At 40.1% G+C, this 144,179-nt stretch overlaps 11 protein-coding genes across 13 annotated transcripts in view; 3 read left to right on the top strand and 8 right to left on the bottom strand.

Annotated features, from left to right (window-relative positions):
- Window positions 1-689, top strand: part of LOC131240789 (probable receptor-like protein kinase At2g42960) — a 4,839-nt gene extending 4,150 nt beyond the window's left edge. For both annotated transcript variants that reach the window (XM_058239254.1, XM_058239253.1), the window contains 2 exons: window positions 1-21; window positions 120-689. The exon at window positions 1-21 is cut by the window's left edge and continues 189 nt beyond it. In XM_058239254.1, the coding sequence (XP_058095237.1) occupies window positions 1-21; window positions 120-221 (123 nt within the window). In that variant the 3' untranslated portion in view covers window positions 222-689. The remainder of the gene's footprint in view (window positions 22-119) is intronic.
- Window positions 690-5,579: 4,890 nt separating this feature from the next.
- LOC131240788 (26S proteasome non-ATPase regulatory subunit 14 homolog) lies at window positions 5,580-19,047 on the bottom strand. Its single transcript, XM_058239252.1, has 6 exons — window positions 18,815-19,047; window positions 18,398-18,575; window positions 7,174-7,255; window positions 6,514-6,690; window positions 6,242-6,409; window positions 5,580-6,058 (listed from the first exon to the last, which is right to left on the bottom strand). Exons 1-6 carry the CDS (start codon window positions 18,942-18,944, stop codon window positions 5,867-5,869), a joined length of 927 nt encoding a protein of 308 aa, XP_058095235.1. The 5' UTR covers window positions 18,945-19,047; the 3' UTR covers window positions 5,580-5,866.
- Window positions 19,048-22,353: 3,306 nt separating this feature from the next.
- LOC131240787 (uncharacterized) lies at window positions 22,354-32,012 on the top strand. 2 transcript variants are annotated; one of them, XM_058239249.1, is made up of 4 exons: window positions 22,354-22,582; window positions 27,593-27,660; window positions 28,632-28,708; window positions 31,194-32,012. In XM_058239249.1, the coding sequence occupies exons 1-4, from the start codon at window positions 22,459-22,461 to the stop codon at window positions 31,750-31,752; spliced, it is 828 nt and encodes a 275-aa protein (XP_058095232.1). In that variant the 5' UTR covers window positions 22,354-22,458; the 3' UTR covers window positions 31,753-32,012. The 2 variants fall into 2 exon arrangements, with proteins under 2 accessions (XP_058095232.1, XP_058095234.1); XM_058239251.1 differs by having other exon boundaries at window positions 22,460-22,582; window positions 27,579-27,660.
- Window positions 32,013-33,505: 1,493 nt separating this feature from the next.
- Window positions 33,506-35,988, bottom strand: LOC131240786 (glucan endo-1,3-beta-D-glucosidase-like). The gene is made up of 4 exons (XM_058239248.1): window positions 35,662-35,988; window positions 34,543-34,571; window positions 33,838-34,072; window positions 33,506-33,670 (listed from the first exon to the last, which is right to left on the bottom strand). The coding sequence occupies exons 1-4, from the start codon at window positions 35,732-35,734 to the stop codon at window positions 33,639-33,641; spliced, it is 369 nt and encodes a 122-aa protein (XP_058095231.1). The 5' UTR covers window positions 35,735-35,988; the 3' UTR covers window positions 33,506-33,638.
- A 6,253-nt stretch (window positions 35,989-42,241) lies between these two features.
- LOC131240785 (protein NUCLEAR FUSION DEFECTIVE 6, mitochondrial-like) lies at window positions 42,242-52,322 on the bottom strand. Its single transcript, XM_058239247.1, has 3 exons — window positions 51,832-52,322; window positions 51,585-51,706; window positions 42,242-42,496 (listed from the first exon to the last, which is right to left on the bottom strand). Exons 1-3 carry the CDS (start codon window positions 51,984-51,986, stop codon window positions 42,477-42,479), a joined length of 297 nt encoding a protein of 98 aa, XP_058095230.1. The 5' UTR covers window positions 51,987-52,322; the 3' UTR covers window positions 42,242-42,476.
- A 10,576-nt stretch (window positions 52,323-62,898) lies between these two features.
- LOC131240784 (peptide methionine sulfoxide reductase B1, chloroplastic) lies at window positions 62,899-68,389 on the top strand. Its single transcript, XM_058239246.1, has 5 exons — window positions 62,899-63,116; window positions 66,918-67,029; window positions 67,547-67,612; window positions 67,894-68,091; window positions 68,177-68,389. Exons 1-5 carry the CDS (start codon window positions 62,930-62,932, stop codon window positions 68,202-68,204), a joined length of 591 nt encoding a protein of 196 aa, XP_058095229.1. The 5' UTR covers window positions 62,899-62,929; the 3' UTR covers window positions 68,205-68,389.
- Window positions 68,390-70,842: 2,453 nt separating this feature from the next.
- LOC131240783 (chlorophyll a-b binding protein of LHCII type 1) lies at window positions 70,843-71,860 on the bottom strand. Its single transcript, XM_058239245.1, has one exon. The coding sequence runs from the start codon at window positions 71,786-71,788 to the stop codon at window positions 70,994-70,996; it is 795 nt and encodes a 264-aa protein (XP_058095228.1). The 5' UTR covers window positions 71,789-71,860; the 3' UTR covers window positions 70,843-70,993.
- Window positions 71,861-80,341: 8,481 nt separating this feature from the next.
- On the bottom strand, window positions 80,342-81,318 carry LOC131240782 (chlorophyll a-b binding protein of LHCII type 1-like). The gene has a single exon (XM_058239244.1). The coding sequence runs from the start codon at window positions 81,251-81,253 to the stop codon at window positions 80,453-80,455; it is 801 nt and encodes a 266-aa protein (XP_058095227.1). The 5' UTR covers window positions 81,254-81,318; the 3' UTR covers window positions 80,342-80,452.
- Window positions 81,319-87,554: 6,236 nt separating this feature from the next.
- On the bottom strand, window positions 87,555-93,156 carry LOC131239095 (uncharacterized). The gene is made up of 3 exons (XM_058236651.1): window positions 92,307-93,156; window positions 87,729-88,774; window positions 87,555-87,692 (listed from the first exon to the last, which is right to left on the bottom strand). The coding sequence occupies exons 1-2, from the start codon at window positions 93,094-93,096 to the stop codon at window positions 87,834-87,836; spliced, it is 1,731 nt and encodes a 576-aa protein (XP_058092634.1). The 5' UTR covers window positions 93,097-93,156; the 3' UTR covers window positions 87,555-87,692; window positions 87,729-87,833.
- Window positions 93,157-96,590: 3,434 nt separating this feature from the next.
- Window positions 96,591-98,762, bottom strand: LOC131239094 (pentatricopeptide repeat-containing protein DOT4, chloroplastic-like). The gene has a single exon (XM_058236650.1). The coding sequence runs from the start codon at window positions 98,760-98,762 to the stop codon at window positions 96,591-96,593; it is 2,172 nt and encodes a 723-aa protein (XP_058092633.1).
- A 725-nt stretch (window positions 98,763-99,487) lies between these two features.
- Window positions 99,488-131,669, bottom strand: LOC131240781 (probable starch synthase 4, chloroplastic/amyloplastic). The gene is made up of 16 exons (XM_058239243.1): window positions 131,047-131,669; window positions 122,684-122,888; window positions 115,506-115,587; window positions 114,344-115,400; window positions 114,169-114,220; window positions 106,008-106,130; window positions 105,830-105,905; window positions 105,565-105,749; window positions 105,275-105,469; window positions 105,124-105,195; window positions 102,991-103,200; window positions 102,136-102,261; window positions 100,780-100,929; window positions 100,401-100,462; window positions 100,222-100,297; window positions 99,488-100,089 (listed from the first exon to the last, which is right to left on the bottom strand). The coding sequence occupies exons 1-16, from the start codon at window positions 131,172-131,174 to the stop codon at window positions 99,913-99,915; spliced, it is 2,976 nt and encodes a 991-aa protein (XP_058095226.1). The 5' UTR covers window positions 131,175-131,669; the 3' UTR covers window positions 99,488-99,912.
- Window positions 131,670-144,179: the final 12,510 nt, after the last annotated feature.

Genomic DNA, 144,179 nt, shown 5'->3' with positions numbered 1-144,179 from the left:
GACGAAATCCCATTCCGTGAGGTTGGTGAACTCATACATGTTAGCTGTTTGCTTATTAAACAAATTCTTATCCAATTCTCCTGAATCAGCTTTACGGGTCTTTTATAAACTTTTCACAGGATAGGAGGAAAAGGAGAAGTCATACAGGTAGCATGGAAATCGAGTCTCTGAGGGGAGGTTCCGTGGACATGGATGTGAAAGTAGAGCAATCAGAGAGTTAAACATCGTCAAGGCATCATGGATATCAGGCTGACAACACAACAAATGCATGTCTCTTTCATTCCAAACAGATTGAAGTGTTTCCCATTGAATCTTTCCGAGGTCAGATTACAAATTCACAACTGAACAAATGCTCCCTTGCTCGAAATGGGTTGAAATGAGGATTTCCCTCATGGGTTTTTTGGATTTGATGCTGTTGTTTCAACATTGCTCGATGTAAGGCCTAATAATCTTTAGGCGAAGATAGAAGCCCAAATCCTGGAAATTCCTTCAATTCCCAAAAACTGCATTTTGCTGTACAGATTTGTTTGAGGATTTAGTTGGGCATCTTCTGCCTTGAATACATGATTTTCTTTCGTCTTTTCCTTCACTGTTCTTGAGCTGGACGACTCTCATTTAATCTCACTTTTTTTTAACCCATACCTGTATTGGTTATTATAGAATTTCATCATTTTTAACCCCTTCTTCTTTACCTTTTGACAGAAATGGGTTGCTTTTCTTATGGTGTAATGATATATGCTTATTCTATGCTGTCTCTTTCTTTTTCTTTTCTTTTAACCTTTCCTTCACACCATCTTCAAGGCCGATCGATTCCTTTCCATTTCCAGAGACAGGAATGCTGCTTCTAGATGGAGAGCAGCGAACGCAACAGACAGGAGCACCACGTGCCAACGTGGTGGGTCCTATGGCGAATGTTCCCTGCCCAGAAATCAAGTTGGTCTGATCGTAAAGTGGACCATGCGTGTCCATGAATGCAGATTAGTTTTCCTTTTTTTGACAGTCCATTTTTTATGCATGTGTGGCCCACCTGATGAGCGAATCCACCTCATTTTTGGCCTAAGTTAAACAGCCTGGAGCCCACACAAGTTGGGTCCTACGGTGAATGTTCCTTGCCAAATATCAGACTAGTCTACTCATAAGGTGGGCCATGCGTGTACACGAATGCGGGCTGTTGATCTTCCTTTCTTAACTGTCCATTTTTCTATATATGTGTGGCTCACCTGATGAGTGAACCCACCTTATTTTTTTTGCCTGGACCCCACATATCTGGCCATGTTGGCATGTCTTCATCTAGTCCTCTCGTGGACATGGTTTCTCAGACTCCAATTTCTTTCTTCTATTCAGTGTTTGTGGGAAATGGTTTGTTTTTGTGGGACACCAATGTGAGATCAGATGGTGATAAGCTGACTTAGCTCAACTTGATCTGTCCTTCTTGAATATTCAAAAAAATGAGACCTGCTCCTTATCAAAGTTTAACCATTTTTTTTAAAGTTTGATTAGATGAGCTGTATTTGATCCTATGTAAAGAGGATTCCTTTCTTCAATGACTCTAACCACATACGTGTACAAGATCCAGACCATTTTTTGGCCTCCACCATAGATGGTCGATACTGTAATCACTGTTTGTCGCCGTAGAATCATTTTCATTTCGAACTGCCCCTTTCCAGGCCGTATTTGGATGCTTAGGACTGTTTCATTAGTGGGACATCTGGGCAATGATCAATTAATGGTGGGGCCCACCAAAATGTTCAGTGCAGATCACGTGCAGGATTAGATTCCTGTACGGGGAGAAAAAAGAAAAGGGTGCCTGTGCCCATAAAACTGCACAAGGCAGATCTGGGGATGGTGAGAAAAGGAATGGCAATGAAGGGGACCATTTGCTAATTTGAATTAAGATAAGACCAAGACCGCCTCTCCAACGGTCATCTTTGGGTCTCAAATGGTAAATTCCCTGGGACATTTTGGTCATTTCAAGGTAATCTTTATTTTTCTCTGACTATTAGAACAATGTACAATGGCAATCCCTCATCACTACCCAAAATGCATCCAGCACTTGCGTTGACCGGATTTTTTTTTCAACAAACGGAAACAAAGGTAGTGCATTTTGTTATGATTCAACGGTCTGGATCATCGAATCGTGGCCAGTGCACGTTAGAGTGGTGCCAGGGTGTAATTGCTTAAAGAGGATAGGTACATTGCACGTGGGTGGCTATTGGAAAATGATGGATACATGTGGAGACTGAGCAGTTGATGGGAGGGCCACAAAAATCACAGCTTTTGGGTGTCCTCATACGGTTATTTGTATGAGAAATGGGAATGATCAGATAGGGGGCGTTCGTTCGTTCGATGTGTGGCTATCGTGATGTCTGGGTGCGATCAGAGCCGTTCATTAGATGCACCCCTCAATTGTTAGGCCTAGATCCGAAATCCAACCTGATACGTTACTTAGTTGGGACGCACCAAAAGGAATAATTACATGATCTTGGGATGTACGGTTACCATCTGGATGCTCACCAGAAACTTCTAGATTCCCCGTACGCATCATGGGTGGGCCCCACACGAACGGTATGGTAATCCCCAAGAGAAATTACATGATCCTGCACCTGAAGACATGCATAGTATCCTGGGGTCCTTTTCTCTGAGTAATTCCCATGGTTTGTTAATCCAGGCCGTTGGTTTGATGCCCCCATAGTGGATGGACCATGGCCTAGAAGTCTTCTCAATGGGATAATTTTAACCCTTGCATTTGGCGCCTGCATATTGATGAGCCGGTCCATAGTCAATTGAAAACAAGGCTAAAGATTGGATGGCTAGGATCTTTCAGTTTGGAGATTTTGGGCGTGGTTCAGCAATAGTGGGGCTCATCAAGATCGACTGTATGATTCACCAAAATCATGGGCCCCACTTTTACAATCTCAAGATGCTATCTAGTCGAAGATCATGTAATCCCTCCTCCCTTTGGGAGAAATAATCTAGTGGGCTATGCAGATTCGTTGACATCCACATAATCTATCTGGACCGTCCCCTAGGTCCGGGCCACTCTTCTTCCACTGCTATGCAGAAATTGCAATCATTGGATGACCCTAGACATCCATGACTAGATCAATCTCCTAAGAACGTTCTGGTCCGTCTGATTGCTGCAATTTCTGCATCCCCACCAGTTAGGAGTTTAAACATCGATCTAAGTGGGGACATGTTTCAATGATCCAAACCGATAATCTGATGGGCCTTGCCTGGATGTGTGAAACCCAAAAATAAAAAATAAAATAAAATCCTGGATGTGGTGTAATGGTCAACCTTTTTTTTTAACTGTCAATTTCTAGTCCACATGTGGCCCACCTGTGCATTGTGTAAACAGCACGTTCCACATGTAAAGCCACCGAAGCTGGTAATCATTACGGCCCTCAACGCCCCGGACGCGAACGTGGCTCAGGCAATTTCAAATCAGGCCCATCCATTCTGTGGGCCCATCCGGCCTCATGTGCAAGCTTTAAAATAAGTAAATAAAACCATCCAATTTAAAAAAGAAGAGTGGCTTATCCCCGATCCATTAGGAGGGATGAAAGGGGGTGTTTGTCAAAAGGTCATCATTTCATGCACTTAAGACTCAGTAATTAAATGTTTAATGGCTCCAACTGGCCCCTTTCTTTCTCTTTTCTCTTTCTCTTTTCTTTTCTTTTCTTCTTTTTTTATTAAGGAAAAGCCCACTAGTTCGATTAGCAATCTCTTTTTGTCTGTGTGAATTATTTGATACTCCGGCAGTCTATGACGCTTGATACTCAAGCACTCATTAATTGCACATGTGCCATGCATGAAATCAAACTAAACAGACTGAATTTTGAAACCCACTGTCACTAATTCACAGTTCCTAACCTCTGATGTGTGGATGCTTGTTAGTTGAAATAGGACTATTGGATATTTTTCATTCTTAACTGGCCAATAAATGCCGCCAATCTGATAGTCAGATAAATAAAGAATCGTAATTTTTAGTTCAGTTGTCATGCAAGCAATTTTTGAATAATTTCATGGTGCCTGCATATCATCCATCACATTCTGACAGAGTATCAATTTTTATTTTTTTTCCAAATTTGTTTATATGTTGGCCAAGGGTCAAAAGAGAATATTCTTTATGGCTTATGTGAGTTTTAGATGTGGCACCGACTCTCTTCCATCCAAATCTGTTGGATATTGATTTAAAAAAATATTATTTGTGTGGTATGATTGGGTTAGGAAAATAGACTGTCCAACCGCTAGCACTTAAGCATCAACGGATGCATTTCCCACTATCATTACAAATATATTCTTTTTATTCTAATAATAATTTTTTACATGTCTACTACACAGGCAACATCTATATGTAGTCTTCTGGTTAGGTAAGGCTACAACTGGGGCATGCCTTGATTGCACCCGCCACTTTGAATACTAAAAAGTTAGTATTGAGGCGCGGCGTGCTCATGATCAGGTCCACTCAAAGCTCTCGCCCATTAACAGCTGACATCAGCCTCCTGGGCCACAAAATAAGGTCTTGACAGTGGTTGAGAGAGTTGACAGGTTTTCCTATTTTGATAGTTCCAGTTTTCTAGTGGGATTTTCTTTCTTGACATCATACTCAAACGTCCCCTGGAAGCTAAGTTGAGGCACTTAAATGTGGGGTAGGCGGCAGTCACCACGTTTTATACAATAAGAGGTTCAAACACAGAGCACCAAATGGGAAACAAGGTCACAACAGACGACACATTGTATACTTTAAAGGTGAATCTGGGTCACACCCACCATTTGCAACTGAAACCGAACAGCAGACAGCCTTCACAAGAGTTGTTGGGCCAAAATCTACTTTCTCACCGGTGGTCATTGCAAATTCTGCTTGTGCATTCGTAACCTACCGAATATTATCTTACAAAGAGTTTTGAGGGCCAGAGTATCATCCGAAATAAGCACTTACCTCAGAGGGTCATGCCTCATATAAGAATGGCATTCGAGCTGGAGCTCAACTATAGGGTCGCCTTCCTACCTAGGACATCTGTTTAAAGAAGACTCAAGTCCAACCAGTTGGATCAAAAGTTACAGTCCAACCAGCAGATAACTTCCAACCTCTTTCATGGATGTATGATATCCAACCCTTCAATAGGTTGGTTCCATCATGAGGATCACCTTTTGGAAAACTCAGCAACAGCCACTTATTGAGTGGACCACACTTATGTTTTGCTATTTATCAATGGCTGTGATTTTTGTTCTTTTTATTATTATTATTTTTTGTACGGTGTGTGACCCACTTGATGAGTAGCTAGGCTGATTTTTGCACTAGGCAATCCTCATGGTGGAGCCAGCCAGCCTATGAGACGGGATAGATGCCATATGCAATTAATAGGTTTGAAGTTATCATCTGGGTGAAGGTAGGACTTGAGAAGAACTACTTAATCACCAAAAAATTGATCACCTGCAGAACACCTAACATCTGCAGGCAGCGAATTGAATTTGCTATTAGAGAATTAATCTCCTAAAAACCCTATTTTACAAGCATTCTGCTCTGGAAACTGCATCCTATTTTCAAGGGCAAAAATTAGAAACCACTAAAGGTGTAAAAACATTAAGAGGGGTCAACCCGTTGTGGGTTATGAGCATTGCTTAAATATGTTTACCTGTATATCTGAGGAAGGGGAAATTCAAACATTATTCCAGCATGGACTGATCAATTCAAACCGGACCATCAATCAGCCATCCGAATTCAATCAACTTGCAGCCAAAAGAAGGGGGCAGGGTTTTGTCATGTACCAAGTACTAGAAAAGAGAGTGACAGTTAACTAGCGATGCAACTAACCAAAGCACAGCCAAGTTTTGTTTTTTTTTTTTTTTTCTGATAACAACTCTAGAATACAACAGTGTCTAGCATGGTTCCAAGAGTCTGAATTATGTTTGATGACATCAAATTTGAGACGTGCTCTTCCAAATGCTTCTTTGCATCCTGCCTGCCCACATTCGCAATCGCGAGCTTCTCAGGAGGCAGCTCATCCTCTTCCTGAACTGCTTTGTTGTATTTGATTGCCAGGTTCAGCATCTCCTGCTCACGTTGAGTTACACACAAGAGAGGTGAGAGTTTGTAAGAGTTCTGAATTTTCAATTACCAAAGAATCATTCTAGATCTTAAAATTTGAGTTTGCAAACAAAAGGTCATCATTTTAATTTTACAACAATCTATATAAGAGTAAAATAATATAGTCAAAAAAAAAAAAGCAATGCTTACTTGGACCGTCTGCTCGTTGGTTTTGGAATGAGTGTCAAATCGCTGAAGCGTCAAGCCGTCGGTCCACTTCTTCTTGTGTAAGTTGAGCAACATCTTCTCCTCCAATTCATTCTTCCTGTAGTTGATGGCAATTGAGTAGTAATGCCGGTTCAACCCATGAATCAATGCCTGGCAGAAGTCATAAAAGAAGGTCATGGTGGTAACAAGAGATAATCTTTCAGACATACTGTTACTGGTTCCTCCTCAAGTCCTGTTAGTCAAGGGCCCCATACCTGAATGGATGGCTTGTTGAGATGTCCAACATTAGATGTCGTCTGGCGTGGCTCTTGGCCTAGCATCATGGTCTGCGGGTTGATCAGACGGAAGGCATCGATCACTACCTTTCCTTTAACACTCTGGATTGGGTCCACCACCACTGCAACAGCTCTTTGATTCAGAGCCTCAAAACTCTGCCAGCAGAGACGCACTTCAGATGGATTAATACAAGATCAAGCATTAGAATAAAAAAATATCAAACAGAAGATGGTAAGAAAGTCCTTTTAGATGATACACTGGCCAAAACTCCCTACTGCTGAATGCCAGCAGATGGTTAAATAACTACAACCGATCCATACCTCCAGATGATTTAATACTAGATCAAGAGAGTATCGGCTATTATCAATAAAAAAGAAAAATAAGAGAGTATAAGCCATTTCATTTCAATTACAACCAAAAAGAGAAGGATTGTTGGGGCAGGGCAATGACTCTCAAATTTGAAACCGGAAAGCACTTTTCACCCCATATCACAAGTGGCATCATCTCAAGTAATAGTTGAAATGTGGGCACTTGCAATTTGAGCAGAAACCATTAGTTCCACTCAAGGACCACATAGAACCTTGGAAAAGGAGAGGCTGTGATATCAAAATAGAATGAATCAACTGAAAATACACCACCTGTTGTGTATTTATGTCCACACCAGAAAGCCAGCAGCCAAAGCCAGGATGGGAGTGATACCATCCTACCACCATCTCCGGTCTGTAATACCATGCAGCAAAATAACAAGAACGGATCACATATTGAATTAGAGGTAAACATGACTAGATTTGTATGAACACAAGCAGTTACTGTTGAACAACATTAAGGGTCTGTTTGGTTGGATGTATTTCAGGGGAATTGCAGTGTATTTTACACTTTTTTTAAGCATTAATTACATAGGAATTTGTGATGGAAGGGATGCTGTATGACATTTACAGCAGCAACTTTTAGGTACAGAAAACGATATGGGCTCTGTGGGTCCCACCATGATGCATATGTTTTATCCACGCAGTCCATTCATTTGGCCAGGTCATTGTAGGGTATGTCCCCAAAAATGAGACAGATCCAAAGCTAAAGTGGATCACACTATTGGAAGAACATTTAAATGGTCAGCATTCAATCTCCAGTATTTTATGTAGTGTGGTTCACTTGATCTTTGAATCTGCCTCATTTTTAGGCCCATGCCCTAAAATGATCTGTACTAATGAATGATTGGAGTGGATATAACACATCATGGTGGGGCCCACCAAGCTTTGGCTTCGAATTATCATGAAATATGATCCGGGCAACTCCTCTTCACTTTCGAATGCATGTGGTGTTGTTTGATGTATGCATTTAATGCCGATTTGAGAGAAATTACATGAAAATACATGCAATTACATCAAACCAAACAGGCCCTAAAATGAAACCTTCAAGAGCATCAAATTACAACAAAAAAAAAAAAAAAAAAAAACCATAATCTCAAGTAGATTGAAGTAGATGCAACTGCCACAATTATTTTACGATATTTGCAGTGTAATATTTTATTGAAAAATCCAAAAAACTGCATATAGTCTCCTGCTAAAATTATATGAACTCATTCAACATATCATTCAACCAGTAAACAGGAGAGGAAACCTTGTGATACTTCTTTTTCTTTGAGGACTCCATTGAGTTTACAATGAGGAACCTGTCCCAGAAACCACCACTGACGGCTGTCAAACCAAAACCCCACAGGATTCAGAGTTGGAGATTTATATGGAAAGCTTTGCGAATGACAGAACTTTTAACCCTTGAAATGTGTTGCGGGAGTGTCGATAGGGGTATTTTACCCTTAGTCAATGATTACCAGACTGTAGCAGTAGTGTGATGATAGGTTTAAACAGGAGGATTGCAGATGTACACTAATAAACTGACTAATTTTCTAATTAAAAATATACATACTTTCGTACCCATTTTTGTTTAGTCAAGTAATCAACTAAAGATATCAAATGTATGAGACCAACATACCCATTTTTGTTTCAAAAGAAGTTCATGTGATAGTGAGTCCTTAAGCATGGTTCTCATACTCCACTTGTGCACCAAACATCTCCCTTTCATTAACTGAGGTGTCATGTTATGCCTCAGGTACAGTGCTTTACGATAGGGTGTCATGTTATGCCTCAGGTAAAGTGCTTTCCTATGGTCAATCAACCGTTTAGGTGACCAACCTTTCAGGAATCCAAGCCATTCAACTAGTGAGCCCATTGTGGACATCGACCATACCCACCATTATGTTAAATTGGATAGGAGGCCCAAATGCATCCAAGATCAATGATTAAACCATATGTCTGCAAGAATAGCTGATGGATGGCTAAGATCCAAAGTCACATCCAACTGAGATCCACACTATCTGGGGACACTCAAAGGGACAATTGATGACTAAAATTCAACAGTCAATATTCAATGGAGACATTAGCATTCCAAATCTCCATTTTGGTGGCGGTTTTGGACCATGGTCCATGCATGCTGGCACTCAGCAATGGATGGTCCTTCAGTAACCTTGGGTGGACATGGGCCTCCACCAGAAAAGGACAAAGGAGTGCTCCTTGGCATGGGCCCTATCAGGCTGACCACACATGTACCAGAAAATAGATGATTAAAAAGGATTGACCAATTGGATTGGCACACGAACAACCTGGATATTGCGTACCCATGCCAAATTAGACTTGTGATAGAGTGGGATGCAACTCGCTTTCTCATGAGTAGCCCTAGCAATGATAGATGAATGGGGTTGGGAATGCTAGGAGTGTTCCAACCCAGTGAATGCCCTGACCCACTGGCAAATGTGAAGACTTGAACCGTTGCAAGCCTCCCTTGCCCGAGTTCCATTTCAAACACGAGTGAGAGATAAGGAATGTATAAAGTAACTCCTTTTCTAAAATAGAAAAGGGTATTTTGTCATACAATTGATATCTTTGGTTGACTATTTGACTGTGTATAAAAGTAAGTGCATTTAAAATTTTGTTGTATATTTTTAATTGCAAAATCAGTATGTATTAGTATAATTATAGAGTAAATATGTGTACATCCATAATTTTCCTTTCAACAAATGAGGTTGCATAGTGAAGCTAATATGTCAAAAAAAAGTCAACCACAAGGAGGGAACAACTAAGACACAAGAAAGGCACAAGTTCTGCTCAGGTATATTAGAATATCTGAAAAGATTAAATGGCATAATAGGATTCATGTATCTGACCCCAAGTATTTGGGATATGGTTTAGATGATGATGAGATTAAATGGACTTGAATTTGAGTAAAATACTCCCTAGACTTGTCAAGAACCTCCAAAATTGATATAAGCATGGGAGATGCTGGATGAGCCAGGAATCTCAACAAAGATTCATATTTATGATTGTAGCCACCAGCTTTACCTTCTTATAAGCAGTCAATTCTTTCCACTAGAGAACTGATTGACACTCACAAACCAGTCAGAGAACCCACCAGGGTCCATTGATACAGTAAAACTCCAATTCGATCAACCTTGATTCCCCCCTTAATCTTATCATCAAGCCCACTCAACAACCACTAACTAAAAGCAACCGATTCCTTCCCTCGATTCTACTTATGCCAATCCAACCTTCTTCCTCTGGCTTTTGGACACCTTCCCAACTAATGATATGGAACTGTAAGACCTCTCTGCAAACTTCCCATGAAAAATATCTTTGGATTTTCCAAAGTTATTCCTCAATTTGGCTGGGATTGTGACAAGCGATAGGTAATAAGTAGGAAGATTAGAGGACCAATTTAATAAGAAAAACGTGATTCCAAAACAAGAGATACAATCTTTTACACATCACAGCTTTTTCTTCTAAACCACTCAATCAACGAGTCCCACGTGGATAGTGACTCGGATTGACCCTAGAAGGGAGGCAAGGTAATTCATAGGGAACGAGGCCACTCCACAAACCTCAAGACATGCAAGTATGCCCACCTCATTTGATTCAATTCCCACCCCCCACAATGACATTGTTGCTAAATGTAATCCGGAGACCTGAGGTAGCCACAAAACATAGAGTAGTTTTAATAATTCCAACTTGAGAGTGAAAGACTTTGCAAAAGAGAATGCTATCATCTGCAAATTGATGATGCAGAATTGGAACACTAGTAGCATCAACCGAGAAACATTTGAGGATGCCCGGATTGGACCCAATGACTAGCGGTTCACCAAAGAGAGCATCCCCATGATGGAGGCCACTTGGAACTCTTGAAGAAACCTCAAAGGAGCTGTTGATAAAAAGAGAGGAATGAACATCAATATACAAGCTTCTATCTGCTCCCTCCAATTGGTATAAAACCTCATTCTTTTGAGTTTTTTTTTTTTTCTTTTTTTTAAGGAAAGATGAATCCACCATGTCATAAGCTTTCCCCATTTCGGCTTCACCAATTGTGCTCAATTATTCACCTTTTCTTGAATCAACACCCTCGTTTGCAACAAGAATACCACTCATAGTTAGCCTATCCATCTCGAATGGGCCCCAAAATAACGTTACAAGGAAGCACATGACATATTTGAGTCTGTAAGTAAGGGTGATGGATGACAACTAACCACTTGCTCTAAAAGCTCAAATTGATAGAGCGTGGCGAATCAATCCCTTTATCTCATAGCACAGGCCCCACATTCCATGGGTTAGGTCATCGGCCGAACCCCCCTCATGGGCCCCACATCACATGGGTTTTGCGTAATACGGGTAGGGCTCGCCTCACACAAGCCACCAGCCTCACATTGGCCGCCCACCCCAAGTGTGCCCCTGCATCCCACAGGCCATCCTACTTGAGCCTGGTGTGAAAATGCCCATGCAATAAAGGGCTTCAATCAAAATCTCATAAAAGCCACCAACCATGCGTTTCAAGAGAACATCCTTAGTTTCCATAGCACCCTCCTTGGGGATTTTTTTAAAAAAACGAAGATCATTTTATTGATAAAAGGCCGAAGCCAAAAGAATTATAAAGAAAGCAGAAAGCAAAAAAAAAAAAAGTTTACAACTCTAGCCACGAGGCAGGAAAAAGATCAATCTCTATAGAATTTGTTGCCCTTGCCCATTCTATTACATTTATTCTGCCCTACTAAAAACCTCTTATGCTTGCCCCTTTTGATTCCTAAAATAATGATTGCTTCTTTACATCCATATGCCTCAAATCCCTGCAAGAAGAGAAATACGCCAACTTTGCTTTCCTACTTCGCCATTACCACCCCCATGCCAGGCTAAGAAGAATTGCTCAATAGATTGTGGGAGATCCCAAGAAACTTCAAACAAAGAGAAGAAATACCCCCACATCTTTGTGGCAAAAGGACAATCAATGAAAAGATGATTGATTGATTCTTCATCCATATAGCACATCAAACACATATAGGAATAATCATTTGATGCTTCCGCAGATTATTGATCGTAGGATCTTGTTTCTTCCCACTAACCAAGCTAGGGTTGCCGCCTTTGAAGGAGCCCTATATCGCCTGTGAGACTCTCCATGCTCAAAAGGCCCTCCAACAATCATCATATAGAAATTTTTTACCAAGAACTTGCCTAACTTTTCATTTAACCACATCATCAAATCTACTTCTGCAGGTAAGGGATGAACCTTATATAACATCTCTAGAAGTCTGAGAAAGTTTTCCACCTCTTCATCATTTAGATTTCTTTTACAAGGAGCCCAAACAGTTTCCTCACCTCAGCAAGAGAAACAATGATTCATTGTGACATTTGCATCTATACAGATACCTACTAATCAGCAAAACCCTAAACTCAACTTCTAATTACCAAGCCTTACATCCTCCCAAAGTGTTATATTTTCTTCGGAACCCAAAGAAAAACCTACTCACTCCCAAAACTTATTTTTCACCAAGACCACCGCTTTCCAAAGTGATAAAGCTCGATATAACGAAGAGGATTATGTCCATCTACCCCCTCCCTCTATCCCATACTTCTTACATATCACTTCTCTCCAAAAACTACCCTCCTCAACCCCAAACCCTCGTATCAACTTTCCTAGCAACTCCATATACATACTTTCCAAGCTCCTTAAACCTGCATGCGCTCCTGATCCATAGGTTTACACACTTCCTCCCACTTCAACAAATGAATTTTGTGTTTTTCTTCTGCCTAAGTCTAATAAAAGTGGAATTGACACCTTCATGAATATGACAACTACCATATAACTCTTCAAGAGCCAACATGAGATCACTTTTTAGCACCTCCCAAGATTTATGATATAAGCCATCATGAACTTTTGTCACATGAACCTTCTAAGGGTGACTTTGCTGCTTTACATCATAGTTCAGACTCATGTTCCCCCACTTCTACTTCTTGGCCATTTGTACTTGCTAACAGTTTGAAATAGACACTTCCCGCACCAGAATTGATTGTTGCTTGCACTCACACTTTGCATAACTATATCATTAAATGCTTAGGCCCTGGCACTACATCTCTCCATAGGAAACGCCACCTATTTAGCTCATGGTGCGTCGTAACTCGTAACGGCCGTTATGGGGCCGTAAAGGCCGTTACGTAAAGGTAAAAGTGCCAAAGGCAATGCCATATAGTGTGATCCCTTTGAAATTTCCATGCGAATAAAAGTGACAAACAAAAAAAAAGACAACCAAATGTTCAATTTTATTGTTGTCATTTCATAAAACCAGTGTTTTAAATATCGACGATATCGGCCGATATATCCCACCCCACGATATATCTTGTATCCCACCTGTGCGATACGAAACTCACAAGTAGTGCGATATATCTCACATGTTCGATCTGGTGAGCATTTTCGATTTTCAATCCTTTTTTTTTTTTCTATAAATCAATGTCAAATTGTTGCAAATCCATGGTTTTTCATGTTTTGCATAAAAAATCATGGATTGGGAGCTTCGATTTCGAGATTTGGAGGAGATGGGCCGAGTCGTGAAAAATTTATAAAAATTAAAATTAAAATTAAAAAAAATAAAAATTTCCCACTTTCTTGCAAATCGGTTGCAATCCTTGTGTCTAAACGTAAAATCAAACATGTATATAACCCAATCTAGTGATTCTTCTTTTGCTTTTGAATGTATTATTTGTGTTTCCACACGTCTTCTTACATTTATAAACTATATGAATAGACTTTGAATATACTTACATCAATTCAATTAGACAATGCATGGATTAGGACTCCATGCAAAGAAAACCTATTATGTGCACTTATTTTTTGTAATATTTTGATTTATAAATGTGTGTTGATGTCTCTTTTAACAATCATTGAAGTTTCATTGAAAAATTCGACCAATTTCCCCATGTTTCCAACAACAGCGATACATTACGCGATACAACCGATATATCCCATGCGATAATCGATACGTATCCGTATCCCAAGGGTACGATACGTAACACGATACTGATATTTCGAACACTGCATAAAACTACCATCCACCCATACACTTAGTGATACGGTTTATACTTCTTGTGTTGGCAAACTGATAAAAGTACAAGGTGTTTTTACCCCACCTTTGAGCCAAGCTACTCTAGATTTTTGTCCAAATGAGATCTCATTGCTTGTGAGAATATTACTGAATTCCAGCTTGAGCAAGCCTCTAATGTACTGGAATCCTAATGCACAAGATTGGCAATGTCAGCATTTTGGCCTCCAAAGGAACATTAAGCACTTCTTTCTTTAGTTTGCCAACACCTAGGAAGTCCTTTAGTTTCAATCCCAAAACTCTTGAAACTATCCCTCCACACTGTTTTAACTTGTGTGGAGACCTCTACATCCTACTTTGCTACTATCATGGCCCATGACAGTCAACAGCCCCTGGAACTCTCATAGATAGTCATCAAAGCCAGCTCCTTCCCTTAGGTTTAAGTCCACCTCTCGTATTTGCATCAACATTTTTTTAATGGGCAACCAAAGATTCTATTAAGCAAAAGAGACAAATACCAATCATCAAAAGCAAGTCTACTAGAATTTGCAAGGAAACACCCCAAGTAACCTCAGCTTTTGATGAAAATGCTAGAACAACAAAGGAGAAAGCAACAAAAATTTCAAAAATTCCTTGATGGCAGCAGAGAAGTACAGCACGAACAGTCAGTCCATCAACTCCTTAAAAAAGGAATTTAAAGACCCCAACAACACTAAAATGATGCAGGACAATTAACCACTTGCTCTAAAAGCTCGAACTGTTAGAGTATGGCGAATTAATCCCTTTATCTCATAGCCCAGGCCCCACATCTCATGGGTTTAGGACCTCATCCGAACTCCCTTCGTGAGCCCCAAATCACATGGGCCGTCCACCCCGAGTGTGTCCCCGCATCCCATGGGCTACCCCACTTGAGCCTGGTGTGAAATGCGCATTAATCACCTCCGGTGAGGAGTCTCAAACACGAGACCTCCCCTGTGGGCCCCAAATCACATGGATCACCCACCCCGAGTGTGCCCCTGCATCCCACAAGCGACCCCACTTGAGCTCGATGTGAAAATGCCCCTGCATAAATCACCCCCGGTGAGGAGGCTCGAACACAAGACCTCCCGCTCTGATACCAATTTGACGCAGGACAATTAACCACTTACTCTAAAAGCTCAAACTGTTAGAGTATGGCGAATAAATCTCTTTATCTCATAGCCCAGGCCCCACATCTCATAGGTTTAGGACCTCGGCCGAACCCCATTAATGAGCCCCAAATCACATAGGCTACCCACCCTGAGTGTGTCCCCACATCCCATGGGCTACCCCACTCGAGCCCGGTGTGAAATGCGCATTAATCATCCTTGGTGAGAAGTCTCGAATACGAGACCTCCCCCGTGAGCCCCAAATCACATGAGTCTCCCACCCCGAGTGTGTCCCTGCATCCCACAGGTGACCCCACTGTGAAAATGCCCCTGCATTATAGAATCTCCACAAAATACCAGCTACCTATCGCCTATTAGCCGTTGCTCTTCATTTTTTTAACCAATCCTAGTTAAACTGCCCAACCTCAATTCCTTCCAACTTCTGTTTTGTTACCAAAAGCAAGTTATCAAAACTCAAAACAGTCATCTCTCAAAAAAAAAAAAAAAATTAAAAAAAATTAAAAAAAAAAAAAAAAACTCAAAACAGTCCAAAGAACTATGAAGTCATAGTAAGTAACTTCTAATCCCACCACAAGCTACTAAAACAACCTCAAAATCCATTAGAACTCACATAAGCATGGGCAACAATAACCAATAAAAGAGGATCATTGGTTGAACTGAACTCAATTTCACCAACATGGCAGTTACCATTGTCTTGAGGGGATTTTAACAGTCAGATTTCCATTTGGAAGGTTGATAAGGAGTAGAAATTCCAAGGAGTCAAGTTCACAGTCTGGTTCAACAACTAATAAAGGTCGGCACATTACAAGCTTGACATGGTTTAGTGACAATCCGGTGTAGAAACATGATAACGCTTTTTGCAGTCAATCATTACAAGATTGGCCTCAGATCACAAACCAATCCTTTTAGAATCTTCTAGTAGTCCTTTCGACCTTCTTGGCTTCTCCTTTCTAGCTAAAATAGGGTGACTAGTTACCCTGGGTTTTAAAGATCTTAATAACAAGTGGCCATCTAAATGTGAAGTTCAAAGTTGGTTCCAATTGGCTTAAATTGTAAGGTGCAATTCCTAAAAAGGCAAGTTGAAATAGTAGAATGGAACGTATCTGTTGGCCATCAATGAGGGAGAGGACGGTGAATCATCTAATAGTCAAGTATGAGATGTGGTCTTGAGAAACGAATTCCAAGATAACATTAAAGTTTAGGAGATACGATGGAGGCGAAGATCAACATTACACGGTTAGGAGAGGGAGATGCAAATATGGCCTTATATCATAATATGGAGAATGTGAGAAAAAGAGATAACTACAAATCAAGGGTAAAGGTTCGTAAAATCTCAACTGAAGACGCGATTGAGACAGAAGAAATGACAGCATCCACCATCCTCAATCATCTCTACTCAAAGGAAGATGGTCTACAATTCCATTCTGCATGTGTGGTATGGCGGATCTGTATGGTTTGAAAGATCCTTTAAGGAAGCTTGGGCAAGACAAAGCTCTAGAGTTGAATAACTTTACACTGACATTCTTCCAATATTGTTGGGAAATGGTCAAAGACATTTGGAATAGATTGTCAACTTCCATCATTGGAGGCTTGGCACCACTTTGATAAAGGGATTATTACAAATTATATTTATTACCCTATTCCAAAGTGAGAAGTAGAGACTTTTAAATTTCCATCTAATTTGCTTGGTAACATCTACAAGGATACTAATGCAGGACAATTAATCACTTGCTCTAAAAGCTCGAACTGATAGAGCATGGCAAATCAATCCCTTTTATCTCATAGCCCAGCCCCACATCGCATGGGTTAGGACCTCAGACAACCCCCCCTCGTGAGCCCTACATCACATGGGTACCGCCTCACATAGGCTGCCCACCCCGAGTGTGTCCCCGCATCCCACGAGCTACCTCACTCGAGCCCGGTGTGAAAATGCTCATGCATTAATCACTCCTGGTGATGAGTCTCAAACATGAGACCTCCCGCTCTAATACCACTTTGATGCGGGATAATTAACCACTTGCTCTAAAAGCTCAAACTAATAGAGCATGGCGAATCAATCCCTTTATCTTATAGCCCAGGCCCCACATCGCATGGGTTAGGACCTCGGCTGAACCCTCCTCGTGGGCCCCACATTACATGGGTGCTACCTCACACGAGCCACCCGCCTCACATGGGCTACCCACCCCGAGTGTGTCCCCGCATCCCACAGGCTACCCCACTTGAGCTCGGTGTGAAAATGTCCCTGCATTAGATACACACTATGGGTGCAATATCTTATAGCTGCCAAGGAAATAAAAAGAAGAAAAAGGTGCCTTGACAGGGCGATTGGGAAATAAGAAATATTGATACAATATACCATCCAAACTTTCCCTAATTGGGGTAGCAATGGGTCGGGTCAGCCTGCAGGTTAACTAGCCCAACCCACTTCTGAGGTGGGTTTGGATCAAGCTAGATGTTTAGTAGGTCAGGCCAAGGCTAGATATGAGACCGTTTAAATAAATGGCTTGGGCTTGGCTTGAACCCTATCAGACCCGACTCAACCCACCTATATAGCTAATGCAGGGGCTGGGCTAGACAACCCAATTCGACCCGGCACAAAACCCAAAACAAATTAATAGATGATTAGTATAGAGAGATCCATGTGATGTATACATGTTTGTATGTATACTAGGCATACCTTTAACCTCGTGTTCCATTCTTAAACACACGTGTGATCGTACCGTATTGGGCTTCCCCTGACCCAATTGCAATTAAATGGTTCAGGTCTGATCAGGCTTGCACTTGCTGAATTTTAGGCAGCTTGGGTTGGGCCAAAGGGTAATGGGTCACATGTCAAATTGGGGCAGGAATTCTTGGCTTGTATAATAAATGGGTAGGGCCCAGGCTGAACCCGACCTGACCCAGATCCGACACATTGCCACCCATAAAGAAGGTCACATTCAGCTTGAAAAATTCTTAAGATTCAGACAATTGTCTTCTTTCATATCCAGTTTCCAATTTGAAGTACCATTTGGATGTGCTGCCAAAGCCAATTGCAATATAGTGCAGTAAGTGAGATCTACGAATAGAAGTTACTGGACAGCCCAAATGCCATGTCCAATTTCGTTGCAATAAAATATTTAGTTGTCTGCCTGTGATTCTGGATTTTCAAATCTAACTAGAAATCCCAGATAGCGGACAGTAAGAGGGTGGATAAGCACAGTTGAAATCCACAACCCGGAAAAGCAATCACATCATGCAGTTCTAAATCAGATCAAAAGATGAAATTGACGTAGATAGACAGAGTGACAGAGGGAGGGAGTGAAAAACCTGCCAGTCTGCTTAAGCATATCAAGCATGTTGGTCTGGAAGACATGATCGACAGCCTCAACACTGACACCAGTACCACTCTGCGGCATGGCGAAGACATCCACAACACGGACGGTATACTCATCAACAAACTCACCAAGCATCAATCCCATGACTTCCATAGGAACCCCAGCTCTTCCTGTTTCATCAAGAAACCCTAACTTTCTCAGCCAAAACCCAATCAACACAATAGAGAACCCTGATCTACGGAAAGAAAATGATCTTGAAGAAAAACTAAAGTTCTGATAATGGACGTCAAGCACTCCAAAAAAAAAAAAAAATCTTGTGGCGAGAATTTTATATATATATATATATTTGCCTAGTTTTGGAGAGAGAGAGAGAGAGAGAGAGAGAGAGAGAGAGAGAGAGAGAGAGTACCGTGTTTGAGCATCTTGAGAAGGGCGAGGGAGGAGATGTAAACCTGCTCAGATGAATCAAGAAGGGGAGAATCAGGAGGTGGGTGTCCCATACCACCTGCTCCTGAGAATATCCTCTGCAATCTCTCCATCTCTCTCTCTCTCTCTCTCTCTCTCTGAGTGAGTCTTGCGATCTCGTTTCTCCGGGGTGCTTTGAGTACCTTCCAAGCAAGAAGAGGGGCGACGAAGAGGCTATATGTTATCCCCGACGGGAACGGACGCGGCTTATTTGGTGACCCAACGCCCGCCTGCTAGCTGATGTCAAAGCTCTGTGGGCCCACCATGATGTATGTGTTTTATCCCCGCCGTCCATTCATTTTTTCCGTATCATTTTAAGTTATAAGCCCAAAAATAAGGTAGATCCAAATCTCAGGTGGACCACACCATAGGAACACAACAGGGCTTTAACGCTCACCATTGAAAGTTTCTTGACATTAACAAAAGTTGTAATAAATCGTTTTCCCTACTTCCATGTGACATTATTATTAACATGTTAGATGGCAAATAAACATTACATTGGCCCTAAGAAGTTTTTAATATAAGACATTCAACCAACACACTTTTCCTTTATGCAGTCTGATTCACCTGAGATTTGCATCTGCGTTAATTTTCATGGCTTACTAGAGGTGTGCACAAACCGAGCTAGCTCAATTAGCTCGCCTGACTCGACTCAAAAAAGCTTGATTCAACTCGGCTCGAAGCTAAGTTCAAGCCGACTTAGGTTGATTTTTTGAGCTTGAAAATGAGTTCGAGCCGAGTTCAAGTTGGCCCCAAGTCGACTTGACTCAACTTAGATCGAACTCAACTCAAATCGAACTCGGATCGAACCAATATAGTGACTCGGTTACTTTGATATTGATGTTGCTCACCAAGTGTTTGATGGAATGACTCAATGAAGTTTGACAGGTGACAAGAAAGATATGTATATGAGACCAATACTCTTTTTTTTTTCTTAATTTTTATGTTGCTTAGGTGTTTGATAAAATAACTATAAAATCATTTTTGCTATCTCAAATGCAGTGAGATTTTGAAGGTGCACTCCAGGTATTTGTGAAAATGCTGCATAGGTGAAATCAGCTTGAACTGGCCTGAGTTGCTGATCGAACCAAGCCAAGCCGAGCTAGCCAGTCAAGCTCGAAGACCGAGCCGAGTCGAGTTCACATTGAGGCCAGTTAGTGGCCGAGTTGAGTTGAGCTGAGACTAAATCGACCCGATTCGACTCGATGTACACCCCTATGGCTCATTGTGAAAAATAAAATAAAAATGGATCGATTGCATAGATAAAACCAATACATCCCAGTAGGGTAGCCTTTGACACCAACTAGCTTGTTGGTGTTTGGGTCATTAGCCAAACTGTGCCCAACCGGAATAATGCTATCAATGGTCCTAAGTAACCAAACCGAGTTAAACAAGTCTAGGTCTCATTCATGAAGACCTGGATCTCATGGTTTTGAGCACCCATGTAGTCTTTAAATCTAAGACAAACAAGAGCATTTGTATAGCCAAGCTAACCCAATCAATGGATTGAATGGCACTCATATATGCCCTCTTTAACACATGTATAGCGTATAAATTGGTTCTTTCACAGCCACATGGCTCAGAAAACTTAATTGGTTGTTATACTAATTAATATAACAACATTATTACAATCAGATGGACACTACTTCGACCCGTTGTTTGACGATCTTAACCGTTGATCTAGTGGTCCATTTTTTTTTTTTTTGGTCAAACCTTAGGCCAAGATCTGCTCCATGGATTCAAATTTCGACCAGAACCAGTCAGGTCCAATGGCCCGTTGGTTCGACCCGACCTATTAGATCAATGGTTAATATCATCAAGCCATAGACCGACCCATTTCGACGGCCTAAGCCCAAAACGTCAATGCTCTGGATCGCCGAGCTACAGGCCCAACTTATATTCACGTAGAGCTATCTCTTTTGCAGCCGACGTGGCAGAGTGCTTCATCCATCTCGTCCAACAATCTACTGGGCCCTATCCTGGATTTCTTTTGTTTCAAAATTGATATCTATTAGCCAACCTCATCCGTCAAAAAATTTCAATTTTCCCCACTGAATATTTGACGGCTAATAATTTTTATACCTACAATCCACCGTCAGATGACGCGACGATCTAATCCATGCTTATTTTGAACCATTTATCGTCCATTGTAAGAATAACTAGATGGACTGACCTAATCGATACATTATTCAGCCACGTGTACTATGGGTAGATGGCTGTACTTCATTAGGGTTCTTCCAGCAGCACGTCTGCCTGGGACTCGGTTTGCGTCGTAGCCCCTCCCGGACAGGCTCTGTGGGATCCACCGTGTTGTAAGTGTTTTATCCACTCCGTTCATCGCTTTTATCAGAACATTATAAGGTCTACTGATAAAAATTAAGCAGGTCCACAGCTCCAGTGGATCACGCCAAAGGAAGCTGCAGTGATAATGACACCTCCCGTTGAAACCTTTCCAGGGACCACCATGATGTTTTTTTAGCATCCAACATATTCATAAGGTCATATAGACGTGGATGAAGTGAAAAAACAAATATCAACTTGATCCGAAACTTTTACGGCTCCCAAGAAGTTTTTAATGGTGAACGTTTAATACTCACTTTGTGGTCCATTTAAGATATATACCTTCTTCATTTTTTGAAAAATAGTTTAAAATAATATCAGAAAAATTATGAACGGCGTGGATAAAACACTTACATTACGGTTGGCCCCACAGAGCCCTGCCCGGACGGATTACCGTCTGGGCGGGGTAGGACGCAATCCGCGTCCGTCTGCCTGGGCGGGGATTGGGGGAAACGGATTGGCTACTCCCCCTGCCATCAGCCCGGTGGTTCGTGGTCGGTGCTCTGTGGGTCTCAAAATGATGTATGTGTTTCATCCATTCCGTTAATCCGTTTTTAAGGATCATTTTATAGTCTATTTGAAAAATTAGAGGGATAAAAATCTCAGGTGGACCACACTACAGAAAAAGAATAGTGATTGGATGTCCACCATTAAAATCCTCTTAAGGCCCAATGTACTGTTTATTTGACATCCAATCTGTTGATTAGGTCATACAGGCCCAGATGAAGGGAAAAAACAAAATCAAGTTGATCCAAAACTTTTATGGCCCCAAAAGGTTTTTAATGGTTGACGCTTATTCAACACTGTTTCCTTTAATCTGGTCCAGTTGAGATTGTGATATACCTAATTTCTTGTTTCATACCACAAACTGATCTGGAAAAAAGATGGACGGCGTGGATGAAACACATACATCATGGTGTGTCCCACAGAGCACCGACCATCAGCCATTGGCTGGTGGCAGGGGGCGTAGCCAATCCGTTTCCCTGGTGCGGTAGCACCCAATCCGCGCCCGTCTGCCTGGTCTACGTACCTAGTAGCCGAATCGACGGCCAAGATCCTGCTTACGTGTCTTGCTTGGGGGCGCGCGTGCGAAGCGAAGATAAAGCCGCAGACTCACGCGAGCGGGTCACTTGAGCAGCCCTCGTGACCCGACCATCGTAGATCTATAGAACCGCAGCCCCCCTTCTCTCGAAGCCTCTTTCGCTCGTCCAACAAAATAGCCGTTGCAGCTTCAAATTCGAATTATCGATGTCGGAGAGCTCGCAGCACCAACAGAACGCTGGCAGAAGTGGGGGATTCAACGAACCCCTCACCCTCAATGAAATCTCCAAATTCTTCCACATGCCCATCGCTGATGCCGCCAGCAATCTCGGTAACGGATCTCCTCCCTTCCCTTTTCTCTCATCCCCATCTTTTTTTCTTTTGTTTTATATTTCTATATTGGATTTTTTTTATACGTTCATGTCGATTTCTCTTCAAATCTTCACTTGGGTGTTATGGATTTTTTTCAGGAATAAGCTTTATTTTTATAAGTTTCTGTTGATTTTATCGTGGATTCTGTTTTATTTTATTTCGTTTAATTTATTATTCCTGATCCTATTCAAATCCTCACTTGGGTTACTTAGATTTTTGAATAAGCTCTCTTTCAGTAGATTTGGCGTTGGTTCTGATAATTGAACTTGTGTGTGGTTTTTCCCTTTTTCAGTGTTGGATTCTATACATTTTAGGTTGGATTAATATGGAATCCGTGTTCTTTTTTTGGTTCCTCATCCTGTCTCCATATGGTTACTTTGATATATTTTTTTTAAAAGGTTTCTTTCAGAGGATTTTATTTTTTGTGATTGAACTTGTATGTATAGATTTTTAAGTATATTAATCCTTTCCTTCTGCGATTTCTCTTGTTGGGGCCTGTTTGGATGCCTGTAACTTTTTTAAGTTGTAAGAAAGTTACATGTAACTTACTTACTAGTGTAAGTAAGTTACGGGTAATCCTGTTTGGATGTAAGTTGTAACTTACTTACCGGTAACTTTGTTTTTGTGTTTGGATAGCCTGTAACTTTGTTACAGGTAATAAGTTGGATATTCACACTAGATAGAGTTGAAATAGGGAATCGTTGAAAAATCAGATTGACACATAAAAAAGATGGGATAAAATTATTTCATTTTATTAAGCCCATGTAAATGAATAGTTTGGCCGATTCTAGGCTAAACTAATCAACAGGTGGGCCATAAAAGTGGGCCCATATTTTCAAAATGCTAGTAATGTGAGCAAAAAACTTGAGCTACATGTGTGTTTGACATCCTAGCTGACCATCAGATGGGTCCACTGTGTCCGATGACTAGCCATAAAATTAGAATGGTGCAGTTATCAGAAGGCCAACTTGTACATTGAACGCGGAACAATCCATCTGCTGAGCAAAATGGCCTATGTTTGGGCCACTGAAACAATCCATCAGAAGGCCCACTATGATGTATTTGTTTCATCCACACCATCTATCCATTATTCCAGATCATTTTAAGTCATCAGCCCAAAAATAAGGTACATAAAAATTCGGGTGGACCACATAACTGGAAACAATGTTGATTGAAAACCCACCATTAAAAACTTTTGGTGGGCCACCAATGTTTTCGATCAAACTGATATTTGTTTTGTTCCCTTCATCCAGGTCTTTATGACCTAATCAACAGCTTGGATGTGAAACAAACATTACAGTGGGCCCTAGTAGTTTTTTAATGGTGGACTTTCAATCATTATTGTTTTCGGTGGTGTGGTCCACCTGAGATCTAGATATCCCTCATTTTTTGGAATCAAGCCCTAAAACGATCCAAAAGAATGGATGGACGGCATGGATAAAACAAATACAATATGGTGGACCCCACAGATCATCAGCCATTATCCACGCCACCTCACCAAGCTGCGTCCGTCAACGTAGAAGGGAAAAAAAAAAAAGAAGGGAAAGAAAGGAAAAAGAGAGAAAAGGGGTTTCCTACCTTGCGGAAGCTCGATGGGAGAGGGAGAAGTAGACTGGGAGAGGGAGAAGGAGACTTGAGAGAGGGACGCTTCTTCAATGCAGGTGCGATTCTTCCCAACGATTTTCATTTCAAAATTTTCAACCGTTACCTATATCTTTGATACAAGTAACTTGAAAAACGACTCAAGCGCCTGTAAGATTTTCGCCTCTTTCTCCTGTAAGAGGTTGAGAGAAAGTTACTTGTGACTTTCCTCCCCCAAACACCAACTGTAACAAAGTCACCTGTAACTTTGTTACATTTTAGAAAAGTTACAGACATCCAAACAGGCCCTTAGAATCTCCATTTAGTGTATTTTTTATTTTTTTTATTTTTTTATTTTCACAAGAATAAGCTCTCTTTTGGAAGCTTTCTTTGTTTCTAATCATTAGACGATTATGCATAGCCCCAACTCTATTTACCATCTTTAGTCAATGCCTCCTAGAATCTCCACCTCGGCATTTTTCTTTTAGCGGGAATAAGAATTCTTTTTGAAGATTTTTTAGGGGTCACTTACATGGTCTACTTGTTTGGATGTAAGCTGTGAGTTACTTACACATAAGTAGTTTTTTTTTTGTGAGCATGTGCATGTGTGTTTGTTTGGACAACCTGTAAGTCACTTGTAGGTAAGATGTTGTATATTCACACCAAACAGAGCTTAGAGTACGAAATAGTTCCAAAATCGTATAATCACATAAGAAACTTTGGTGCTAAATACGCTATTAGGTTGGGCCTATTTAGATTAATCTTTAAGCCAATTATTAGGTTAAGCCAATTATCAGGTGAGCCACAAAAGTGGGCCCACATATTCAATATTCTCGTAATGTGGAGAAGTAACTTAATATAAGCGACAAGGAAATTAAAAATAATAATAATAAATTCAAACATAAGTCTTCATTGCGACAATCCACTACCAACAAATAAAGTGAGTCAGTAAAATTGTTTATTTTGGAATCATATTCTCCAACTATATATGTTTCTGGCTAAAGTTCACACTACTAAGGAATGTCTCAACTAAATGCGGTCATTCCGCAAGGAATGAGTAGGCCCTATGCACCATTTCCTCATCGATGGTTGTCAATTCTCCAACTCCTTCCACAATTTTCCCACCGTTTCTGTTTTGAAGGAGACATATTTGACTATTGATTGGCAAAGGCCATCAAATTTCTGCATGACACTTGCCATGGGAGTAACCTTCTTCGTCTTTGCTTTCTTGGAGCTGAGGTTCCTGCATTCAGTTGACCATTTCTCTCGGAATATTCAGGTTGAGGCTGCATCTTGTTTGAACATTCATCATCCGTGGGTGCAAATGGGGCATATAATCCGGAGGGGTATGGGGGCAATGGAATGCCATCCATGTGGTGAGATGGTAGGATATTCTCTCCTTGAGTTTCAGGTTGAGTGTACGTGTTGTATTGTCTGCAGAATCATCTCTGCATATAATCTTGAACTCCTTTAACAGTGGGAATGGTTTGTTTATAATTTTTTGGGCTTCAGATTTTGCCTACGAAACAAAAAGAGTTCATAAATGGGATACTCCTAACAAGTATCTCATAAAAATGTGTTAAACATTAAATATTCTTTTAATTTACCGTAATGAATTCAGCCTAAGCTTCTGGTTTGACAGTTTGGCATTTTCTTTCTTTGTTACAAACGAAATTACTTTTGCTCATATAAAGAAGTTATAATTTTTCGTCAATGTTTGTAATCGGTTCCTACAATTATCAACAATTGCCTGCACATAAAACGTATATTTCACCAATTTTGCTACTTTATTCATAGTAGTTTCTTTAAAAGAATTATCGGATTTTTTCCCTGATAATACTTCCTCGACTAATACATTTGTCCTTCTATAGAGTCCAATTGATTTGTGCTTTCAGCCATTGCTGCTTGCCCTTGAATGTTGCGACATGCCTTACGTGCCTTACAAATTTACATGGTTGCAAGATACATGAGATATATAGAAACAAGGAAAAAATGGTGCTAGGAATATTACTTAAATGCAAAAATAAAATAATTCATTCATATGCCAATTAACAATAAGTTCATTAGCATTTACATTCTTAAGGAAACATTTTTTCGAAAATAATCAACTGAGATTTTGTTCCGGTTTATAATTTACCTAAATAGTTGATGCAAACCCTAGTCTAAATTCTTTCCATCTTTGTGCCTCTCTTTTAGCTCTTTTGGATTCATTATCTTAACCATCTTCATTCTTCTCCTCACTACTATCGACTTCCTCGCTACTTTTATCTCCATCCACATTACCTCCATCTTTATCATCATTGCTATCATTGTTATTCTCCAAATCAGGCTTTTAATCACGATTCTTGTTCATAGTATGATTATTTAGGATACGACAGACAAAATCTCTCTTGAGTTGCATATTTATTGGATAAGTTGGGTTATCTTCAATATAGGAAATTGTGCTTTCAGTTCTTTAAAGGTACTTTGTAAACTTATATAGCATTTGCTACGATGAATGCCGAAGATTAGACAACTCCTCCTTCAGCCCTACTTGAATTCCTTTAGATGATACCGAACTCCAGGAAATGGAGCTAAAAAACTAAGCGTGTTTGAAAAATTAACATCAACTAAACAATATTTGCCTACAAGGAACATAAGCTGGAAGTTATTAATTTTAATCCACATGTTAAGTAATAGTTATGTATGGGTTGATTTAATACCCTTTTGGGACAATCAATTTGTCTTCTCATGTGGGAGCATCTGCCAATATCCGTGAATCCGTCATTGATCCTTCCCACCCTGCTTGTACATATTGGAATTGTAAATCGAAATAGCAACTTACCAATATATTCTGGGAAAGAAATCCATTTCGATTGTGCCACTTGGCTTGATGATGCTTTAAAGGAACCATCGCTGGAATGTGTGTCATTTACGTCTCCAATACAACCCTAAAAGAGAGAACTATAGCTTATTAGTTGTTTATTATTTGTTTTTAAGATGAAATCTATAAAATGAAAAATACCTGCTCACTAACCTGGAAAATACTAGAAAAAACCTCGTACTATTCATTATTTCGAAAGACACCCCATTTTCAGGTGGTTTCAAAAGTTTGCAATGTAGCCTGATGATTGCATCAAGTACCCTGTTGAAGTGGCAACTAATTGTTTCTTTGGAATGGTTGAAATGGTGTTGCATAATACATTTCTTGACATGATGGCTAATTATATGAAATAAAATCACTAATTCTTCTTATAAAGACATGTCGAATGTGCCTTGTAGGTTACTCTTTTTTGGTAGCATGCCATGTAGGCGAATGAAAGCCTCTTTAGGCATGTGAATGTAATTGAAGCGTTCTGTAATAGTTACAAAGAAATTTGATGTAGCCATAGTAGTGTTGGTCTTGCAGGTGTTGGTACAAGTGCTTTGAAGAGGATGTGCCGTGATAATGGTCTTGTAAGGTGGCCATATCGCAAGGTAGTATTTTCGGCATCACTACTATTTGATGTTAATATCTGTCTAGCTTCATTATCTCTTTCTTGTGTTATGGATCCTTCAAAGAACTTGAGTACCTTGTTAGATAATTGGATGAGTTGGTGATTGCTGTTCATTTTGAGTTTATATTCTGGTTTCTCTGAGTTATCTTTAATGAAATATTTTGTTGCTTACTCTTATAAAAAATAAAAATAAAAAGAAGGAAAAAATCCCCCCTCTTTGAGATTTGAGCTCTAAATCTAGAAGGGTTTTGAACTCTAAATCCATCAGCCATTTTGAAGTTATAACCAACAGAACTAATTGAGCCACATGCCTGACCCGTTAATATTGTTGGGGACATATCTTCTTATGGTTATTGTAACTGGTCCTCGTATACCCATATTCCAAGAATTTGGGCTTAGAGGAACATCGTTCCCTATACTTGCACATTATCATCATTATCATCTAAGCCATATCCTAACTAATTGGAGCCAGCTAATGAATCCTGTTATGCCATTCCACTCTACCACAGACCATATCCTCAGTTAAACCGTGGGTCCTCAAGTCTTTTGTTACTAAATCCACCCATGACCTTTTTGGGTCATCCCTTGCCCTTTTAGAGCCTTCTACTTGAACTGTTTCACTCCTAGCTGGTGCAGTTCTTGGTCTCCGTTGCACATGTAATATAGCTTGAGCCAACAATTTGAATAGAATTAAAATGTGTTTCAGATAGTGTGATTAGATGCAAATCAAGACTGAAGATGTAAAAAGTTGGACGAGCCTGATGGCCAAGGAAGCATCAAAGTTAGCTGGAAATGATTGCACATACTAACCGATGGAGAGAAAAGAAAGAAAGATAAACAATTCTCTTCATCTTAACATATTATTTAAATTGTTTTCATTCGGTGTGTATCTGCACTCATTTTCTTCTCTTTATCACCATCTGGTTAATCTGTGCATGCCATATCATGTAGGTTGTATCCGGAAAGGCCATCGAAGAATTTAACAAGGAAGCTTCAGCAACAATGTCTCCGACTGCAGTTGAAACTATGTGAGTTAGACTTCCTTTCTGTTTTGGAGCAGAACCATATTGTATTACGGCACATTCTCCATATGTAAATACCATCTCTGATCTCTCAGTTGCAAGAAAAGCTTATACTGTTATTAAAGATTTATTTTAAAAAGGACCAATATAGCAGAAGAGACAAAATGACTCAGAAATACAGCAGAGGCACCAAGAAAAAAAAAAAACCCTTCAAAATACAAGAAGCAGGGAGATGTCAACACCCTGAAATCAATGCATTTTCTCGATTTCAAGTGGTGCTTCTCTTTGCTTACTTGGCCATGCCCCCTTTGCTTCTCTTGGGACCTTAGAGAATGAAATCTCATGATTTTCACAGAGATCAATGGTTTCGTCCATGAGATCTGCGACCCTTCATGAAAACAGCTTAGACTTGGCCCATGCAATGATGTTCTGAGAATCCACTTTGATGATCGCCGGGAACAATTGGAGATCGTCTACCAGACTGCTTGAAGGAGATCTGATGCCTCCTCAGAATCTTTACTACCAGTTGGCCTTGGAAAAAGACAGTCCCATTGCAGTCCCATACAAACAAACCCCCAAAAAAAAAAAAAGAAGCCTGTGGGCCCTAGGTTCCCTAGTCTGATTTTCTTTCTTTCTTTTTTCTTTTATAATCACTGCATTAATTGAATCTTGCCTAAGAAAATCCCCCCATTGCATTTTAACCAAATTCTGATGCTTATGTGTTTTTTGTTGTTGTTGTTGTTGTTGTTGTTGCTGTTGTTGTTGTTGTTGCTGTTGTTGTTGAAAGATGACAATTCTGATGCTTATGTGTTGCTCTAGGTGCTTTGGTCAATACTTGAAGCATTGGCGGCACAATAACTAAAATTCAGCCTTTTCGTTTGCATCGGTTCTTACTTGCCCACTGCTTCCTTTTAAGAACTAGATTCCCAAGTCGCAGACATTAAGGGGAAAAAAAAAAACATTATGTTTACATTGGGTCACTGAAAACAGGATGGGAGACAACTCCTGTTCATCAACCCAAAGTTGTCTAATCCGTTTGCCTTCCAGTTCGCATCGTAAATTATGTCACTAAAAAGGGTATTCAAAATCTCAGTAAGCTCATAGTTCAGTAGCCACACAGTGCTGGAAATCGATCTGCTGATTTCCAATTTTGACTTTGACAAGTTCTGTAAGAAGTGGGCCAGGCAGTAATATGTGGAACCTGAATTTCAACTACAAAAAAAAGGGTCAACATTTTTTATTTTTATTTTTTTTTAAATTTTCGAAAAAGGGTCAACATTCATGAGTGCAATTGTCTTAGCTCTGATTTTTAGCATTCAAAACACCAAAGAGAAGTTCAGAACAAACCAAGTTATTTCACCCAATTTCTTGCTTTTTCCACATTTAACCCTTATTGCAGCATGCATGATTTGTTGCACATAAAAAGGGCCATACTGGTGCATTACCTTCTAGAGAATCAGAATCCATGATGCTGCAACCTTGTCTTAGTTGATGCCCCACCAGGTCCACCACTCTAAAATAAGAGCTTTGAAACTGCCTATCACAGATTCTAACCTTGAAATGTATGCAGATTTTTTTTTCCCCAAAAGGTTCATACCCAGCAGCTATTATGAGACAAAGAAGTTGATAGTCTCAGTTGCTGGTGGGATAATCTATCAGATCCTAATTTTGTGTTTGTGAGAAAATATTTTGTTCTGCCTATATAAACCACCACTCCTGATATCAGGCGCCTCTATTTGTCCGACATTTTTGGAAGGGAAATAAAATATTTGGTTAATCATACAAACTTTAGGTACTTCCATTAGTCAGTCATGACTCTTAGCTGGATTTGCAAGGTTCTTAATTTCTGCAGTCGGGGGGCATTGCAGTTTTCTTTTCTAATGAATTAGCCTTGGCCCTTGGTCTTGTTTCTGTTCTTCTTTTGTAAGAAACTGCCAGTTAAGGGCTCTGAAACCTCAGATTTTGCCAGTTGAATGACACAAACCCAAGACTGCTCTCAAGAAGAATTTTGTTTATTCAGTACAAAGACATCTTCAGGCTTTCATAGTGGTACTTCAACATTGAAGGCAACTCCATTGAGCAAAAACATCATAAAATCCACTGGCATCAGAGTATAGAACTGATTGAGTGGGTTTTGTCGCAGTTTTTCTTTTGATACCAAGCACAATTGCATTGTGGAAATCTTTTTTTCTTTCTATTTTTGAGAATCAGTTCTTGGTAAGTGTTGCCATTCCGTCTTTTTATATACCGGCTGGATTGTTTTGATATTGTTTTTTCAGAGCGTTCTACAAGATTAGGCATGTGCATGTCAGTTTGTCCTTGTGCATCGCACAACTCTGGCATGGATGTATGCCAATGAGCATGTGGCAATGAATGCCCACAAACACATGCAAACATGAAAGCATACTGCATTAATGCTTCTTTACATTGGTTTTCCATTCGTTCCACACGTCTTTTGCACTCACCTAATGTCATTTTGTTGTTAAATCAGGGGTGCCCAATTTCAAGATGGATTGCCAAACTATGCACAAGATGCGTTGAAATTGCAACGAGGGGCTTCTTTGCCTGATCATCTGCTGCCGCAGCAAGGAAGTAGGTTTTTTCAAAGTGGGCGGCAGAATCAGAATCTGATTCACTCTAGCCATGCAAGAACCATTCCTACCTACTTAGATGAATTTAAACAAGGATTCCCATCAGATGGTTTATCATCTGTCTCTATGAGATGGTGGGGGAGTATGAATCTGGATGATGCTGAGAAGATCCCAAAGGAAGAACCTACGAACATAGTAGCAGCAGAACAAAAATCCCATGAATTTCCAAGTGATGGGGAAATGACAGAAGGGAAACCTGAGAGAGACACGGAGAAGGATGCAATTGGACCCCAAGGGGCAGCTTTGCTGTCATCAGTGAGAAAAAGAGCTGTAGAAGACGGAAGAGAGGCAGTGAAGCTTAGTGTGGCAAGGGGATATGGGCCATACAAGTTAGGAAGGAAAGAGAGAGTGTTGCTAGCTCAAGTATTTCAGTCTTCTTACCCAAGCATATGGAGGTGAGGCTTTTCTTGAAGCTGCCTTTGGTGAGGGTTCTCAAGGTAGAGATGGAGTTTGTGTGCACTGCGTGCACGAGTGTGCTTTTACTCTCAACGATTAGCAAGTTAGATGGGTCCTGTTCTCAAAGCACCGCTGGTGCTTTTTTTTTTTTTTTTCCTACTGCAAGGAACATCCACTTTGTAACAATGCTGGCTTTTAGCTCTATCCCATTTTTTTTGGGGGGGATTTTTATAAATGAGTACCTCACGGGTTGGGTTTTTGCATTCCAATACCTTTTTTAATTGACTTTGCAAAAAGGTACCTTAAACAATTCACATCTTTTGCATCCCTGTACCCTCCGTCAAGTTTCTCTTATATTTGTTAGTTGAAATGGTTGTTTTTTTGTAGACGATGAAAACATTGTTGTGTATGAAATGACAATAGGCATGACTAATTAAATATCAATTACTCAGCTAGTTAGAGCACCATTCCAGAAAGGGCCGCTGTTTTTTTCTGAACTATCTAAAGTTGGTCTCACTATCTAAATAGTAGAATTTAAGCTATAGATTGCAACTTGTGAGGTTTTTGGTGTAGCATGGATATCATCTTTCACACTCTGCTACAGTACCAAGCTTTCTCTCCTAGCCCTCCAATGGAAGGGCTAGGATCTTTCCACAACTTGTACAAATTTTGTACATTTTCCAAAACTGTTAATTTTTAGCTCCTTAATGATAGGGTTAAGATCTTCCAATTGGTGCTTCTCCCATCCATTGTAGGCCCTATAAGATCAACGGTCTGGATAACTGAACCATCTGAGCACCATGTGCAGAATCTCATCCTCCCTTTAACAAACCATACACTTAATATAGGGTTCATAAGCCAATAAATCGTTTCTAAGTCCTCTTGCTAGGCCTTTCATCATTTTTACTAAAAAAAACAGCCCTTTAAACTAATAGGCATTAGAGAAATTTAATGGAAGGTAATGGGTAGCAAAAAACTGAATTATCGAGGTACCTTGTTGCAGTGTTAATTAAAAGAGGTACCTGAATGCAAAAAAAGAAAAGAAAAAAAGAAGACCCAATAGTGAGGTACTGATTTATAAAAATTCCTGATTTTTATTTGGTAACTTAAGAGGGGAGCAGTCCAGTGTAAAACACATTTTTGTAGTGTATCACCTGGGGTCCCTTACACTGGTTATGTGTGAGTAGGACTGGTTATGTGTGAGTAGGTTTGAGTTGGAAGGCCCGAACAGGTGTGGATTGAGGTAGAAAAGACTTCGAGGACCTATAGTTTAACTGATGATTTTGTCCATGATAGAGTAGAATGGGAAAATAGGATTCTTGTAGCTGACCTCAATCAGTGGGGATAAGGCATTACCTGGGGCCCACTTCCCAATACTGTCAGATCTTGATCCCACAATGATAACTTTTGCTGTGGGTGTTTGACACTGGATACAGAAGCTAAATAGTTATAACCTATGAGCATCATACCTTCATGTGACACTGTTATAGTACCATGTAAGCTCACATGCTTCACAGTATACATATCATAATTATGAAGTGTGATGTTATCCACCGAATGCTCACCAATCTTATTGTTGTTTCAACTACAATGGGTCATGTCTTGATAATGACAATAGCATTAGTCAGACATCTTGCATCATCACCTACCTCCACAGTAGCCTGTCTTGCAAATGGTTCACAAAGTAAAAATCCCAAAAAACAAAGGAAAGAAATAAAGAGAACTTCCCTCAGTTTCTCTTTTGCGCATATCAATGTCTGCAAATAACAATCAACTTATATAAAGGGCTCCTTAAGTTTATCACATTTACAAAACGAAAATGGTGTTGAAAACACAAGCAGCTGAATCACATTGGAGTTGTTTGCAAACATGCAGTGTGGATTTTACTCCTACTGAAAGAGGTAACCACAGCTACCATAACCTGCAAAAATGAAAAGAAACCAATTCTCTCAGTGCTAATGTGTAAGATCTTGAATCCATCCGTCTCTCACCGAGTTGGATACATACAAAATATAAAAGGGAAATAAAAAAGAAGTGGAATTCAGCCTATATTATTACTGTTGCCGGAGAACTGAACGGAATGCTTACTTGGGTCAGTCATGACCACCAGAGCTGAGTTCTTGAAGTTGCAATTCCAGGGATTCCTGCCCTTGCCCTGGTAATAGAGGTTCATAGCTACAGAAGCATGGGACATGAGATTGTCTGGGTAGAAGCATGGCCAACCCTTTTGCAACACAGTGCAGTCCACCTGAGAGCAGGCGTAGTTTATGTTGGCTAGCAACGTCGCATCATCCGACGAAGGTTTCGCAACACACCAAGTTCTCTGTCACAATATTCACCAATCAATCCAATACTTGTTTTAACTTCTTTTCTTATCTTTTATTATTATTATTATTACAATACTGATGATGGACTGGTTCGAGGACTCGCATTTATTTTCTCAATTTTCAGGAAACAAAATTCAAAAGTCCTAGCATACTGGGGAGGAGTTTTTGTTTTTATTTTTATTTTTTGTCATTCATGTCACTATCAGATAATTAGACTATATTCAGAAATTTCAGTTAGTGGTATGTTGTATGAAATTCCTGAGAGTGCGCATGATTCCAACTCTGGTGGGTTTTAGTATTCAAGATGTAATCAAGCATCACTATTGTAACTTTCTTTCTGCAAACTCGTGTGATTTGGATGTTTCAGTTGATGGATGCATGCATAATGGTTTTTTTCCCTGTGATTTCTAACTTTTTTTAGATGTATTATTTGTATTGTCATGCAAAGATCATTAACATGAACTACCTGTCCATGCACCAACCTCAGAGTTCCTCCTGCAAAAAGTTAGATAAATAGATAAGTACATCCATGAATTCTAGATCCCACTCCTATTCTCTATCTTTAAACTCAGACCAGCTATGAGATCAAGATAATCAATTCAAAGATTCAGTAACTAAGATCTACACAGATTCTAAAATCACATTACAAATAGAGAGAAATATCATCAGAGAGGGCCGGCCTTTCAGAACCGGAGGATCCCATACAGATTTCAAGAAAAATTAGGCCTCTTAATCAAAAGCCCAGTTCAGAGTTTGGAGAAAAACTGACTTGGCAACAAAAAAGCCAGCTCAGATATCACACAGAAATGGAGGATTAATAATTTTAAGATCAATGTAGTTCCAGTTCTTATGAGAAAAGAGCTTGCAATTAAGGAAAATTCAGCTGAGCATTGAAGAAAAATTCTCCATCGAGGAAAACCTAAGTAAGATTTTGAAGAAACAGTCAATGGATGAAACCCCAAGAGAGGTTGACATAACCTGTTCAATCAATAATAATTTGTAGAAAATCCATTCAATTTGTTAAAACCCATTAGATCTAAAGGGCTTTCCAGAAAATGGAGTACTAGTGCAGATCTCAAGGGAAACGATGTCATTTTGTGAAACTACTTGAAACAATCTGGTGATAGATGGAGTCGATGAACATCAATTTCAGGTCTGAAGAATTTTTAAAATCTGAGGCTGATGCTAAGAAATGACCAAGGTGGATTCAATGCAACACAGTCATTGACGGGAATTTACACCATAATTGAGGAAGACTCAGGTATCAATCAAACCCCAGATTGGATTTTTAGCCACTCTCCAACTGGTAAAACTGTAGTTCAAATTTGAAGAAAAACTACCTAATTATGAAAACCCATTTCACATTTGAATAAACACTTTCCAATTAGTAAAAATCCAGTTCATATTCAGCGAAAAACCAGCCAAACTCCAAAAAGAAGAAGAAGAAGAAGAAGAAGAAGAATAAGAAAAGAAAAGAAAAGAAAGAAAGAAAGAAAGAAAGAAAGAAGAGCCACATTGGAGAAAGACTGAACTTTTGTTTCATTAGCTAGTGCAACTCAAAACAACCTTACAGGTTGGCTATTACCTGAGCTGAAGGACATAATCAGTACAGCAAGGAAGAGCATGGGGAGGGAGAAGGCTGGTTTTGCCATAGTCATGTAAAGAGAACTTGTCTGGCTGCTTGGATGGTGATTTGGTGGGGATATTTCGAAAGGGAGTAACAAAAACGGCTATATTTGATGGGTTGGTGTCTTGGATGTTGCTGAGTAGCAGTGCTGGGTGGTGGAATCTGGTGAAGAAACAAGACACTAGAAATTAGAAAGTGGATAAGACGGGCATGTGATATCATGTGTGGCTTTTTCCTTGATTAGAATCTCTTATTTTTCTTCTTGATTTATGGGTGTTTTGAGAATTTTAAGCACCAGCCTGTTTGGAAGCATTTCAAAATAAGTAGTTGGCTTAATTGAAATTCTAATTCTATCCATGCCCTCTGCTTTTAGGATCGGTAGCCCAATTGGTGGTGATCCAGGCCGTTCATCTTATGCACCGCATCATGTATGTGACACCATTTCAAAATTTGATTAATCTGATGGTTCTTGGAGATCGAAGCTTAGGATAAAGAATTGTTGTCAAAAACAAGATGAGAACTGCCACGAAACTGTTGATCGCTTGGGGTTTTCTTGCGTTTGCTCTAGGATCTCCAATACCGTTTTAGTTAGAATGTTTCTACAAAAAAGCTTGTGTTTGCTCTAGGATCTGCAATCCCATTTTAGATAGAATGTTTCTAAAAAAAAACTATGTAGCCACTAACATTAGAGTGTGTTTGTGGGCCACTCAAAGTGAGTTCATCTCATTTAGTTTAATCTCTAATACATTATTAAGATTAAAGAAAATGAAATGAGCACATTTTCAAGTGACACCCAAACGGGCCCTTAGTAGATTTTTAAAATATAAGTTTAAAAAATCGATTAGGAGTGCTAATCATAGAGACTTCTAGGATTAATACTTCATGATTTGCCACTAACCAGACAGACGATGGCCATTTGTTCTGATAGTTGCAACCATGAATAGTTTATTTGAATGGAAAAAGCAGACCAACGGTTCACATTCAATTTGAAAAATGGATCATTTTGGGTCCTGTGCCATGGGCCATCCAGGGTGGGCCCATTGGATGAAAAGTTGTGGAGGAGATCTAGGCAGACCACTAATTGGAATGTCCAAGCAATCTACCCCTTTATTCTGTCTTGTAACTGACATGGAGTTGTAGTAAGGAAACCCAATCTACATTTTGTTTTTAGGTGGTCCCACATGTATTAATTTAAAGGTTAATCGCATCTACTTCCCCTCAGTTATATGATAATTATATATGCCTCCTTTTGTTTGTATTATTATAGATGCCTCCCTCCATTTCAAATATTAATTGCAGATACCCTTGTAGAAGAAATCATCATCTAGTAGCACCATTATCTTTGAGCAATTACCAGTTTTACCCTTATCATAGTAATTAGTTGTAGGCTTGTAGGTGTAGATCATCCAACCCATTTAGTGTTGCCAATCTACCATAAAAATGGGGCATCCCAAATAGGTAGCTAATTACGTGATTTGTAGGTTTTTGGGTGGTTATCCATTGATTTCTATGGCGTGACCCATTGTAAAAACTGGATTAACCTGATTATTTCCGCATTCAAATTTATATGGTGGAGTGACCTTGCTAGATGGGTTGGATGACAATTATACATAACTGGGCCCCACGTGCAGGCAAAACAAACTCTTATTCTAATAAGGGTAGTTTTGTTATTTGGTACAAAGGCCCCTAACACTGCCAACGGTTCCAAACAAAGGGGAGGTATTCATAATAAACCAAAAAAACAGAGCGAGGTGTTTACAATTGTCATAAAAGGGGAGGTATTTACAATTATCCATTAATTTAGTGTGCGTTTGGTTGCACAAGTTTCATGAAATATCATGAAAATTTGTAACGAAGTAGACTGATTGATAATGAAATGTCATGATATTCAATAAACTTGGGTGCAACCAAACACACCCTTAATTGAATTTTACTCTTTTTACCCTTTCAACATGGATATTGCATCAGTGGCTATTTGGATAAGAGAAATAGAGGAATCTGGACTCTACACTCATTCCACAAGGCAACTGTATGGTAATCTGGAGGATCCCTTTGGGAGGGGGTGGGGCCCCCTCAAAATGGGCCACGACCCAAAAGTTATGCTAATCAAATGATCCTAATCGTTGGATCGGTGGCCGGCAGATGAAAGGTTAAAACAAAAGCAGAGACAAGTTCATTAATTTAGTCCATTCTTTTTTGTCTGAACACAGCAAGTGGTATTGGATCAATACAAGTACTGGGGCCCACCAGCTAATTAGGAATTGATTTTCTTTGGACTTAGGCACTACCTCTGGGTACAATAATTGCAGCATTAGATTGAATGTCATGTGATGGCTGGAAGTGGATTGGCAGGGGCTCCTTGGGGCCCACCGTGATGTATGTGTTTTATCCATGCCGTCCATCATTTTTCACAGATGGTTTTATGGTATGATCAAAAAAATGAGCCAGATCAAAGGCTCGAGTGAACCACATTGAGGATTGAATGCCCACTATTAAAAACTTCTTGGGAGCCGTAGAAGTTTTGATCAAGCCAATATTTGGGTTTTCCCTTCATCCAGTTCTATGTGACTGTATGAACAGGTTGGATGACAAATAAGAATCACAGTGGGCCCTAGGAAGGTTTCAATGGTGGGTGTCATTATCACTACAGCTTCCTATGGTGTGCTCCATTTGGGCCTTGGATCTGTCTCATTTTTGAGTTCATATCCTAAAATGATCTGAAAAAATGGATGGACGGTGTGGATGAAACCAATACATCATAGTAGGCCCATAGAACTCCTACCTCCCATCCAAGCAGGGCAGGACACAATCCACCTACGTGACTCTTGACTCCAAGAATGACTCCAAGAAAAATAGAAAAGAAAAGAAAAGAAAAGATTAGAAAAAAGATAAAGAAAAAGATAAAGAAAAAAACTTGTCTGCATCCTAAACTCTCTGATGCCAGCAAAGTTGTATTTTAAAAACATGCCTGCATCCTCAGCTATTTTGTTCCCTATCGATCAAACACCTCAGAAGACATAACAATGTCTCGTTTGGACGCACCTTCAAAAGGAACGTTTGAAGCTTAACCATCATTTTGAGCAAAATTCCCTTTTATATTGTGCATTTGGATGTACTTGTGCAAACCCTATTTAATTATCTACCAGTCACTTGATTTTGTTAATAAGAAATGAAAAAAATAAAAATAAAAATCATTTTATATAAAATACAAAAATGAAATGCCACAACATGTAAAGAACTCAAGATAAATGACAACATATGTAAGTATTTGTGGCTCATACATAATAATACATGAAGTGCTAAACGAGGTGGCACATGTGTTATATACACATTGCTTATTATCGAGTCTGAGCATCCCATCCTTTGGTTCGTGGTCCGATGCCTTTTAGGATGTTACCCATAATGAGATCATCGAGTTTCCCAGATGTAGTGAATCCTTCTACCACAGACGCGGCTCGGCCCGGCCACCAAGCTACCCCAGCTCGAACTCAACTCAGCTCTGTCCTCGAGCTTGACTGGCCAGCTCGGCTCGGCTCGGTCAGCAACTTGGGCCTAGGAGCTGAGTTCGAGTTTAGGTTTTAGGGTTTTTAATATATATAAAATATAATTTATTTAAATATATAAATATATACAAAATATTCATATTAAGTGAACCCAATCCAAGTCGAACTGAGTCAAGTTGTGAACCGAGTCAGTCAAGTTTGGTCTAGCTTGGGCTTGGCTCAAAAAATTTTCAAGCTCAAAAAGTCAGCTCGACTTGTCTCGAACCCAATTTCGAGCGAGTCAAGTTGAGCTTCTCTGAGTCAAGTTAACCGAGCTAGCTCGGTTTGTGTACAACTCTACTCACACCCTTCACTCTCTTCCAAACAGAAACATGGGATCATCATTACTTATTTACCAAACCATTTATGTTGGTTTAATAAAAATTAAAAAAAAAAATTTTAAAAAGACACACCCCCAGGGGTAGGGGGGGAATGAAGCTGGTACCAATACCTTTCACCGTTAAAGTATCTCCAATATAGGATTACAAAATGGACCAGCCATGGTCAAGCATGTCCAAGCCGACCCATGAGCTAGGCACCTGAGTCCAACCCAGGCCGGCTAGCGATCTCACTGGACCATACATGATACATGGCATGACCTCCTAGCTGAGGGTGTTAGATAACGAGGCCAGACCACACTTCTACTCAGACTCACGCCCTGGCAAGCAACTTTAGTAACCATGGCTCGGATTTCAGGGCTGGACCAAACTCCCAATCAATGAACCTCAAGGCTCAGCCCTAGCCCAGGTCAGGTTCGTGCTCAGCCAAGGCAGGTGTTTGTATTAGGTGGTGTTCGGTTCCTGAATTTTTATTTCACAGCCTAATAATTCCCTGATTTCTAAACAAGTTTCGTTCACACATTTTTATTTTATTTTTCTTTTTAAACACCCCTACAGAGTATCTACTCCTACAGTGTGCACATGAAATCCAATCCATCCACAAAAGGTGCACTCAATCACGTAATTAGACCCACCAAATTTCGAGTGGGCCACGGAATAATAAGCAATGCACCCAAAAAAAAATCTGCAAATTCACGCATGGCCCACCTGATGATTGGGTTATCCTATTTCTAGTACTTGGATCATCACATGATGGGGTGCACCTTTGGGATGTGTTGGATATCGTCATACTCACATGATGCGATCTCCACAATGCTTCGAATACATCCGCAGATGAAGGAAAATACATGAGGGCATTTTTGACATTGTCTTTCTTAGAACTTCAAAAAAGTCATGGGATTTTCTAGTAAATTCAGACTTCTTGATGAATTTAGTGATAGAAGCCCCCTTAATTTATAGATTTTCATTGCCAATCCTAATTAATTGGGATAAGCCTAAATGATGATTATGATGAATAATTTATATATTTTCATTATCTTCTAAAACAAACATCAAACACTACTACCACCACATAACACTTAAGAGCTTCCTTTTGGTATGATACCAGCCACCATGTGGTCAGTCCATGCCTCCAACGGTTATAAATTAAAAAAGATGGGGCCTGACCATTTCATGCCGGGACCCACACGATAACAATGGTCCATTGTTTTGATAGTAGGGCTTCAGTTGCTGGAAGCCCATATGAACATCTAGTTCCTCGAGTGTCAATCTGTGAAAAAGAAAAAAAAAACAAATGAATACCTCACGGAAATGCTAATGGTATATACATGCTCGGAGAAGGTGTCAACACATCCTGTCATGGGTTCATGTACGCAGGCCCAACAGATTCAAGGACTTGCTCTTTTACTACTGAGATTGACCACATGCAAATCGAATGAAGTGCGTGAATGCATTCGCCACCTATGAAAGATTTGCTGTGCTCTGGCTTTCTTTTCAGACATGGACACATTGCAGCAGTCAATCCACTGGAGACCTCAGATTTTAAGATTTGCTTGGAAGAGCATTTTTTGGGTTTTGTAACGCTGTTTCTTCGGAGAGGGTTCTTCTAACAATTCTTATAGGGGTCTTGTCTATCAGCGGCTTCTCTGCCGCCCAAAGTGGGGGAAAGAAGAAGAAGAAGAGATCCTCTCGGCATTGGGTACAAACTTGTGAGTCTATACTATCCAAACCGCAACACCACTGTCAGTGGAGCATACCCCAAAAAACTGCACTGACTGGATGATCTTACCATCCGACTTTCCTGTTGAATTTGGAGTTCCACACAGTTTCATTTTAACAATCATTTGGATGGCCATCGATTGAATGGTTAACAGCAGGACTGTGTTCAGTATGATTTTTTATGTTCCATGTTAATGAATCCTGCGGATTGGAAATTCTAGACCTGCGTACATGTTGGCTAAGGAAAATCTGTCAGCTTCCTAATCATCGGTTTCTTCATACATGTCTGTCCTAACAGATGAGTCACCAACCTGATCTCTTGACCAGGACATCTACAGTTGGATCGTCCTGGAGACCGTCTTGTTGGGAAGCGCGGAAGGTGAGCCCTCAAGATCTGACGGTCTACACGATGTTTGGAACCTTTTCAAAGCAGAAAAACGGTACTCCAACGGCCCGCCTATCTACTACTGGAGCAGATGGAACTATTCACACCTCTGATCCTACGGTATATAGTAGTCCCGGATTGCGATCTATAGATCAGATCGTCCCAAGGACAAGCTAAGATGGACAAACTCTCGTGCACAATGTTTCTCTCTCCGTATACTCTCAGTATTTTGTATATATCTCATCATGCGAGAGAGAGCGCATGCCTTTTTATAGGAAAGGAGGGGAGTTTGGATGAGACCATATCATCCGGTCTTATCCCTATCTCCTATCATAAATCAAATTCTATTTTGAATTTGAAATATAACAGAAAAGGAGAAAAGCCGGAAGATGCCTAAACTTATGGGACCCACCCACTAGTGATTGCTCACCAGTGGGCCCCACCGGCCTACGTCCAACACGTCTTGGATCTTCCACGTGCCAAAATGGCACATGCAAGCATCAAGATCAGTTAACAATTCTTTACTCAAGTGATGAATCTCATGGTCAACGATAAAAGCTAAAGAGTACTTGTGTGCTGCTGAGCATCAAGACAGGGTTCCAGAAATAAACAGAAGGATCAAGTCCTTTGTGAATCGGCACACAAAACACAGATTGCATGGAGATTACCAAGTAATTCATTTCTTCGGTTTCTGATGAGCAAAATTGACAGAAAAGGTCATGCCGATCATGCACGTCTTACCTAATGGATCAATCCATCGGGTACCAAGCAGCCACTGATGAAATACTGCTATAAAGGCATTGAAAGGCCTAAGACAATGGACAAAAGCTGGAGTTAGAAGATGCATAAATACAACAGACAAGAACATGGATTACCCACAAAAGAACAATAAAGAATATCAGACCAACAGGAGAAGTAAAGTGATTGAAAGGGTCTCAAAGCAGTGCTCCTGTGAAACTTAAGACCAAGAAAAGAAGTAAATGCATACAAATATGAATATCTCAAAGCAACAACAGCAATATAAAACCAAAAGAATGGGAACAAAGTCACCAGATCAATACAAACACAGACATAAGAAATATAGCAAAACAACATTGTGAAGTCTAAAACTCAAAAGTGGATCGTGATCTGTCACGGGTTTGAATCCGACTTGACTCGAGACTCAATTGACTACTCAATTGTGACTCGAGCATTCATCTATCCAATTTCACAAGGCACAAAAGAAAGAAACCCAAAAAAATCTACAGAGGCCTCTTCTGAAGGACTCTCATTCAGAGACATGCTTCTCAAATCAACAGGAAGGGCGAGCCCTCAAAATAATCAAAAGCTCATATAGCACAACAGAAACAGAAAGAAAAAGGGGCGAAAAAAAAACAGAGAAGAAGGAGAACAAAGATTCCACAGATCAGACAGAGAAGGAATTCGTGCTGAGGATTGATCAGGGAGAAACAAACAAATCCATGAAGGATATGCAGGACACGGTAGGGATAACCATGAGAGAACGGACATCCATTTCTCAAGCTACAAATTGGATAGATGAATGCACTAGAATCCGACCAGATATGTACACCATCAGACCCATTGGATCCAATGAGTTGTGGATCAAGGGGACTCCAGGTGTTCATCTGGACCCCCTGATGAATGGCTGGTTCGTTATATTCAGATGGTCCGATATTACGTGTTAAGAGATGGACTGAATTCTCAATGTTCGGCACAAAAGACGTTTGGATTCTCGTCTGGGGGATTCCTCTAGAACTATGGAAGGAGGAATTCTTTTTCTCCGTCGCATCTCTCTTAGGTACCTTCATCGAAATCGATCAGAAGACAAAAAGCGGTGAAGAAATGGCTGTCATCAGGATCAGGGTTAGAAAACAAAAGGGGTCTCCTTTGCCAAATCAGATCCGGGTTTCTGTAGACAATAGAAGCATAGATCTTCCGATTCATTTGGAATCGAAGGATTCCCCAGCAGCTAGATGGGGCAATCTATGGAGACTGAGGGAACCGAAGCTCTCTTCGTCAATTCTAGAGTCGGCGATAGAAGATGGTGAGGAGCACCGAATATCAATCCCATAACTCCAGCTGCCACATTCAATGAGATATGCAGCTGCCAGCATCCCGTCGCGACACGTGCCCTCAACACGGCAGCTTGCAACTCGCATCCCAATGCTCACGAGTCTCAAACCGCTACAATCGCGCCACATGGGATTGTAAGTTCAGAGGCGTTAGTGCCTCGAGACGCCGAACCGACGTTCTCGGTGTACGAGAGAAGGCCACGTAGCACCGTGGGGTTCGAGGCTACAGAGATATCTCCGCGTCAGGTCCAGGAGCCACGCGTCGAACCCCAAACGTCAGGTACCTCAAGGGTGGGACCCGATCCAAAGGAGATGTCAGGTCTGGGAGCCACGCGTTCGGTCCCGGAACCTGAGGTTGCAGCTTCGGACCCGTATTCGTACTCGGGTTCCGAACCTCGCATGTAGGTTGAGTCAAGTATCCACTCTTTCCTCGATCTCAACCTTTCATTAGTCCCAGCCCTTAGATGCGAAAGGAGTCTAATTCCAACCTTCCTGAGCCTCAAAGACCCTTTACAGACGGATCTCCCCCTAGACATCACGCAAATACGCTGGAATCTTCCTCATTCCGCTATCGCTATGAATTTCGGAGAAACAAAGCTCCTCAGCATGGGTTCTTCAAGTAAAGATGTGGGCCCCTTCGATTCCTTCTCTCAGGGGAGCGTTGATGATGAGGAGCATTCCGACATTCAGTCTTCCTCTGGCACGCACCCGATCACTCCTTCCTCCCCCTTCTCCGATTGGTCCGATCATAACCTCACCTCTCCTTTTCATGATAAATAGGGAGAGGGTATTATTGAAGCAGAACCGTTGCAAATCAGAGTTGGTCATCTAGATCATCAGGGGGTTACTCTGGACAACAAGAAGGATAACGAAGAAAGCAGAGCTAAACATATTGATGTTATTCATAAGAAGAAATGAATCAGGGACGCTATGGGCCTTGTCGGAAGATTCTTGGGGTTGTCTTTCGGGGACTGCCCTAAGGATTATATTGCATTATTTCAATGTGTTGAAACTCGCGGCAGACCCCTATCCACCACGAGATCTCCCAGGAAGCGTCTCTCCAGGTCATGCAGCTCAAGAGAACTCCAGCGTTTAGAGATGATTCGAGAATGTCCGTCAGCATCAGCACTGATTCAGGGCGCAAGGGTAAGCGGGGCAGTTTAGTTCTTAAATGAAAATTGTTTCTTGGAACGTCAGGGGAGTGGGTTCAAAGCAAAAAAGACTCTTGTGGGAGATACAAGCTTCAAATCATCTGTCTTCAAGAAACTAAAGTGCAACAGTTCGATGATCGTCTCATGAGCTCTTTATGGAAGGCGAAAGACATCAAATGGTCTTCGCTCGACGCTATCGGCAATGCAGGGGGCATTTTAGTGGCATGGATTTCTTCTAATTGGGTGCTTCAACAAAGTTGGTCTGGTAAATTTTTGTCTGGCTGGATATTATTCAGGATATTGTGTCTGGCTCTTCTGTTCTATTTATGGTCCTTCGGTTGAAGCTGAAAGAACAAATTTCTGGGACGAATTGAGCGCCTTTAGACAGAGATTTTCAGGCCCTTGCTGCTTTGTCGGGGATTTCAATTCAATCAGATTTGTAGATGAAAAATCGGTTGGTTCCAGAATCAGCCCAGCCATGAGAGCTTTCTCTGGCTGGATCGACGACAACGACCGTGTGGATCTCCCCTTGCTTGGTTCAAGGTATACCTGGACCAACGGAAGATTGAATCCAATCCTGTCCAGATTGGATAGATTCCTATTATCTCCAGAATGGATGGACATGTTTTCTTTAGTCTCTCAGTCAGTTCTTCCTAGAACTACTTCTAACCATTGGCCGATTCTCTTTTCAGTCGACGATTATAATTGGGGCCCTAAACCTTTTAGGTTCGACATCGCATGGCCTCAAATTCCGGGCTTTCATAAAATGGTCTCTGACTGGTAGGCTAGTTTTCAGGTTCAAGGTTTTGTAGGTTACAGACTCAATTCCAAACTTAGACTTCTAAAAGAAAACTTAAAGCAGTGGAAGCAGAAAGAATGGCGTTACAGAGAAGGAGAAATGGACATGATAATTTCAGAGCTTCAATCGATCAACTCGCAAGCAGAAGTTACCCCGATGTCGACTGATATCCTAGCTAGGAGAATTCAGCTCATTCAACGCCTTTCCTCCAGAGTTCTTGAAAATGAGATCTCTTGGCGACAGAAAGCCCAAGCGAATGGTTAAAAGAGGGAGACAAAAACTCTAAATATTTCCACAATTTAGCCAGCATGCACTCAAGAGCCAATAAAATCAGTAGCATCATTATCAAGGAATCCCGTATTGAAGACCAAAATACGATTGTTCTCGAGGCTATTTCCCACTTCAACAACTTGCTTAAAGGTGATAGCTGGATCAGACCTCGTTTTGATCATCTAGAGTTAGGCCATTTGTCTTCTGTTGATTCTTTCTCTCTGGAATCCCCTTTCTCAGTAGAAGTCAAATTGGCAATTGCTTCCTTAAGCGGTGATAAGGCCCTCGGCCCTAATGGATTCCCTATCCGCTTCTTTCATCACTTTTGGGAGATCATCCAAGTCGATGTCATGGATTTCCTGAGGGAATTCCATGAGTGAGGCGGACTCTCCAAAGATCTCGGGTCCTCTTTTGTAGCTCTTATTCCTAAAATCTCGGGTGCAGCCTCCTTCAGCGATTTTAGACCTATCAGCTTAATTGGTGGCCCTTACAAAATCCTGGCTAAGGTGCTGACTTCTCGACTGAAGAAGGTTATGGGTTCGATAATTTCTCCAAATCAATGTGCTTTCATTTCGGGTAGACAGATAGTTGATTGCGCTCTTATCGCTAACGAATGCTTGGATTCCAGCCATAGATCAAGTTCCAAAAGTATATTTTGCAGCCTGGATGCAGAAAAAGCCTATGATCATGTCGAATGGGGTTTTCTTCTCTATATGATGAAGCGCATGGGATTTGGCAATAGATGGAGCAGGTGGATAGCTGAATGTGTCGGTTTGCCACATTTTTCCATCCTTATCAATGGGTCACCGAAGGGTTATTTCAAAAGTTCGAGAGGTCTGAGACAAGGAGACCCTTTATCTCCTTTCCTTTTCCTCATTGTGGGAGAGGCCCTCTCTAGAATGCTTCATAAAGGCCTAGAAGCAGGCATTCTCGGTGGTAGAAGTGTGAAAGGTATGCACAGCTCGATTTCGCATGTTCAATTTGCGGATGATATATTGATTTTTTCTGATGCATACCCAACCAAGATGGACAACCTGCGTACTTCGATTCGCTGCTTTGAGGCAGTTTCTGGCCTAAGAGTTAATATGAACAAATCCAAATTATATGGGGTAAACTTGGAGGAAGAAGAGGTTAGAGAATTTGCGTATCAGTTTGGCTGCTCCTCGGCCTCCTTTCCTACCTCTTATGTTGGTCTTCCGCTTTGCATTGGATCTCCTCCTAAGTCTCTTTGGAATAAGGTTATCCACAGGTTTGAGAAATTCCTACCTAAATGGCAATGCCGCTTCCTATCTCCAGGCAGTCATCTAACTCTTATCAAGTCAGCCCTCTCAAACCTTCCTCTGTACTTTATGTCTTTATTTAGATGTCTGTCGTCAGTTTTGGCTTCAATAGACAAACTTAGACGCAACTTCTTATGGCACTGTAAAGAGGACATGAAGACACATCATCTCATGGATTGGAATCAGGTGTGCAAGCAGTTTCAAGAAGGGGGAGCAGGTATTAAAGACCTCAAGATGATGAACAGGGCCCTCCTTGGGAAGTGGATTTGGAGATTAGGGTTGGAAAGCAGCAGTTTTTGTTATCAAAAGCAAATACAGCAGCTCGGCAGGTGGGTGGTGGACCAAAGAATCGTCAGCTTATAGGGCCTCCGCTATTTGGAAAGGCATCCTCCGCCTTAAATATGAAATCTTCAAAGGTATTGGTTTCGAGTTAGGAAAAGGTGATAGAATCCGTTTTTGGAAAGATCCCTGGGAGGGGGATAAACCTCTTAAAGATCGCTTCCCGACCATGTTCCGCCTGCCTCCCAATCAAGACAGCCGTGGCCGATTGTTTCACTATAAAGGACGGGAAGATTGCTTGGAATTTGCGTTGCAGAAGAAATTTGGAAGACTGGGAGATTCCTGAACTAGTTAATCTGCTGGATTGCATCTATAAAATAATCCCAAATCAGGAGATTGCTGATAGAATCACTTGGAGACTGGATAAATCTTCTTCATTTATGGTTAAATCATTCTACAACCAGATTCTCTCTCTCCAAAATCCTATTGCTGAGCAATCTTCTGCCCATTTTTGGTATTATTCAGCCCCCCCAAAGATAGTGGCTTTCGGTTGGCTGGCTGCCAAAAAGAAGATCCTAACTGTTGATAATTTGAGGAAAAGAGGGATGGTGCTACCCAATATCTGTCTTTGTTGCATGAGGACGCAGAATCGGTTGATCATTTGCTTGTCCATTGCTCCTTCATCTCGAATATTTGGGCTGATTTTTCCTCTTGCTTTCAAGTCAATTGGTGTGTTCCGGGCTCGCGGACCTTCTCCTCAAAGCATGGCATGGTATCAGGATAGGGAAGAAGAAGACGCAGATATGGAGAATGGTTATTCTCGCTATAATGGTGGTCCGTCTGGATAGAAAGAAATGACATATGCTTTAGAAATTGCTCTAATTCAGCTGAGGTTGTTGGGTCAAAAGCTAAAAGATTGGTGATTGAATGGGCCGCTCAAGTAGATTCCTTAAAGGATGCTGATTTTCTCTTTTTAGGAGTTTAGTAGTTTCTGCTATCTCAGCGGATCTTTTCTCCTGTTTTTCCTTTCTTTGCTGTTTTGTAATTCTCAGTTTTTCTTAAAATATAATCGTTATCTTTCCAAAAAAAAAAGTACTGAGGAATCCACCACGATAATTATTCGAGAAGAAATTCTTTTACATTTTCTTATCCTAGTAAAAAAAAATGTCATTTCACTGTTGGAAGAAATGGAGCAGAAAAATGAATGGAAAGGAGAAGAAACAGTGAAGAGAAAGACTTTGAATTATCCAAATTAACATCAATCTATTCTATATCAACTGGACACACACTGAGGGTCAGTTTGGCAACCATGGTACTTAAAAACCTAAATGCACCAAAGACCTCACCACAAAAAATAAGTGTGATGATAATGGGCTGATATGCTATCACTACATTCGCATTTTGGGCCATTCTTTTGCAGACAGGAATATTAGCAAATCTCCACCTGCATTTTCTGGGATATGCCAAACAGCATCCCCTCAAAGAACACATAGGTTGTGGAATATTTAATTAACCCTCACTATCTGATACATCCAAACCAGCCCTGAACCTATCAAAAGCAAGGTAAGATGCAAATCCTTTCAAAACAAGTACATCCTGCAAAATGTACTTAACTAGGGAATCTTCAAAACAAGTACATCAAGAACCCATCAAAACACTACTTATTTTGAATAAGTAAACATTTTCTACCCTTTGGATTGAAGAGAATCTTCAATCCAAACGATTTCAAACCCAGACTGGATTGGACCACGTGGCAAAATCATTTTGGTTGTTAATCCATCCATTTTGGGAGAGAACTATCAAGTTTAGAGTCTTTTGACACTTTGATTGATCCAACAGTCAGGCTGTCAATATTGATCAATTTGAGGTGAACCATTTGGTTAGTTTTTAGTTTTTACTAACAAGTTAGGCAAAAGGGTCAATCCACCTAGGGCTTATTTCGTCTACTCCATAGGGCAGGGCCATTGCAACTTAACTTCCACCATTATTGACATTTGATTTGTAGCTATTTGAGTTCAACTATTGGTGTCTATTACTCCTCATTTTTCTTTTCAAAATTCTTCTCATTCAACTTCTCTTTTCTTCTTGTATTGGCATCTCATCTTCAGCATCTAATGTGTCAACTTTCTGGCCATGGCGACCTAGCTTTGTCAATTTCGAGATAAAGTGCATGAATTGTGAATGCTAGTGTCAGTTTGAATGTGAAGCATGCTGCGATTTGGACATTTCAGTGATTAGAGTAGTTTTTGAGATAGAAGGTATTGCCTTGTTATCTTTTGCTGCTGAAACTACTATAATTTTCTATTTTTTAAAAAAATGTTCCTTCCTGTTTTCCTCTATTCTTGTTTTACTTTACTAACACACTTTACGCCAAATTTGACAAAGCCAGGTCATCATGGCTAGAAAGTCAACGCATTCGGAGTAGAAACTGAGATGCCAATACAAGAAGAAAAGAGAAGTTGAAAGACAAGAACTTTGAAAAGAAAAAATAACAATCAGGAATAGACACCAGCAGCTGTACTCTAGTAGCTACAAATCCAATGCCAATAACGTTGGAAGTGGAGGCCCAATGGCCTAATCCCCATAGAGAGGAGAAGAGTAAATAAACCCTGGGTGAATTATTGGCACTGGCACATTGCGAAACCCAACAGGAAGAAGATTGATCGGATTGAGCCCCAATGGCTCAATGCCAATAATGTTTTTTTCAACTTTTTTTTAAAAATAACTAAAGTAAAAACAAACCAAACAATTTGTCTAAAATTGATCAATCTTAACAGCATCACAGTTGGATTACTTAAGTATCTAAGGACTCTAAACCATGGTTATGTAACGGTAACAGTGGGGCCCATTATGCAAATGGGACCATAACGCCTATTCTGAAAACAAAAAAGTGGTCCGTAATGTTCCAATACCAGGTCAATATATTTTCTTCCTTTTAAAATTTTTTTACCGTCACAGGGCCTTAACGGCCATTACAGCCCGTATCAGAATGGCTATAAGGCTAGTCATTACAACCATTCTTATCATTATTGCATACCATGCTCTTAACCAAACAGTTCCTCTCCTAGAATGGATGGATTAGCAACCCGACTCATTTTTCCAATAGTCTAGTCCAATGCAAGTTTTAAATCATTGGCTCAAAGATTCTCTTCAATCCAAAGGGTAGAAAAGTTTACTTATTCAAAAGAAGCAGTGTTTTCATGGCCTTGATTTAAGGTGGTGTGGTGGGCATGTCCCCGCATGTCTTGGATATTTCTTTTTGGGCTCTCTTGGCTTCCCTTCCTGTTAATTGAAGATAGGGTCACTCCCATAATCAAATTGGGAGGTTGTTCTGTTCTCACGTTTGGCCGCCTTTGATGTTTTTGTAATATTAGTCATCTTCTAGGGTGCATTTGTTTGCACCAAAGATCATAAAATTACATTACTCAGGTCTAATTTGGTGCGAAATTTCATCATATTTAATGAAATTTGATGCAACCAAACACACCCTAAAAAATCATCATAACAGCGCTATTGTTTTCATGTCCATGTGTTGTTGTGAAAGGAGTGCATTGCTTTTGATGAGAGAAATGCTGCCCAAACATTACAAAATCTCCACAGAGACACATCGCACGCATTTATGACATCCATAATTCTCTCTGGGCAGGCTTAACCATGGATGGGCCACAACCCAAAAAACCACACATTCAGATGATCCCAACTGCTCTAACAGAATTTTTTGTTCATTGACATAGAACTGTTGGTTGAAATTTTAACCATCCCATTTTCCCTCAAAAACACTCAAATCAAACAGTTAGGACGTTAAGATCGTTCATGGTCTATACATCCCAACCATAACACGCCCGTTCATGTAAGTGGTCCGGATGCCAAATGCGTCTGCAATGTGCATCCTATCAGGTGGGCCTTATATTTGAGTGTGATCTTAGCATCCGTATGCTCCACGAAAATAGAGTCTGATCACAGATCTGTCTCGATGTAACGCCATTTCTGAAACTACTGAAACCTATATCTATGTTCAAGTAGGCAATGTGAAAAGGCGAGATTACCTTCAGAGAGCCAACCATAGCCAGGGCGAGAGACGGGGAGCATTGAAGTGAGGAGAGCAGAAGAGGTGGCGGTGTGAAGCGGCATGAGCGACTCCAAACAGCAGCTCATCTCGATCGTCGACCTGATTTTATGCATTATGATCGACCGCAGCCGTTCCCCAATATGAAAGATTAAAATTTAAAAAGAAACACACACACACACACACACACACACACACACACACACACAGAGGAATGGTGTAAGGACCTGAGGAGAAACCGAGAGGGAGAAGAGGGGTTTCGGGTGGAGGACATGCGGACTAACGGAGAGGAGCTTTTGGCTTTCGCTTCTGTAGTGAGCTTTGCTGCTGCGTTCCGGATGGAGGCGGCCGGGCGCATGACGGACCTGGCAATCGTGGCCATTGGATTATGATTGCTCAGATTAACGGTTAAAATCAGGTGTGGGGATCTGCTCTGGAGAGAGGGATGGGATTTCGGTTTGCGGTTTTGTGATGTTAAACCCTACTAAAGGGAGAATGTCATGGGCAACGCACGCGTCCTGCGAGAGAGCGAGCGAGCGAGCGGGAGAGAGAGAGACCTAGCAATGTGTCGGGCTCGATCCGGGTCGGGGTTAGCCCCAGCCGGCTAACCTGACCGGCAACCCACGACGCAGGAGCGGATTGGGTACTACCTCCACCGGGACCTAGCTAGAGACAGACCGTCCTTTCGGGGAATCTGTGGGGGCGCACCGTGACGTATATGTTTTACCCACGCCGTCCATCCATGCTGAAAGATCATCTTGATGCAGGAGCTCAAAAAAGAAGGCAGATTGAAGGCTTAAGTCGACCACACCACTGAAAGGAGCGGAGATTGAAGTCTTACGGTTGAAAACTTCTTAAGGGTTGTACTTCTATAACTTTAAGAAGTTTTTAACCATAGGCTTTTAATCCCCACTGCTTCCTGTGGTGTGGTCCATTTGACCCTTCAATCTCCTCTTTTTTGGGCTCATATTTTTAAAATAATCCATCAAAATGGATGGAGGGCCAGGATAAAACATATAAACCATGCCCTGACACAACTATCCCTCTCTAGTTATGTCCTCGTGGGGGTAATACCCGAACCCCCCCAGGTGTACACAAGTCGATCCAAGTCGAGCCGAACTCAACTCGGCTCGGTCCTCGAGCCTGACTGGCTAGCTCGTCTCGGTTCGGTCAGCAACTCGGGCTAGTTCGAGCCAAGTTCGCTTGTGCAACATTTCCACAAACACATGGACTGCACCTTCAAAATCTCACTGTATGTAAAATGACAGCAACGGTTTTACATGTATTTCATCAAACACCTTGTAGGCACCTCATAGGTAACATCTAAATCAAGAAAAAACGTATTTGTTTCATATACATACCTTACTTGCCACAAGCCGACACTTGATTGAGTCATTTCCTCAAACACTTGGTGAGCAACATCAATATCAAATTAAACGAGTCACTGAACTGGTTCGATCTGAGTTCGATTCAAATCGAGTTGTCAGCTTGACTTGGCTCAAACTCAATTTCGAACCGAGTCGAGTCGAGCGTGCTAACCGAGCTAAATTGGTTCATGTACAACCATACTAGAGCTGGGCATGTCTGACCCGATTCGGTGGATTCAACCTGATCCGACCATATTCGACTTGATTCGAATCGAACCGACGACCTGGATCGGTGCAGATCGACTAGGGCCATTAAGATCAGTTAGTTTTTCGGATCGAGTTCGGATCGTGGTTAATCCGGACCGTTCCGAACCGAAATCCGAACCGAATGGATCTGATCCGGACCGATCCAATCCAATCCGGAGTGATTCTTATGAATATTTACCACATATATTTATCTTATAAACAAGCTGGATGACAAATAAACATCCCTGGGGCCTTATAAGTTTTTCAATGGTGGAAATCAATACTTCTACTTTTTTTTATGGTATGGTCCACTTGAGCTTTGGATATGCATCAATTTTGGCTTGAAAAATGAATGGACAGTGTGGATAAACCACATGCATTCACGGTGGGCCCCAACAGAGTTTACTCAGTACGATAAGAGCCCACCGAGTTACGTGTACAACACGTTAACACAGGTAGCAGCTTATAGCTGCCAGTTGGTGTAGATACGTGTCGTGCAAAGACGAGCTCACTGAGTTATGTGCACAGCATGTCAACATGGGCGCGGATTAGCTACTGACAGGTTGAGTAGTGAGAGTCCCTACTAAATTGATGTCACCAAGTTTCGCGGGCCCCACCATGATGTATGTTTTGTATCCACACCTTCCATTCATTTGGAGAGATCATTTTAAGGCAATATCTAAAGAATGAATTAAATCCAAAGCTCCAGTGGACCCCAACACAGAAAGCAGTGGGGGCAGTGACGCCCACCATTAAAAACTTCTAAAGGCCACAACCTGATATTTGTGTTTTTCCCTTATTTTGTGTCTTTTTAAACTTTTGAACAGGTTAGATTTCAAATAAACATTACGGTGGGCCTTAGGATAGTTTCAACGATGGGAATCACTCTCCTCACTATTTTCTGTGGCGTTGTTAGTGTTATAGTTTATATCCCTATCTGTTGTCAAATTTGTGGTACCAAAATCACTGTTATATATTACTTGCATAAGTGAAGCTCTCTCAAGGATCAACATTCATAAACAAGCTAAGCTCACAAGTACAAGGATCAATCTTGAATGCAAGAACTGCTCAAAAGACAAGACTCAAGCTGCAATACTTCAAGAAGAGTACAAGGCAGTTTGTAAAGAACTCAAGATTCTTTCAAGATTGAGCTACATCAAGATTTCAAGATTGACCTACATCAAGACTTCAAGGCTCATACTTCAAGGTCACTAGTTCCTAATGTTTCAATGTCCTTACTTCATGGTTGAGGTTTGACTGACCATAGGTTGACCTTAGAAGTAGGTCATTTTGGATACATAAATCGAATGTTTATTTTACATAAGTTTGGTCTGTTCTTCGACTAGTCCTAGAGTTGCTTCGACCAGTCTAAGAAATTCCTCAATCAGTCGTGAGTTTGTTACAAATTTCGGATAAAATCTGTTAGGCTTCGACTAGTCCAGGAATCTGTTCGACCAGTCGAAGGAACAGTGTCGACTGCATCTTCGACTTAAAATCCAGCGATGTTTTTCAGGTTCTTCGACCAGTCGAAGGAGACCTTCGACCAGTCGTAGGTGACCTACGACCAATCAAAGAAGACCTTCGACCAGTCATAGAACGGTCAAAGCTTATCCCGCCGGATCTTTCAAATATCTGTTATTGTTTCGACTAGTCGAAGAGCTCCCTAAACCAGTCGAAGACGCGATCTGCTCACCTATAAATAGTGCACGAATCTCAGAAGAAATCATCGAATTAATTAATCCATTCAAGCCAATCTTCGTCGAACTTCTGAGAGATAATTTTGTGCTCCATCTAAGCTAAGTGTGCTTATTTAATATTCTCTTTCCTTAGCTTTATTTAATTGATTTTGTTTCTGCTATTCCAATCTAATTTGATAAGAGGAATTGTTATTCCCTTTCTTTGGAATCAAAATCAATTAAGGCAAGCCTTATTTGGTTTAATTTAAAATCTATTAGAATTAGAACCATTGTAATTGAGTACTGGACATTGAACTTGGACATTCAATCATCTACTCGACTTAGTTGGGCTGCTACAACGAAGGAGATAATCAGGTATTTTACATTTAATTGTAAATTCCTTTCTGTTTTTGGTTTCTTTCAAGATTTGCCAGAAAATCTTGTTGTATTGGTTATCTGAGGAGAGCCAGGAAAACTCAGAAGTGGGGTTTTTTTAATTGTGTAAGCTCACAGACAAAGACACAATTGTAAAGGTTTTGGGTGAACCTGGGAAAACCTATTTTGTTACTGAACGCTAATATCCCCTGTGTGAGGATATTAGGAGTGGAGTAGCATTCTGTGTGGCTGTTGTTTAACAGTTGGTGAACACACAGGCGAACCACTATAATCCCTTGTGTTGTGGTTGAATGATTTATACTTCTGATCTTTAATTATTCTTTTGTGGGATGTATGTATGGTGGTGAATGTTGTAATCATTTAATTCAAGCATTGTGAGAATTTTGTAATAGTGTAGAATTTATTTTCTGTTATTCCTTTATCAGCTTGATATTCAATTTCCTTAAAAAGTTGTTCCAGCAAGGTTGCCCTGCCATTTTTATGGTGTATGGCTGTCCCTAGAACAATACATTTGTGATTACAATTTATTTTAATTCAGTTTGTATTTATTTCTGTATTCCTCTTCGGTTTGAGATTTGATACAAAGATCTTTCTAGAAATAAGGTTGTCCTACCATAAACTCTGGTTTTTGGTGTAAGGTTGTCCTTAGAACAACATTTGTATCAACCTCTTAAGATCTGAATTTTGAGGTTATTATACATTTTTGCATTGTGATTTATTTTAGCTATCATATTCTTTTTAATTCCGCTGTTATAAGATTTATTTGGCATTGTCCTATCACCCCCCCTCTAGGACATATAGTTAGGCCTTTTCAGTGGGGTCCACTACAGCTTTTTATCTGCATCATTCTTTGGCCCATGCCCTAAAATGATATTTCAAAATGGATGGACGGTGTGGATACAACACATACATCATAGTGGGGCCCACAGAACTTGGTGACATCACTTCAGTAGCCAACTCGCTCAACCTGTCATTATCTAATCTGCGTCCTGTCAACACAGGCAGCAGCTTACAGTTGCCAGCTGGTGTAGATACGTGTCGTGCAAAGACGAGCGGATACTAATGGCTCAAATGAGATCAAAATTACATGGGCCCCACAATGATGTATTTATTATATCCATACCGTTTATCCATTTTTCATGATCATTTTAGAGCATTTGAAAAAAAAATTTGAATCATATTTAAAGCTTAAATGGACCACACAGAAAATAGCAACAAGGATAATGATTTTCACTGAAAATATCCATACCGTTTATCCATTTTTCGTGATCATTTTAGAGCATTTGGAAAAAAAATGAATCATATCTAAAGCTCAAATGGACCACACTGAAAATAGCAACGAGTATAATGATTTTCACCGTTAAAAAATTTGATTCGAATCATACCCAACCCAATCCGAGTCGATTTTCCTTACCGAGTCGGACTCGGTTTGGGTCAGGCCAACCATGTATCGGATTGGTTCGAGTCAGATGTCTCAGACTCGGTCCCAGATCTAATCGAATTCGGGTCAGCCCATGTAGATTTCGGACCGAATTGAGTTGGACCCAATTTGATCTGACTCGGTCCGATGCCTAACTCTAAGCCCTACCCGCATGGTGACCCCAACACTACGCAGCTGCACGGTGTCAGAACTTCGTGGGCCCACTGTGATAGATGCGCACTATGTACTCCCTCGCTTGTCCCCAGTTCAACATAGTCAGGGGGGCCACCATTGTGTATGGATTTTATCTGGACCATTCATCTCTCTTGCCATATCATTTTAGGACATATGCGAAAAAATGAGTCAGATCTAAGGCTCAAGTGAACCACACCAGAGGAAGCAGTCGTGATAATGACATCCACGGATGAAAGCTTCCTGGATCCACTTGATATTTATTTGCTATCCAACTTGTTTATAAGGTCACGAGTACATTTTGCCAGTTCATTCAGTGCATGAAGCTAAAAATGAAGCACATCCAAACCTCAAGTGAGAAACAGTGAAAATAATGGTGCTCACCATAGAAATCTTTCTAGGGCCCACAATAATGTTTATTTGTCATCCCAACCGTTCATAAGGTGACATGGACTTAGATGAATGGAAAACATTAATATCAACCTGTTCCAAAACTTCTATAGTCCAAAACATTAATATTAGCATGTGTTCAATTTCCACCCCTTTTTCCTATGGTGTGTTCCACTTGAGCCCTAGATGTGCTTCAATTTTTGGCCCATACCCTAAAATGAGCTAGCGAAATGGACGGACAGTGTGTATAAAACACATACATCATGGTGTGTTGCATCAATTTAATCAAACATAAGGCCACATGTGTGATCAAGGGCCTGAATTGGGATTTCGTGTGTATATTGTCTACTCGACTCAACATTTGATTGAACCGTTGGTGCCCTCGCATTGAGTTAGATTGCTTAGAGACATGATACAGGATCCAACTATCCTCTCAAGCACCGGCTATGATCAGTGATCAAGTAATTTGTGAAAAGGGCAGGGGTTAGTCATTCCAAATGGATTCTTTTTGCTCTATGTCATTGGACATAAGGACTTGTTGTTTCACCAGTACTTTAACTTGATATTTCTTAAAAGAATAAATATGATTGAATAAGTAAAAGAAGGCTAAGCAATGCCAATTTTATTAATATTTGAATGTATGACCTATTACAATCAACAGTATTAAACAATTAAGAAAATAAAATAAATGAGGGATAAACACTTAATTCATCTATCAAAACAGACGATCAAGGCGATCGGTCAACAAGATGTGACCGGATTATTATAATTTGTCAAATCAAAACTGGGTTGATCATGATCTAACAAATTAATATTGTAATATATTTAATCTACTCCTATGATACTATGACAAGAGCCACTATGCAATAGCTAACTATGGTAAAGATAGGCTAGGGTAGGAAAATGAAAAATAATTTAAAAAGTATGTAGGTGTGTTTGGTGTAAGGCCTGAGCTCTTCTTCAATTGCTCATTTTATAACTTATCGAGGCAGCAAAGCCTTTGTTGGATTTCATTGCTAATTCTAGATCCTTCGCGCATCTGAGATGATTTTTGGATAAAAAAAATCTTTGGATATATTTAAAATTGTTGACTTCTCGAATCTTCTTCTCATAGTTGATCCCTTTGATAAGAGATGTTTGTGGCTCGCTAATCGAATTGATTGGGAGATTGTTGATCCGGAGAACATTAAGATTTCTTTGATGAAGACAACCAAACTAAGATCATGGGCCCATCCAAGAAATCGAAGCTAATCCCGGACCTTAAATTGATCATGGCTACTCCTCTGGTGGCTCACCTCATTCACTTCCAATCGAGGTATTGGACGATCTAGATCGAGCCCTCTTCTGCATTTAACCTTGCTCCCTTGAAGGTTTGGATGCCGGAGGTATTTGACACCTAATGCTGACCTGTTATCAGACCATATCGGATCTACTTCTCCCATTCTATTCATCCCAATTGAACTATGACTTGTGACCAAATCATTTGGCTGATATGTCTCTCTCCTGATTTGGGATTAATTCATAGTCAAATTTGTTCAAATATCGGTCCAATCTTTAGATATTCGGAACCTTCTCGAATGCTATAGACCCTACAAACATCTTTGGCAAAATTTCTCATTTTAAAATGATTGTTAGAGATGGCTTCGCTGAGTGTAACATAGCCAGTTGTGTGATAGGATATGTTTCTCTTGGCAGGTCTTTTTAGACATGTTGAGAATCCATTGATTTGTTCTCTTAAAAGCATGCATATGGGTTTGTGTCTCTGTATTAATAACAGAATGTGTAATGTCGAAGAATGATCAATTGATACTCTCAGGTATGAGTAGGATTTTCATTAATACTAGCCCTTTAATGTCAACACATGGCGAACTTCATTGACCCACGTCAGGGCACCAAAAATGGGTGTAAACAGGTAGGCCCCACAAAGTACCAACACAATGTAACTACTTGGTGTTGGGGCTACCACAGCTATCCAACCTTGCCCGACCCACTTAAAATTTCTTGAGCTGGAGCCCAACCTGACCCAACTCATTTAAGTCTAACTGGATCAGGCTCAATCAACCCGTTTGAGCCAGACCTACCCCAAAATACCAAGTGCGCTCAATTACTATTTATCACCTCTTACGAAGTGTAAGGCGGTGTGATTCTTGCTCCTCTTGCCTTCATGGCATGCATTACCCGTTGGATTCCTTTTAGAAAGACTTAAAAATAAAGTGGAAGCCGATTGCGTCTTACCCTCGCCCGTCTCTCACTGGAAATGGGCAAATCTGTGTGAGGGCCCACCAAGATGTATTTGTTTATCCACATCGTCCAGCCCTTTTCTTAGATCATTTTAAGGTGTTATGTGAGAATTGAGGCAGATCCAATGCTTAAGGGGACCATACCAAATTGCAAGCTTGGGTTGCAGTAAATGCAAGTGCATCAAATGCAAGAGTCATTTGCGGTTTGATCCACTTGAGCATTGGATTTGCCTCTGTTTTGGGCCCATACTTCAAACTGACACGAGAAAAGGGATGTACGACGTGGATAAATAAATACATAACGGAGGGTCCCCACACATCTTTGCTTGTTTCTAGCTAGAGACCAATAGGGGTAGGATGCAACCTGCTTCCAAATAAAGCATGGGTACATTTATTTTGAGTCATGGGAAGTTCACATCAAGTTAGGCCTATTTATCTAAATGGGCTTTTTTTTTTTTTTTTTTTTTTTGCGATGCTTGCCTGCAATCTGACCATTTGACTTGATATGGTCATAAAGCAAATTCGGCCAACTGAAATTTGGGATAAGATCCATTGCTACCTTTGATAAACATGAAGGGAAAAGATCAAGAGAAAAACTTTAATATTAGGGCGTGACAGATGAGAGACAAACACTTAAAAATTACTTATTGGACAAGTTATTGGGTTAGAATTTGGCCACATGGTGCATGTGTGTAGTTTGCAGGCATGTTATAAATGATTGCAATCCAATTCAAACCAAACGCCGCTGAACCTTTACATCGAGATAGAGCGGTGAAATTAAATAGCGGTAGACCAATCGTATATTCTACCAATTGTTTAGTGCGCTATCAAGCGATTCGTGGAAGATGTGACTTTTTCTCCTTTTGCCTTGAAAATTAAAGACTTTCGAAAGTATAGCAATGCTTTTCAAATATAAACAATGGATCTTGAAATTGAAAATATCAAGACCACTATTAATGTTCATTGTCCTAGCTATGAGCAGCATGGTGCTTAACTAACAACGCGCTGATAAGCAAGGGATAGGTAATACTAGACTTTCAAATTACTGTCGACCCAATATATGAGCGTGGACAGATGATTTCTAAGATTAAGGACCTCCTTCAAATCCCACGCATAGGTCTAGATATGGAAGAGGTTTACATCTATTAGTTTTAACTAAGTTGGTCCTGTATAGGATCCTTACTCTTGCTTGGGTGGTAGACTTGAAGGAGTTTCAACACTTGACGAAGGGTTCGAGTATCCATATATAGGTGGTGAAAGCCCACTACGGCGTGAGTATGTTTGGGTGTAAAAGAAAAAAGTAAAAAAGTTGGTCCTATATAAAGTGAGGATGGACAAAACTACTCTTAGATGCTAAAAGGTTCAGGCTGTGAGCGATGGAGAACATAAGTGTCTCAAAGAATTAGATAAATGATATTATGTTGGAATTAATTTGTTTGAGATTTGTTCTGATATTTGTTATTTTATTTAACGATCTTCTTCTTTATATGTTCCTTTGTTATTTATAGACTTTCTAGTGAGATCGTGAGAATAATCAGTACTTATGTGGCTACGTCTACATTATATACCGGCACTTGTAAAATAAAAATTACATTTAGTTGATATACTTTTGATTTTATCGAATGCATCCTTATCAAGATAGTTGGTTATTGATCTTTGATGGTGATACCATATCAACGGAATTCCTAATTCTTATTAATAGTTTACTTAAATACGACTCTTAGAAATCACTGCATGCACCATCAAATTCAATATTGCCGGATCTTGCGGAAATACAAGTGATGAACAAATTAGTGGTCAGTATCATTCAACAATCCCAATCTTGGAACTGTGATTTGGATACAATTAATGGTTTTCGGTTTAATACGACTTTACGATGCAACATACACCCTTTTTGCTTGCTTGAATATCAAGCGTCTTTAGCTGCGTGAGCATTACCTTACCGTCAGGATCGAAGAGCCGAGAAAGCGAAGAACTAGAAGCAATCAGGTACATTCCGGAAGTACGCTGACTTAACATCCAACAAGTTATTTTCCACCAAGAGAGTCCATTTGTAGCACATCCGTACCATGAAAACGACAGGAACCAATGAAAATTACTGAAAAAAAAGTTAGGAAACTCCGATTATCATATGAGACACACCTGGAAGTCCAGTAACACCGCTTGGAGTCAATTAATTCCAAAACTTTGGTCTGTCTTATAATTCTGATGGCCTTTGCTTTAAAAATAAATATAAACTAGTATGTACACCGTTTTAATGGTTCGGATGTTCTGAAAATATGGCATCTTTGCTAGAATATCTTGTTGGACGACAAGTTCACATACGTGCAGCTGTACCTTTTCAGCTCTCGGGAAGAATAGTGGGTAAAGCCGTTGCTACGTATGTTAAGCGGGACCACCCACGACGGAATCGGATTGCCCTGACCGACATCCCGGGCACAGAGATATACCTGTGTCTAGGGCTGTGTGGGGCTACAGAGATGTCCATGATAAATCCACTCCGTCCATCAGTTTTAAAAATTCACAATAGTGCAGGATTATAAAAATTAGTAAGATACAAGACTTAGATAGACTACACCAAATGAAATAGCCGGAACGGATACGTTCAGCATTGAAACCTTCCCGGATCTGACCATGATGTTTATATAACATCCAAACCTTTCGTAAGGTTATTACCACTCAGATAAACTCAGATAAACTGTAGACACAAATACCATACTGATAAAAAACTTCTGTTATCTCCAGGCGTTCAATTATTACTGTTTCGTCTGGCATGGCCCACATGAGTTTTGGATCTTCCTGATTTTTTATTTTTCTTCCCATTCTGGTCTTTCAAAACAGATAGACAGAGTGGATTTGTCAAGGACATCTCTGTGGGCCCCACGCAGAGGAATATCTCTGCGCCCGGGTCACAGAAATCCGCTTCCACCCACGACCCACTCTATTTTTATACTCCGGCAGACAAGACGATATATGCTCATGGGCTCATATCTTGTTCAAATAAAATAAAATCATCTAAACCGTAAAAATAGTGGACACCACTGATGATAATCATATCATAAAATTCATACTGTTTGAACAATCTTCTCATTACTATAAATTTTTTTTATGAACTTGGATCGTTAATTATTCACAACCGTCCATTAGATGTCCATCAACCGGTTAATACAAAATATCTATGTAAATTTATATTTTTATAGTCCATCTAAAATGGGGACACAATTTAGACGGTTTGATTTTTTATTCTAATTTATTACACTTGTACATCTTCTAAGTGAATGTGTATGAAACATGACACTCTGCTAGAGTATCGGGGAAGTTTTTTTTTTTTTTTTTTTTTAAATATTTGTTTATTTATTTTATTTTTATTTTTGTTTTCAACAGAAAGGGAAACAAGGATGAATTCAAGCAAAAGCTTTATCAACTCCATTCCGTCAATTCCAGCATATAAGCTTTCTTCAAAAATCCATCTTCTCTCCCCAAAATCTCCATTTTTCTTCAATTCCAAAGCTTCCATCAAACGCAACAGGCGCTTTTCTGCAATGGGTTCTTCTCCCTCTTCGCAGAAACCAGACAACATCCAAGGTCTCTCTCTCTCTCTCTCTCTCTCTCTCTCTCTCTCGCTCTCTTTCTCTCTCTCTCTCTCTTTTCGTGTAGAATTTCACTTCTTAATAGTTCTGTTTCCTCATCTCTGGTTTTTATTTATTTATTTATTTATTATATAATTCTTCTAATTGTTTATAAGATTATATGTTTTATGGTTGTGGTTTGGGATGATAATTCAGCTCATGGGTATTGTGTTTCTATTCTTATGGAGGATTCTGTATGCATCTGAAAATTGAGGGGTTTGCGTGTTATTATGGAAGTTTGTGGGAAATTGGAATTGGGTTGTTGTTGGGTTGATGAAAGCATGAAAAAGATGAAAAGAAAATTGGGTTTTGAATGATTTTCCCTATATATCATGATTTCGTATTTCGGGTTTAATTTATACGTGGATTTTCTAATTCCTGATTCTGGAAATTTTTCATCTACCTGAAATTCAATTGTTCTCTTTTCCACACCTTTTTCAATGATGTATTCTACACCAAGAAGTACTTGTGTTTCTATATGCAAGTGATGCTTGATAAATGAAAAATAAAGAAGGCTTTTTTTTTTTTTTTGTGTGTGTACTTTTCAGTCGGGGCACACAAATGAAGTAGTTATTTTGGGAAGAGAAGGTTGATAAGCCCACACACGTGTGGAATCCTGCCCATCCACATGCAAGATACATGACAATGACAAACGTGTATGAGATCTGAGCTAACACTTTTAAACCATTCGCTTTGAAAATGAAGCTGTACCATTCGTCAGATGGGCTACAGAGAACAAAACAAATGGGTGGCTAGCGATCCATTTGTTTTGTACGCTATGGTCCCTGATTTCTAGGCCAGAAGATCTAACAGTGTGGCCCACCTTGGGAAAGTCACATGATGCATCTCACACTCATGTGCAATAAGGCGTGTATTTGGTCTTGGCAAATTCTGGGGAAGAAGAATAAATATGAAGAAATAGAGGTTAAAGAGGTTCCCCACAGATGAACACAAGCGCACAAAAGGGCTTTTAGAGCTTAAAGCAATATCCAAATGAAGAAACTAGAATATCTAAGTCGTTCTATAATGTGGATTCAAACAGAAATTGCTTAAGGCCAATGCATGATTGAACATATAAACAAAACTCTCGAATCATAATTTACGTAGTGCTGGAATACTTGAAGATTTCATGCCCTGGCACATTGACTTGAAAGCGCTCATGATCCTGGATAGGTCGGACTCTTTGTAATATAGGAGTGAAGACAAGGTGTCAAACAACAAGCCAGTGTATTCATTCCATCGCACAACAGTTTTTTTTTTATAGGTGAGTTGGGTTCAAACCTGAGATTTCAATGTTGAAACATGACCAGTCTACCTTTGGGCTAAGGGTTGAACCCAATTTTACAATAGTTGGAAGATCCATATTAGATATCATGTGAATATCAGATCTTTGAAGTATAGAAGATAGAAAGAAGAAGTCCATATCAATGTAAATTGATTAAAACCTTTTATTGAGTAGTTAAATAATACGATCAAACAAGCAAAATAGATAAATTACGTTTTCTTAATAGTTGTATTAGTGTCTCCAAGGTGCATATCTGACATGGCAATTCTTTCTAAATGGAATGTCCTTTCTTACTTAGAGTCAAACTGTTTTATTTTGCAATTTAATTAGGGCTGTCAACGGGCTGGACCTGACGTTGGCTTGACCTGGATTTTGAACTGTCCATTGTGGGCCTATTCAAAAATTTCAATTTCGTCTGGCTTGAGCCTGGCCAATGGACAGCCTTAAATTTAATACAGATTCATGTTTTGTATGTTTTCAGAAAGTTTCTGCATCACATGTTAGATTCCACTTGAATGCAGTTTTTTTTGTCTATAAAATCTGATTCTTGTTAAGCAGCAACCCCTCTGATAGTGGGTTTAGTTTCTGTTTGCTAAGTATTCAACGCGCACACACACACACACAAAAAGGAATTGACTAATGAGATTTCTTTGCATTGTTAATATATATATATATATATATATATATATATATATATATATATATATTTTGGGTGTTCTTTTGGGCGTAGGATCAGCTATTGTTTTCCTTGAGTGGATTTGTTGGTCTTTCACTTGGAATCTTTTCTTTCTATATATTTATTTATTTTTGTTCTGATTCGGATATTGTTTTCCTGTACCAATCAAACTAAAGGGAAATTTAATAGACCTAGATGAGTAGCCCCACAGGATTTGATGGCATCTAAATGATCTTAAGGACCTTCACACAAAACTATAGATGGAAGACCCACATTCAGCAATATGCCTAACTACTATGGGAGCGGAAACCATCCCTCTGATTTTACAATTAAGATGGTCACCATACACGATCAACGGTTTAGATATTCTAGAGGCAGCCTAATGGATAATGGATATTCTCTTGTTATTCTTCTCGATTTTCTCTCTGGGAATTACTGGATGTGTACCTTTATTGAGGGAACACCTCTCTTTCTATAAAGAGAGGAACCGAGAGGATTAGGAGGACTTCGGATATGCTAACGCTTATCCCTATCACATCCGAACTCTCTCTCTTATCACTATCCTCTGTTGAATTTGAATTCAAATTTTGACTTCAAGAGAGTGGAAAAAGAAATATCCACCTGGAGATATTCCAGAGAGAAAATCATACGAGACCTATCCACTAGTGGTTGGCCACAAGTGGGGCCCATATCCAACAAAAATTTCGTAGGATAGCTATAATATCAGCCATGCTTTGTGGACAGAATGTCGAGCAGTTGAGGAACAACATGTTCGTAGGATGAGTGTAACTGAAATGAGGATGTTGGGATGGATGAGTGGCAAGATGAGGGAGGATATATTTAGAAAAGAATGCATTCGAACGGAGACCAAGAACTATGCCGTTTAGGAGTGAGTTGGTGCAAATTGAAGGCTCCTTTGAAAGATTAGGGAAGGCCCAAAAGGACATGGGTGGTAGTGTTAGAAAAAGACTCGATTACCTATGGTCTAACCAAAGCTATGACCCTTCATAGACTGAAATGGTAGAACAAGTTTGTGTAGCCAATCCCGATTAGTTGGGATAGGGCTTAGATGATGATGATGATGATTATGATTTTATGTACTTTTGTTCTTGGGGCAATTTCTTTCATGGAAAAAATGAATGATAAAATAAAGATGAGGTTTAGTTGTTATCAGATGTGTGGATCCAGCATGATGTGTTAGTACCAGAGTTTTGTGTGAGTGCACAAGCGAGCGCGTGTTAGTAACAATCTTAAATGCTGCTTGAAGTTAATTGCTTCAATTTAGTGTTTCTTCTGCGAGTTTGTACATTCTCGTGGAATTAACACCATGTTATATCAATACCATGGTTTAGAAATTAGCTTTAGGGTTCATTTTCATAACTATGTTAGTTCGCTGTCCCTGTTCTCATCCTCCCTCACATGCTGCCTTTCCGAGAACTCTTTTGATTATGTTGGCATGTGTGTGGTTTCTTTATTGGAGTGGAGGCATGTGCCAAATCCTACAATCTTCTCACATGGGGTCAGAAGAGCAGTCTCAAACCCACATAACTTACCATTTTCTTCATAAAACAAAACATTTGTTCACTCGTGTTTTGAAGGAGCAGGTTGGTTCAACCCATCATGCATTTTTCCAGCAACAAGATAATATTCATCTTCCTATTCTGTTCATAAGATATACATGCACGCTGTTGGTGATCATGTTCTCTTTATAACCTCTATCATGGTTCTCTGCTTTTGAAAAAAACAGTGCACAAATAGTATACTAAAGATATGGTTCCTTATCCTTTGGTATGTAGAAGCAGGGAAGGCAGATTATACTTCTTTAAGTGATGAAGAATGGAAGAAGCGCCTCACTAAGGAGCAATATTACATATGTCGACAAAAGGGAACTGAGAGAGCTTTTACTGGGTATGATCCATATTGTTTTACATTGTTCGGGAAATTTGGCAATCTATATAACTCAAGCATTTAAATTACATTATTGAATTGAATTGCATGAACTAGTGAAGTTAAGTGGAAATGACCAAATTATAACTTACTGTTCATGATGAGGAAGTAGCATTTGAATTGCCGTTCCATTCCGTAAGTCCAACTAGAATATAATATAGTTGCAATTTGGAGCTGAATCCTTTAATGGGAGTGCTAACAAAAGTAAAAACAAAATGATCATTTCTAACTAATTCCGCTAGTCATTGCAATTCAATTCAATTGTAAATTCTGTCTTGGAGGTGGTGATGCTCCATCCTATCCTGAGCCCAGGTAAAGGAGTAGGATTTATATCTGGTAGGCAGCTAGTCATGAATATGACAGGAAAAGTCAGTTTCGCAAAGTTGACCTCAATTAACTTGGACGATGATGACGACAATCTTGACTACAATTCAATTCCATTTACTGAATTTACCTTTCATTCTGATTTCATTTTCAGGGAATATTGCAACACTAAAACCCCAGGGACTTACAATTGTATCTGTTGCGACACGCCTTTATTTGAGTAAGTGCTTCACGTTGTAGCTAATGAGTCGCAGAGAGAATGAAAAAAAGAAAGAAGAGGGCCCGTTTGGATCCCTGCATTGGTTAATCCAGGATTGGCCAGTACATGCATTTAAAACTAATTTTGGCACCAACCCAGTTTAAAATGCATGAATTGGCCAATCCTGGATTGACCAGTACAAGGATCCAAACAGGCCTTAGTGAGTTTTGGGCCAGTATAGGTGAAGGCTTGCTTACTCAATTTCCAAGTTTTAACTTCATCTAAGTATTTTTTTCTGCCAGATCAAGCACGAAATTCGACAGTGGAACTGGTTGGCCATCTTACTATCAGCCCATTGGAAACAATGTGAAATCAAAGTTAGACATGTCAATCATATTCATGCCTCGTACAGAAGTTCTATGTGCAGTCTGTGATGCCCATCTTGGCCATGTCTTTGATGATGGCCCACCACCTACCGGGAAGCGGTATTGCATCAATAGGTAATCCAGCAATGAACTTTTCCGGATCTCTTTGTTAGCTTGACTGTGTACTAACTGCATGCAATTGTTATGGCTATGTCTGCAGTGCTTCTCTGAAACTGAAACCACAGTAGGCGACAGCTTCAAGCTATGGACCAAAGATGATCATTGTCTTAAATAAAAGATTGCTACAATCTTTCTATAATATATCTGTATGTTTGGGTATATATATTTTGTTCCGCTCTTGATCTGATTATCATTTTGCTGTGTGTTTGATGTGTGGCATTGGTTTTATTAGCTAGCATACTAGTTTTTGAGATGCAGACTTTGTACAGTATATTCAGGGTTTCAATTTGTACAAGTTAGTCTCAAGGTTCGATGATCCAAACTGTCGATATGATGGGACTCACTGTGGATGGCACATGCACCAGGAATTTCCCAGCTTTGAATATCCTAACTGTAGGATATTTGGCCTTTCCTGGTTGAAAGTGAACCGTTGCCATATTTTCTTCCTTAGCCACCCTCCCAAGGGCCACCTATTGAAGTGTTAGGATTTTCCGTCTGGGAGATTGCTGGTGCATGGGCCATCTATGGTGTGGTACACGATACCATCCGTTTGGACTGTTGAGCCATGGGCCTTGCTCATGCAAACTGGAAGCAAGAATGCAAAGATTGTAGAGTACCTCTTTCAAATACCCTGATCAAAACTGGGGGCCATGACAAATCACTGTTATTGCTTGAGCTTTGCTGAGCCCACAAACACATTTGTCAGTTAGTGCACAGGCCATGGCATATGACTGCGCGGCAGAGAGGTGAAATATCAAAGCCAGCCATCAGGTGGACCTCACCATGTAGGGCTGTCAATGGGCTGAGACTGAGGTTAGCTTTGGCCTGGATTTTGAACTGTTCTGGCTGGGTCTAGCCTCCCAGGCGTATTCAAAGTTTTGATTTTGCCAAAGCCAAGCCTGGCCCATTGACAGTCCTATTACCTACCACCCAAAGATAAAGGTGATCTGTTCAGCAGGTGTGTCATGATATCAGAAATAGGTTGACCCGTTAGAAAATTTTGGCCAATCTTTTCGCTGCCACACATTTGTTAACTGTGGCCCTCCTAGCTAGTGGACCGACCTGATTCTTCGGATAAGGAATCTTTATAGTGTTACCCTTCTTGTTGATTGGTTGGATATTGCACCTGTCCGCTATGCTGACATCGGTTCTGGCGTGTGCATTAGCTGACTTGTAAAGGTGCGTAATCCTCGCAAAATTCTTGTTGTCTCCAGTGATTCAGCTAGTTAATTTTCTGATTTTGTAAACTGTTGTCAATAAACTATTTATCTAGATGAAGTTAGCTTTCTAGGCCCACATAGCCGGGCTCATCTACGCAAACGCACACTTGCCAAACTGGCACATGTTTGCTAGATCTGAGCTTTCCATGAGATATGCCACATTACTTGATCATCTGACCTAAAATTCATGCAGCTTCCAATCTGAAGAAGGCGTGCAAGAGTGCAAAATGAATGGAACATGTATGATCTTTTTCTTGCTGTCAAATTGTTAATGACCTAGAAAAACCGTACGAAACCATGGAAATCCCTTCTATTATCAGATTGTGTGTATGCATTTCCTTCGGGGTGACATCTTTGCGTCCCCTCTCTCTGATACTTAAAATGAAGTTTAGTTTCTTAGGCTTTTAGCAAGCCCTTTTTGAATGGGGTTAAGACTTTTTTGAATGCGGTTTTTCTGTATGAGGAGAATACACAAGGATAATGGTGTTTACATTTTATTTTATTTTTTCTCTTGTTTTAGTGAAAAGGGTTTGATTTATCCTGTTTTAGTAAAGAAAAAAGTTCTGTATTATTGCTGTGTGGACGATGGTATTTGCCGAAGCATGTAAATCTCCTTTACATCAGTTTCACTACCCCAGAAGGACACGTACACGATGCACTTAATCGACTTGGCATTTCTTGTAACAAAATATCACGGATGGTTGTCCCGAGTTTGTGAGAAGTCAGTAGTTAGAAAGTTAGAGCTTGAACGATGGTCCACACAATCAAGCGTCACTTCAGGAACTTGAGGAGAACCTGAACCCAAGCATCTGTGTATTTAATCAGTCTACTGCATTGCTCAAAAACTTGCTGACTTGACTCTGAACTATGCCGAGCCAACCCAACTCGGATAAGTTCTGGGCTGTACTGTCCTGTAAATGAAGACTCCTCTCAACTTGCCATAGACTCACTTGACTCGTCATTAACTCGCCCCGACTTGTGCCAACTCATTGAGTCATGCTAAACTGTGCCAACTCATTGAGTCATGCTAAACCTTAAAAAAAAAAAAAAAAAAATAATAATAATGAAAGAAAGTGGAGAAGGAGGTACTACTATGAGTTATCACGTTTAGACATTTTTATTACTAATTAAAAAAATATTTATTGCTATAGATATATCCTATTTAATTCTTAAGCATCGAGTTGAGTAAGTCTTTGAGTCTAAAGGACTCGGTGGATCTTTGAATCGAGTCCGAGTTTAGTTTTTAAGTTGTGGTCTACCGTAGTGAATGATCTTTCAATTGGATATTCCTAATTGTTTGACAGACCCAGTCAATGTGAAACGTTGGTTGTATGTGTCGAGTTTCAGGACACCACCTGATAGGGAGGATACTACCCGTACCGGGGGATGGTGACTGGCTAAGATTGGAAGGTCGGTCTCACCACCTATACCATTGTTTGGGTCCATGTTTCATTCAAACAAGCTTCCTGTGACCTCTGGTGAGAGATGGTTGCAAAGTCCTCTTAAGAATCCAACAACCAATAATACATAAACAGAATGGTAGTAATACATATCAGATACAACATTCTTCCTTCACTGGTTACGAACGTCGATCCCAATTTGCGATCTTCGCATTGATCCAAAGGTGGGCTCCATGATCACTTGCCGGGGACGAAGTTGGTGGCGTATGCCCATGCGTTGTTGTTCACAGGATCAGCAAGGTGGTCAGCCAAGTTCTCCAGTGGGCCCTTGCCGGTCACAATAGCCTGAACAAAGAATCCAAACATGGAGAACATAGCTAGCCGTCCGTTCTTGATCTCCTTCACTTTGAGTTCGGCGAAAGCCTCAGGATCATCGGCAAGCCCCAAAGGATCGAAGCTCCCACCAGGGTAGAGTGGGTCAGTCACTTCTCCGAGTGGCCCACCGGCAATGCGGTAGCCCTCGACAGCCCCCATCAAGATAACTTGGGTGGCCCAAATGGCTAGTATGCTTTGAGCATGCACCAGACTGGGGTTGCCCAAGTAATCCAAACCACCCTCGCTGAAGATCTGGGCACCAGCTTTGAACCACACAGCCTCACCGAACTTGACACCGTTGCGGGAAAGGAGCTCAGGGAACACGCACCCAAGTGCACCAAGCATGGCCCATCGGCAGTGGATGACTTCAAGCTCGCGGTTCTTTGCGAATGTCTCGGGGTCGGCGGAGAGGCCGGCTGTGTCCCAACCATAGTCTCCTGGAAATTCACCAGTGAGATAGGATGGGGGCTCTCCTGAGAATGGACCCAAGTACTTGACTCGGTCTCGACCATACCACGGGCTACCGGAAGAGACGGTGGCCTTGCCTCCGGTCTTTCGCATGGTGACCCGTCCTTCACCAAGGAGTTCAGAGGGCGACCGCGCGAGGTTGACCGCCTTTCCAGCCAATGTGGGAGAGGAGAGGGCCATTGTAGCCATGGTTTCTTCTGTTCTTGAAAAGAAGAGAAGTTTTTCTGTGTTGGGTCGAGTGGGCTTTGATAGTGGTTGTACTAGGCCTGGTTTAAATAGAGAATGGAAATGGACTGTGATAGAGGGAAAGGGACCTTATCCACATGGAAATATATTAGTCTTTTGGTATTGGTTGATTGGGTTGTGGCAATTCTCTCTACCACCCACAACCTCAGATCTCATTTGTCTGTTGCTGCATTCATTAGCTACACATCTATCCATACGCCACTTGCATTTCTTGGATTTGGTTTGTGATCGGGTGTAGCTTAATCCTAACCAATCAAAATGTGCCACGTGTCCCTGTAGCTGTCCGGAGTCCATTGGATCCCACGTGTCAACTCTACCGGCTTTCTTGGGGTAATTTTGTAGGGCCCGGATGTTATCAGGCATGCTTCACTTACTTAATTCACGCGCAGCAACAAGAAGATGGTGTATTTTTTACTATCTCATCTGAAATACCTCACCGGAATTCTCTGCTACAATGCGTGTTATTGGAAGCGGGTACAACGCTTGAGCTCTATGATCCCTACATGTTGTTTGTTTGACATCCAGTCCGTCCATCCATTCGTATGTACTCCCTCATTTTCACCGTATATCCCAAGACTCAGTCTAATCTAAAACTTAGGTGGGCCACAATACAGTGGGCAGTGATAAATTACGAGTAAAATCTAAGTTCATGCAATATGGTCTCTCTGAGTTTTGGATCATTCATCTGCATTCGGTCGATTCGAAGTTGATGAATGGATTAGATGAATAGACATACCACTGTGGGCCCCACGCACAAACCTACAATTGGTATCCATTGATAATGTTCTCTGTGGCGTGGGCCACATGAGTTTTTCATTGGGCAGATATTTGTCTGCAGGACGAATATCGAGGGTTGCCTGATGGACGACAGAGTGGATGTCACGTACAGGCCAATCAGGTGGGCCCCTTGGATGTTGTACCCGTTCTGGTACACCCGTTTATACCCACCCCGACGGACGCGGATTAGCTACCAAGCACCAACGGCTTCAGTAGCTAAAATGAGGAAGTAACGTCAGCAAGCTCTGTGGGACCCACCATGATGTATGTATTATATCCACACCGTCCATCCATTTGGAGAGATCATTTTTGGACATGAGCCCAAAAATAAAGCATATCCAAAGCTCAAGTGGACCCATTACAGAAAATAGTGGAGACACGCCCACCGTACGTTGAAACCTTTATATGGCCCACCATGATGTTTATTTGAGATCTAACCTGTTCATAAGTCCACACAGACATTGGAGAAGGGAAAACACAATTATAATCTTGATCGAAAACTTCTGTGGCCCCTGAGAAGTTTTTAATGGTAGGTGTTCAATCCCCACGGTTTTTTGTGGTGGGCTCCACCTGACCTTTTGATATGCATCATTCTTATGCTCACGCTATAAAATAATCTCTCCAAATGGATGGACCGTGTGGATACAACAAATACATCATGGTGGGGCCCACTTAATTTGGTGGTTTAATTCTTATGATATGTTAGTTCGATACCGAGATGCAACTGAAGCAGTAACTAGCTAATCCGCGTCCCTCTCCCTTGCGAAATCGGACTGCGTACTGAGTTACTCGTTACGCTCTTATCGTACGAGTAAACTCAGTTGGACCCATCTTGAATGTCTGTGATCTATCCACGCCGTCCATCCGTTTTTCCATCTAATTTAAGGTGTTGAGCCAAAAATTAAAGCATAAACAAAGATCAAGTGGATCATACCACTGGAAACAGTGGGGATAATGATTTCCACCGTTGAAACCTTTCTAGGCCCCACGGTGGTGTTTATTTGTCATCCAATCTATTAATAAGATCATACATACATGGATGAAGGGAAAACATAAATATAAGCTTGATCGAAAGCTTCCGTGTCCCCCAAGAAATTTTCAATGGTAAACGTTCAATTCAACTGTTCCCTGTGTTGTGGTCCATTTGAACATTTTATATGCCTAAATTTTAGGATCTAGCCATAAAGTTATCTGGTTAAATGGATGGACGGAGCGGATAGAATACATGGATCATAATGGACCTCACAGAGTTTACATGTACGCTAAGCGTGGTGAGTTGTTACTCACTACGCAATCCGCTACCCTCCGACGCACCTAGCAAACCACTTCCTCTCTTTTCACGTGCGTTCCATGTGCCACATCCACCGATGGTAGTAGGAGTGAAGTTACCAAAGTATCCTGATATAGTTTTTTCTTTTTTTTTGGTTATAAAGTCCGAAAATTTTGAGGTTCACGTAGCATATGACATGTGTATGACATTTAATCTGTCAAATACCCAACGATAAGCAAAATATTTTATGATCAAATCACCGGTGCATTGCCTACGCACTCTGATGCTCTTAGGTGGTATATATTATTTTTTGTGGTGTGGCTTACCTTATGTCTATATCAACCAAATTTTTTATTCATCTAACCGCTATGGTGTAGTATATGTATAAGATAAGTTAGATATCATACAAATATCACGTGTGCCCCATAATTCTTTAATTCAAGCATTATAGTAATTTCTACCTTTTTTTTAAAAAAAAAACAGAGACATTATTTGGTAAAATCCTAATATCTTAGGAATTTTGTGATATAAATCCCATCATAATAGTAATTCGAATTTTGTATAATGGAATTGGCCGGAGTTAAAACCATGTATAAAATTATTAACATATTATAATAATTAAACCATGTAATATAAAAGAATATGAGAAGGATTTTTAAACAAGTAAAAATGTATTTAGGTAATTTAGGAAGAAATTGTGTTACAACAAACTCTCTAGCTAAAGAAACCTTTTACAACCACTTGTTCTCTTTCTCACGTGTAAATTAGTTATTGTTTCTCAGAGCATGTAGCTTTATTGTTACTGATGGTAGCAATGGCAGTGAAGCTGTTAATGTGCACTTAACCCACTGCTACATGTGAAGAGAGCAGTTTACGAGAGGGCGGAGAGATGGGTGGGGAAATGATTGTTAAAAAGGTAGTTGTTTAATACTCTAATAGAGTATGACACTTCATACACATGCATTTAGAATTTGTGCACTTGGCATATTGTACTCAGTTTTAATTATCCAAATTGAAAGATTTTATTATCCAAAATTTGTAATGTTTGAGTAATCCATTAAGTGTGCACTCATGGACTATTTAGATAATCGACTTCTTGAATTTAATCAACCTATGCAACGGGCCATTACATAGTGTCTACGGGAGTTCTATGCTCTCAATCTCGGTCCCAAGCTCAGATAAAAGAGGAGGGTTGTGTCTGTTTACACCTGACTTGTCACAGTCAACTCAAGCGAATAGGATGTCGCCATATATCGAGATACTTGTATACGAGCAGAAAAGGTTCTTATGAAATAGAAGAGAAATCATGAGAATCCAAAACATACTTATACAAAAGACGCATCAGGGCAGAAATGCCATAGCACCCAGAAAGACCGAAATCATGCAATATGGTCTCTCTGAGTTTTGGATCATTCATCTGCATTCGGTCGATTCGAAGTTGATGAATGGATTAGATGAATAGACATACCACTGTGGGCCCCACGCACAAACCTACAATTGGTATCCATTGATAATGTTCTCCGTGGCGTGGGCCACATGAGTTTTGCATTGGCCAGATATTTGGCTGCAGGGACGAATATCGAGGGTTGCCTGATGGACGACAGAGTGGATGTCACGTACAGGCCAATCAGGTGGGCCCCTTGGATGTTGTACTCCTTCTGGTACAATACCATATGGACGACAGAGGATTTCGGTCCGTTAACACTTACACCCGTTTATACCCACCCCGACGGACGCTGATTAGCTACCAACCACCAACGGCTTCAGTAGCTAAAATGACGAAGTAACGTCAGCAAGCTCTGTGGGACCTACCATGATGAATGTATTATATCCACACCGTCCATCCATTTGGGGAGATCATTTTTGGACATGAGCCCAAAAATAAAGCATATCCAAAGCTCAAGTGGACCATTACAGAAAATAGTGGAGACACGCCCACCGTTGAAACCTTTATAGGGCCCGCCATGATGTTTATTTGAGATCTAACCTGTTCATAAGTTCACACAGATATTGGAGAAGGGAAAACACAATTATAATCTTGATCGAAAACTTCTGTGGCCTCCCGAGAAGTTTTTAATGGTAGGCGTTCAATCCCCACTGTTTTCTGTGGTGGGCTCCACCTGAGCTTTTGATATGCCTCATTCTTATGCTCATGCCATAAAATGATCTCTCCAAATGGATGGACCGTGTAGATACAACACATACATCATGGTGTGGCCCACTTAATTTGGTGGTTTAATTCTTATGATACGTTGGTTCGACACTGAGATGCAACTGAAGCAGTAACTAGGTAATCCGCGTCCCTCTCCGACGCGAAATCGGACTGCGTACTGAGTTACTCGGTGCGCTCTTACCGTATGAGTAAACTCAATTGGGCCCACCTTGAATGTATGTGATCTATCCACGCCGTCCATCCGTTTTTCCATCTAATTTAAGGGGTTGAGCCCAAAATTAAAGCATATCCAAAGATCAAGTGGATCATACCACTGGAAACGGTGGGGATAATGATTTCCACCATTGAAACCTTTCTAGGCCCCGCAGTGGTGTTTATTTGTCATCCAATCTGTTAATAATATCATACAGACATGGATGAAGGGAAAACACAAACATAAGCTTGATCCAAAGCTTCCGTGTACCCCAAGAATTTTTCAATGGTAGACGTTCAATTCAACTGTTTCCTGTGTTGTGGTCCATTTGAACATTTTATATGCCTAAATTTTGGGGCCTAGCCATAAAATTATCTGGTTAAATGGATGGACAGAGCAGATAGAATACGTAAATCATGATGGACCTCACAGAGTTTACTCAGTACGCTAAGCGTAGTGAGTTGTTACTCACTACGCAATCCGCTTCCTTCCGACGCACCTAGCAAACCACTTCCTCTCTTTTTACGTGCGTTCGATGTGCCACATCCACCGATGATAGTAAGAGTGAAGTTACCAAAGTATCCTTATATATATATATATATATATATATATATATATATATATATATATATATATATATATATATATAGTCATGCTCCCCTGCGCACCTACGCACGTGCGCACCTTTGCACACGTGCCATGGGTGTCTAATCTGAACGGTCCATGTAATGCGGAATCCCATAAAACCTCATTGGACAAATTTTCACCCCGATCTAATATTCTGGTGTGCCATAGCAAAGAGAAATGCAAATCAAGGGAGGAAACTGTTTTCATTTCTCATGGCCCATCAAAGTTTTAGATCAAAGTAAAACTTGGTCCCTGGGGGTTTCAGGAGGTGCTGCTTCACATGAACGGTTTCGCTTTTGGATCCACATCACGTATGATGGGTTCTCAAAAAAGTTCGTACGTAGTACGTAAGAACTGGTTCGCAGGTGAGCGTTTCCATATATATATATATATATATATATATATATATATATATATATATATATATATAAGGAAAAGGTACTATGCGCTCGACCTCACGATAAGCTCCCATGAGGTCGAGTTGTGTGGGCACCACCATGATGCATGTTGACCATCAACACCGTGCATTTGATGGGTTCCCTCTAAATTATGGGATATACCAAAAATCAGCTGTATACGGAACTCAGGTGGGCCATACCATCTAAAATCATGTGAAGACACCGTCAAAACATATAAAAGCACTTGGCGGGGCCAACGTGAGTTTTGAATGCTGCTAAAACTTGGTCTGAACCCTCATGCAAGTAGGACACACATAATGGATGGGCTGGATTTGCAAACCACATCTCGTTGGGTCCAAAAAATGATTATGAATGTTTTAATGGTGCATGGCCCCTCCTCACTTCTGTATGTGGTGTGGCCCACACAGGTCACGGATTAACTTGATTTTTGATACCTAGGCCCACGATGGAATGGTGCATCTGACTGATGGGGTAGATGTTCGAAACACATCACGGTGGGGCCCACACAGCTCGACCTCATCGGACGAACTCGTGAGGTCGAGCGCATAGTACATTTTCCCATATATATATATATATATGTGTGTGTGTGTGTGTGTGTGTGTGTGTGGGAAAATGTACTATGCGCTCGACCTCACGATAAGCTCCTGTGAGGTCAAGCTGTGTGGGCCCCACCGTGATGCGTGTCGACCATCAACACCGTGCATTTGATGAGTCCCCTCTAAATTATGGAATATCTCAAAAATCAGCCGTATACGGAACTCAGGTGGGCCATACCATCTAAAATCATGTGAGGACATGCCAAAAACATATAAAAGCACTTGGTGGGGCTAACTTGAGTTTTGAATGCTGCTGAAACTTGGTCTGAACTCTCATCCAAGTGGGACACACATAATGGATGAGCTGGATTTGCAAACCACATCTCAGTGGGCCCAAAAAATGATTATGAATATTTTAATGGTGCACGGCCCCTCCCCACTTCTGTATGTCGTGTGGCCCATACAAGTCACGGATTGACTTGATTTTTAAGACCTAGGCCCACGATGGAATGGTGCATCAGACTGATGGGGTAGATGTTCGAAATGCATCACAGTGGGGCCCACACAACTCGACCTCATGGGATGGTCTTGTGAGGTCGAGCGCATAGTACATTTTCCATATATATATATATATATATATATATATATATATATATATATATATATATATATATATATATAGTGATAAAGTCATTTGAGGCTCACATAGCATATGACGTGTGCGTAACATTTAATCTGTCAAACATTTGTACCCAACGATAATGACAAGAGCAAAATTAATTTTTATGATGGAATCATCGATGCATTGCCTATGCACTCCGATGCTCTTAGGTGGTATACATTATTTTTCGTGGTGTAGCTAACCTTGTGTCTATATCAACCAAGTTTTCTATTGATCTCGGTGTAGAATATGTATAAGATAAGTTAGATATCATACAAATATCACGTATGTCCCATAATTCTTTAATTCAAGCATTACGATAATTTCTGCGCTAAAAAAATGAGAGACGTTATGTGGTAAAATCCTAACATCTTAGGAATTTTGTGATATAAATCCCATCATAATAGTAATTTGAATTTTGTATAATGGAATTGGCCGGAGTTCAAACCATATATAAAATTATTAACATATTATAATAATTAAACCATGTAATATGAAAGAATATGAGGAGGATTTTTAAACAAGTAAAAATGTATTTAGGTAATTTAGGAAGAAATTGTGTTACAACAATCTCTCTAGCTAAAGAAACCTTTTACAACCACCTGTTCTCTTTCTCACCATGTGTAAATTACTTATTGTTTCTCAGAGCATGTCGCTTTATTGTTACTGATGATAGCAATGGCAATGAAGCTGTTAATATGCATTTAACCCACTGCTACATGTGAAGAGAGCAGTTTACGAGAGGGCGGAGAGAGGGGTGAGGAAATGATTGTTAAAAAGGCAGTTGTTTAATACTCTAATAGAGTATGACACTTCATACACATGGATATAGAATTTGTGCACTTGGCATATTGTACTCAGTTTTAATTATCCAGATTGAAAGATTTTATTATCCAATATTTGTAATGTTTGAGTATTCCATTAAGTGTGCACTCATGCACTATTTAGATGATCAAATTCTTGAATTTAATCAACCCATGCAACGGGCCATTACATAGCGTCTACAGGAGTTCTATGCTCTCATTCTCGGTCCCAAGCTCAGATAAAAGAGGAGGGTTGTGTCTGTTTACACCTGACTTGTCACAGTCAACTCAAGCGAATAGGATGTCGCCATATATCGAGATACTTGTATACGAGCAGAAAAGGTTCTTATGAAGTAGAAGAGAAATCGTGAGAATCCAAAACATACTTATACAAAAGACGCATCAGGGCAGAAATGCCATAGCACCCAAAAATGCGTCAGTTGGTATATTGTACTCAGTTTACATGACGCACGTTCCATACACAATTTGGACAGTTTGGATTGGTGAGTCATGGCAAACACGTATTTGACTCTAGCCGTAAGCTTTCTAGGTTTGTTCAACCTTTGATGGTACCTCTGAAAAATCAGAGATTGGAATCGTCGATCAGTGTCCAAAAGATGAGGAGAGAAGTAGTGAGATTAAAAAATCGCTTTGGTCGTATACTTCTCCAGACCGTAGGTATTCCTTACATTTTCTTGTTATATCTCCCAAGGGGTTGCTAATCCCCTTTTATAGCCTTGTATTCACCATCCTAACGGTCGGATCTTCAATAGCCCAAAGAAAAACACCTCCCCATCACGCTTCGAAAATCCTAATCCACATTAACCCTTCGATTTGAACGGTTGAGAACCAATTTGAGAAAACAATTTTTATTTTTTTTTAATGCGGGTTTAAAGATCTTGATTAGCAAACCGTTGAAGCGATTTCCTGGGTCTCCACCACAAATGGTCAGGATCAAGAGGGCTCTCATGGCCATTGATCCAATAGTCTCAAAAAAAAAAACACACACATGAAAATAAAAATAAAAATGTAGTACATGCTCTAAACTGACATTTCCCAAATCAATCGCCTTTTCAAATTTACATTTTCAATCCACACAAACACACTCACACCACTTAGAAATGCAAGGAGCAGACAATGTTCTTCTCTTATTTCCCTGGCACAAAGTTGGTGGCATAAGCCCATGCATTGTTGTTCACAGGATCGGCGAGGTGGTCCGCCAAGTTCTCCAACGGACCCTTGCCAGTCACGATCGCCTGAACGAAGAAACCGAACATTGAAAACATGGCCAATCTCCCATTCTTTATCTCCTTCACCTTCAATTCTGAAAATGCCTCTGGATCATCAGCCAGTCCCAATGGATCAAAGCTTCCACCTGGGTAGAGTGGATCAGTCACTTCCCCAAGCGGCCCACCCGCAATACGGTAGCCCTCTACGGCGCCCATCAAAATGACTTGAGTAGCCCATATGGCTAAAATGCTTTGGGCATGCACCAAGCTGGGGTTACCCAAGTAGTCTAGACCACCCTCACTAAAAATCTGGGCACCGGCCTTGAACCATACAGCCTCGCCGAACTTAACACCATTGCGAGAGAGTAACTCAGGGAAGACACACCCAAGTGCGCCGAGCATGGCCCACCGGCAGTGGATGACTTCGAGCTCGCGGTTCTTGGCGAACGTCTCGGGGTCGGCAGAGAGACCGGCGGTGTCCCAACCGTAGTCACCGGGGAATTCACCGGTTAGATAGGATGGTGGCTCACCAGAGAAGGGACCCAAGTACTTCACTCGGTCTGGGCCGTACCATGGGCTACCAGCTGAAGAGACAGGCTTGGGCTTGGCAGCGGTCTTTCGCATGGTGATGCGACCTTCACCGAGGAGTTCGGAGGCGGCAGGGGAGAGTTTTAGGGCCTTACCAGACAATGTGGGAGATGAGAGGGCCATTGTAGTCATGGTTGCAGCTTGGAGAGGAGAGGTACTGTGAGAGTGTAATAGAAAATTGGGTAGTGTTCTGTGTGGGAAGGAAGGGTGGCTTAAATAGAGGTGAGAGAAGAAAGGCAAGATGGGTCCTTATCTATCGAGATTTCTATCTCTCTTTTTATTGGTTGATGTCTTTTGGAGGGTCTGATCTTGTTTGGCCACTTGGCACTCCCTAGGCCAGTCATTGCACCTGATTCTTTGTCACGCGAGTCTTCCCTTCTTTCATGAGCAGCCTATAGTCTGGTATTTGATTCTGATAAGTGGTGCCCATGGATCCATGATCTAGACCGTTGATCCATTATACCCCACGGCGGATGGACTATGGCTAAAAAATTTCTACGTGATAGGACAACCATAATATTTAAATATTGTCCAAAGGAGAGACGGTGAAGAAGAGAAACACAGCAACACCACATATTCATTAGAAAATGTCTCAAGATTGGTAGCTAGGAGCTTGAACTGGAATATTTTGTGGGCAAGATTCATCCCTAGTGGGGCTCAAGAGAAATATTGTCTGGATTTACTGAACCGTGGGCCCCAGTTGTCAGAATTGAGAACAATGTATATGTCCTGTAGCAGCCAGGGTTGTCTACCGTATAATTTCTTTCTCAGCCAATGTACTTTTACAATAAACATGGACGGTCAAGATCATTTAATCCATGGCTAAAGGATGACTTTTGTCAAGACAATTGTAACCATTAATCAATCCATGACTTGCAAAAGGGATGGCTATAGAAAATAAGGCCAGATCAAGGATGGATTAGATCATGCCATTGGTGTTATTTCTTTATGATCAAATCACCAAATCAGTTGAATGTGTATTTTGATGTTTTCAAGTGGTGTATATTATTTTTGGGACATGCCTTACTTTATATTTAGATTGGTTTTTATTCTTCTTAACGCCATGATGTATTACATCTATTAGACAATTTGAATATCATACAAATATCACATGGGCTCTAAAGTTCTCCACTTTACCACTTTCTAAAGAAAAATATATACAGTCAACACATGACAATTTTAGTGTTCAAAAAACACTTCCCTTGCATGTCTGCTTTTAGAGGCATTATTTGGTAAAATCCTAATTTCTCAAATTTTTTATAATAAAAATCTGTTAATAATAATAATAAGAATAATAATTTGCATTTTGATATTGAAAATTAGGAGCAAAAAATTAAAATTATTAACAATAACAATTAAGCCTCATGATATTAAAGGAAATGAGAAGGGTTTGTAAACAAAAGGGTATGTAGGTAATTTAGGATTAAACTATGTAACAACCATTACCTAAACAGACCTTTTTATAAAAACAGCTTCTTCCCTTTCCCACCACAAGTTACTTCTTGTCTCTCAAGACTTACTTTTAATAACAATGACAATTGATCTTAGTATGTACGTAGTGAGAGAGCAGTTTGCAAGCCACGCTGAGAAGGGCACGAAACTGTTGTAAATGGGAAGTTGTTTGATACTCTATTAAAGTACGTCACTTCATGCACATGCATTTAATAGTGCCCTTGTCATATTCTTAATTGTCCAAATTGGAAGACCTTTATCCAAAATTCATAATGTTTGAGCAATCCATTAAATGTGCAGCAATTGATTTTAATTCACCTATGCAATAATCTATTATATAATGCTTATGGCAGCTATGTGCTCTCATTACTAATCCTAAGCCCAGATACAAGAGGAGAATTGTGTCTGGTTGGCAATTATAATGAAATGTTTGCCATAACTTCTATCATGAATCCCGCAATGATTAGTTGGGATGACTTAGATGATGATGATGATGATGATGACGATGATGATGATAGCCCCTCAACTTGTACTGCAATTATAAAACTTCTCTATGATTGCTCATTAACTTTCATGCTATTTCAAAATATTCACTTAAAATGAGTTCATCTCACTTTTAGTTAGCAGTAACTATGTATTGGATACTTTATGATTTAGATAACCCGTACTTTATGTTAACAAGAGCTACATGAACTCTTTTTAAAGTGGCTAACAAGAAGGGCCTTAACTAAAAGGGACAATGCTTGCCTACCTCAAGTAGGCATCCAGAGGGAGTGTGCATTTTCCAAACAGAGGGCCACGGTTGGGCTAATGACTTTTTTGTGGAAGGACTAAACTCTTGCATTAGGTTTGCACCATTGAAAAAATGGGGATGACTCATCCTCTCACATGTCCCACTACGTTAAAATCATGAATTTGCGATGGATTTTGCGATGGAAAGAGAGCTTTAGCAACATCAGCACACTCAATTGTACCATTCAAGTCATGGGACTTGGAACTTCTTCTGTGTCCTTGGCCCAAAGGGCAGAATATCTCTTCTTGCTGCCATTGTTGTTTTTCATTTCCATTGAGAAAATAAGCAATTGATGGAACGGCTCTTGTTGAGGAAGATGATTTTGACGGGCTGCTTACTAACAGAACCAAAAAAGGTATATAAAAAAAAAAATCTCTATGGTCGGGCTTTCTAGTGTATCCTTTGCATTGTGTTTAAGTTATTGGAAGAACTCTTTTTCCATTGCTTTTGGAGGAACTGATTCAAAACTTTTTGAGAAGTAATGCAAGCCAGTTGACCATTGACCAGTTGGCACATCTCTTGGCCCACAATACATTTCGATTTTATGAAAAGTGGTGCCTATAAGCATGCAATCCAGACCACTGATCTGTCATATACAAGAATCGATACTGTTATACGAAAGATTTTTTTGATTGGAAAATCTTGAAGTTTTGATTAGCGGCACACAAATAAATGTTTAAAAAAAGAAATACAACTAGGATCTAGATTCATCTGAAAAAACTCCTATATTGATCACATAGATCTTTCAAACTGGAAGAATTTTGAGCCAAGAAACATTCACAGCTAGACTCAATATGTCAATGGCTTGGATTACCAAATCATGCTCCCAAATTCTTAGATTTGAGAACGCATATGCACTGTGCAAAGATGTGGAACAAGTATCATGTGATCAATATAGGAGTGGATATATCCAACAGGTTACACCATCAATTGCCATCCGTTCAGTGGATATCCTACTACCTGTAGTATGTTTGAGCAATCCATACTGTTCAATAGGTTGGTCCCACAGTCTTACGACCTATGGCAATTCAATGTTTATGACTGACAACTTCAAGGAATTCATGGCAAAAAGCCAAGTAAACGACTCAAATCCTAGGATTGTATTTATGACTTTATCAAATGTGTTTATATAAAACTAGTGCAATGTCTCTCATATTCAGGAGGACTATCATGCTAGCATTCACGATGCAACATCAATGGAAGCAACTTATAGAGTCTATCGTCTTTATCATTTATCATTTGTTTCAATTGTGTTGTGTTTCATTTGGATGTTGGTATAAATATTGGGAATAAAATTCTCTCCTGAATTTGTATTTTAATTAATGGGACATAATTATGGTCATTTGTTTAGTTTTCATAGCAGATGATATTCTTTACATTACGTTATTTCATTAATAGTTCACTTAATTTTGGTTATTTACTATATATTTAGTTCAATTTGCTATTCAAGCCAACTAAGTATCCAAACACACCCAAAATGATATTTACTCCAACTTCATATTCAGGCCAATCTTTGGAATTTTGTGAATGGAATTCTTATTAAACAATCGTGTAGTTTTTTTTAATGACTATCAGGTGTAACATATTCAAAAAGAAAAGAAAAAAACAACGACAACAAATCCAATGTTGATATTCTTATTTGCAGAAATTTTAGCGACGGACCAAATTCGTCGCTAATTTCTGAACTAGAAAATCACCGACAGACCGTGTCCGTCGCTTCACCTAAAATAGCGAGGGACCATATCCGTCGCCAAAATTTATAATGACGAATAATTTGGGTTTTTTTTTCCATAGTTCGACGGATTTTTAAATGTTGCAACAGATAGAATCCGTCTCCAATTTGCAACAGACTAAATCCACCGCAGATTAGTGACGAATCCCATCCGTCGTTTAATTTTTGTGACACATTAAACAGTGACAGACCAAGCGACAGACGAAGTTCGTTGTTAATTCATTAACAACTTTGGCGTAGTTATATATCCCACTGATATACAACTAGCAAGAGCAATGAAAATGTGGGTCCTACTATGGATGGATCAAAGATCTAGAATTGCTCTTATTAATCAATCCCAACCATCTATTTGTGGCTACCAATTGGAGGGTTAGAAAGTAAAATAGCTCTTCGTCCAAGTTTAAAGGTCAAAATCTGATGGTTAATAGTCTTCTTCTAGGAAATTTCATTTATACTCCATTCAAAGTTGTGCTACAAGGTTGCAGACCCTTACAATAATTGCATGAGGAAACTACAAGTGGGTTATTTCCACTTTATCAAACTAATAATTGCAATTGGATTTGATGTTGCATGCGAAAGCATGATAGATGATCCTCGTGTCGACTGAAATACACTAAGTAGGATTTTCCCACTCGATAGATAAGATTCATTTTTTAGATAACATGTCTGAATGCCCAAAAGTAAACTTGGAAAATATTGGATTGTATTATTAACTGTTGGAATTATTTAATTTGTTGTCTGATGTCTTAAATTTGTTTGTTTATCGGTCGGTCGATGTCATCGATGGACCGCTTGATCTCATCGAGCAGATGCTCGATTCCATCAAGAAAATTCAAAAAAATCCTAGTTTATTGTTGGACAATTTTGGAGGTTGCTACTCGATAGCATCGAAGGATCTTCGATGCCTTCAATAGATATCGATCTAATCGAATGTCCCATTGAAGATGAGCGCAGAATTGTGGAAGTGTGCGATTTGTTTCCTGTTCCGATTGATCATAGTATATATATCAACTGTAATTAGAATTAGGAAAAAAGATTAAGGGAATTATGGGTTTCTAAGTTGTTCTAAAGGGTTCGAGGGCAAAGCTAAGGTTTCAAAGGAGAGTTGAGGATTGTTTGAATCGGTAAGATCTGTTGTCTCTTGTAATATCGCTTTCATAGTGCACTACTCATTGCTTTGTGACAAGGTTTTTTTGCCGCAATAATTTTTCTATGTAAAATTTGGATTGCTTTCTTATTAGGTTTGTTTGTGCGATTGTGATTACTTTGCTTGATTCTACTATGCTTTTACGAGTCTCAACATAATTATGACACTTTGTTGCCCCCCATTGCCAGCTTATGGAAGACCCCACCAAATGAATGGTATGGATCATGCAGATGTCATGTGACTCCAGCCTAACACTTGGTTCAGACCAAAGATTCCAATAAAATGCCTTTGACATTGTCATTCTCCTCACATAGAATCCATTAAACTTCAGTACAGTGTTCGGCCCGCCAACACCCATCCGAGATCCATATGAGCCCAACACGTGTAGGAGTTTACTCATATCCTGTGCAAACGCTGGCTTGATATATCTCACGTACTGTTTGTAACTGTATATTCTGGCAATGAGTAGCCCACTCTAGAGATGGGTAAACTCCTTCCCTAGTCTTGATCGTAGTCCAAGGAGGATGCCCAACTCGGGTTCCATTGGGAACTCTGTCCGATAATGTAAGTGATAACTTGAGAATCCATTAAACTTCAATTGACCTTCTTGAATGAAAGAAAATTAAATATATATAAAAAATTCCTATTGAAACCACGGTTTCAAGATTGTGACTCGGACTAGTGACTTGTCATATCTCAAGTCACAACTCAGCCGAGTCAAGTCTGGCTCGTGGTGTCAGATCAGATTGGGTCTGACTGAACCCAAGGCTTCAATCCATGTTTGGATGGTATAACTCAAAAATTCGCAAATCAGATGTTTATAAATGTTGGATCAATAGCCTTAAAAATAAATAGTTAGGGAGAAAACAACAATGGCCCGAAATAACGTCAATGTATGCTGAGGCAAAAAATGAAGCGTGGCCTGAATTTTATAGCAACCATTCAACTGGTAGCAATCAAATGAACAATTGTAAAGAAGATGGTCCATGCATCTAATTCAACAGGCGAAATCAGAAGGTTTGGATCATCTGGTCAGTGTTATTTTCTAGCTATGTTCCATCTACAATATGGCCCACAATTTGGACAGTTTGGATTGGTGAGTCATGACAAACATTCATTTGGTTCTAGCCCAAAGCTTTCTAGATTTTTTAACTTTTGATGATGTCTCTAAAAAATCAGAGATTGGAACTGTCCATCCGTATCCTAACCATCGGATCTTCAATAGCACGAAGAGAACCCTCATGCTTTGAAAATCCTAATCCACATTAACCCTTTTGATTTGAATGGCTAAAAACTGATTTTAGTAAAAAAAAATAAAATTGCGATATTAATAATATTAAAAACGGTTTTAAACATCTTGATTAGCAAACCATTCTGGGATTACATGGGTCTCAACCACAAATGGTCATCATGGTCATTGATTCAACCATCTCAAAAAACAATCACTCTGATACAACCACAAAAAAAAAGGTAGTACATGCACGGAACTGGCGTTTCCCAAATCAATGACCTTTTCTAATATACATTTTCAATCCACACACACACTCACAACACTTGGAATTAATTGCGAGGAGACAATGTTGTTCACTCATTTCCCTGGCACAAAGTTGGTAGCATAAGCCCATGCATTGTTGTTCACAGGATCGGCGAGGTGGTCCGCCAAGTTCTCCAATGGGCCCTTGCCGGTCACGATCGCCTGAACAAAGAAACCAAACATCGAAAACATGGCCAATCTCCCATTCTTGATCTCCTTCACCTTCAATTCTGCGAATGCCTCTGGATCATCAGCCAGTCCCAATGGATCGAAGCTTCCACCCGGGTAGAGCGGATCAGTCACTTCCCCAAGCGGCCCACCCGCAATGCGGTAGCCCTCTACGGCGCCCATTAAAATGACTTGAGTAGCCCATATGGCTAGAATGCTTTGGGCATGCACCAAGCTGGGGTTACCCAAGTAGTCTAGACCACCCTCACTAAAAATCTGGGCGCCGGCCTTGAACCATACAGCCTCGCCGAACTTAACACCGTTGCGAGAGAGTAACTCAGGGAAGACACACCCAAGTGCGCCAAGCATGGCCCACCGGCAGTGGATGACTTCGAGCTCACGGTTCTTGGCGAACGTCTCAGGGTCGGCAGAGAGACCGGCGGTGTCCCAACCGTAGTCACCGGGGAATTCACCGGTTAGATAGGATGGTGGCTCACCAGAGAAGGGACCCAAGCACTTGACTCGGTCCCGGCCGTACCATGGGCTACCAGAAGAGATGGGCTTGGGCTTGCCAGAAGTCTTTCGCATGGTGACACGGCCTTCGCCGAGGAGTTCAGAGGCGGTGGGGGAGAGTTTTAGGGCCTTCCCAGACAATGTGGGAGAAGAGAGGGCCATTGTAGCCATGGTTGCAACTTGCGTGTGAGGAGTGAGGACTGAGAATGTGATAGAAAATTGAGTAGTGTTGAATGTGGGGAAGAAGGGAGGCTCAAATAGAGGTGAGACTAGGAAGGTCAGATGGGTCCTTATCTTTGGAGATTTCTTCCTCTCTTTTTATTGGCTGATGGATTTTTGGAGGGTTGAGCTTGTTTGGCCACTTGGCACTTCCTAGGCCAGGCATTGCACTAGATTCTTTGGCACGCGAGTCTTCCTTTCTTTCATGGGCAGCCTCTCATTGGATATTTGATTCTGACAAGTGGTGCCAATCATTCGATTATCTAGACCGGTGATCCGTTGTGCCCAACCATGGATGGGCCATGCATAAAAATCCTACCTGAAAGGGCAACAATAATCTTACATTTATATGGCATACAGATAGATGGTTAAGAAGAGAAACACAGCAACACCACACATTCATTAGAAAAGGTACCAAGATTGGTAGCTGGGACCTTGACCTGGGATATTTTTGTGGCAAGATTCATCCATGGTGGGGCCCAGCAGAACTATGGTTTGGATTACTGAACCATGGTCCACGACCCCTGTTGTCAGAACTGGGAACGGCGTACGATCTGCAGTAGTGAGGGTCGTGTATCATATAATTTGTGTCAGCCATTTTATTTTTACCATAACCGTGGACGGTCAAGATTATTTACACAAAAGTCCAATAAATAATTTCATCCATCTATTTTTTGGATTGCTCATGATTCTAAAGAAAGACTTTTGTTAGGCAATAGCAACCATCCCATCCATGGCTTAGAAACCGATGGCTATAGTAAATTAAGGCCAATGGACAGTTCAGATCGATTAATTGGATTGTCCAAATGCGCTGGTTCAAATAGGTAATGCGCCGAATGTGCTTAAAGCATTCTCCCAAATGTAAAAATTACATTAATGGGGAGTTCCCAGCCACAAGTAGGTGGCTTTTAGGACCTGTTTGGATCTTAAGTTATTTTATATGAGCTACTTAAGCTTAAGGTAACTTGTTTTTTATTTATTCAGCGGATAAATATGTTAAGCTAAAAAGTAGAAAAGTATATTTGATTTCTAACATCACATAATTATTTATTCCTTATTTTGTTTGGCCTGCCTTTAATGTTCACTGTCTATCATGTGAGACCAACTTTTAATGTGGACCGTTCATTATGTTAAACCCACCTTAACCCTGTCCTCAATGTGAATTATTCATCGTGTAGGGCCTACTTTCAATATGGACCATCCACCTTTTGAGGCCCACCTTCAATATGGACTATCTATCATGGGAGGCCCACCTTGGATGTGGGCAATCCATCATGCGGGGTCCACCTTTAATGTGCCCATCCATCGTGTTGGGCTCAACTTCAAAGTAGGCCATCCATCATGTGTGTCCTCCCTTTGATGTGGGTCCTTTATAGTTAGGGGCCAACCTTCTTGTGGGGCCCACCTTCATCCATCATTTGGAGCCCACCATCAAGATAATTGTCCATGAGAGAGAGAGAGAGAGAGCAAGAATTTTTTAAAAGAGAGAGAGAGGAGAAAAGTGAGAATAAGAATTTTTTATTGATGGTTGTACCTAGCTTTTAGGTGCCCAAGTTACTTTTAAAATGATGTTTCCTCAAACTACACGCAACTTAAAAAAGAAAAAACAATAACACTTTATTTTACTTATTGTTGAAAACAAGATGTGATACATCTTATACTTCTTATTACTCTTGTCCCAGCCTTGCTAAGCACATAAAAAGGACCAGTCCTCACTAATCACCCCATCCATCGCAGTGATGGATGCTTCATTTTCCATGATAGAGTGGAATTGTTGAGTAGGATTCGTGTAGTTGACACTAATTAGTTGAGATAAAACTTAAATGATGATGATCTTATTGAACTTATAAAATCATAAATATAAATTTCTTTTATCATCGGTAGGCCATCCTATCATAGTCAACATATGTTTGTATGGCCTTCCATGAGAATGATTGGGTGAAACAAGATTTGTAAAGCCAACCCAAATATATAGATAAGGACATTGTTACCGAAATCATGAAGCAATCCAAACTATAGGTCATTCGTGATATGGATCACTAGTTTTAGGGCCTGTTTGGATACAACCAAATAAGTTACTTTTTCTACTTACAGCAGTAGATAAGTAACTTACTTGAGATATGCGCGCAAGTTCTGTTTATGATCAATTATAAATAACTTTTTTTAAATTTAAAGTTACTTAATCACTTCAATTTAATAAGTAGAAATCAAGATAAGTTACCTAAAGCATTAGTAATAAGTAACTTACGATCCAAATGCTCCTTCAGGGCTTGTTTGGATACCACAAAATAAGTTACTTTTTCTACTTAACAAGAGTAGATAAGTAGCTTTTTGGAGATAAGTTTGGTTTGTGGTCAATTATGAGTAACTTTTTATTATTATTTAAAGCCACTTAATCTCTTCAGTTTAATTAAGTAGAAATCAAGATAAGCTACCTATTTCACAAGTAGCTTATCTTAGTTTCTACTTATTAAGAAGATAAGTATGTTTGGCCAAAAACACACTTATCAGCTTCTCCTCTCTATCTCTCTCCTGATACCTCTCTTCAACAAATTATAAAAAGTAGAAAAGTGAAAAAATAATAATAATAACAACTGAAGCGATTAAGTACTTTTAAGTAAAAAAGTGACACCTAATCATTAACCAAACTTATTTGAAACAAGTCACTTATCTAGTGCTTTAAGTTTTATTTTTTACTTATTTGGTGGTATCCAAAGGTGCCCTTAGTGTCCTGAAATCATGGTTCTCTACTCTTACTATTTGATTAAATTGTAATAAATTTATATTTATAATGTAGAAATTTGTACTAATTTATTCAATAGCATGCATATAAATAAAAATATAATACCATGCATGCAGTGATCTATAATAATAACACTCATCATCCTCACCTACAACAATAACTCTTCATATCACATGTAAATTGCAAATGAATTTATATATACATAAAATTATATTGCATACAGTATCTGTATCGGAATGACCAACATAATCCTACCCCAAAGCTAACATACCGTGTATAAGAGGAAGTAGACTAGTAATTCCTTGTGAAGCAATTTTTTTCTTTTTTCTAAATATAATTGATAAAAGGAAACAAATCATTCCATCTTCTCGCTGGAACGAAATTCCTGTTCTTATGTGGATTTTCGGTTGTTTCTTGGATGTCTGGAAAATAGCCCATACGAAAATGTAATCCCTAGCATTTGGGCCATTGAAAATTCCTTGGGAGGAGCTACCTTTCAAAATCTAATGAATTTCCTACCAATGGTCTGCTTTTTTTTTTTTAATTCCCACTTTTTGTTCGAACAGTATATATAATTCCAGGCAATTCTTTCCCGGTACCCCAAGAAGGTTCTAGCTTCCACCTAATTACAATACCCAAACATGAAGAACATTATTTTTTTAGAGGATTTTGTTTCCATAAAAAAGAAGCTTTTCAGGCATTACATTCTATGATATCTATAGAATTAGGCTTTCATGAGAGTAGTTTAGATAGAAAGAATGATAGACATAAACATTAAAATCCAGACAGTAATACACAAAACAAACTTCTCTTTCATTAATCACTAATTTACAACAACGATCTCGAATTCACACACTCAAGTGATAAAAATTTCCTTCACTTGCCGGGGACGAAGTTAGTAGCGTAAGCCCACGCGTTGTTATTGACGGGATCGGCAAGATGATCTGCCAGGTTCTCAAGTGGTCCCTTGCCAGTAACAATGGCCTGGACGAAGAACCCAAACATAGAAAACATAGCCAACCGTCCGTTCTTGATCTCCTTCACCTTCAGCTCAGCAAAAGCCTCAGGATCATCAGCAAGCCCCAGAGGGTCGAAGCTTCCACCAGGGTAAAGTGGGTCAGTCACTTCACCAAGTGGCCCACCGGCAATACGGTAGCCCTCCACGGCCCCCATCAAGATAACTTGGCTGGCCCAGATTGCCAGAATGCTTTGAGCATGCACCAAACTGGGATTTCCCAAGTAGTCCAAACCACCCTCACTGAAGATCTGGGCACCAGCTTTGAACCACACAGCCTCACCGAATTTCACACCGTTGCGGGAAAGCAGCTCAGGGAACACGCACCCAAGTGCACCAAGCATAGCCCATCGGCAGTGAATCACCTCAAGCTCACGGTTCTTTGCGAACGTCTCGGGGTCGGCGGAGAGGCCGGCGGTGTCCCAACCATAGTCTCCTGGAAATTCACCGGTTAGATAGGATGGGGGCTCACCAGAGAAGGGGCCTAAGTACTTAACTCGGTCGGGACCGTACCATGGGCTGCCGGATGCAACGGGTTTGGGCCTGCCTCCGGTTTTGCGCATGGTGACCCGGCCTCCACCGAGGAGTTCGGATGTTGATGGGGCAAGCTTGAGGGCCTTTCCAGCTAATGTGGGAGAGGAGAGGGCCATTGTAGCCATGACTGCACTTGTTGTAGGTGTTTTGTGCGTGTGTGAATGTGAGATTGTCTGAATTGGAGTGAGGGAATTTGGGGAATTTAAATAGGAGTTAGAAGTAGAGAAGATTAGATGTGTCCTTATCTTTGGAAATCTATATAGCTCTTCTCATTGGTGGATGGATTCTGAGGTTTTGATTTGGAACCAACCATTTGGCACTCTCTACACCAGGCATTTCCAAGATTCTTTCTTTGTATGATGATTCTTCTATTGGTTATGTTCTTGTGAGAGCAAATAGCAACATTCCACGTGGCATTTTAAGATTACTCTACCGGTTGGGTTATCTAAACCAGAAACGTTGAGGGGATTCGTGCAAGGAAAGATGGAAAGAGGGTATTCGTAGTGATACGAGCTAATTTGGTACACTTGTGTGGGATCAGAGCTGCTCATTAGGTGGGGGCTACTTAAAATGCCAAGACCAAAAAACAAATCAAGATCGATAAGGTGGGCCACAGTTTTTAAGTCGAACATAGATGTTGGTTTTAGTTCTTCAACTCATCTATTTTCTCAGGGACCCACTTGATGAGTTGGAAGGCCTGATGTTTGGGCCAGGGCTTGTTCACGTTGGGCCCTACCTAAAGAATGGCTTGGATCTCGTACAAGTGTTCCACATTAGCTCACACCACACGCCAATTATCTCTTCTTCAGTCTCTCCTCCCGGGAATGGTTTTAGTACTGGAGCCTGGAGGCGGATTGCCCACTCAAAGCGTACAGAGTAAACTCTGTGGCGCCCACCGTGATTTATCTATCTTATCCATGCCGTCCATCTGTTTTACCAGCTCATTTTAGAACATGAAACCAAAATTAAATCATATCCAAATCTCAAGTGGACCACACCACAGGAAACAGTTTGAATTTAACACCTACCGTTGAAAATTTCTTGGGAACGATAGAAGTTTTGGATCAAGCTGATATTTGTGTTTTCCCTTATTCTATGTCTTTGTGACCTTATAAACAGGTTGGATGATAGATAAACATCACTGTGGACCCTAGAAAGGTTTCAACGGTGGATGTCATTATCCTGGCTGTTTCCTGTGGTGTGGTCCACTTGAGCTTTGGATATGCTTCGATTATGGGCTCATGCCCTAAAATGAGATGAAAAAATGGATGGACAGTGTTACATCCACGGTGGGGCCCACAGAGTTTACTAAGCACGCAACCCTCTCTGGGCTTTCTCCTTATACCTGGTGATATTTCATTACAAGCAGGACGTATGTGCAACAATACATTTCATTAAGATTGGCGAGTTTGTCGATCAATCTGGACCGACCAACTGATAGCCCACCTCATGGATGAGCCTATTGTCAAATGCTACAAAATTGGGAATTTCAAACCATTCAATAGATGTGATTTTTCTTACATACCATTACTGTTAGTTTTCTTAAGCTCCCAAATTTCCACAACAGATGAATTATTTTTGAATTTCAATTTTTAGGCCATGCCTCATCCAATGGTGGTCCACTAATTGAACGGTCCAAATCCAAGCAAAGCATGAGAATCAATGGGTTTTGAGGTTGATGCCAGTTCACAAATGGTAATCAACTGCACAGTGGATCCAAAATCCAAATATGACCTTAATCGGGAAACATATGACTTGATTTATTTGATAAATTAAATATTCAACCATATTAAAATTTCTGGACGCAGGGCTCTGTGGGGGCCACAATGATGTAAGTGTTTTATCCACGCCGTTAATCGCTTTTATCAAACCATTTTATGATATGAACCTAAAAATTAGGCAGGTCCATAGCTCCAGTGGACCACACCAAAGGAAGCTGCAGTGATAATGACAACTACTGTTGAAACCTTTCTAAGGGCCACTGTGATTTTTTTTACCATCCAACATGTTAATAAGGCCATGTAGACGTGGATGAGGTGAAAACACAAATATAAGCTTGATCCGAAACTTCTCCATCTCCCAAGAACTTTTTAATGGTGGAAGTTCAATCCCGACTTTGTGGTTCAATTAAGAGTTGAGCCTGCCACATTTTTTGGATCATACTTTAAAATGATCTGAGAAAAACAATGAACGGCGTGGATAAAACACTTACATCACTGTGTGCCCCACGGAGCCCTGCCCGGACGGATCACTGTTCGGGCGGGGTAGGACGCAATCCGCGTCTAAATTTTCTGATATCTTTTTAACGTGGGGTGCCGAGTCGGTGGATCGGTGACTATGGGGCCCACCTTGATGTATTTGACTTACATCCAGGCCGTCCAGCGGTTTTTACAGATCATTTTAGGGTTTGATCCCAACAATGAAGGAGATCCAAATCTCAGGTGGACCACACCACAGGAAATAGTGGTAATTGACCAGTAAAAACTTCTTTTGGGTTAGAAAAGTTTTGGATCAAGCTGATATTTGTGTGGATCCTTCACCCAGGTCTTTCCGGCCTTATCAACAGGTTGGATGACGAATAAAAAATAGGCAGCCCCAAGAAATTTTTAATGGTGGATATTCAATCACCACTGTTTCCTGTGGTGGGATCCACCTGAGATTCGGATCTGCTTCATTTTTTTAGATCATAACCTAAAATGAGCTTTCAAAACAGATGGACAGTACGGATGTAAGGAACATACATCACGGTGGGCCCCAAAGTCAGGGATCCACCGAAGCCGTGCCCGTTGAATGTACCAATTGGGTCACACTTGTATATAACGAATCTATACCTTTACCTTGCACTATCTCTGGAGCGTGCATATATTTAGGCTGGGACCCAATACTAGGTGGGCCACTGCCTATCTGAAAAGCTGGTAGGGTTCTCTTCTCGTTGCTACCCTGTCCCACCTTTATAATATTTATGATCCTGCAGGTGGGCCACGGCTACCAAAATTTCTCCCAGTTTTTCATATTAATTGTTGCTTTCAATTGGATATAACTTCTCTCACTTAATTGATGCACTTGTTGTCTAGTAACCTCCAATCCTAGCCTTCCAAGCAATGATATTTGGGAGCCCCACCTGTTCTTTAGATGATAGACAGCTACGAACCAATGACTCCAAGCTATAATAATAAGCTCCACAACAACTGAGAGAGCAAGCAAAACAGAGAATTGATGAAAAACCTGCCTCACATACTCTTCTTTTATGACTTGTGAATTATCCACATTTCAAGTCTAACAAATACAATGGTCTTGTAACCAAATCTACAACTTCTGCAACGCCTCGGAGATTGCTGGTTCTCCATTGTTAGCAAAGTCTGCCAGTTATGGGAAATCAAACCATTGAATTTGTAAAACATGGAAGCCTGATTTTCACTTGACCATTTGCTTTGGTTTAGCTATATTCCAACCAAAGGTCTTGTGAGAAATCTAGAGTGCTTCGAAGCTACTTGCATTCAGTTCATTCAGAGTGAACCGCTCCCATTTGAAACTCTTTCTACATTCATGAGGACGATGAGATAATGGACTGACTAGAACTCCCGTCAGGTCTTTCATCTACTTTTATTATCGTTTGGATTTACACATCTTCAACTGAAAGGACAGTGGGAACATAACCAGCATTTCTCAGTTGAATGGTAACCTTCTCCAATGTGTTGTATATGGCTTCACTGTCAGGGTGAGAGATGTCGCCTGCTGAAAATACATGGACCTGTCTATTCACCTCAATCCAACTGCACCCTGGAGATTTTTTCAGTCCCTTACCTTTGATAACAGCCTCGATCCCCTCTGCTTCAGCCCACCTCCCTGCAGAATCATAGATGTCTGATAACAATAGATAATTTCCAAAATTCTGAGGCTCCAGTTCGAAAAGGCGGGCGGCCACAATTTTGCCAAGCTCTAAATTCGAATGCATCTTGCATGCTCCCAACAGAGCTCCCCAAATTCTACGATCAGGCTCAATCAGCATTTCTTTTATGAATTTATATGCCTCGTTTAGCAGCCCAGCACGGCCCATTAGATCGACCATGCAAGTGTAATGTTCTAACCTCGGGACAATCCCATAGACAGGATACATTTCATTGAAGTATCTCCACCCTTCCTTGACCATTCCCTGATGGCTACAAGCAGAAAGTACGGACACAAAGGTCACATGATCGGGAGCCAAACCCGCTGTTTTCAATCTTTCAAAAAGAGTCAATACTTCTTCACCATAACCATGCATGCCATAACCACCCATCATGCTTGTCCATGTGACGATATTCCCAGGCTGCAAGCTTTCAAAAAGATACCGTGCACTTCCGATGTCTCCACACTTGCAATACATGTCAAGTACGGAGGTCCCAGCAAAAACATCAGAATCTATTCCTCTCCTGAGCAAAAATCCATGAATCTCCTTACCTGGTCCTAAAGAAGCCATGTGAGCACAAGCTGCAAGCACGCTCGCCAATATGACTGAATTGGGTTTCAACTTTTGCCTCTGCAGTTCTCGTAGAAGGTCGAGTGCTACATCAGCATAACCGTTCTGAGCATAAGCAACGATAATGGCACCCCAGGCTAGGATATCCCTATCAGCAACTGTGTCAAAGACAGATTGTGCTTCTTCAATACATTTGCACTTTGCATATAAATCAATCAGAGCAACATCTACAAATGGGTCCTGCCAGAACCCATTTCGGATCGAGAATGCATGTATTTCTTTTCCTTTACAAAGTTCTTCCAAATTCGCACAAGCCGCTAAACCACTTGTGACAGTAATGCTATCGGGCTTCATCCCTTCTCTTTGCATTTGCATGAAGAGTAGCAAGGCATCAGAGGCATAACCATTCTGATTATAGCCACCAATCAAAGCATTCCATGAAACGACATTTCTTTGCACCATTTTATAAAAAATTCGGCATGCTAACTCTAAGCAACCGCATTTTGAATACACATTGATAAGTGAATTCAAATTCATAACCTCAACATCTAGCTCATTACGAATCATGAGCCCATGAACCTCCTTCACCAGACAAAGTTCAGAAACCGAAGCGGCAGCTGAGAGGAAATGTAAAACCGTCACTGAATTTGGTTGAATCCTATCGACCTGCATTTGGCGAAACAAACCCAATGCTTTATCCAAATGACCATTTTGTATGTAACCCGCAAATAAGGCATTGTAAGATGCAACACCTCTCTCTGACATTGCATCAAAAGCTCTTTGAGCAAGTTCAATATTCCCTGACTTGGCATACATGTCGACAAGTGATGTGCCCACAAAGATGTTGATCTCCAAACCACATTTGATCACGTACCCATGAACAATTAGTCCAAGCCCGACGGCCAGAATCGAAGTGCATGCTTTCAAAATACCAGGAAAAACGAAGCTGTCAGGGTTGACACCTTCCACCAACATTCTGTGAAAGAGCTTGAGTGCTTCAAGGTATGACCCATTTGAAACATACCCTCTAATCATCGAGTTCCACACGACAACGTCCCGTTGAGGAATTTCATCGAACACTTGTTGAGCATATTCAAGACTCCCACAAATTGAATAAGTCCGCACCAGTTTGGATGTAAGAACTGTGGAGTGGGTGAATCCACATACAAATAAGAGGCCGTGGATTTGTTTTATTTCTGAGATAAATCCCCTTCGAGTGCAATATTCCAACAAGTCAGAGAAATTGGAAGTTGACAACCTGGCCGAGTCATGAGGAGTTAATTTGGGTTTGAAGGCGCGGGGTTGAGGAATTGCCTGGAGTGCAAAACCCATCTCAGTACAAGCGTTTCAGATGTCTTTGGGATTGTTCATCCAAGAAGATCTGGAAAGAAATATGTTAGAAATCTCTCTCTCTCTCTCTCTCTCTCTCTCTCACGCATTTAAAAATGATGATCACCTAGCGTTTTCACCTTTTCACCATAGCCCCGCAGCACTCATGTAATAGAAAATCCAGACCATGCATGTAGTAGACCCTGTCGTGAATGGAGTGAACCACAAGAAATCAAACCGGTTGGATAATCCTACTTGTCCCGAGATTGGAGCAAAGGATATCTATGAAAAAGAAGGCCCTGTTGCCGATTTCAAAACACTTGCTGAAAGTCCGAATTTGGTTCACACATCTGACCCTGCATCTGATGACTGGAGCAGCTTTATGGACAAGTAATCTGCACGGTAGGGCCTACCTAATGCACGGCTTTGATTTTTGGGCCATCAATATCCACAGTGGGGTCCGCCAGATGAACTGCTTGTAGCCAATCAAATATGCGTGCGCTAATAGATAATGCTCTTTAATTGCTTAGGGACAGATTTGAAGAACCCTTCATTCCCGCAAGAAGGAATGATAATTGCTAGTGGTTTTTTTTTTAAAAACAAAACTTCATCATCATTTGCATAAAAATTAAAAAAATTAAAAAAATTAAAAAAAAGGAGGGGGGGGGGGGGGGGGGAACAAATTGGGGGTTATTTTCCTGCAAATCTGAATACTAGTTACTAGGAACTGCTGCCTAAATGTATTTGTATTGATCAAAAGCTTGTATGACAGAAACAATATAGAGGTACATCAGCATTGCCTGTTCGAAGGAGGAAAGTATTAAAATCGCTTCAACATTTCTTGGAGGGAATACAACTAATGCTTATTGTGTGGGGTATACACTGCCCAATGAACAAAAGAATTAATCCAAAATATACAAAAAGGATAGCAGGCTCAGGTACATGAATGCAATGCACCTTCACAACCAACTTGGAAATTCTTTTCATCCTCTGTTAGCAGGTATTTTATCCTGTCATCCCCGAATCATTGCATGAGGAGGCGAACTCCCAGAGAAAACCCCAACAACTAAAATAAGGTTCTGAGAAAAATTGCACTCCAGTACAATGTCTTCTGCTGTAGTGTGAGATGGAGAGCCTGGCAGCATCAAAATGACTATACACGACTTGCTGCTCTTGCTCTAGCCACAGATTTCTCATAAAGCTCTTCATACAGTGCAGCAGAAGAATCCCAACTGAAATCTATCTTCATGTTCTTCTGGACAAGCTGCTGCCAGCTTTCATTATGTTTCATGTATTGGTTAAATGCCCGTTCCAAAGCTCCGTTTACTCCCTAATGAATTGTTATGGCAAGAAGCTTATTCAATTCAGTATGGTTGAAAATGTGGGATATCAAGAAAAGAAAATAAACAAATATATGACGAACACCCAACAAGAGGGTCGAGAATGATTGGGCATAAACCACCTGCTCATCAGCATTCAAAAATGTAAAGCCATTGCGAAATTGAGGTGGAATCATATCATCGTCAACATCGAAAACACTGCAGAAAACAGTTGAAGAAAAATTAAACAATGACAACCAAACAGATGTCACAATGCAAATGACAAAGGCCTATGGTGAAAGTATTTAAAAAGAATACTCACCTGTCATTTAACCCTCCAGTTTTTCTCACGATAGGCACAGAACCATATCTCATGGCTATCATCTGTGGAAATTAGAGACTTCAGGTTTAGAATTAACTTGATCGTACTGGCAGATATTCTGCCACAGCAAGATGGCAATTGAGTTTCTCAAGATGCAACTTGTTCAGGCCAAGCTGGGTATAACATCTATAAATTTCTAGAAAGAGGATCCTTACTCATGCCTCAGTGATAGACTCACAAGAGTTTCAACATGAGGTCATGGGTTCGAGTACCAATTGTGGTGAAAAGCCACTGTGGTGAGTGCGTGGGTGTGTGGGGTGTGAGTGCGTGTGTAAATAAATAAATAAATTTCTAGAAAGAAGGCTTAGGATGATAATACCTGTGTGAGGCCACAAGGCTCGAATATTGATGGGATTATGAACATGTCAGATGCAGCATAGATGGAGTGTGAAAGAGCCTCGTCATATTTTAATATCAACCGAATGTGAGGGTTGCTCTTGAAATGGTTTGCGATACCTTCAAACTCCCTCTACAAATGAATGTACAATGGTCAGTTGGAAGTCATGGTGATTTTATTTTATTTTTTTACAACAACCAACATCGAAAACAGACTTTAGCAGTTTGACCATGAAACTAGGCTACAAACTCAAGCATATGAGAAGACAAATAAGATTTCATAACTGTGAATTGGATTTATTTTCCACATTTTGATGAATCCAATTTGTATGAATGCCAGGAGAAACCAATAGGCATTTTCCATATACTGTCCGCAGAATATTTAACTTGTTCAACCCTTTAATAGGAGTACCGCCTCCTAAACTACCGTGCAGCCCCAATTAGCTTTTACAGTTTACAGCGCATGTCTTGCACAAGTTAACCAAGTCTAGACTTTTTCTTATGAATGATGTTATCTAAAAGTCAAATAAAACAAAATTAAATATGGCAGCTCAGGCGCTACAGGAGAGTAACAACATTGCTGATCACAATTCACCCTCTCGTCCCTCTGTTCTTAGCTAAAAATTAGAAAGATCGCCTGCCTCTCTCCTCACATGACAAAAGGAAACACTCGAAACAGAAGAATTGCTGAAATTTTTTGAAATGACAGCACTTCTAGAACCCTCAGACACTTGAGCTTCATGTTAGATTAGGCCAGGACAGATGCATGGAAGGAATCAGAAAGATGGAGATGAAGCAACAGAAATCCGAGAAGCAATCTGATGATGGAAGGGATTTGGAGTGAAATTGGGTTCTTGCATGTCATTTTTATGGAGAATACGGAATTCAAATGAAGAGTGAAGTTTGATGATGATGATGACAACTTCTTTTTTTCCTTTTAACTTTTTGAAAAGTAACTAGTCAAGGACATCTCAACTCAATCACAGGAATTATGAAAAAAAAAAAATCATCAGAAAGACACAATGATACACCCTGAACCAACAGACCTACGCCATTCACTAGTAGCAGACATATACAGCTCAAAGAAAAAGTTCTCTTATGAAAAGTAATCTACATTTGGAGCTTAGAGAACCTCATCAGCTAAATCTATCCAAAATCCATTGAAAATAACATATGAGAAATATAATTTGGATCTACATTTCACAGCATTTACATGATATTTTTTTTCGTTCCTTTGGTTCAATTGATAGTCACAATGGAGTTTTGCCAGTTCAGCTTTTGTTCACAATAATAAAAATAAAGCATGAATGTTCCAATGATGCAGAGAACATAATGTTACTTGAATATGTAGCACTGGGCTTGAACCCAAAAGCACAAACTGCCCTCCTAACTCCAATGTTCGGTATATCGCATGCCTGATGAGATGGACACCCTTCTGCGGTACCAGACGCGTAATGCAACCAACCTATTTCACGAAACATTACAGAATTTTCAGAAAAAGCATGTCTACAAAATATCATGGTCTACCCATCAAGAAGCTGATAAGAATTCAACAACAGGTTCCAGTATGATTATAACAGATGCTATATAATCATTGAGAATCTTAAAAATTGATTAAAACAAATGAAAGAACACAAATTAAACAAGTGTACATAGTTGAAGTACATAATGGATTAAAATGAGGAGCATGGGAGCTTGCTGTTGGGCAGGGTCCAGCTCACATGCTCAACACATGGGCATAAATGCATAATGCATAAAAATTCTCCAGCCCGACAGCAAGCTCCCATGCTCCCACTCACACCCTACTCCCAGTTTGTGCCAAGTTTCAATAGAATGGACAAGGGTCTTAATTGGCATGAAGGAGATTAAAGTGATGTCATAACTTGATAGCTTAATAAACACCCCAAAACTGGACAAGGGTCTCTATTTTTCAAATTTATGATTTGGCTTCTAAGATAAACACTTCATTTACCCATGTTTTTAGAGAGGTGAATGATTTTGGGACTTGCTGCCTAATAGATGTCTTATTTGATGCTTGAGCCACAAAGATAACAGGTCTTAAAAACGCAAGTAAAAGAAATTTTATTGTAATTCACATATATCATTCCTGGCAACAGCTGGTAACTTATCAGTTTTTAGGTGCCTATCAGATAACGATGCCGATTAGAACAGAAAAGACAATTTAGGTGACTACCAGCGGCTGTGTAGCATTGGCAGAGGAGAGCTTTAGTTGCTTTCTTAAAGCGTCCTTATTCTCCGCTTTCCCTTGGAGATCATCAGCATGGTACTGGACTCGGAGAAAAGTATCTGTAGAAGGATTCCACGAATCCATATCAATCCCATTAAGAATTCCAACAAACTTTTTGGAGTGAGAGTTTAATGTTCCATGGAGGCCCTGTCCTCCCTGCAAAGCAATAAAAGATTGATCACATACCAGAAGAATGGGAAGCATGCATTTAAATATATCATGATAAGATATAAGACATTGCTTGTGTTTGAGGATCACCCTCGCAATCTTATTATCTAATTTTTGTTCTATTGTTAATATTTCTGCATCACTTTCAGATCCAGATCTATAAGAGATCCCAAATCACATTAGCTTGGCATGTATTTGTTGTGTCAAAATGGAAAGCAAATCGAGCAAATGAAGTACAAAATGTTGTGGCCTGAAAAAGGTGATCTATTGCGTTTGAAGTAAAAAGGATATCTGATATCCACATAAGAAGAAGAGGAGGAGGTTTTAAAAAAAAATTTAAAAAAAATGATCAAGACTAGGTTTTCATTCATATAAAATGACAAATAGCTGACCCCAAGCAGTGGGGGGATAAGGCTTAGATGAGACAATGATGATTTGTGACTGGGAAAAAGAACAATGACAACATTGAAGTCAACATCTAGGCAGGTAGGGGCATCAGATTGCTGTGATTTTTGTAAGGTGTCCCTTGAAGAGAACATTGGATTGAAGGGATGGTCAAGATCAAGTGGTCGGAATGTGCAAGTGTTGCAAATGCAAGACTAGTGTAGGAAGCTTCCATATGCCACCAATATATAGAACTAGTCCTCATTCTCCTAATATTCAAAAACAATATATTAGTCATTGAAGCTTTCTAAATCCCCGATCCCTCCTTTGGTCGCATATCAACCACCTTATCTCTACTTCACATATTAAGGTTTGATTTATTGAATAACACCTTTCTTAATATTGATAGCATAGATCCGGTGGGGAATCTTCAGTTCAGCATTCCAATGTGCAGATTCTGGGGTTCTCTATTTACCTTGGAAGTTTAGGGGATAAACTATTAATGGAGGAAATTCCATGATGTTATTGGTTAGGCATCAATGAGAAATCCAAGTCCATAGAAGCTTGTGTGCACTGTAAAGGTTTGACTAATTCCCTTCTCTACATTGATAGCATGGATCAGGTTGAGAATCTTCACATCAACATTTTAATGTGCAGATTCAAGTTTCTACATTTACCTTGAAAGTTTAGAGGGTTCCATGAAAGCTATTGATTGGGCATCAAAGGCAAATTCAGGTCCAGGGAGGATTGTGTGTGTTATCAACAAAATCTGGAACTCAACTTCATCCACCGATGTAGTTTTCTGACATGTAAAATGGGAGGCAAATGAGGGATTAGCTTCTAAGGCTGTAGATCCAGACATTTTTTCTGGAAGCTGGTCATATCTGTAATTTGTTTGCGCTTCATTTTTGCTTCTCTGTATTTTTTAGGCTTTGGCCTCTTATCAATAAAATTATCACAGTTTCAGAAAAAATGGGAGGCAAATGAGTTCGTTGATGCATTAGCCAGAGGAGGCAAAAATAGACTGCCCTTATGTATTTGGTAATCTCTGCCCTTATCTTAGGCTGTACTCTCTTCTTCTTTCTGTGAAGTTGCTGCTTATCAGGAAAAAGAAGAATGTTTATATTTTGTTTTTGTATCACAAATACTAGTACTTAAGATCTTTTATTTTCCTATGTTTTTCATGTAGTCCTCATCACAGTAATCAGCAACTTCCCCTGATGAAGTATGCAACTATAATGCTATTCATTTCTAAAAGAAAATAGCACAACAACTTACTGAGATTTCATGTCAAAGTTTTCAGTATAGACAATCTGGATATCCATGGTTCAACAGATGCAATTTGGTAACTGAGATGTAGCTGAAGAAAGCTGAGTCAGTGGTGCTTCCTAAGAACTCGGGAACTAGATCATTCATGAACAATTACAAAGCCCAAGTATCAAAGATTCATCAAAGGAGCGGCGTCTTGAACCACTACATACATAAAGCAAGGGCACTAGAACTTTCATTTAAAGTTTGTAATCGTACCTCTGCAGTTCGCACTTCCTGGGCATAAGTTGGAGATACTGTTGTTACAATGTTGGAGAAAACAATCGCACCCTAAAGAATGGGAACATGTAAAACACACCACACCTTGATGCCTTTTTCTTAATTCAAATGAACCATTGAAATCAATTACCTTAATTGGATTGACTCTATCATGTGATGCATTGTCCTGCATCCTATCAGGTCTACTCAGCTGGTGAACATCAAGGCCACAGGATGCCAACTCTGAAGCAGGTGCTGTCCCCTGATACTCAAAATTGTGGCATGTAAAGCAAATTCTAGCCGTATTCAAACCTCTAGGAGCATACAAATCCCAATAGAGTGGTGCCTGAGAAGTCAAGTTTACTCATTAGAGGGGGAAAAAACATCAGAAATTATTTATGAAAAGGAACTAGTGAAATTCTAACTGTTGCCAGTGCATACAACAAACGCTGTCTGCCAGTCATGGCAATGGATTATATCTGGTTTCTTGCCAGCTCGAAGAAGCAATTCAAGTGCTGCACGGCTAAAGAATGAAAAACGCTTGAAATCATCATTCTCTCCATAAAATTGTCCTCTCCAGAAGAATTTAGCCGGATGATGAGGCTCAATGAAATAGACAGGAAGACCTGTTAACAATTCTAATCAACATGAATCATAACATCATTTGCAAATGGAAACTAAGAATTAATGAGGAACTATCGCTGACCTTCGACTGTTCCAACCCAAATTTTATTTTGGAATAGCTGGCCATCAAAATACGACTCCAGCACTACATCTAGGGCCTGCAAGAATAGTTAGGATATGAAATGACACAGAGTTCTTCTTGAAAAGCCAAAAATAATGTGAACACCCACCTGGCTAAAAGCCAAAAACAATAAATATACCTTTAAGTTACCAATACGATCATATTGCATGCAGTCATATTTTGGAAGAACAATTTCCACAAGGTGTCCTCTCTTTTGGAGTGCTTTACCAAGGCCCGCCACAACATCCCCCAGACCACCAACCTTTGGAGAAATTGCATAATGGGTTAGGAACTAATTGCTAAACTGAAAGTGACATCTCCAAACTTAACCAACTAAACAACTTAAACCAAAAAGAAAAAAGAAAAATAAAAAATAAAAAATCTTAAAATGTAGCCATTTACATTTTCGTCCAGGAATTTACAATTAAATGATAGAGGAGAAATGGGCCTGTTTCAATGTACCAACAATCCATGTATTTGCACATTCTACCTTTTTTTCTTTGAGAATAGATGATTTTATTTTATAATGTGAAGTCGAAAGTACATGATCTAATCTACCCCATATAGGGGTGTACACGAACCGAGCTAGCTCGTTAGCTCGCTCGACTCGACTCGAAAAAGCTCGATTCGACTCGGTTCGAAGCTGAGTTCGAGCACGAGTCGAGCTGATTTTTTGAGCTCAAAAATGAGTTCGAGCAGGCCCCAGCTCGACTTGGCTCAGATCGAATCTAGCTCGAATCGAACTCGGATCAAACCAGTTGGGTGACTCGGTTACTTTTCCATTGATGTTGCTCACCAACTGTTTGATAAAATGACTCAACGAAATGTGGTTGGTGGCAAGGAAGGTTTGGCCGGTGGCAACCAAGGTATGTACATTAAACAAATACCCTCTCTCTCTCTCTCTCTCTCTCTCTCTCTCTCTCTCTCTCTCTCTCTCTTTTTTGTTTTTTATGTTACTTAGAAGGTGTTTGATAAAACACCTGTAAAACCATTGCCTCTGTTTGTAAAACAATGGGTTTTTGAAATTGCAATTCAGGTGTTTGTGGAAATGCCTCAATGGCGAACTCAGCTCAATCTTGGCTCAAACTCGGCTCGAGCTAGCCCGATCTACTAACCGAACCGAGCCGAGCTGACTTCGAGCTGAGGTCAGCCAGTGTTCGAGCCGAGTCGAGCTGAGGCCAGCTCGACTCGATTCAACTCCATGTACACCCCTAACCCCATTAGAGGTGAACACGAGTCGAGTCGAGTTGAGTCGAGTATTGCCCTGCTCGTGCTCGCGCTCGGTATGCTCAGCCCCAGCTCATACTTGGCTTGGCTCGGGCAAGCCCGAGCCGAGTCGAGTACGAGCAGAGTCCAAGCAGATTCCGAGCCAAGTTCGAGTAGAGTTTTCGAGTGCCAATTGCCATACAGTTTTCTAGCCTCTAAACCTGACTTGAACTTAACTCATCTTCTCTCATCCATAATGAGAGGAGAAATGGGAGAAAAATCAGACACTTAAGGGTCGTTTGGCACCATGGATTCAGGGAATTTGAGGAGATTTCAAATCCCTTGGTTGTTTGGCATCTCAAAGTAAATGGGGGTTTCAAATTCCCTCACAGAGTGGTTTGAAATCCACTGTTAGAGCTTAGATTACATCTAAATCAGTCCCAAAATATTGCATTTTTTTTAATTTGTAAATGTAACTTTCCAAAAAAGGCCCACTGGATAGGTGCTTACCGGCCGAGTTGCGGCAGGGACCGAACGACCGGCACTGGAGAGGGCAGGATTGAGCAGCAGGGACGACCAACGGCAGGGACGATCTACCACACCGGACGAGCACGGACGAGTGGCAGGGAGGAGCTGCGGCACTGGGCGAGCAGGGTAGGGACGACTGGACGAGCGGCAGGAGGGAGAGAGGGGGAGAGAGAGAGACATAGAGAGATAGAGAGAGAGAAGGAGTGACGTCCGAATGGGGATGGCCGCTGGGCGTTGGTATGGGGGGGTTTTGAAGTTTGAACGGGCGGGTGTGAAATGCTGGTCGACTACCGAGTTGAGTACGTTCATGCTCGTGCTCGGCTCGTACTCATTTCGAGTACCTAAATTCTACTCGTACTTGGCTCTAACTCACTTCGAGGAGAGTCGAGTAGAGTATTTCCAAGCCGAGTCGAGCGAGTAGACGAGTATTTTCGACTCGTGTACACCTCTAAACCCCATACATTGGCGAGGGGGGAACCAGGCAGCCCTAAAATTGCTTGAAAATAAGCAGCAAAATCCAACCCTGAACTACAAATCGTCCCAATTTCTGAGCACAACTATCTTTGCATATGCTACCTGTCAACCTCTCCTTGAATTGAGGGACAAAGTGTATACACTCCGGCAGGACCATGAAATGCAGATGGAGACATCGGTCCTATCATTCTTCTGTCAAAGCCAACCCAAAATAGGTAACGGTACCCTATCTTGCTTATTTTCTCGCTTTTATGCTGCTTGTGTGGGCTATATGATGTAACACTGAATCTATCAATTTTGACAATAACTAGAGGAGCTTTGTTTGCAAGAAGAAAAGGGGAGAAGGAAGAAGGGAAATTGGGGATTTGAGGGGATTCGATTGTAATTTGGCAATTAAACCCCGCCCAAGCGCACACGCAAAGGAGAATTCTCGCTCAAAGGCCTCTCTATTCTCTTACAATCTCAGAATTCAACTATTTATATCAATCCCTGTAACTTCTCTGAATAATCCATCAACTAATCCAAACTTCCTAAGTAATCAAAGAATTAAGCTCCTAAAACATACTTAGAAACACTAATGACACTGTTTTACAACTAATCACAACAAACCAAAAGAATCTCAACAGAATTACCCACTTAAGAAACCAAAATAGTTCAAACCAACAAACAGAAAATGGAAGTGAAGGTCGGTGGAACGCAGATGAACCTTCTCTGCATTCCAGTCACCAGCTTGCTAGAACACAGAAAGTTTCTCTGCACCCAGCTGATGGGGACATCAAAGGACCTACTCAGATGTACTAGAGACGGAGACGATCACCTACATTAGCATAGCTTTCTTTATAGATGGGAGACAAGTTCCAAATGGAACCCGCCAGGCCATTTTGAAGACCCCACATGCATTAGACGTATATCAGGGAGACCCCACCTTGGGATGATGCATGTGGGCTGCTTAGGAGACTATTTTAGTCATAGGATTTCTATTTCGTGTCGATCCGACCGTTGGATCTTGTCGATCAGACCATTGAGCCACCAAATCTTTTAGATCTAAGCCCCTTGGACTCTAATCTTGCTTTCTTTATGGTTTTTGGTATTTTTCGGAGTTATTTGATCGTTGAGATTGATAATATATGTTTTAGTTTTCTTATTTTGGACGATGGGCCACTTTACTCAAGTGAGTGGCATAGTTGTAATTATGTTGGATTTTAATTTCAAAATTTTTATTATAAAAGCACGGGGGGGTGGAGTTCCAACCCTAGTAGTGTTATTGAGAAGAAAAAAAAGAAGGGTGGAACTCTCATGTGTAAAGGATTTTTACTCCTTATTTTCTAGGGTTTTTTTTTATTAAAAAAATTTAAAAAAAAAAAAAAAAACCCTCCCTTCCAATTAAATTGTGAAAGGGTAGAAACTTGTTTGGTGGTGGATTCCCCAAGGTACGTCCTTCATCTTCCTCTTCTTCGAAAGGTAGTCTTTTTCTTACATCCTTCCCCTATCTTCTTCGAAAGGTATTCTTCTTCTTCTCCTTTTATCTTCTTCTTTTCCCTTCCATTACAACCTTCTAAACCCTAGATCTTCAATTTCTTATTTTCTCCAATTTCTAAAAACCTTAATTCCAAAATCCCCAATTCCTAGAAACCTTAATTCTATATATTTCAGATTTTCCCCTTCCTAACCTTAATCATAAAACCTACAAATCTGTCCATTGAGTGTGGAACGTGACTATGCTAAATTGGAAGCTCTATCCTTCCATCGGTCCTAGTTTTAATTGATTTATGTGATTTCTTAGCATGCGGGCAAGTGATTTAAGTTAAATCAGATTTTATTTCCTATTGTTTACTCTTAATTAATTGGTAGGTTAGCATCTTTTGTTAATTGAATTACTTTATGGACTCTTTCATAATCTCCACGTTGCATGCTAGTATTAAATCATGTGTCCTACATCAAATTTGGTATCAGAGAACGAGTTTAGCATAGGATTTTTGTGTTGCATCTAGGTTAGAGTCACATCTAGGGTTAGTAGAGTATGCATTGCATATAGGATCATATTGCTGATTTTTTGTTGGAGTATCTTATTGCTGAATTTTCAGTTCACAGCCTCACTCATACCATTGCTGAAATTTCAGCATAGTAATTTCAGGTTGTCACATTGTTGAATTTTCAGTTTGTAATTTTCGGATTACACCCGTGCTAAATTTTCAGTTTGGTACCTTTGGATTACTATCTTGCTTAATTTTCAACAAAAGATATGAGGATAGCGACTTGCTGAATTTTTCGGTTAGTGTGTCTAGTGTGATCCCTAGGTTAGTATTATCATTGTCATCACATTGTCCTAGGACCCAGAGTTTCTTTTAAAGTGTCCTTGTGTATGCCCACTCATTCAGGACGTGGCTTTGGTCTACATCCCACTATGAATCTAGAGCAGATTGACAAGGCCCTTAACGCCATCAACAACCGTCTGACGGCTATTGAAGCGCACAACAGGACCACCACAACCCAATTGACCGTGATCAATGCGCGTGTCAATCGGCTTGAAGCCTCCCTTCAGGCAAACCCCGACACTCGGGAAGATGTCCAATCACAAGTTGGGAATCAAGTTGAGACTGTGCCACTTGCAATTATTAGCTGCGCCTTAAGCCAAAATTGTAGAAAGTGATGATTGGCGCAGGGATTCAATTTTTCATACTTATGCCAAGTGTGGTGGCAAAAACTGCAAGGTGATCATTGATAGTGGCAGTTGCATCAATGTGGTATCTACTCGCACCGTGGACCGCTTAGGTATGCTAGTCGTTCATCACCCTCAGCCCTAGCAAGTCTCATGGGTTGATGCATCTTCAATTCTGGTTTCTCAGTGTTGTCCTATTCCCATCCAGTTTTGTTCCTATACGGACACGTTGTGATGTGATGTTTTGCCTATGGATATAGGCCACATCATTTTGGGCAGGCCTTGGTTATATGACATGGACGCAACACTATTCGGTCGCTCAAATACGTGTTCGTTTCTGTATGGAGGCAAAAGGATTGTCTTGAAGTCTCTCCCACCCAAAAGCATCCCTAAAAAAGGAGGACGTCAAGACATGTGGTCCTGAAGATGTGACGAAACTCCAGCTTGAGTCTCTTCCTATAGTTAATGCAAAAGAGTCTGAAAGAGAGACTAAAACTAATTTGATGTTGTATGCCCACATGGCAAGTGAGGTCACGCCTAAGGTTATCATGGAGATGCCACCTGAGGTTACACCTAAGGGTAGTGTAGAGTTACCATCTGAGGTGAGTCCGGTATTGGAGGAGTCCAGTGTTGTTATTCCAGAGGGCATACCGGATAAGTTTACACCCGTGCGGGACATTCACGCATTGACTCTACCAAACCTTCATCACAATCAAATGAGTCCTGGAGAGGAAGTGGATTTGGAAAGACAAGTATATGAGCCTAGGACCCCTATAGATTGCATACCCATGTCTGTGTTCTATAGGCCTTCAGAGTTTGCATATGCATCTACACAACATACACATGAGTTGCGTGTGGAGATTAGAAAAAGAATCAATACAAGTAATGAAACATACAAAATGATTGCTGACTCACACCATAAGTTTAAAGAGTTTGTTATGGGTGATGAAGTCATGATTAAAATACGTCCAAAAAGGTTTCCACAGAGAACCATAAAAAAATTACAAGCCCATAGCGTTGGAACATATAAAATCTTAAAAGACTGGGTTCGAATGCTTACTTAATAGATCTTCCACCTAACAAGAGTATCAGTTCTACATTTAATGTGGAAGATCGTGTACCGTTTCATGGACATTCCCCTAACCCTCACATGAACTTTGATAATGATGATGCCCCTGACCTGTCCCAAAATCCATGGCCATTACCTGACCCCTCTTCTCAATCTTTACCATCCGTACCATCCATACCTATGAGAAGAGAGGAGATGAAGGATATCTTAGATAAAGAAGTGGTTTCCACACAACATGGCGGTTACCAGGAGTACCTTGTCAAGTGGAAGGGCAGACCAAAATCAGACTGTACATGGATCACAGAGGCAGAGATTCGGCGATGAGACCCGGATCTCCCCGAGCATCACTGCAGCTTTATTTATCCAAAGGCGAAATCTCCTCAGATGAGGAGAATTGATGAGAACATCAGAGGACCTACTCAAATGTACCAGAGACGAAGACGATCACCCACATTAGCATAGCTTTCTTTGTGGATGGGAGACGAGTTCCAGATGGGACCCGCTAGGCCATTTTGAAGACCCCACCTTGGGATGATGCATGTGGGCTGCTTAGGAGACTATTGTAGTCATAAGATTTCTATTTCGTGTCGATTCGACTGTTGGATCTTGTCGATCAGACCATCGGGCCACCAAATCTTTTAGATCTGGGCCTCTTGGACTCTAATCTTGTTTTCTTTATGGTTTTTGGTATTTTTAGGAGTTATTTGATGGTTGAGATTGATAATATATGTTTTAGTTTTCTTATTTTGGACGATGGGCCACTTTACTTAAGTGATAGTTGTAATTATGCTAGATTTTAATTCCAAATTTTTTTTATTATAAAAGCACGGGGGGTTGAGTTCCAACCCTAGTGGTGTTACTGAGAAGGGAAAAAAAAAAATGAGTGAAGCTCTCTTGTGTGAAGGATTTTTCCTCCTTATAATAATTTTTAAAAAAAAACCTCCCTTCCAATTAAATTGTGGAAGGGTAAAAACTTGTTTGGTGGTGGATTCCCCAAGGTACGTCCTTCATCTTCCTCTTCTTCGAAAGGTAGTCTTTTTATTATCTCCTTCCCCTTTCTTCTTCGAAAGGTATTCTTCTTTTTCTTCTATCTTCTTCTTATCCCTTCCATTACAACCTTCTAAACCCAGATCTTCAATTTCTTATTTTTCTCAATTTCTAAAAACCCTAATTCCAAAATCCCCAATTCCCAGAAACCCTAATTCTCCATATTTCAGATTTTCCCCTTCCTAACCCTAATCATCAAACCTACTAGTCATTCCCTTGAGTGTGAAACGTGCCTACGCTATATTGGAAGTCTCTACTTCCAACTGGGCCACTCTTGAACTATTTTATATTTTCATACACCGTGTATGTGAAAACCTAGGATCTTCATGTTATAAATCTGAATTTTTGAATCTATTATGAGGATATGCTTGATTTTACATGCTGATTACTGAAATTAATGTGTAATTGATCTCTCATCATGCATCCTAGGATAGTTTCCATCATCCTGCATCACCAGCCTCTCCTTGGCTTACAGAAACATCCTTACTATGCAAATGGTAGGGCCCGTCATGAAGATCAACTACCAATTAAATCAGGCTGGTTAGCTCACCAAGTTGACCACATCGAAACGATGGACAACTGTCAGTCAGGCTCAACATACAGGTATGGCACATCCAATGAGTGCATCAACCTGATTTTCAAGATGAGAGATCTTCATGATAGGGCCCTACTGTCTGCATGGTATGGATGTTCTAAACTACTGGCGTGTTGGCGGAATGATAGGCCTGCAAGATAAGTTTGGGTGTCGTTGCCCATAGGTGATCATCAGTTCTCAAAGTGGAAATGCAATGAAAAGAGGGAAATGGAATTTTCAACTAATATTAATTCTTGCTTGTGGAGGAGCTGTCCCATCAGCCTTTGAGGTAATGCAAACAGGCCCTAATAAAAGCACAGCATGCTTGTGCATCTGGTATTATATCTTTTGCAAATAGAAAAAACGCTAGAATATATATATATATATATATATATATATATATTATGTGGAAAGCCAACAGAACACAATAAGCAACGAGTCATTAACATAGGTTATCAGTCATAATAAACTCCCACCCAGAAAGTAGACAAAAAACTGGATTGTTAAACTGGTATTCCGTAGATTTGGAAAAAGTGAACCACAGCCTCTCAGAAAGTCTATTCGACCATATGTAATGGAAATGCTAAATTAAAGTCAAAGTGTGAATTCGTGTTGATCGCTGGCCTAGTTTCTCCATAGTTCCACACATAAAGTAACTTGGTCAATGACAGAAGCATTCAAATGCAAACAATTCTCATGACTGTTACAAGGTATCATGAATTTTAGGTGGGAGATCAATTTACCTTTGCAACTGGTGCCATTTCCGCTGCAATATGGATGACATGCAATCCAGGTCTACAATGGTTGCAACAATACCATGTCAAATGACACCATAAGGTTTACATCCATTGGCCACAATTGAAGGGAAACCTACGCAAATGGCTGTCAAACAAAATAGCATAAGTAAAAAGATTATACCGTGTCCTTGATGATGTCAGTTTGAGGAATGTAGCCAAAGCTTCGTGGTCATTTTTATCCTTACAAGCCAAGTAGGCATCGCGCATTCGACCATCTCTCTTCCATGCCATTTCTCTCAACGGCTTTGCATCATTGGAGGATATTTTCTTCTCAAGCAACCAACCATCTATCATAAGCAATAAGTGACTCCAAAACTCCCAAGGCAAATCAACCACAGGTTCATCTTGTGCCCTTATCTTGCTTTCCTGTTTTAAACTATCGAGTGTATCTTGAAATTCCTTCACACTTTCTTGATATAATTGGACGTGAGAATTTATCTCTTCATCTGAGCTTTGAAGGCGCTCCTCTAGAAGTTTTACTTTCTGCTGCATAAGCCTGTTGTATTGTTGTGAATCTTCCGATGATAGTCTACGTGAATTTGTTTCTTCCAGAGATGCTTCTAACCTATCAACCTTCTTTCGGAGTTCGTGATTTTGTTGTAAAACTATAATAGCTTGATCCGCTTCCTTGGTTGCATTTTCAAGCAAGTCTTGCAAATCTTCAACCTTCTCCCAAAGAGCCTTGCACTCAGACTGCAGAGTGGCTAGCTTTGAAACATCTTCCTGAGCAGCTGCAAATCTAGACTCCAACTCTTTCACGGCAGCCTGCAATAAAGATCGTTCTTTCTCTAGAGAGAATACACGTTCTTCGGTTTCTATGACATTGGCAAGCTTTGACCCAAGTTCTTGTATACAACCCTTCAAGGCAATGTTCTCTTTCCTTAATACATCAAGCTCCTCGCTGGCAGGAGCAGAGACAGTAGCATACACATTTTCATTATGGCCCTTGTATATATCGTGCGCACTTTCCTCGGTCATTTCATTCTTCAGCTTCTCAAGATGATTTCCAAGGAGCTCAACATGTATCTTTTCTTGTGCGGCAACTTTAAGCCGTGCATCAGTTTCTGCCAACCTCATCTCCAAGATGTTAATTTGTCCTTGCAGATCCTCCTTCTCAGTAAGAATCTTGTCAAGGTCTTCAAGCGCACGAACTCGAGCTTGATTGAGAAGTAAGATATCTACCAAAGAATAAGAAATAAGCATTCTTCTTAGAAAAAGAAAAGAACAAGAACTATACAACGAAAAACTAGAAATCAGCAGTATAGAATGACCAAGTAGCCTACTTTTTTCTGCATTCCTTATCATGGCTATCAGATCATCAAGTCGAACATTTGAAAGCTGCTCCCCACCATTGGCAATCTCAGCCTGTTAGATTTATTGTAAAGAAAAAAAATGAGGGAATTCCTTTATAATTTATGAAGTTACCTTCGGTGAGCAATTAACAAGAGAAGACGGCATCTTCCACAAAAGAAAAGGAAGATAAAAATTCAGCAATCACTCAACAACCCAAAGTGTTAAATTATGCATACAAAAGAATAATTGGTGATAATATTCTTGAATAGATCTTCATAATTTCATCTCCATGTGATTAAAAATTATATTACAATCAGCATAAAACTGGATTTGTTTGAAGTTGCATGTGATAATTGCTTTGACTTTGAGGGATAGCACAAGTAATTCAGAAGATATGCTAGTCAAATTGCATGGAAATTAAGGGCAGGTTGGATATCACCAATTTCATGAAAATCATGCAAACGGAAAATATTTTCCATTAATGTGACAGTTTGAGGTGTTTGGATAGCAAAGAAAAGAGAGGATTCCATAAAGCAATCATTGCACTTCTAAATAGTTTGGATTCTCTGTACAAGAAACTACGTGACCATTGTCTCACAAATATGAGATTTCCACTTGTTATCCAAACTAGTCCCTGAAAAATGAAATCCATGTTTCAATAGTGCTTATGGAAACAATTGGATAACTAATTCTCTTCTTCTTCTTTTCTTGTTTTCCCTTGGAATACATGCATCCAAACATGGCCTTTCCCTTCAACTACATGCATCCAAACATGGCCTTTCCCTTCAACTACATGCATCCAAACATGGCCTTGAATGATATGGATTATGTAAGGTGGATGGCCATGAACAGAGAAATTTCTTCTACTTTCAATGAGATCCATGATATAGTTTCTAGGCTAAACATTTAGTTTGCTGAACGAGATGGGAAGCTAATGAGATCCCTGATTCGTTAGCTAAAGAAAATGATATAATAATGGATCCTTGTATGAGAAGCTTGTTCCAATTGTTTTATGTTTTCCCTTCTACATTCATAAATGTATATAGTTCATAGCCCTAGTTTGGTCGCAAGATAGTAAATTTCTAATACTGTTAAAAAACGGGGATTAAAAGAAGAAAGAAAGAAAGAACAAAAGAAAGAGAGGTATGCCAAACAAATACGTCACAGAATTCTATGGGTTTGAATTTCCTCGTTTGGGCATGAGATACCATACAACATTCCATATTTCATATTTCCAATAACAGTAGTTCAAGTATTTGATACATGCATCCAAACATGGCCTTGAATGATATGGATTATGTAAGGTGGATGGCCATGAACAAAGAAATTTCTTCTACTTTCAATGAGATCCATGATATAGTTTCTAGGCTAAACATTTAGTTTGTTGATCGAGATGGGAAGCTAATGAGATCCCTGATTCATTAGCAAAAGAAAATGATATAATAACGGATCTTTGTATTGTCAGATTTGCTCAATGACCCTCAATCGAGTGGTCCTTTTCTTATATAGAAATCATTTTCCCTACTTACAATATATCCCTTAATTACAGCATAACAGCAACATCTATATCCCCTAATTACAGCCCTTAATTACAGCATAACAGCAGCATCTATATCCCCTAATTACAACCCTTAATTACAGCATAACAGCAACATCTATATCCCCTAATTACAGCCCTTAATTACAGCATAAAAGCAGCATCTATATCCCCTAATTACAGCATAATATCTCCTAATTACAGCAGCATCTATATCCCCTAATTACAGCATCTATATCCCCTAAGTACAGCCTTTAATTACAGCATAACAGCAGCATCTATATCCCCTAATTACAGCCCTTACTTACAGCAATATATGGTACAACAATATATGGTAGGTTTGTTGTCTATCCTACTAACATCCCCCATCAAATTGATGTCGGTCGATCAAGAAGCATCAATTTGCCAACAAGAAATTAATGACGTAGTCGTGTCATAGCTTTGGTGAAGACGTCCGCCATCTGAAGATCGCTTGAGACATGTGGAAAAGAAATAACCCGAGTATCAACAGCTTCCCGAATAGAATGACAGTCCACCTCAATATGTTTGGTACGCTCGTGATAGACGGGATTGGTAGCGATCTGAATAGCACTCGTATTATCAGCATGAAGAGGAGTGGGAGTAGACTGAGGAAAACCTATTTCAGCAAGTAAGCCATGGAGCCACATAATCTCCGAGCAGGCTGCTGACATGGCACGGTACTCGGACTCGATCGAAGATTTGGAAACACGATCATGTTTCTTACTCTTCCAAGAGATAAGTGAATCACGAAGAAACATACACCACCCGGTGATAGACCGGCGAGTATCAGGACATCCTGCCCAATCAACATCACTAAAAGCCACAAGGCAAAGAGGAGTACCAGTAGAGAAGAACAAGCCATGGTGAGAGGAACCCCAGAGATATCGAATAATTCGGTGGACTGCGGCAAGATGAAGGTGGCGAGGAGACTGCAGAAATCGACTGACTTGCTGGACAGCAACGGCGATGTCAGGCCGTGTAATAGTGAGATAATTGAAACTACCAACTAACTGTCGAAACACCATGGGATCAGGAAGGAGATCCCCCTCCTCACATCAATACTTGACATTCATTTCCAAAGGGGTATCCACTGAAGAGGAGTCCTGCCAACCAGACAAGGAAATCAAGTCCTTCGTGTATTTATGCTGATGCAGGAAAACCTTAGAGGAATCGGATTGAACCTCCAAACCGAGGAAATACCGGAGAGGACCAAGATCCTTCATATGGAATGAATCATGAAGATGTTGTTTGAGTTGATCGATGAGGGCAGAATCAGTCCCAGTGATGACAATGTCGTCAACATAAACTAGAAGAACGATACCAACAGAAGTCGGTCGAAGAAACAACGAAGAATCATACTGGCTTTGGATAAAAGAAAATCGAAGTAAGGTAGCCTGGAACTTATCAAACCAAGCCCGGGGAGCCTGTTTCAAACCATACAGAGAGCGCTTCAGCTTACACACATTCGACGTTGATGACGAGCAGAGGCCAGGAGGAGGTGTCATGTAAACATCTTCTTGTAAATCACTGTGAAGAAATGCGTTCTTCACATCCATCTGGCAAAGGGACCATCCCTGAGAGGCTGCGATAGCAATAATAGTATGCACAGTTGTCATTTTAGCGACAGGAGCAAAGGTCTCCTCATAGTCAACCCCATACTCCTGGCGGTTACCAAGGGCAACCAAACGAGCCTTATAACGGTCCACAGACCCATCAGGCCGAAGTTTCACAGAAAAAACTCACTTACACCCAAGTAGCTTGACATGAGAAGGACAAGGGACCATGTCCCAAGTCTGATTTTCTTGAAGAGCTTGAAGTTCTTCCTGTATAGCGTTTCTCCAACACTCATGTTTATCAGCTTCTGAGTAGGAATTAGGAATCGACACAGTTGATAAGGTAGCCGTGAAAGAGGTATGAGGAAAACCATACCTATCCAGTTGATGAGAAGTACAGTCAGATCGTCGAGGAGGGTGCAAAACGGGATCAGGTGGCAGATCAGACGCAGGAAGGGGTAGAGTTGGTCGACGGCGTTCATACACAAAACCAGGCTTGAAGCGTTCAAGAGGGCACATCAAATCATCAAAGTAAGGAAGAACAGAAACTGCAGGAGATGATGTAATAGAACTAGAAAAGAAATATTGATGCTCAAAGAAAGCGACACTACGAGATATATGAAATTTATTGGAAGAAGCATCATAACACACAAATCCTTTTTGAGATAAGTTATATCCCATAAAGATACATTTCACAGATTGCGCAGAGAGTTTGTGATGTTGATGCGGAAGTAGATGCACAAAACAGACACAGCCAAAAGTGTGTAAGTCAAGAAAGCTAGGGTGTTGTTTATGCAGACGATAGAATGGAGAGTCGAAATTTAGCACTTTAGAAGGCAACCTATTAATCAAGTATACTGCTGTAGCTAAAGCTTCAACCCAAAATTTAGGAGGAACAGAAGATGCAAGTAACAAGGTCCTAGCAACATCTAACAAATGTCGATTTTTGCGCTCAGCCACGCCATTCTGTTGAGGCGTATAAGGACACGAGCGGTGAGAAACAATTCCTTTGTGACGAAGAAACTCAAGAAATTCATGAGACATATATTCTCCACCAGAATCAGATCGTAAAGTCTTAATGCTAGTGGTAAATTGATTCTCAACATATGCTAGAAACGATTTGAAAACAGCAAAGACTTCAGACTTATAGCGCAGAAAATATACCCAAGTATGTCGACTAGGGTCATCTATGAATGTCACAAAATATTTATAATGAGCATGAGAAATGACAGGAGTAATGCCCCATACATCACTATGAATAAGGTCAAAGCAATTCTTTGCCCTACTCCCGGAAGAAGGAAAGGGAAGAATCTTACTTTTTCCGATTTTACACGTAGAACAATCAAAAGACAAAGCATGAGGCAAAGAAGAATCTTTTTTTCCCAACGAACCAGAATTCAGCAAATGAGATAAAACAACATTGTTTGGATGGCCTAAACGTTTGTGCCATACTTCACAATTATTGGAGACAGTAGTACAAGCCAAAGAAATGATACTAGGAATGGAAAAGTATAATGGAAACAGTCTCCCAACTTTAGGCCCCTTCGCTATTGTCCTCCTCGACACCGGATCCTGCACATGACAACCATCACGAGAAAACTGAACATTGTAATTATCATCCATTAATTGTTCAACCGAGATAAGACTCATAGAAAGCCCAGGTGATACAAAAATATTAGTAAATATCACCAACCCTAGTAATCGGTAAACGATGGCCATTAGCAACTTGAATATTAGAAGAACCAGTGTACTTATGAACATTGCTAAGCATATCAGGAGAACTAGTCATGTGATTGGATGCAGCGGAGTCAACAAGCCAAGATTGAGAGGGTATAGTACGTATAGTACCCTTACCTTGCAGCCCTAAAGCAAAAAATGCTTATACAATCATTTGCTGCACCATTTCTGGTGTAAGGGCAGGTATAGCAGCAGTGGAAGATGATACTGGAGCGAGATTTTGAGTGCTGGTTACCCCATCCGAAGTGTGGCCAGTAGCAGTAGCATGATAAGCATTCACGAGTCGGTTTTGAGGACGTGTTGGGCATTCTTTGATGATGTGCCCCTTCTGTTTACAGTAGTTGCATAACTTTTTAGCACAATGGGCAGCAAAATGCCCATAATCTTTGCAACTGTAACATTGAACTATACGCATGTCTCGAACCCTCCCTTTGCCTTGAGTAGCATATGCGACAGTATTCTCTTGTGGAAGCAAAGATTGAGTAAGAAGACGTTGTTCCTCTCGAAGAAGTGCTCCAAAACACACGTCAAGAGATGGTGAAGGATCCCTGTGCATCAAGTTGGAGCGAATAGACTCGAATTCTGGCCTTAATATCATTTAAAACTGGTCTCTTTTGCTAACTTCATGGACTTCTTGAATAGCAGAGAGGGATTCGGTCGACACGTCGGTATACACAATGTCGGAAAACTCAGTCCAAAGATTCTGAAAACCACAAAAATATTCCTGAACAGAGAGTGTACCTTGGGAATAGGCAGCAACATCAGTTTCCAATTGAAATCGCCGGGCAGAATGATCGTGATGATAGACCTTTTTCAAGTACTCCCACATCGATTTAGCCATCTTGTGCGGCCTTAAGTGAGTATAAGCAGTGAATCAATAGACCTAAGAATCCAAGTCATCACACGAGCATCTTTCACCTTCCATTGAACCAACGTCGTAGGATTGGTAGGCACTGGATCACTCCCATCAACATGACCCCACAATTCCTTTCTCATGACAAAAAGTTGAAACTGAAACTCCCAGGCAGCATAATTCTTCCTTGTAAACCGAGTTTGAAAGACTTCTGAGTTGGAGTTGTTAGCCATAACTAGAATCTCTTGAAATGCACTTAAAAAAAAAACTGCAAACCAAAACCCGCACCCAAGAAACCAGAAAACCAGAGCCTAAAACCACGAAGATTGGACCAAAGACAAGGCTGCAGAGAGTGGCTCTGATACCATGTCAGATTTACTCAATGACCCTCAGTCGAGTGGTCCTTTTCTTATTAGAAATCATTTTCCCTACTTACAATATATCCCTTAATTACAGCATAACAGCAACATCTATATCCCTTAATTACAGCATAACAGTAGCATCTATATCCCCTAATTACAGCACTTAATTACAGCATAACAGCAACATCTATATCCCCTAATTACAACATAATATCTCCTAATTATAGCAGCATCTATATCCCCTAATTACAACATCTATATCCCCTAATTACAACCCTTAATTATAGCATAACAGCAGCATCTATATCCCCTAATTACAACATCTATATCCCCTAATTACAGCCCTTAATTACAGCAATATATGGTAGGTTTGTTGTCTATCCTACTAACATGTATGAGAAGCTTGTTCCAATTTTATGTTTTCTCTTCTGCATACATAAATATATATAGTTCATAGCCCTAGTTTAGTCGCAAGATAGTAAATTTCTAATACTGTTAAAAAACGGGGATTAAAAAAAGAAAGAAAGAATGAATGAAAGAAAAAAAGGTATGCCAAACAAATCCGTTATAGAACTCTATGGGTTTGAATTTCCTCGTTTGGGCATGAGATACCATACAACATTCCATATTTAATATTTCCAATGACAGTAGTTCAAGTATTTGATACCTTATTTTCATTGAAAAAGGCAACAAAAATGCTTTAACTTAATTATAAAAGGAAAAAAAAAAAGAAGAAGTCATGTTGTATGTGAACATTTTTTTTTCATTTTTTTCTTGATAGTTAACAAAAACTTTTACTGACGAGAAAAATGAGTACAAAAGCCAGCAAAAAAAAAAAAAAAACATCAAATAAGCATGCCATGTACATAGCAATGGCCTCAAAAGAGCAGCTTCCGTACCCTGCAGCATTGTATACCCTAAGGCAGCGCAGTCCAATATCCTTATTTATTCATTCTCGTTAAAACTCAAAAGATTAAGCTAAACAGTTTCCATTGCTCTTGTTTTCTTCTCGTTTGCCTTTTTGGCAGCTTAATATTAATAGATCACATTTGAAAAGGTAAAGCAAACCAAATTATTCCTGCAACATTTGATTGAAGAAAGATACCAAAGATTTGGTCTCCTCTAAAAGAGTTGAACCATCAAAATCTGCACCACTGGAATCATTATTAATTTCAGCATTAGATTCAGTTTCCTGATGAAAATTTGAGACAATGTCTGTAACAGGAATTTCAACAGCAGGGCTTCCATCACCACTGGGCTGCACATCCATTGGTTGGTGTTCAGGAGGAATTTTCTTAACCTGTTGTCTCCTGCACAGATTCCAGCATGAAGTCAATCAACTGAATAAGAAAACAGGGGATAAGTACCTTTTTGAAGTACCATATTTTAAAATGAAGTAAATGCCCAAAAAATACTAGATATTTTACAAACCATTTAAACAAGGTTATCAAACACGTCCAACCATATAACAGATTAAAATTATTTTACTTCAATAGTTACTGTAGTGCTACATTTGAAAGATTACACTGAATAGGCCCAAAAAAATGAAGAGGAATAATAGATGCATCTCACCCATCATTGTTATCAGGGGCTTCAGATGCGTAAAATGCATGCTAGTAATGGGCTATTTGCAAAGTTATCACTTGATGAGCCTATCTCATTCAAGTGTAACAGATTTCACTTATGGAGATAGATATGAACATTTCTTCCCTTGATCAAGACCTCTATCAAAGATGTCACAATCTACGTTAAGGGAACAAATCGGTACATGAAAACACCCAAGAGTTCCATCATTGACATCACGGCCAGGGTTTCATGAGTATGAAAAAAAAAAATCAAAATATCTTAATGGTCTTAACCCAGACATCATAAATGAATTGACTTTCAAAGATGTATTTAAAATGTTCGATGTATACTCATTTGCATTAAAAGCCGGGGAGATAGTTAATTGGGGACTTGGGTAACGATTTGGTGCCCCACGAGGATCGTAAAAAAAAGATGGGCAGCATGCTAACTTCCCCCGTAAGGCAACCACAGGGCCTTCCACAGGTCGAGGGATGATGGGTCAACATCCAACAATAAAGCCACACACCAATGCAGGGAAGGTGGTTATGGATGAGGGGCTAGTGCGCCCAAAATGGGTCAAAATAGCATTCCTTTCACATGCTTTAAGTGTGGACAACCGGGGCATTATTTTTTTACTGTCTTGAACATCAGTCTACAATTATAGTAAATTTAGCCGAGAAAGAAGAATATGTTGAAGGCACTCTTGATCGCAAGCAAACGAAAGCTAAATAACACATAATATGAAGAATATACATATAAGGATGGGGCTCATGTTGGGGAATATGCAGCAGATGTGTATGGTGATAGGGGTGAGTCGTTTGTTATCCAATGGACCATGCTATCAACACCTCAAGTGATTGATGAGGGGCGATGGTTGCAACACAACATCTTCCGCACCATTTACACTTTCGGTGGGACGATATGCACGATTTTGGTAGATGGGGAGAGCAATTAGAACCTTGTCTCATAAGAAATAGCAATAAATTAAACCTCAAAAAACATAGGCATCAAAGTCCATACCATATTTGTTGGTTTGAAAATTGAGGTGAGGTTTATGTTAACTCCAAGTTCTTAGTTTCCTCCTTTATTAGATCTAACAGGTTGTTTGGCATCTTGGATTTGAGTGCATTCCAAATCTAAAACTCACCTTTTGTGTTTGGCAACAAAAAGGTAGCTGAGGATTTGGATTCAAATGCATTCCAAATGCCCCAAAAGTAACAATTTGAAATCACATCATTTCGTGGTGATTCCGGACTCATCGTCTACCCGACTAATGGAGGCCTACAAAAATTACTCAGAAAGAAAATCACACCTAAGAAAGAGTTGGTAATGCTTGTTGGTATGGGTCAACAGTGCAGGTGGGCCCCCCTTTGATGCTCATATGAAATTCACTCTGACCACTGGGTGCATCGCCCTATGTTAGGCTCAAGGCCCAAAAATCAACCCCATTCATGATTTAGGTGGACCACACGATTGAAAATAATGCACAGGCAAGGCGGAGCCTCTAAACTATTTTTCTTGGTGTGGCCCACCTCATTCATGAATGGGCTTGGTTTTTCGGGACCCAAGCCTAAATTTGTGTGTAGCATCTAATGATAGGAGTGGATTTCATATAATCATCATGGTGGGCCTCATAAAAATCAAGGGTGAACTGTTCTCTCCCACTGTTACCTTTGGTGTGGCCCACCTCAATTACATATGGGCCTGATTTTTGGATCCATACCTAAATTTTTGTGTGGCATCTAATGATTGCAGTGGAATTCATATAATCATCATGGTGGGCCTCAAAAAAATTAAGGGTGGGCATTTCTCTCCCAGCTATTTTCCTTTGATGTGGCCCACTTGAATCACAAGTCACCCTGAATTTTTTGCCCTGTGCTTAACATTGGATGACTCATCCAATGTTAGGAGTGGATTTTAGGCACACATCATTGTGGCCCAAATTCAACAGTGGGACCATATCTTTCATACTTTTTTTTGTCACTTTACCTTAACACTGTGAATTTGCTATACAACGATGCAGTATACAAACTCTCTGTCGTGATAGGTGCTACTCGGGAACACGTTAACGGGTGTTTCCCTAATTGTGGGGTCCACCTCGATGTATGTGATGAATATCCACGCTGTCGATCAGTTTTTCCAGCTCATTTTAGGGTATGGTCCCAAAAATGAAGCAAATCCAAATCTCAAGTGGACCACACAATGGGGATTGAATGCACACCATTAAAATTTCTTGGGGCCACGAAAGTTTTGAATCAAGCTGATATTTGTGTTTTCATGTCATCGAGGTCTATGTGACCTTATTGACAGGTTCGATGGCAAATAAACATTATGGTGGGCATTAGGAAGTTTTTAATGGCGAGCATTCAATCACCATTGTTGCCTATGGCATTGTCCACTTGAGATTTGGATCTACTTAAGTTTTGGTACCATGATCTAAAATGAGCTTGAAAAACTTATGGACAACATGGATTTACAACACATACATCAAGGTGGGCCCCACTATCAAGGAAACACCCCTACCTTGTTACGCCAATAACACCTAATCCGCTCCCATCACCAACTGGCTCTCTAGGCCGAATCCAGAAGGGGTCAGTGGTGCAAGTGGGCCCCATCCTGATGTTATGTGAAATCCACTCTAACCACCAAATGCTTCACCCCATGTTAGACTAAGGGCCTGAAAATCAGCCTCATTCATGATTTAGGTGGACTACATGATTAAAAATCGTGTACAGGGCGACGAGGACACTCCAAATTGTTTTCCTTGGTGTGGCCCACCTAAATCAAAAATGGGCCTGATTTTCGGGACCCATGCCTAAATTTTCGTGTGGCATCTAATGACTGGAGTGGTTTCTATATAATCATCATAGTGGGCCTTGTAAAAATCAAGTGTGGACGTTTCTGTCATGATTGTTTCCTATGGGGTGGCCCACCTAAATCACATGTCAACCTGAATTTTTAGCCCTAGGCGTAACGTTGGACAACCCATCTAATGGTGCGAGTGGATTTCACATACACATCATTGTGGTCCCTAGATGGATTTGCTTTGACCTAGAACTTATTGAACCTATTCAAAAGTAGTGTTTCCATGTTTGTGGGTCCATCTAAGGCTTGGAATTACCTCAATTTTAACCAAAGTGTATGTTTTAATGGGCTTATTACAATTACTTTCTACAATGTTACACATGTACACCATTTTAGAATATTGTAGATGATTTAGTTAACCAAACTTAGGCTTCATTGAATATAATATATGATTCCAATGCTTTCATAACACTGGCTACCAATCAGGAACTTTGGATTCCAGTGCAATTCAATTACAGGATGCCAAACATAATTGCGGATTCCAGATGCATTAGATTCCAGTGTATTTGGGATTTGGAATCCAATGTATCCCAAATACAAGCAACCAAACAAGCCCTAAGTACAAGACGAGGTGTGGTGTGACATGGTCCCCATGGTTGCATGCTACATTTTATTAGGGAGACTCTAGTTGTAGGACCGAGATATGGTGCATTTGACTTGGTATAACACCTATTCCTTCGTCAAGGATGATAATATCATATTGCAAACAATGAAACATCTTCCAACCCAAGCTTGATAGACAAGGTCATAAATTGCTTAGTATAGAAAAGTTTGAAGAGGAAAGCAAAGAGACTAGCATCATTTATGTCTTGGTTACTAAAGAAGACACAAAACAATCAGATGTTTTGCCTTTCATACAAGAGCTCCTTCATGAATATGAAGGCTTGGAACCCAAAGTAACTCCCAGCTGAACTTCCTCCTATGAGGAACATTCGGCACCATATTAATTTAGTGTTGAGTTCAAGTCTACTGAACCTTGAGCACTACCAAATGAATCTAGCCAAACATGCCAAGCTCCAACATAGGTTACTAAGTTGCTACAAAAGGGCTTAATTTAAGACAGTGTGTCACCATGTCTTATTACTAGATAATGAGGCCCTGAGAAAGATGGATCTTGGAGGATGTGTGTAGACAATCATGCAATAAAGCGGATTACAATCAAGTACCAGTTTCCAAATCCTCCTCTTGGACAATATGCTAAACATGCTGCATGGAACAAAGGTCTTTTAGAAGATCAACTTGCAGAGCAGATATCATCATATACGTATCCGACCCAAAGACGTGTGTAAGACCACATTTAAGACTCGAGACAGGTTGTACAAGTGGCTTGTCATGCCATTCGACTTTCGAATGCGTGAGAACTTTCATGAGGTTGATGACAGAGGTATTCCACTATTCCATGAAGAAATTTTAGTTGTTTATTTGAATGATACTACTGTTTTTCATCCTGATTCATTTATTCAACTTGATCACTTACTACAAGGGGAATCACTATTTGTTAACTTGAAAAAGTGCTCTTTTCTTATCGACAACATTGTGGCTTGGGGTATATTGCGTCTGCAAAAGCAAGCAAGGTTGATCGGGAGAAATCAAGGCCAGTGCAGAATGGCCCACCCCACAAACCCTTTCAAAGGTCCGTTCTTTTCACTACTTAGCCACATTTTACTTGAGATTTAGCGAGTACAATTGTTGCATCTGTCACCGATTGCATGCGCGTGAATGAACTAAAGCGGCGGACTAAAGTTTCAGTACCATTATTAAAAAATTTAAAAAAAAATTAATGAAGACTCTAGTTCTTACACTTCTGAACTTCAATAAAGTCTATGAAGTACAAGCGATGCTTCAAAGGATGGCATTGACGTAGTGCTAGGTCAAGAAGGAAAGTCGATCAATTTCTTCAGCAAGAAGCTTCATGATGCACAGAAGAACTACTTCACATATGATCTGATTTTTATCAACGATCCAGGGGCGATGACATTGGAGCCATTACCTAATTCATCAAAGATTCATTCTATACTCGAACCATGAGGCGTTGAGATATATTTACTCCCAAAAGAAACCGAGTGCTCGTCATGCAAAGTGGATGGCTTTTATACAAGAATATAATTTCTCTTTGCATCACAAAGTTGGAAGACAGAATAAAGTGGTGGATGTTTTGAGTAGGAGGATGACTCTATTAGGAACACTCGTCATAGAGACTATAGGATTCGAGGTATTAAAAGAACAATACAAGGACTTCGTTTTTGACAAGTGCTCGACAAATGTGTTGATGCCCAAGATACAAAGTTTGTCTCACAAGATGGATATTTATTCAAGGATTCTTGCTTATGTATTCCCGAGGGGTTGTTGCATGAGAAGATCCTATCTAAGCTACAAGGAGGAAGACTAGGTGGACACTTCGGAAAGATAACACATTAGCTATGGCGCAATACCTGGTCTTCAAAGGTCATATGCAAAATACCGACCTCTATACACCACTTCTCGTTCTAGTAGCACCATGAGTGGACATTTCTATGGACTTCATTGTCTTTCCAAGACTCAAAGGGAGCAAAAGGATGTTGTGATTGTACGCTGCACATATTTCCAACATATTCTTCATAGAGAATGTCCAACTTCATGAGGTACCGAAAATAATAACTTCAAATTATGATTCGAAGTCTGCGAGTCATTTCTGGCATATTTTGTGAAAATAGTTGGGGACTAAACCTCAATTCTCTAGTGCATATCACCCTCAACAGATGGCCAAACTGAGGTAGTCGATAGGAGCCTTAGTAACCTCTTGAGAAGTATTGTAGGCGACAATGTATCTCAATGGGACTTTGCTCTACGCCAAGCTGAGTTTGCCTACAACAGCTAGTAAATCGTACTGCCGGAAAAATCCCTATTTAAGATTGTAAATGGGAGAAGTCTACTTTATATACTTGACTTAATACCATTACCGGTACATGATCAAGTGAGTGAAGATGCTAACGCTTTCACCAAGCACATCCAAGACTTGCAAGCTCAGATGAAAAAGAAGATTGAAGAGAGCAACGCCAAGTACCCAGAAGTTGCAAATGAACATCGGTGAGAGAAGATACATAAAGAAGGTGACTTGATTATAGTTATCTCCGCAAAGAAAGGCATCCAAGGGAAACTTACCACGAGCTCAAGTCTAAGAAGAATGGTCCATGCTTAGTTGAGAAAAAGTTAAGTGACAATGCCTATGAGATCGAGTCTGTCAGATGACTTAGATATCTCGTCAACTTTCAATGTGGCTGATTTGTTCGAGCGCCATAGCAAGGTGTCTGACGTGCAAGATGAAGTCATTATCAAATGTTGCGCATGAGCCATGAAGACTATTGCCACTCGATAGGGCCAATACAAGCAATACATGGTAAAATAGAAGAACAAGTCCTATTCTAGATGCATAGTGATCACAGGTGATGAATTAAAAAGATTTGATCTGGTACTATACTACTTATATGATGAGTCCAACTCACAGGAATGGAGTTCTTTCCAACACAAGATGAATGATGTAGGCCCATGGCCCACCGTAGGGCCCAACATATTTTGGTTAGTTGTTAAATTTGAGGCTAAATGTCAGATATCACATTTCCAATTGTCGAAGATAGGGGCTAATGTGGACAATATGATTGATGATTTTAGAGATATTTAGAAGATTTGTTTTTGTTATTTTAGGTGAAATCTTTATTGGTGAGACTTTTATTATCTTAAATAAATTATGGATTTATTTGAAATCAATTAAGATTAATTTGAAATCAACTTAATAGTTGGGAGATTTTTATTAAAGATTCATAGGGATTGTCTTTAGGGTTTATAAAAGAGGGAGTATTGTAGGAGGTAGGCATTTCACATATCTTGAGTATTGAGTTTTCTTAAGTATTATAAGAGAAGAAGTTTGATATTAATAAAGTTATTCCTCCCTCTCTACTCAAATATTCTTGTGATTGTACTATTGTCCATTTCTTAGTGGTTCATGTCAAGATATCATTGATTTGATAACCGAGTTGTACCAAGTAGCCCCAAAATTGCAGATATGTTTCTTCCATTACCAACTTGAAAGTTAGGTAGTTGCAATTTGGGAGCTCGTTCTCCCTGTATGAATGCTAAGACACGAATTCACAATTTATTCATTTCAAGATAGACCATCCAAACAGACCCTTAGTTGGGCTGTCAATGGGCTGGGCTCGAGTCAGGAAAAATCAAATTAGGAATCAGCCCAGCGTGAACAGTTCAAAATCCGGGCCAAAGCCAACCCCAGGCCCGGCCTGTTGACAGCCCTAACCCTTATGTTGAATTTTGAGATCCTCACCAGATTTTAGATGGGTTCTTGACAGAAATATTGCTATTTGATGTTTACCATTATGAGAGAGAGAGAGTGTGTGTGTGTCAAGAAATCAACAATGTGATCAATCTATTTGTTGGATCTCGCCATAGGTTGTCTATGATTCTAAAGAGTCCCCTTTGTCAAGAAATCCTAACCATCCCAACCATGGGTCGGAAAAAGGATGGCTACAAGAAATATCTGGAACCAATGGCATCCAAAGACCATTTAATTACCAACAAGAGACAGAAACAAAGAGACCCAATAAACTCGAATTGTAAACATAGAATAACAACCCATCACTCTTTCATTGAGAAGGAGCCAAAAGAATCTGAGAGAGAGAGAGAGGGAGAGAGAGATTGAAGAAAATCCCAAATACAAAATGAGTCAAGAAACACATATACATAAAGAAAAATGACAGAGAACAACATCATCATTTCTTTCCATGAAAACCAAACCAAGGCATTGACATTCAAGAAAACCCATGACACAAGAAAAACAAAGAAAACCATATATGAGGAATGGAAGGAAGCAATGCATCATTTCCTTCATTGAAGTGATAGCAGAAACCCCAAACAAGACTGATCGGAGGGTAAAAGGAACAGTAGAAAGTTGCAAAAGATTTCCAAAGATTATCAAGAAACAGAGAGAGAGAGAGAGAGAGAGAGAGAGAGAGTTACGGGTAAAATGAGATGATTGAGAGAGAGAACCTGAAATTCCTCGGTCGCATCTTGCCAGAGACGGGAAGGAATCTGGAAAAGCGATGGGAGAGGCGGGGATTCGACTGGTGGCAGCCATGGCTGATACCGAAGAAGGTGGAGTAGACCTTCGACGCCATGAAATTTCTCGCGAGAGAGAGAGAGAGGGAGGGAGAGAGAGAGAGAGCGCAACCGTTTCTTCACCACAACGCTCGCTGTCTGACCAACGACCCTCTTCTACGGAAGCGGCAAAGCGCTTTTTAAGTCGATCGCGAGCAACGGTACAGATGGTTGCTCGCTCATCCAAAACAGTCCAGGAGGCTGACCGAAAAAATGTGGATCTGGCGAGCCACCCCGCACGAGCGTGCCAGCAACATCTACAAAGTCAGGGCCATTGATCTATCTCATCCGCCTGATAGCTGGTGTTAGAATGGACGGTCTGAAGAAGAGTTAAGAAAGAAGTGAGCAATGGCCACATTCCCAATAGATGGCGCGATTCGGTGGACAGTTTTTCTCCACCCAAGCATTCCAGTTTTGGATCAGGAGATGAACGGTAGATCTCTCACACGTGCACTACGCTTGCCGGTGAGGTTCGCGCCATTCCGGTTCGCGTTCCTCTCTGCATAAGCCGCGAGTAACAGCTCTTGCGTTGCTCGCGAGCAACAGTAAAGCGTCCCAAAATATCAGTCTCTCTGCATCTTGGGACCAGAATCCTCTACGACACCTGTATTCCGCGGCGCGTAGTGCCCAAGCAGTTAGGGCCCACCATGTTGTATATATAAAATCCAATCCGTCCATCAGGTCTGCTCCTCTATACTAGAGACTGGGGCCAAAACTCATCGAGATCAAAATCTTAGGTGGGTCACACAAGAGGAAAGGATGGAGATCATACATCAACGATAAGATTGTGTGTAGGGCCGCCATGGCGTGTATCTTTCATCAAACCCGTTAATCAGGTGGAATTCACTGCGATGAGGGGAAGATACAAAGATCATTTTGCTCATTCCCCCCCACATGGTGATGATCCATGCCGTTCGTCTAGAGTCCCTGTATCAGATGGTTCGCGTGGAAAAAATCTCATCCATTAAGTACATCATCATTCATAAAAATTGACATAAAAACAACGGCCAAGCAAAGCATTCTCTAATTCACTGACGAATGGTTATATTCTCAGCGAGATTCTTTCCATGTCGATCATATGAAATAGGGGTCTCTCAATGAACGGTCTGGATCATCCCGTGATGGGGCAAAAGGGGCGAGGCTCTTTAATGAAAGATTACAACCGTCTCCATGTACGGTAAAGGTACCGTCTAGTGAGCGCATACAACCAGGTTGTCGTGCTTATAGAACATCCGAGCCGTTGAAGAGGTAGCCCATGCCATTAAAACCATGAAGCTGGATAGTACTATGCATTAATCATTGAGACACACGTGTCTACCGAGTGAATATATTCTTCGTGCACAATGATCTTCAAGATAGGGCTCACCTTTTAAGCGGCTTGGATGTACTATACACGTGACACGTAGGCCGAATCTCTTCAGCGAACGGTAACCTTCTTGTGCATTGAGATGGATGTTCACATTCATCAAGAAAGCAACCCATGGAATACGGATTGCGTGGTGTGCCACACACCACTGGTGTGTTGACGACACCTGATGTATGTGTTATATCCACGCCATCCATCCATTTTTCAAGATCATCTTAGGGCATTGTCAAAATTTTGAGGTAGATCCAAAGCTCAAGTGGACGTCCACCCTTAAAACCTTCTTTGGGGTCCACCATGATGCTTATTTGACATCCAACCTGTTCATATGGTCACATAGACCGGGATAAAGGTAAAATAAAAGTAAGCTTGATCCAAAACTTCTGTGGTCCCAGGAAGGTTTCAATGGTAGGCATTCAATCCTCACTGCTTTTTGTGGTGTGGTCCATTGAGCTTTTTATTTCTATCTTTTTTGGTACCAGGATCCAAAATGATCTCTCAAAATGGATGGACGGTGTGGATATAACACATACATCATATTGAGGACCACAGAAGTTGGTGACGTCAACATACAACCGATGTCGGTTGTGTGGCACACCATGCAATCCGCTTCCGGGGGAATATTATCCCCGTACGAGCTTTCTAAGCCCGCATGCGTGTACAAGTCAGCTAATGCATATGCCAACGTGACACAGGTAAAATATCCAAGCCATCCATTACGTGGACTCCACCGTTGGATGCTATTGCCAAAAGACAAAGGTGGTACGCTTCTATGGATGGCTTGGATTTGCACCTGTGTACCACGTTGGCATATGTGATGGTCCTGGTGGAGTGTGCATTGGCTACTTGGGCGTAGCAAAACTCCGGCGTACAATATTCAGAACTGCGATTCGGTACGCGGCCCCTCAAGTGAGGGGGTGGAATACGTGTCCAAGATCCATGTGTACGGGATAACTTCCAGAGATCGGGTCTATTCATCAGGTAGATTACATCGAGAAACTGCCGTGGACCAAAAATAATGTTGGTCTGCTGATTAGCAAGCTCAAACTTGTATGAAAAATAATATATGCGGTCAGGGAAAAACAAAAAATCCCAACGGTAATTACTTAACGTATATGGATGGCTTTGTTAGACTGATACCATGATATTCAGTATATGGCATATTCAGTGCGTGTCTTACCAGATGAATGGCCCAGATCTCTCTGACAAAGCACCATCACCACGGATAGATCTCTCTCACACGCGCACCATACCCACGGATCTCTGAAAGGTGTCCCGCCCCTCACGTGAGGGACCGCTCATCGTCACGGCTCGAATATTATGATCCACTTGAGATGGTGGTAGTCAATTGGAGATTCTTGGCGTGATTATGAATCTAAGACCTGTTTTACAGCTCCTTTGGATTGCACGGCTAGGATTCTTCGATCGATGTGATTTTATAGACATGCCGCCTGGATGACGCCGCACGAGTATCTTTCAAGTGATAGGTCCAAGTCACGTTGGTTGTCCCATGACCACAAAATGCAAGTCGTTTTCCGGGAGCGGATTCGGTACAACCCATCTCCACCCAACACTACGGCCCTGACGTGGCCCCACCTTGATGTATGTATTGTAAATCCACGCCGTCCATCTGTTTTTTCATCTCATTTCAGGAAAGGGACGAAAAAATAAACTCAATTCAATCTCAGGGGAACCACACCACAGGAATCAGTAGAAATTATAATTAAGAACTTCTTGTGTGCCACAAAAGTTTTGGAACAAGCCGATATTTGTTTTTTCCCTTCATCCATGTACGTATGATCTTATCAACAGGTTTGATGGAAAATAAACATTACAGTGAGCCCTGGAAAGTTTTTTACGGTGGGCGTTCAATCACCACTGTTTACTATGGTACGCTCCACTTAAGACTTGGGTCTGCTTCATTTTTGGTCTCATCCCCTGAAATGATCTGGACGGCGTGGATGTACCATACATAGTCTAGAGGTGGGCGCGGACGACTCGATCCGGCTAACTCGACTCGTCCGATCTTAAAGTTCCTAACCTGATCTTAAAGTCTCTCTTCCTCCCTCATCCCCCTCCTCTTCCGATCTTAGCAACCACCCTCCTCTTTCTTTCTTTTTAGGAAAACCCCATCTCTTCATATTCAGAAACAGAGGCTTCAGGTATGCACACCCTCCCTTCCTCCCTCCTCCCCCTCCTCCTCCGATCCTGGCAACCACCCTCCTCTTTTTTTTTTTAAAGGAAAAACCCGTCTCTCCACAGGCACACCCTTCAGGTATGCACAACCTCCTCTCTCTCTCTCTCTCATTAACGGGGCGCACTGACACGTGTGGTGAGATCTGGATCTGGAATCCTGCTGGTGTGAATAGGCTCAACATTTCTACCCACGAGGTTTCTTCCAATACATCCCGACATATATAAGTAAAGACGATACATCGAGACTGTTGCCTTTGAATCCGAAGCCTCTCCATTGATCCAAACAGTTTATACGATAGATCCTAATTTTTATAATTGATCAACGATAAATAAAAGCTCTTAATTTGATTTATTTAAACCATTATTCGTGACTTCTTTTGCTCTGAATATGGACGGTCACCATGACCTGTGTGTATTCGGAGAGTTAAAATATCGAATTTCAGAGTTTTTCCGGAAATTGCCCATCAAAGTTGAGATCTATCACACAAACGGTATGCGACATTGAAAAGAACCCAAATCTAACTACAAAAGTCCGGATGTAGCATATTATAGTCAGTCGGGATGTATTCTACTACCAAACCTGCGAAGAATGAAGAGACAGAACGTCCACGCGGTAGAGAGAAAACGGAAGCGGATTGGCTGGTGTACCTCACACCAGCTATGTAGCTCCCTCATCTCTCGATCCGAATGGATTCGAATAGTTGCCAACTTGAACCGACTCGGTACTTTTTACCGGGTCCGACTCAGTCCGAATTAGTCGACTCTAGAGCTGGATTCGAATTGGTTAAGTTATGCTGGACTCGGTACCGAGTCGAGTCGAGTTTGGGTCAGGCCTATTTCAAAACCAGATCAAGCCAGGTCAGCCCTAACTTGGTCCGACTCGACTCGATGCCCAGCTCTAGCCACACCTAATCCACTTCCCCATACGAGGATTGAAAACAAGGTTTGCGAATCGGTTTCAATACACCGTATCGGCCATCACCAATACAAGGTCGTAGTGCTCCTACATTGGACTATTTTGGGCCGATACAGCAACATCATGTGAAAAATGTAGTTACACCTTCTAGGGGTGGCACTGATGCAGACACCAAGTCATTTAAAGTATATCAATGCAGGAGGCATGCGTTACCTGTGTCAGTGTGGTTAGATAATGGGTACGGATCAGGTCTCTAGAAGTTAAAGACCTTACACATGTGTTCGCGACATATGTAAGTTGTTTAAAGGAGATATTTAGACCATTGGATTGCGAGGATGGTGTGATCGGACCGTTAGATCGTCACGGCCCATATTCGTTATACCACTTTCACGACGCTATCATCGAGGCCCATTAGGCATCTTAAATTTTGTATTTAGTTTATGAACATTTGATTTATTTAAGTTTTGAGACAGTTTGCACATAATTTTTGTACGAATTTCTTTTTTTTGAAACTTTTTTTAATAGGAGTATTTTGGTAATTTCTTGTAATTACTAATTTATAAGAATTGCCCTAAACTTAAAGCATGTCATGTTATGTTTATGAAAGAAGAAGAGAGTTTTTTTGCTTTTGACGATTTCGTCTTCGATTTCCAGTGATTGGAAGAGGGCGTGAAACCCAGGGAAGTGATTTCTCATCCTCTACGTCTTTCTCCTTCTTTCTTTTCGTAAGGTATTCTTTTCTTTAACCCTATTCTCTTCATATTCTCATAAAATCTTTAGATCTAGAAGCCGATCTTATTTCTTTTTATCTAAATCATTGGATCTTAAAAGATTTTCATTCCCACATTAACCTAATTTGACATTCTTCAAAACTCATCACCCAAAGCCCAAATTTGAAGGACCACTAATTCTTTTTTCTGAAATTTTTAGATTTTTCAATCTAGAAAATTCCTATTTTCTAGATTAGAAAATCTACTTAGATAGTTAGACGGACCTATAGTAAGACGAAAGTTCTATCTTTTATCGGATCCAACTAAATTCAGATTTTAAATTCAATACTTCATGTTTGTGATGGATGACCATAATCAATGCTATATTAACCTTATTTCTTTCTTGTATTTATGATGTATAAGGCTGATATTTTACTTTGTTTTTAAAGATTGCATAAATCTGCCCCTTTCAAATACCATGCTCAATTAAGGTTGGATTAGGCTGTCCTATATCAATTATTGGTATCAAAGCTTAGGTTCTTGCATCAGGTCGTCTTAGATTGAGTTATCAAGAGTCTAGATTATTTATTTATTTTTTTTCTAGGATTTCACGCATAGCATATAGAGTCTAGACCTAGAATTTTCAGATTTGCATTATTAAAAATAAAAAAAGTTTCGATCTGAATTTTTCCACATTTGCCTCGTTCTAAAGGTTAAGATCATCGGTGTCCATAATCTCGTGTCAAAACAATCTTTTAAAGTCGTGTTTTAAGAAACCTAAGTTGAGTTTAATTGTGTATGCCTACTCGGACTGATAAAGGATTTGGTCTACACCCAATTTTCAATATGGAATAATTGACCGAGATGATGAACACGATCAACCAATGTTTGGCCGCCATTGAGGCGCAATCTAGGAACACGAATACTCATATGGATCAGATAAAAGCATCCCTAAGAGAAATATCCAACATTGGAGGGGATGAACAATCTCACGTAGGAGAAGTAGTTGAGGAACAAATAGAAAATTGTGGTAGAGGTCGTGGAGCACGTGGCCGAGAGGTAGGACGTGGAAGGGCGCAAAATCAGCAGCCCGCTGTCGAGTATCAAGACCGTTATGATGTCGATGAGAGGGTCTTAAAGAGTGTTAAAGTAGATGCTCCTAGTTTTGATGGACGTCTTGACCTAAAAGCATTTCTTGATTGGTTAGCGGACATGGACCATTATTTTGAATTGTATGAGATGTCTGAGAACCGCAATTAAAAACTTCTTTAAGCCTTCCTCGATGTTTCCATAGTGTTAATTTTCTATCCAACTTGTTGATGAGGTCATACAAACTTACATGAAGATTAAAAACAAAGATTAGCTTAATCAAAAACTTTTGTGTCCATGAAAAGTTTTTAATTGTCATACAGATAAATCTCATGAATGTAGAAGATTTTAATTGTCATACAAGCTCATGGATTGTTTGGTTGCTTGTGATTCGAATACATTGGAATCCAAATCAAATGGTAAATAGAATCAATGCGAATTGGCATCGTCAATTGTGTTTGGTTGCTTGTAATTAGAATACATTGTAAAACCTCGTTTCAACACTAAGGTCTTGGCATCGATTCCCTAGTGGGGGTGGCTAACAGTGGTGTGATCTGACAATGGGTGCACTAACAAGCTAACAAAAAAAAAAAAAGAATACATTGAAAAAAAAAAAAAAAAACTATATTCAGATGTCTGTAAGTGGAATGCATTTAGTAAATCAATTTTGTAATAAGCCCATTAAAATATATACTTGAGCAAAAAATAAGCTAATTCTAGCATTTGCATCTAATTCTCAGACTTTTGAGAGGATTCCATTTCACACAATTTTGTTGCATTCCAGTTCACTTTGATTCCAATTACCACTATTTACTATCAATCAAACAACTCTTTTTACCATGTGCATCCATTTACAGTAGATTATAATCACCATATACCAAACGACCTCTTGTGCTCAAGCATGCAGTTGTACAATAAGTTACCATTCAGCTATTGGTGAAGTACCAACCTAGATTCCAATGTGTCCAACATGTTAGGCTCACCATGGCATGATGAGGTAGAAAAATAAGCTAGTTCCACTCATCAGGTGATCTTGAAATCACTATATTTGGATGATTAAATCCATCTTATTAATACTTGCCCTTATTTATGATTAAATCTATCTTACTAATACTTACATGCCCTTATTTGGATGATTAAATCCATCTTACCAATACTATATTTGATCATCTGATCATAATGATCCTAGGACCATGTGCGAACTAAAATGGGCCTCTTATCTAATCATTTGTAATCATAAATGGGCCCACTAAGGCCTAGGGATTTGTGAAAGGTGCCTACTTTTATTCCTTCTCTCTCTAATAAAAGGACAAGCTTTCTTCTGGGACACCCAAATGCATCATTGATCACAGGTTCTATTTTTCCTACTAGTGATTTTCAAGGGGAATTTATATTTTTCCATGGAAAATTAAATAATGATCCACCATGGCTGTTTATTTCTTTTTCTGTGGTGCAGATTCCTTTAGGGTCAGTTTGGGCGATGGGATTAAAAGGGATTAGGTGGGATGGGATTCATCTGGTCCCGTGCCAATTCCACTCCATGTTTGGGAAGAATGGAAAAGCTTGGAATTACATTAAATGGAATTGCATTGGGTCCTGTGCCAATTTCACTCAATGTTTGGGAAGTTGTGTAGGTCCCCACATGATGTGTGGGCTATATCCACACTGTCCACCCATTTATCAAGATTATTTTAGAGCATGGGCTAAAAAATCAGGTAAATCTAAAGCTCAAGTGGACCCCACCATAGAAAGCAACAGGGATTGAATACTTACTATTGAAAACTTCTTTGGGGCTACATAAGTTTTGGATCTATCTCATTTTTAGGCCCATGCCATAAAATGAAGTTACAAAACAAATGAACGGTTTAGATATAACACGTGTTTTATTCTCAGTAATTTCAAATGATGGTGGGTATATCCATTCACTGTACCACCGTATTATCAACAAAGCATGGCATTAATTTTATCGTACATTAATTTTATCCTATGGCACCAGGGACCATCCCTGCCATGGGTAATAATTATGTTTTTTGAATCCCATCCCACCTAATCCCTTCTAATCCCACCGCCCAAACTTATCCTCATGGGACCTAAGTAGTCCGGCCAATGGTTGTGACTGGCCATTAAATTGAAGGGGGCCATGGCGGATTGTTGATGATCTTGAAATCACTATATTTGGATGATTAAATCCATCTTATTAATACTTCAATGCCCTTATTTGGATGATTAAATTCATTTTACTAATACTATATATGATGATCCCAGGACCATGTGCGAACTACAATGGGCCTCTTATCTTACAATGACATGTTATATTTATGGGCAAGTGTTACTTTACATTTACACGTGAGGTTATTTCATTTCATGGCCATGAAACATCAATACAAGAAAATTCAAGTAAATCTTAGCCTCTTCTTGTTAGTGCCTCTACATTTGCAACCATCTAAACTGGCTCCATCTTATAGTTGAAATTTCACCCATGGAAGTGAATTCATGGTTGCATATGTGAAGGCATGAAACAATCATGCCTCTGGAGGCTCTAAATCACTTCCCTTTTTCTTTATTGTTGGAAGAGTTGCCTTTGATTCCACAAAACACGAGAGTGGGAAAGTATAGCTGCTGAATACTGCCACCCATTGTCAGTTATTGATTCAACCAAACCCCACAAATATAAGCACAATTCATAAAGAGACAAGATTCACATGGTTCATTATAATGGGCTATGTTCACAGGCAATTCAAGGGGGAAAATAATCCACTATAAAGAAAAGAAGATTACAATTTGAAGCTGAGAAGTTATCGCTCACCAATCCGACAAAATACAAGTTAAATTGCCTCCCTCTCTGCCTCCAAATGTTGCAAAGGAAAGAGAATGGAAACCCTTGCAATTGTAAAAACTGATCCCAAGGAAAACCCATTTATTTCTCCACACCCTTAGGATCCCTATAGTCCCATATAACTTGCCATATATGGCCATAGTTTATCAGTAGACTTTTCTGGACACTAAAATTTTCAACTTTGACAACAAAATCACATATTTTCCTCGTCAAACCACCATGATCAGGTTACCATGAAGCTTAGAGATGTTAGGCTTCCCTCCAACTTCTCCACTTAAATTTTCTTCATAAGTATTTATATCTATCACATTCTCCTTATTTCATACCTTCATCAGTCAAATTTTTCTGTCTTTGATAAGTCGGTGAATGCGGTAGTGCCGGACAACAATGTACTTAGTCCTCTTATAATTGACCGAGTTCAGTGCCGGACAACAATGTACTTAGTCCTCTTATAATTGACCGGGTTCTTCGTTAAATAAATGGCGTTTGTCCTATCACAAAAAAATAAAAACCATAGTTTATATTTAAAACCTACTTCTCCCATAAGTCCTTAATGTCATACCACTTTTTTACATACTTCTATTGCTGCCAAAAACTCGGCATTGCTAGTTAATAATGCCACTGTTCTTTGAAGCTCCGACATCTAATTTATTTGATCATTTGTAAAATAAAACATGCATCCTATAGTCAATCTCTACTTGTCAAGATCACCAACAAAATTATGCATCATTTTTGCCATGTAAGCCCATTGTTACTTGTACCTCTCAACCACCTCGCAAATTCTTCGGACTCTTCTCCAAGTACATACAACCATAACTTTTAATTGGGTATAGCATACAAAAAGTGTTTAACAACTAAGTTTTGTAGCCCATGGTGATTTTTGTGTGAGATACATTCCAGCCATCAGTTGTGGCACCTCATGTTAAGATCTCAACCATTAATCAGGCCAATCCAAAATAGTGTAGGGTAAATGTAAATGTAATGTCTCGGATTTTCACCAGCTAGGATTTAAAAAATCTTGGGAAAATTTTTGTTAAAAATATTTTGATTTTATTACCTATTAGTCTTTAGTGGCCGATCCTAATAAAAACATTGGTATTACCATCAAAAGAACTGTACACATCTAATTAGATACATGTAGGAAGCTGAAGACTACTCCCAATCACTAAAATCTTGGGTCTAGCCCTGTGATCTATTAATTGAAGACCAAGATCTAGGTGACTTACCATTGATAAATCAAAGTAACTATACCTTAATGAAGATCAACCTAAAGCCGTGATGACTAATGGATTAGATCTTGATTATCCCATGCACATAAACTAAATTGGTTGATTACCCCTTTAGCCTAAAAATAAATGATTCTAGGTGATTTGTCTCGAATCATCATTTTCACTAATTACGAATAGGTCACACTACGAACTTAGCTAATCAAAACCCTAATCGTCATGCATAACGATTCCTCTTTAAAGTGTAAAGTTCTAATTTATGATCAATCCAAAACAGTTTGGGAGAATTGAATTGTCTAGGTTGAAGTTTATGGTATGGGATCTTAACAATGGGGCATTGATATTTGTTAAAAAACCTAGTTTATAGGTAACATATACAAAATCACCATATGTTTTATCAAATGGTGATTTATTTTTATTACTAAGTTTATCATTAACAAACCTAGTTTATAGGTAAAAATTTGTAGGTGGACCCATGATCTTTTGAAGGATTCCATTCTTTATCAATGAGAATATGTTCATCAATGCGTGACAAAATCAAAGGAGACCATGATTAACTTAGTATAATAGGTACCGGCGTGCAAAAGTTGACCTTTGTGGGGCCCACTTGCAATCTACCCTTTCCATTAGTTGGGTCAACCTTGTTTTCTCTATACATATATAATAAAAGCAGGTTCATTCAAAACTTAAGTAGGCCACACAACCAAAACTACCAAATTCACTTATGAATATGGTAGCACTCACTAACATGGTAGCCTCGAAAAAGGTTCTATAGTGGGCAATTCCATCACAAGTGTTCCCTTTATCGTGGCCAACCTAAATTTTGGATCCATCAGATTATTAAACTTGTGTCTCAAAATAAGGCACCTCAATTAATGGATGAGCAGGATGTCACACACACATCAAGGTAACCCACTCACTTGATTGATCAAAACCTGCTAAAGGGAAAACACAAATACTAGCTTGATCCGAAACTTTTGTCGTCTCCAAAAAGTTTTCAACAATAAGTGTTTAATCCACATTGTGTGGTCTACTTGAGCCTTACATCTGCCTCATTGTTGGGCTTCTACCTTAAAATGATATGGGAAACATGATGGATAAAACCCATACATCAAGATGGCCCCTTAGAGCCCATGTTCATTCCTAGCCAGGGATGGATGGGCGGGCAGGTAGATTGGGTATTGCCCATAAGTCCTATAAGTCCTAGGTAGCTTTTGCCAGTCAATGCATGGATCTTAAATATCAAGTCCCATGATAATACATGTTGTGGTGTTTAAAGAAAGATGAGTTGCGATCACAGAATTAAAAGCTCAACCATCTTCATGAGTAGGCGTCGAAACAACTTTCTGATGGCATATAGATCTTGAGAAATGAGCCCGGGGATTGTAAGATTTGTTACTCACAATGATGAATTATAAAAAGAGTTGTAAGATTTATTCAGTCAATTTTAGAGAATTTCAAACTTAGTACTGGGTTTCTCTTTTTCATGTTTAATTAGAAAATAAAACTCCCTTTTGAACCCCTTTGAATTAAAAAGATAAAAATAAATAAAGAATCGCTCCAAAGGTACCTGACCTAAGGAAATTCCAAAAATGTTTATTTAGGCAACTTCTAGAGAAATTCTTTTTTGACTACATATTCTTAATCAAAGGGCAAAGACCATCTTATTCTTGCAACAAATGGATGCAAATAAATCTCCCAATTTTGAACAAAACCCCTTTAAACAACACTCATTTTCTCTCATCTTGCTTTCCCAAGGTCTATACATAGGATAACTTTCTATAAGAAAAATGACTTTGAATATTCAATCTCTCATATATTAAAAACTTAGTTAAATGAGTTAAAAAGGAAGAAAATAAACGGCAACAAAGAAGTAGAAGAGAATAGGGTTTGAGTGCAAGGGATGGAAGATTAAAAATGATAATTCTAGCTTAATTTTATCTTTCGATGAGCCTAATGCCAGCAATTGAAGCAAAGTTGCTGATCAGAGAATGAGATCAAGACCAAGAATACCAAAAAAAAAAAACATCATTCTTTTATTCTTTCATTTCCATTTTCTTATTTGTATCAATGGTCATATTCATTTCTGTTAAATGCATTGAAAGTCATTGAATTCTCTCACAATTTGTTCACATTCTATTATGCAGAGACTAAAAATAAGCAACAGATGTGCCTAATTCCGTCTCGGATTATATCAATAATCTTAAAATCATATTAATCCAATTTCTATGTAGTTCTAACTCTTCACACACATTGACTCGCAAGAGCTAGTGGAGATTCCAATTGTGGTGATTTAAGCCAAATCTTACTTGACAACGAATTACTACCGGCCCACCAACACAGTCAAGAAAAATTCCTAATAAAATAAGGTTATTATTATTTTTTTCCTTATCGATGGATGTGGATAAGGCACAAAGTATTCTCATACCAATATGTTGGGTGTGAATAGAGTCACCTAGTAGAGTTGTCTCCATTGTATGATGTCTGCAATGGCAATTTGAGAATGCGATGATAAAAGCCCACCAAGGATTTCACAAAGCCGGCTAGACATTAGTCACATTGAACAAATGAAAGATCAGCAATCTAGATGTAGATCTGGTATATGAGTGCTACCTCAAGTGAAAGGACCCCTCAAATTAGCATTAGAAGTATTGCATTAACTACTGGCAGGAATTGGATTTTATATTTG

Source organism: Magnolia sinica, chromosome 3, assembly GCF_029962835.1.
Source record: "Magnolia sinica isolate HGM2019 chromosome 3, MsV1, whole genome shotgun sequence".
NCBI lineage: Eukaryota > Viridiplantae > Streptophyta > Magnoliopsida > Magnoliales > Magnoliaceae > Magnolia > Magnolia sinica.
This window is presented reverse-complemented; position numbering and strand designations above follow the sequence as displayed.

Bases quoted from the DNA above. Each gene is read 5' to 3' on its own strand.
- LOC131239094 (XM_058236650.1), bottom strand. From the start codon at position 98,762: ATGGGTTTTGCACTCCAGGCAATTCCTCAACCCCGCGCCTTCAAACCC.
- LOC131239095 (XM_058236651.1), bottom strand. From the start codon at position 93,096: ATGGCTACAATGGCCCTCTCCTCTCCCACATTAGCTGGAAAGGCCCTC. The intron at 88,775-92,306 runs GCAAGTGAAGGA...GCCAATAAAAAG, and splicing joins CGCTACTAACTTCGTCCCCG to AGAGGAAGAAATCTCCAAAG.
- LOC131240785 (XM_058239247.1), bottom strand. From the start codon at position 51,986: ATGGCCACGATTGCCAGGTCCGTCATGCGCCCGGCCGCCTCCATCCGG. The intron at 51,707-51,831 runs GTCCTTACACCA...GCATAAAATCAG, and splicing joins CCCTCTCGGTTTCTCCTCAG to GTCGACGATCGAGATGAGCT. The intron at 42,497-51,584 runs GTAATCTCGCCT...CCATTGTCTTAG, and splicing joins CTATGGTTGGCTCTCTGAAG to GCCTTTCAATGCCTTTATAG.
- LOC131240787 (XM_058239249.1), top strand. From the start codon at position 22,459: ATGTCGGAGAGCTCGCAGCACCAACAGAACGCTGGCAGAAGTGGGGGA. The intron at 22,583-27,592 runs GTAACGGATCTC...TTGGTCTTGCAG, and splicing joins TGATGCCGCCAGCAATCTCG to GTGTTGGTACAAGTGCTTTG. The intron at 27,661-28,631 runs GTAGTATTTTCG...CATATCATGTAG, and splicing joins TAAGGTGGCCATATCGCAAG to GTTGTATCCGGAAAGGCCAT.
- LOC131240783 (XM_058239245.1), bottom strand. From the start codon at position 71,788: ATGGCTACAATGGCCCTCTCCTCTCCCACATTGGCTGGAAAGGCGGTC.
- LOC131240781 (XM_058239243.1), bottom strand. From the start codon at position 131,174: ATGGCGTCGAAGGTCTACTCCACCTTCTTCGGTATCAGCCATGGCTGC. The intron at 115,401-115,505 runs GTAGGCTACTTG...ATTCTTTGGTAG, and splicing joins GATAAGGAATGCAGAAAAAA to ATATCTTACTTCTCAATCAA. The intron at 105,906-106,007 runs GTATATTTATTG...CTATTCTTGCAG, and splicing joins ATCGTATTGGTAACTTAAAG to GCCCTAGATGTAGTGCTGGA.
- LOC131240784 (XM_058239246.1), top strand. From the start codon at position 62,930: ATGAATTCAAGCAAAAGCTTTATCAACTCCATTCCGTCAATTCCAGCA. The intron at 67,030-67,546 runs GTATGATCCATA...TTTCATTTTCAG, and splicing joins ACTGAGAGAGCTTTTACTGG to GGAATATTGCAACACTAAAA. The intron at 67,613-67,893 runs GTAAGTGCTTCA...TTTTTCTGCCAG, and splicing joins TGCGACACGCCTTTATTTGA to ATCAAGCACGAAATTCGACA.
- LOC131240782 (XM_058239244.1), bottom strand. From the start codon at position 81,253: ATGACTACAATGGCCCTCTCATCTCCCACATTGTCTGGTAAGGCCCTA.
- LOC131240788 (XM_058239252.1), bottom strand. From the start codon at position 18,944: ATGGAGAGATTGCAGAGGATATTCTCAGGAGCAGGTGGTATGGGACAC. The intron at 7,256-18,397 runs GTTTTTCACTCC...ATGGTATTACAG, and splicing joins ATGCTTAAGCAGACTGGCAG to ACCGGAGATGGTGGTAGGAT. The intron at 6,410-6,513 runs GTATGGGGCCCT...GACTTCTGCCAG, and splicing joins TCAACAAGCCATCCATTCAG to GCATTGATTCATGGGTTGAA.
- LOC131240786 (XM_058239248.1), bottom strand. From the start codon at position 35,734: ATGACTATGGCAAAACCAGCCTTCTCCCTCCCCATGCTCTTCCTTGCT. The intron at 34,572-35,661 runs GTAATAGCCAAC...AACTTTTTGCAG, and splicing joins GATTATGTCCTTCAGCTCAG to GAGGAACTCTGAGGTTGGTG. The intron at 33,671-33,837 runs GTAAGCATTCCG...TCATTTTTGCAG, and splicing joins GGTGGTCATGACTGACCCAA to GTTATGGTAGCTGTGGTTAC.